General features: G+C 41.0%; 5 protein-coding genes and 1 long non-coding RNA gene across 13 annotated transcripts in view; 3 read left to right on the forward strand and 3 right to left on the reverse strand.

Moving 5' to 3' along the window:
- Window positions 1-3152: 3152 nt before the first annotated feature.
- Window positions 3153-9139, reverse strand: LOC311515539. The gene is made up of 3 exons (XR_014710174.1): window positions 9055-9139; window positions 4092-4237; window positions 3153-3976 (listed from the first exon to the last, which is right to left on the reverse strand). It is a non-coding gene; the product is annotated as an uncharacterized lncRNA (long non-coding RNA).
- Window positions 9130-30845, forward strand: FAM8A1 (family with sequence similarity 8 member A1). The gene is made up of 5 exons (XM_084618689.1): window positions 9130-9601; window positions 12534-12654; window positions 25156-25279; window positions 26327-26466; window positions 27214-30845. Exons 1-5 carry the CDS (start codon window positions 9217-9219, stop codon window positions 27356-27358), a joined length of 915 nt encoding a protein of 304 aa, XP_084474815.1. The 5' UTR covers window positions 9130-9216; the 3' UTR covers window positions 27359-30845.
- A 2899-nt stretch (window positions 30846-33744) lies between these two features.
- Window positions 33745-96341, reverse strand: NUP153 (nucleoporin 153; the record flags this gene model as incomplete). Of its 2 annotated transcripts, none has more annotated exons than XM_084618688.1 (22): window positions 33745-35120; window positions 35809-35956; window positions 38495-38773; window positions 40300-40671; window positions 42643-43491; window positions 44045-44239; window positions 48117-48737; window positions 49129-49248; window positions 51791-51878; window positions 52135-52227; window positions 53065-53202; window positions 55213-55345; window positions 58390-58442; window positions 62685-62831; window positions 65344-65397; window positions 65488-65532; window positions 65662-65778; window positions 68062-68190; window positions 68273-68412; window positions 69779-70027; window positions 72008-72221; window positions 96237-96341. In XM_084618688.1, the coding sequence occupies 22 exons, from the start codon at window positions 96339-96341 to the stop codon at window positions 35036-35038; spliced, it is 4374 nt and encodes a 1457-aa protein (XP_084474814.1). In that variant the 3' UTR covers window positions 33745-35035. The 2 variants fall into 2 exon arrangements, with proteins under 2 accessions (XP_084474814.1, XP_084474813.1); XM_084618687.1 differs by having other exon boundaries at window positions 72008-72224.
- An 8459-nt stretch (window positions 96342-104800) lies between these two features.
- On the reverse strand, window positions 104801-117664 carry LOC311515729 (tRNA selenocysteine 1-associated protein 1-like). 5 transcript variants are annotated; one of them, XM_084618994.1, is made up of 10 exons: window positions 117648-117664; window positions 115736-115920; window positions 113038-113107; window positions 111837-111913; window positions 111602-111741; window positions 110761-110892; window positions 109639-109758; window positions 107209-107401; window positions 106320-106365; window positions 104801-105195 (listed from the first exon to the last, which is right to left on the reverse strand). In XM_084618994.1, the coding sequence occupies exons 4-10, from the start codon at window positions 111864-111866 to the stop codon at window positions 105059-105061; spliced, it is 798 nt and encodes a 265-aa protein (XP_084475120.1). In that variant the 5' UTR covers window positions 111867-111913; window positions 113038-113107; window positions 115736-115920; window positions 117648-117664; the 3' UTR covers window positions 104801-105058. The 5 variants fall into 5 exon arrangements, with proteins under 5 accessions (XP_084475120.1, XP_084475121.1, XP_084475119.1 ...); XM_084618995.1 differs by lacking the exon at window positions 117648-117664 and adding an exon at window positions 117202-117293 and having other exon boundaries at window positions 111602-111738; XM_084618993.1 differs by lacking the exon at window positions 117648-117664 and adding an exon at window positions 117202-117293.
- On the forward strand, window positions 117454-131499 carry PAK1IP1 (PAK1 interacting protein 1). 3 transcript variants are annotated; one of them, XM_084618989.1, is made up of 10 exons: window positions 117454-117599; window positions 119717-119879; window positions 120575-120695; window positions 120791-120865; window positions 122128-122180; window positions 123141-123286; window positions 123372-123469; window positions 125619-125718; window positions 128676-128811; window positions 131290-131499. In XM_084618989.1, exons 1-10 carry the CDS (start codon window positions 117537-117539, stop codon window positions 131448-131450), a joined length of 1116 nt encoding a protein of 371 aa, XP_084475115.1. In that variant the 5' UTR covers window positions 117454-117536; the 3' UTR covers window positions 131451-131499. The 3 variants fall into 3 exon arrangements, with proteins under 3 accessions (XP_084475115.1, XP_084475116.1, XP_084475117.1); XM_084618990.1 differs by having other exon boundaries at window positions 128676-128802; XM_084618991.1 differs by having other exon boundaries at window positions 117515-117654.
- Window positions 131500-136636: 5137 nt separating this feature from the next.
- Window positions 136637-144179, forward strand: part of LOC311515730 (transmembrane protein 14C-like) — a 10864-nt gene continuing 3321 nt past the window's right edge. Inside the window, 4 exon segments of the mRNA XM_084618998.1 lie at window positions 136637-136735; window positions 136737-136777; window positions 138186-138262; window positions 142268-142369. Coding sequence (XP_084475124.1) covers window positions 136652-136735; window positions 136737-136777; window positions 138186-138262; window positions 142268-142369 — 304 coding nt within the window. The 5' untranslated portion in view covers window positions 136637-136651.

Below are 144179 nucleotides of genomic sequence, written 5' to 3' on the forward strand. Positions count from 1 at the left end.
GTTCAAGTGGGAGTCACTGAAACTTTGTTTCTAGTCTCAGCTCTGCCACTAACTCACTGTGGGCCCTTGGGCACGACCCTTCTGGTCGGATTGTCAGAGGTGCACAGCATAGCACCATCCACTAGTTGTGCAATGTATTTCACCTGGATGTAGAGCACATACCTAAAGGAACGGGTAGCCGGTGTAGGTCATGACCGAACAGTTTATTAACATTAATTACACTAATAATTCCTGCAGTAAAACAATCATACATTGGAACATTCTAAACCTGAGCCACTGACTTCTCTTCTAATACTGCATCTGATATTGATATTATATATGTCATCACTCAGCAATGTGATGCCAACCAACCCTTTGGACTGCTGAAGCAAAACAAGTGTTGAATACTCAATAACAACAGGAAGCAGATATACAGCTCTGACTTATAGTAGGCAGGCAAATAATTTCAAAATATCCCAGTGAGGAACCAGGATACTGATTCTCCCCTGAAATAAGTGGCAGTTTGAGGGGCAGTATACTTGTATAACTTTTCTCCTAAATATTTGCAGGGAAAACACCACTGTGGTACAGCTTTCTCCCTGTGGATTATGTTCCTGCAAATGGTTTACAAATATTGCAGAAAAGGCACTTCTAAGAAATTATCGTATTAACTGTTGATATCAGATACATGTGCCCTTGCTACACTTTTTTAAAAGTGCAGTTTAGCTTCCTTGCCATGCACTGTCATGTAGGATGGGCTGCCCCCTGCCCTACAACGGAAACCCATCTTTAATGTATCTACAGGACATGAAGGAAGAGGATCTTTTTTAAAAAAATCCCAGCTTCTGACTCCACTTAATACACATCTGTGCATAGTTGCCTCTAAAGAATAATCCTCTACTGAAAATCATATATAAAATCATGTTGGTCAAGATACGTAGATACCTACATCCTTCAGGCATTTTGCATAATGACGATCTGATGAACTGTGCCAACTTTAATCGATTGTCTGCAAGTTTGATCTACACTTAATGCCTTCCCCTGTTCTGTTGCAGCCCTAATGTGTGAAGATTGTTGTGTATTATCATGTACCGATTCCAGCGATCTGTGTCCAAGTCACACCCTAATTGTGCTTTTCTGCCCCAAAATTGTGGTTATTCTCCAAACTAATTGTTGCACCAATTTAAATTGTACAGCATCACACTAGCTAGAACCCACTTGGGTGCATACAATGATCTTGAGAGAACAATTATTTAAACATGTGTGCTATCTGTGGGGATAATTGTGGCACCTAGGACAGTTATCACCTTTTTGAAGAAGAATTACACAATCAATTCATCTGATGAAGTGAGCTGTAGCCCACGAAAGCTTATGCGCAAATAAATTTGTTAGGCTCTAAGGTGCCACAAGTCCTCCTTTTCTTTTTGCAGATACAGACTAACATGGCTGCTACTCTAAAACAATCAACGTAGTGTGATTTTCATGAAGTTTTGTACCCACATAAATATTGGAAATAATGCAGGGAACAGGCCCTTTTGAACTTTAAAGCCTTTATTCTCAATGTTGTCATTCTCTGTATATTTTTGTTTGTTAATGGAAAGAGATGGGAGTTATCAGGTGGCCAAAATAGCAGCTTCTAATTTTAGTGGCTGAAGAGTTGTAGCTTTATGAGTGAAGAGTCAGCCTTGTATCCAAGGTAATAAATACAGGATACAAGATTGTATCTTCTAAACACATCTCAACTTCTTTTCATCAGTGTAATTATAGATAAATGTAACTATTATAATTTTACTCCTAGAGACAATATCTAGACTCTGGAACCACAGGTTAAAATCCTTCTGGCATCACTTCCGCCCTTTATCTTTCCAAGGTGTATAAACTGAGCACCATAAGTCATTTACTGTATATGTCCTTCTTTATTATTATCATACCTTCCCTGAGGGCCTGTCTGCTTTGCATGGATCTTAGAGATCCTAGGACACTTTCCACAACATTAGGGGGTCGCTTCATTGTTCTTAGCCAAAAGTGTCCCTTCTCCACACTGTTGTGCTGTTTGTTCGCTGGCCGCTGCCAGCCACACCAAAGGTGACTGCATTTCAGTGATACTGTATGTATGTGGCCAAAAGGACACGTGCAATGTGTGTTCCCAAATAATGAAAATAATTACTGCAGAATACAAAGTTCGCATGTAATGATGTTAGAATGATCGAGTTTGTAGAAAGCCACAAAATAATAAAGGTTTCATACTGTGGGGCAACATCCCATATCCCGTATGAAGTTCATCACCCTTTGTTGACACTACGGGTTTGTCTACACTGGCACTTTACAGCGCTGCAACTTTCTCACTCAGGGGCATGAAAAAACACCTCCCTGAGCGCTGCAGGTTTCAGCGCTGCAAGGCGCCAGTGTAGACAGTGCCCCAGCGCTGGGAGCTGCGCCCCTCGTGAGGTGGGAGCTGTGCCACGAATACACAGCTGCAGCACTTTAACGTTGCCAGTGTAGACCAGCCCTTAGCCTTTGTCTCTACTGCCTTGCACTTTGTGTAGTATTTGGGCCTACAGAGCCTGCTCTTGCCAAATTAAAAACATGAGTTTTTCCATGGATTTTAATGGCATCAGGATCAGACCTTAAGGGATATGCAGTTCTAGAAATAATCCCAACATTATATAATAGAATCTGGGCCAATTTTTGATACGGACTGATGTGAAAGCAGAAACTCAGGTAGTAAATACAGTAATTCCCCAACCGTTATCAAGAAATGGTGAATTGGCCCTTTGTTTCATATTATCTTAAAAAGGAAACTGTAAAAATCCTGATTTATTTAATCATACTTGTCATTAAAAATATAGGAAAACATAAGAGATTGTAAGTATTGAGGTACTGACCCTATATATCCACCAGGTGGCAGAAAACTATTGTGGTGCAAGAAAATCCAAGCTGTTTTGGTAATCAGACAATGTAGGAACTATACTATTTATACAGAATACATGTACTAATTTAGAATTGCAGCTAATCTAGGAATTAGGAAAGTTTACACTCCAAAAACGAGGCCAAATTTACATTGTTAAAAACAAGAAAAGATTATTTGATTCTGAAAATGATCGTTTGAGTAAATCGAGAGGGTATTTTTTTTTATTTGTTTAGAAAGTGTCGGGGAGGGAAAGAACATCCAGGTCTAGGTGTCAGTGAATAAGTCAGCTCATCTATTTTTAGCTGTCCTTCTATAATAATCATTTTAAAAACACACGCAACAGGAAATACCTAGTTGGCTTAAAACACTGAAATCTAGTGAGCAGGGTCATTGAAGAAGGTGACAGAGGAAATAATTTGAAATACAGAAATCTTTCCAGTGTGTTCAACCAAAACATTCATGTTATTATTAATTGTTAAGTGTGGTCAGAGTGCTCGGCTTTGTACAAGTCACAGTCCATGCCCTGTAGAACTTGCATCCAGTATTTGATTTAGTGCCATTGTATTATACACATATCCCAGAAATACCTACACCTGAAACCCCAAATTCTACTCCCAAACATCAGCCCATATCATGTAGTCAATGGAGATCTCCAGCCTAAGAGCTAAATAGCCTACGTAAGTGAAATGCTGATGCCATTGACTTCAGTGGAGCCACGATTTCTCTCTATATCCCTTGCACCTCCAGAGGGTGGGGATGACTGGAAGATCCACATGGTGGTAGAAAGACTCTGTGACTATCAGTCCAGCCTCTAATGCCCTCTGGTTACTTAGAGGGGTGAGAGGAAAAGGTGTAGAGCAGTGTTTCCCAAACGTAGGACGCAGCTTGTTCAGGGAAAGCCCCTGGTGGGCCAGGCTGGTTTGTTTACCTGCCGCTTCCACAGGTTCGGCTGATCGTGGCTCCCATTGGCCGCGGTTCGCCACTCCAGGCCAATGGGGGCTGCGGGAAGAGGCATGGGCCAAGGGACTTCCATTCCTTAGCTACTGCTGCCCTGAGGAACTGAGAGCTTTCCTCTAGGTCTCAGCTCTAGAGAAGAAAATAATAAGCTGTTAAAGGCCGTCCCCTCCTAAATTCCAGCCAGTTACACCTATGTAAAACCCCTGAGGGCAATGGGATTGCAAAGGTGTCACTGAGGGCATACCTGAAGCCTGGAAGATTTCACAGATGTAACTGGAGGTCTAATTTGGCCTTCAGAACTCTTTATGCCAGTGGTAATGCCCAGGAAGGAAAGAACTAAGTTGGACTTCTGGAGGCTAGTTGAATTTGCAGGGCTGGAAGTTAGAAAACCTATTTAAAGCAAAATTTTTAAAAAGTACAGTTAATATAAAAATCAGTGAAAGGTAATGAACAAGGAGCCCCATGATACCAATTTTACAGTCCCTTTACAGAATAGATGTCCACTTAAGGATTAATAAACATTTTAAAATAAATCTGTTTTTCAGGATCTCTTAAAAAATCCCTGGGCTTGCCATAGTCATTCAGCAGCAGAGCAACTCTCTATTGTAAGAGTTTCTGATCCCACGGTCTTTCTTCCAAAATGTTATCTTACATGAATCACATTGTGCAGTTCTCATTTGCTCACCCTTCTTTACCTCCTTTCTTATCTTTTCTCCTTTCCCTCTCTCAGTGATTAAAGTGCACTGGGTTAGAGGCCCAGAAATAAAATTCTAAAACTCAAGCAGAGGTGACATTTCAGCCCTACCTGGGGCAAAAAATACCCTGCTTTCCTCTCTTGCCCATCTCCTGGGGCCAGTCAATCAGAGCTGCTGCAGGAAACAAGCTGTGCTCTCCCCCCTTCTTCTCAAGAGCCAAAGCCCTTCTCACTGGAGGGAGCACAAAAAACTCAGGGTAGCTCCACTCCCTCCTTTCCTCCTGTGAACCATAGGATGGTTAATGGACCCCCACCCCACCCCCAAATGGTTTGGAATGGAAAGTGTGTGGGGGTGGAGACCCTGGAGCTGCCCCCCGCAGCTTGGAAAGGGGAGAGGGGACCCCAGTGCAGCCCCTGAGTCGGGGGGGGGCAAAGAACCCCAAGAGCTGCAGGACCAGAGATGAGGCAAGGTGGGAGGAGACCTGATGTGAAGTGTTGGAGGGACAGAATTGATGAGCTGCAGAGACAGGCCGATGCGATACCGCTTTCAGTTCTGTAGAAAATGATAGATCCACCCAAACACTTTTTTCAGTCCACTTTATGCACTACCCTCTTCTCGTATCTTTCCCCACTTATGCCAAACTTTGCAGTATAAGAAGGTCTCAATTCATCTGCTTAATCTGATCTCTAATTTTGGTCTGGTCTATATTAGAAAACATGCACTAGTGTGGATCTTCCTACTACAGATGTGCTTAAACTGATTTAGCTAACGTCTGTCCCACTCAGTTAAATCAGTTTAAGCATGATTTAAATGTCTTTCAATCCATCTGTATTAGGGGCTTGCAACAAAGTAACTAGATTGGCTTCAAAATCAATATGGTTTAATCCCTGTGAGGTTTGTTTTGTCTTTCTAATATAGACAGTTATTTCTCCAATGTTGCTGAGCACCATAGCTTGGCAGCAAGGGGAAGATGTACTGCTGCCAGCCCTGTTGAAGGTGGATCTTCAGAGGAAAGCCATCACTTCCTACTGAAGAGTGGCTGTGGTGCTCAGCAGCATCTGGAAACCAGCAAAGTAGTTTAAAAATGTAAAGTTAATTTTAGACAGCTGAGTTGGAAGCTGCTGTAAGGCTCCCAATTTAGTTTCTTACACTTCCAAGTTTTGCAAAGAGAGAAGAGGGAGACAGAAAAGATGAGAGGCCGAGGTCTCAAGGCAAAAAGATACTGTCTGACTTAGATACCATGAAAAGAAAAGGAGTACTTGTGGCACCTTAGAGACTAACCTATTTATCTGAGCATAAGCTTTCGTGAGCTACAGCTGATGAAGTGAGCTGTAGCTCACAAAAGCTTATGCTCAAATAAATTGGTTAGTCTCTAAGGTGTCACAAGTCGTCCTTTTCTTTTTGCGAATACAGACTAACACGGCTGCTATTCTGAAACCTGTCATTAGATACCATGGTGACAAGTGCCTTAGAAACAACTAGGATACATAGAAAAATGGCAACTTTTAACTACCTCCCATCCTCCTGAGCCTTGATGCCTCTAGCTAATTCTGTGTCCTCTAGTTAATTTCAGTTTAGAAAATGCAACTGCAAACCTAATTCTGTTTTCAGAATAGAAAGTGATTTGAAAGTAGCCAGAGGCCACAAACAAGCTGAAAGCACAGATGGGCAAGAACAACAAAGAAAATTAAATTTATCCAGCTACATCTGCTCAGAAATGTAGGGTAGGGTGAGAGCACATTTTAATCATGTCAGTAGATTTATTGGCATGACAAGGTAACTGTTGGTAAGACTGATTCATCAGTAATGTCGACCAAATTCAGAGGAAAGTTTATGGGAAGCTTAAGTGGTAACTTATGCCCTGCCCCCTTAGCACATCTGTTACACCAGCTTAAACTCAGTTCTGAATTCAGAATGGAATTTCAGCATGGTAATGGGGTTTGTACAAAAGCTCCACTCTATCTTTTACACCCCATGTAACACCACTGACTTCAGTAGAATTGCCTGGGTGTGATGGAGGACAGCATTGGGATGAAAATAACTTAAATTATAGGAACAATGAAACCAAGACATGTTGCTTATCAACAGAGCTACAAACATGCAGAGCCCAAATGTCTCATGCATTGACTAAAGAAACTTGTTAATTAAGGAATACAGCTGAAGGCCTTTGGGAATGAAGGGTTTGCCTACACGTGTTTCAGCTGGAGGTTAATATTCTCACATTAAAAAAAAAAATCTTTGTGCACATGGTCTCTGTGGTTTGCCATGCAGGCAGCCCTGGGACCAGGAGGTCATTTGAGAAGATATTAAAGCAGCTTAGACTACAAAGTTGTCTCTCTCAAAAACTCTTAATACTAAGACATTTAATAAAGAAATCAGTACTCAACTACACAGATTTCTGTTGAGAAATCTTTCAGCAATGCTCTCACCATCACATTTGCTGCTCTCTGGGCTCTCATCAGCATTAGTGGCATTATTTTGTTATCTTAAATGATTTACTGTGGAAATTCCTGGGGTCATTTCCCTGCACCTTTAGCTGCTGGAGTACTGATCCCTACATAGACCCATCAGACAAACAGACTACCCCACTGAGTGAAATGTGTTAAGACTCACATGAACTGTCACCAAGTACAGAATCAGTGACCATAATCTAGAGGCAGAAAGCAGGAGGCACAAGCAGTCTAAACCTAGTGGGGAGCAGAGACACACTTTTTACTCATGGAGGATAGGTCCATCAATGGCTATTAGCCAAGATGATCAGGAACAGAACCCCATGCTCTGGGCGTCCCTAGCCTCTGACTGCCAGAAGCTGGGAGTGGACAGGATCAATCACTGGATTATTGCTGTCATAAACATACAGCTCAGGGTAGCATAAAATCCCTCCTTTACCTGTAAGGGGTTAAGAAGCTCAAATAACCTGGTTGGCATCTGACCAAAAGGACCAAGAAGAAAAGAAGATACTTTCAAATCTTGGGAGGAGGTTTTGTTTGTGCTCTCTTTGTTTGTTCTCTCTCTGGACGAGAGAGGGACTAGGCAGGAAAAAACATCTCCTAAAAACCTACCTGAAATAAGCATTTAAGATTACAAAAATTGTAAGTAAAGGCAAGGAAATGTGTTAGATTATCTTTTGTTTTAGCTTGTGAATTTTCCCTATGCTAAAAGGTAATTTCATTCCTGTTTTGTAACTGGAAAGCAGAGTCAGAGGAGAATCCTCTGTGTTTTAAATCTTTTTATTTACTCCTAAAGTTACCTTCCATCCTCATTTTATAGGTGTGATTCTTTTACTTTTTTCTTTTAAATAACATTCTTCTTTTAAGAACCTGATTGATTTTCAGTGTCCTAAAAACCCAGGGGTTTGGTCTGTGCTCACTTTGTAACCAATTGGTTAGTATATTATTCTCAAGCCTCCTCAGGAAAGGGGGTGAAGAGACTTGGGGGAATATTTTGGGGAAACAGGGACTCCAAGTGGCCCTTTTTCCTGGATTTTTATCTAAATCACTTGGTGGTGGCAGCAATACTGTCCAAGGACAAGGAAAGGATTTGTGCCTTGAGGAAGTTTTAATGTGAGGTGGTAGAAATAAGCTTAGGGGGTCTTTTATGCGGGTCCCCACATCTGTACCCCAGAGTTCAGAGTGGGGAGGGAACCCTGACAATTGCCCTTTTCTGTTCATTGCCTCTAAAGCACCTGGCACTGGCCACTGTCAGAAGACAGGATACTGGGCTAGACAGACCATTGATCTGACCCACTATGGCCGTTCTTATGTACTCACTAGGTGGAAGCGCAAGAAGGATATTTTTCTCAAATGAGCAGACACTATTAAGGACTCCTCCTCAAAAAGCAATGAGGCCAAACTGGAAAAAGGAGAGAGAAAGCTGACGTAGCCACCTGCACCTGCCTCGGGACCACAAAGGGTCAGCAATGACAAAAGGACACAGGTGACAAAACCCACTCCCAAGCAGATCTGACCCACCTCTGACAGCAGCAGTGGCAGGGGGCGTTAGGGGGCTAGGAGTTGCGGGAAATCTTTCTCTTCTTTGCCACCAGGTGGGCAGGGCAGTCTCCTGGGGGCTCTGTTACTCTGAAACGTTTTTGGGGGTGATTTCCCTAGACCCACCTACCCCTGGTGACACTGAAATGCTCACAACTAGGAGTCCGGGGGCACCTTAAAAAACTACCAGATTTATTTGGGCATAAACTTTCGTGGGTTATGCCCAAATAAAGCTGTTAGTCTTGGAGGTGCCCCGGACTCCTTGTTGTTTTTGTGGGTACAGACGACCACGGCTACCCCCTGCTACTCAGAATTAGGGACCGTCCTCCCAGCCGGGTCACCTGATTTAGGGGCGGCCCCGTTGCACTGAACCTGGGCGGATGGAAAGGGGGGTCCCTGCAGCGCAAAGGCAGGCCCCGCCCCCTTGCAATTCCATTCCCGGGACTCTGCGGTCCCGAGCTCCGCCCCCACAGCGCCAGCAGCTCCCGCCTTAGCCGCTCAACCCTGGGCCATACCATCTCACCTCGGCGGCGGGGGGGCGAAGAGCTCTTCAGCTTGTCTCATGCCGCCCCCCCCCCTCTTGGCGGCTGGATGGGCTGGAGCGGGTCCCCGCGCCTGCGCAGTCGGGGAGCGGGGGTCAGGGAGCGGGTGTGCGTCACAGGGAAGGCGGAGGAGGGGACGGGTTATGGCGGAGGTCGCGGCAGCCCCGGGCGAGCCCGAGCCGGCGGGGGCCGAGGGCTCCGAGGCCAAGGCGCTGAGCGCGGGGGAGTACGCGCGGCGCGTGCACCAGTGGCTCTGGGACTCGTACTGCGGCTACTGGAGCTGGCAGAGCAGCCTCCCCGCGCTGCTGGCCGCCGCCGCCGCCGCCCCCTACGGCAGCCCGGGCCCGCCCGCCGCCGGCAGCCCCCCGCCGCCGCCCGCCTACTACGGCCCCTGCTACCTCCTCGCCGCCCCCGCCGCGCCGGGACCCCGCGCGCCGCCCGCCTGGCCGGGAGCCGCCCGCCTGGCCGCGGTGCCCCGGCCCGGCCCCGCCGCCAGCAGCGCCCCGAGGGGGAGCGGGCGGCCGGCAGGTGAGACTGGCGGGGAGGGGGGGCGGGCCGTGGCTGGCGAGAGACCCCGGCCGAGGGGCAGGCTCGGGGGCAGCTGGGGAAGGAGTCTCCTAACTCGTGTCCGACTCAGGCAGGTGGCCCCGGCTGGGTCTCTGAGCTGACTGGCCGGGGCGTCCTGCGGGTGCCTGTCTTCCCCCGTGCCGCCTCTCCCACTCCTGGGCGGACTTCGGACCGGGCTTGTCTGTGATGGGGCTTTGCTGTTATGAGTTAGGTGGGTGAGGCGATATCCTTGACTGGGCTGACTTCTGTTAGGGACAGAGCCCAGTTACACAGAGCCCTTCTTCGGGTCTAATATTTAGCATTTTATATTTTCGAAGCATAGCGTTGTGGTTGGCCTGGGAGTGGGAGCTTCTGTATTTCATACCAGGCCCTGCCACTGGTTTGTGGTGTGTAGGCAAACTTAATCTCTGTGCTTCAAAAGTTTCTTCATTTTACTGTAGGGGAACTATGACTGGTGAGGTTTAGGTGCTAAGGTTGTAATGCTTCTCAAAATCCTCAAAGAGCTTTATAGAAGCACCAGTGTTGTTGGGATTGTTTAATGCCTCTGAACTTGAGTGTATGACACCCCCTTTAGCTGCCTAATGAAAGAAATGGTGGTGATTCAAGTACTAAATAAAATCATTTTATTATTGAATCAACAATTTTATTCTCTTCAGAAATCAGTACAGTAATGTACTATGCCAGAGGATAATGTGTGGAATAATGGATAGTTGGTATTTTGTGTTTCACTGGCATCTGAAAGTGATTTTGAATACCAAGGATAGTTGTGACCAATGTTCCCTCTAATTTTTGACAGGCCGTGTGCGCAAAAAATTTCTTCTGTGCAAATTGTTGTGCTTTTGTTCAAATTTTTGTGCTCGTGGTGTTTCGCCGTGTGCGCGGGGTTTAGGATCTGTGTGTGCGTGCACAGTTTAGAGGGAACAGTGGTTGTGACCACAGTCAAAATTTCATGGAAGCAATAAAATAATTCTTCTTAATTCAGCATAGACGGTTATCCTCAAATAATAGCATGTGCAGTATTATATTAGTAGCACCATCCATGTTAATAGATTTTGGAATTCTAAGATACTTTAACAAGTCTGTCATATTTAAATCCGCCTTAATGCTTACCTTCCATCTTAACCAGTTGTTGCTAATATATTAATATTAATTAATATAATATGTTATATATTAATATAATATATATTAATATATATTAATTGATATATTAGTGTGGCTGTAGTCGGGAGAATAAAATCAGAGGTTCCATATCACTAACTTTCATATTAAACATTCTCATATTAGAAAGTTGACTTGATTTCTACCTTCTGGCACTGCATGCTCAACCTGGTGTGAGGAAGTCCAGCTGTGTTCTTCACATTCTTGCCTCATCTTTGGTTAAAGATTGTACAATTAGGATTTATTCAACAGTTGTGACAATGCAAGAATGGGAATTGAATCTGTTTTGCTATTTTTTAGCATTAATGAGACTGAATTTGTCAGTGAGGTAAGCAGATATAAAAGGAAGATGCACAGAAACAAATATTAAGATGGTGCCCCTCTTACCTAATGGCTCTTCTAACTGTATTTGCCTTTTAAAAACAAGAACACAGAGGCGGAGAGCTTTGTGCTGCTCTCAAGCAATTTGTTGAGGCTAGTTTTCAGAGTGCCATTTGTGCAGCTTCTGTGGATGCCTTGTGAAGATACCTTTTTTGGTAGGAGAGGTTATTGTGCGGGGAAGAAGTGGAATAGTAAAGGGTTCCTTCTCCCTTCCAAAATATACTTTGTGAATTTTAACAAGGTTATATTAAGTCAGGTGCATGAGTATATTTAAATTGTAATTGTTAGAATATTAGTTTCATACAAAAAAGAAAAGGAGTACTTGTGGCACCTTAGGGACTAACAAATTTATTTGAGCATAAGCTTTCATGAGCTACAGCTCACTTCATCGGATGCATTCATACAGGCGCTCCTGTAAGTGCTGCTGAGGAAATACAATGTGGAGAATCAGCCTAGCCACAATTCTTTTATATGGCACTTTTCCTTTTGGTTTAAAAAAGAAAAAGCTTGCTTGTATTATTACTACCACCACCTGAGATTATTAAGACCATTTTAAAAATGATTGCATTTCTTTCACCAGGGCCAGTTAAACCAGAGTAGCCTGTTAAACCAGAGTAGCCACTTTCATTTTCCTGTTCTCTCATGGTAGCGTAACCTGCTATGTCTGCATAGGAATGCTTGTCTAGTTCTCCTGAAGTTTAAAAAAATAGACAACTTTTTGGTCTTTAATTGTGTCTTTTTTAAAAAAAAAAAAAAAAAAATTGGGGGGCCAAGAGTGGCTAGGCATTTAGGACACCTGTCTTGAGATATCTAAAAGGACCCTCCTTGATTTTCACAGGGCTGGTGCTCAGTTCTTTCTGAAGTCTTTCTCTAAAGTGGAATGAGTGAGTGGTGGGAAGGAGGCAGTTTTAATACCAGATAAAAAATTGAACTTCAGGAAAACATTCTATATCAAGTTCCTTCTAAATATCATAATAGAAGGCAAAAATGATACACTACAAAAAGTAAGCTGTTCAAGGGTGTAATATGTGACTCAGACAGAGCAGGGAGGGGATCGGATTAGGAAAAGCAACAGCAAAGATATGTTACTTGGTTTAGGTACATGCTTAGTTAACTTGTCATCCAATTCCCATTGTATCAAAGTACATTTTAAGGAGGTAATTGAATAAAAAGGATATGAGCTTCCATGGGTCAGAATAAGGATTTTTAAATGTTCCCTGCAGTGGGACAATGTGGAATACCATTTTAATATTGCCTCTTATTCTGCATAGTGCTAACTAATGTACATTCACGTTTAAGTTATAAATTGCTTTAGCACAGTAAAATTTTAGGTAATTAACTATTTTTGTTACAGGTCGGGAATACATTATCCCATCCTTGGCACACAGGTTTATAGCAGAGATGGTGGATTTCTTTATTCTTTTCTTTATAAAGGCAACCATTGTCTTAAGTATTATGCATCTCAGTGGAATAAAGTAAGTTAAACCATTTAAGGCATTATTATATAAAGCTTTTCACTCTTGTGATTGAATATTATATATATATTGTGTATTTTGGAGTAGCTAGGGTTACACAGAGGAGAAGCACTTGATGGAACCTTAATTGATAAGAGGCTCCTTTCAAACTTATTTTGTCTTTTAAAAATAGATCTTTATTAAAGTGATGCATTATACAGGTGTGCATATTATAAAAAGTTACTGTAGATGCCTAGAAATGCTTTCAAATGTTAACTTTTTTTGTTAAATAAGCTTAATAGTTGGCACTCACAGTTTGTTTAAAAATGAAATTTCTGAATGTGAGCAGTTGGGAAAACACTTTAAACTAGCTTGTACTTTTAAAAGAGACTATTAGGATTTTTCAAAAATCTCTTATGCCTTGTTTAGAAAAACTTTGAAGGCTGATATATTTGAAGGTTTTTTCCTGCATCAGTTGTTCTACACAAATTCCACGGTCTTTGGTGTGGAATTTTTATTTATTTTAAAGAAAAAGGCTAAGTAGCATTTACTAAATGAAACACTTGTTTGCAATTCTTTAGTATGGGTAGGAGGTAAGATAAGTCAGATATGGAACCTGTCAACCTTGACTGTTCTCTTTGCTCCTTGTATAAACTGTAATTTTAAATGCTACTTGAGAACATGTTGCATGAGAACATTCATAGATTATAAAGTCAGAAGAGACCACTGGGATCATCTAGCATGACCTGAAATAATTCATGTTTGAACTGGAAAAAACAACAAATCTTGATTTTAAAAATTGTCAGTGATGGAGAATCCACTTTGGCCCTTGGTAAGTTCCAATGATGGTTACCTTTGCTGTTTAAAAACTTGTCCCTTGTGCCTTCTAGTCTGAATTGTCTAGCTTCAGCTATCAGATCTTGTTATACCTTTGCTAGATTGAAGAGCCCTCTATTGAATTTGTTTCTCATGTAGGTAGTTATAGACTGATCAAGTCACCTGTTAACCTTCTCTTGGTTAAGCTAAAAGATTCAGCTCCTTGAGCCTTTCACTATAAGGCATGTTTTCCAATCATTTAATAATTCTCATGGCTCTTCTCTGACCCTCTCCAGTTTATTCTGAATTGTGGGTATCAGAACTGAAAATAGTATTCCAGTGGGTGTTGTACCAGTGTCAAATAGAGATAATACAGTCTCCCTAATCCTACTAGAGATTCCTTTGGCTATACGTCCAAGGATTGCATTAACCTTTTTGGCCACTGCATCTCACCTGGACCTCATGTTCAGCTATTGATCATCCATCAAGATCTCCAAGTCCTGGTTCATAATAAAAAGGAGGAAAGGGATGACTCTTCCCCTTGTGTGGAAAGGTCTGCTTTCTTTTCCCTGATGAGCATCTACATGAACTTGCAGTATCACTACAAAGGTACTGGCACTGGAAGATGGGTCCAAAGTTGGTGCCAAATGAGGAGTAGGTGCTCAGATGGGTTTTTCCTGCATCATTGCCAAGACTTTTAGAGTCTCAGTAGACAGTGATGGTTTGGTCTTCCGTGCCACTTCTGATTTAGCTGCTACTAACAATGCTGGATAAGGGATTTGCTCCTGGTATAAGGCTGAAGACATTCCAGTTTTGGACCTGTGAGAGACAGCGACATTAAGGCCAGAATGGCAATATCTGTTTGGGTCCTGTGTAAGAGGATCTTGGCACAGAGGCTAGTCTCGGTTCCCTCAATGGCCCTGTCTGAATATCAGGCTGTAGGCATGGAAAAACCAGATGAGCCTTGAGCCTCAAGTGTCTTCCCCCTTCTAGTGGGGGTGCAAGGGAGTGAAGGTGTGGCAAGCTGTGCAAGACAAAGGGTATGTCTACACTACGAAATTAGGTCGAATTTATAGAAGTCGGTTTTTTAGAAATCGGTTTTATATATTCGAGTGTGTGTGTCCCCACAGAAAATGCTCTAAGTGCATTAAGTGCATTAACTTGGCGGAGCGCTTCCACAGTACCGAGGCAAGCGTCGACTTCCGGAGCATTGCACTGTGGGTAGCTATCCCACAGTTCCCGCAGTCTCCGCTGCCCATTGGAATTCTGGGTTGAGATCCCAATGCCTAATGGAGCTAAAACATTGTCGCGGGTGGTTCTGGGTACATATCGTCAGGCCCCCGTTCCCTCCCTCCCCCCATGAAAGCAAGGGCAGACAATCATTTCGCGCCTTTTTTCCTGAGTTACCTGTGCAGACGCCATACAACGGCAAGCATGGAGCCCACTCAGGTAACCGTCACCCTATGTCTCCTGGGTGCTGGCAGACGTGGTACGGCATTGCTACACAGTAGCAGCAACCCCTTGCCTTGTGGCAGCAGACGGTACAGTACGACTGGTAGCCGTCATCGTCATGTCCGAGGTGCTCCTGGTTGCCTCTGTGAGGTCGATCAGGAGCGCCTGGGCAGACATGGGCGCAGGGACTAAATTTGGAGTGACTTGAGCAGGTCATTCTCTTTAGTCCTGCAGTCAGTCCTATTGAACCGTCTTATGGTGAGCGGGCAGGCGATACGGACTGCTAGCAGTCGTACTGTACCATCTTCTGCCAAGCAGCCATGAGATGTGGATGGCATGCAGTCCTTCTGCACCGTCTGCTGCCAGCCAAAGATGTAAAAGATAGATGGAGTGGATCAAAACAAGAAATAGACCAGATTTGTTTTGTACTCATTTGCTTCCCCCCCCTCCCCTGTCTAGGGGACTCATTCTACTAGATCACACTGCAGTCACTTACAGAGAAGGTGCAGCGAGGTAAATCTAGCCATGTATCAATCAGAGGCCAGGCTAACCTTCTTGTTCCAATAAGGACAATAACTTAGGTGCACCATTTCTTATTGGAACCCTCCGTGAAGTCCTGCCTGAAATACTCCTTGATGTAAAGCCACCCCCTTTGTTGATTTTAGCTCCCTGAAGCCAACCCTGTAAGCGCCCCTCCCAGCGTCAGAGAAATGGCAAACAATCGGGCATCTGAGAGTGCTGTCCAGAGCAGTCACAATGGAGCACTCTGATGGGGCTAAAACATTGTCGCGGGTGGTTCTGGGTACGTGTCGTCAGGCCCCCGTTCCCTCCCTCCCTCCGTGAAAGCAAGGGCAGACAATCATTTCGCGCCTTTTTTCATGAGTTACCTGTGCAGACGCCATACCACGGCAAGCATGGAGCCAGCTCAGGTAACCGTCACCCTATGTCTCCTGGGTGCTGGTAGACGCGGTACGGCTTTGCTGCACAGTAGCAGCAACCCATTGCCTTCTGGCAGCAGACGGTGCAATACGATTGGTAGTCGTCCTCGTCGTGTCCAAGGTGCTCCTGGCCACGTCGGCTGGGAGCGCCTGGGCAGACATGGGCGCAGGGACTAAATTTGGAGTGACTTGACCAGGTCATTCTCTTTAGTCCTGCAGTCCTATTGAACCGTCTTATGGTGAGCGGGCAGGCGATACGGACTGCTAGCAGTCGTACTGTACCATCTTCTGCCAGGCAGGCAAGAGATGAGGATTGCTAGCAGTCGTATTGTACCATCTTATGCCAGGCAGGCAAGAGATGAAGACGGCTAGCAGTCGTACTGTACCATCTTCTGCCGAGCAGCCATGAGATGTGGATGGCATGTAGTCCTTCTGCACCGTCTGCTGCCAGCCAAAGATGTAAAAGATAGATGGAGTGGGTCAGAACAAGAAATAGACCAGATTTGTTTTGTACTCATTTGCCTCCTCCCCTGTCTAGATCACACTGCAGTCACTCACAGAGAAGGTGCAGCGAGGTAAATCTAGCCATGTATCAATCAGAGACCAGGCTAACCTCCTTGTTCCAATAACAACGATAACTTAGGTGCACCATTTCTTATTGGAACCCTCCGTGCAGTCCTGCCTGAAATACTCCTTGATGTACAGGCACCCCCTTTGTTGATTTTTAGCTCCCTGAAGCCAACCCTGTAAGCCATGTCGTCAGTCGCCCCTCCCTCCATCAGAGCAACGGCAGACAATCGTTCCGCGCCTTTTTTTCTGTGCGGACGCCATACCAAGGCAAGCATGGAGGCCGCTCAGCTCACTTTGGCAATTAGGAGCACATTAACCACCGCACGCATTATCCAGCAGTATATGCAGCACCAGAACATGGCAACGCGATACCGGGCAAGGAGGTGACGTCAGCGCGGTCCCGTGAGTGATCAGGACATGGACACAGATTTCTCTGAAAGCATGGGCCCTGACAATGCATGCATCATGGTGCTAATGGGGCAGGTTCATGCTGTGGAACGCCGATTCTGGGCTCGGAAAACAAGCACAGACTGGTGGGACTGCATAGTGTTGCAGGTCTGGGACGATTCCCAGTGGCTGCGAAACTTTCGCATGCGTAGGGGCACTTTCATGGAACTTTGTGACTTGCTTTCCCCTGCCCTGAGGCGCATGAATACCAAGATGAGAGCAGCCCTCACAGTTGAGAAGGGAGTGGCGATAGCCCTGTGGAAGCTTGCAACGCCAGACAGCTACCGGTCAGTTGGGAATCAATTTGGAGTGGGCAAATCTACTGTGGGGGCTGCTGTGATGCAAGTAGCTCACGCAATCAAAGATCTGCTGATATCAAGGGTAGTGACCCTGGGAAATGTGCAGGTCATAGTGGATGGCGCTGCTGCAATGGGATTCCCTAATTGTGGTGGGGCTATAGATGGAACCCATATCCCTATCTTGGCACCGGAGCACCAAGCCGCCGAGTACATAAACCGCAAGGGGTACTTTTCGATAGTGCTGCAAGCTCTGGTGGATCACAAGGGACGTTTCACCAACATCAACGTGGGATGGCCGGGAAAGGTGCATGATGCTCGCATCTTCAGGAACTCTGGTCTGTTTGAAAAGCTGCAGGAAGGGACTTTATTCCCAGACCAGAAAATAACTGTTGGGGATGTTGAAATGCCTATATGTATCCTTGGGGACCCAGCCTACCCCTTATGCCATGGCTCATGAAGCCGTACACAGGCAGCCTGGACAGTAGTCAGGAGCTGTTCAATTACAGGCTGAGCAAATGCAGAATGGTGGTAGAATGTGCATTTGGACGTTTAAAGGCGCGCTGGCGCAGTTTACTGACTCGCTTAGACCTCAGCGAAACCAATATTCCCACTGTTATTACTGCTTGCTGTGTGCTCCACAATATCTGTGAGAGTAAGGGGGAGACGTTTATGGCGGGGTGGGAGGTTGAGGCAAATCGCCTAGCTGCTGGTTACGCGCAGCCAGACACCAGGGCGGTTAGAAGAGCACAGGAGGGCGCGGTACGCATCAGAGAAGCTTTGAAAACCAGTTTCATGACTGGCCAGGCTACGCTGTGAAAGTTCTGTTTGTTTCTCCTTGATGAAACCCCCCGCCCCTTGGTTCACTCTACTTCCCTGTAAGCTTACCACCCTCCCCTCCTCCCTTTAATCATTGCTTGCAGAGGCAATAAAGTCATTGCTGCTTCACAGTCATGCATTCGTTATTCATTCATCACACAAATAGGGAGATGACTACCAAGGTAGCCCAGGAGGGGTGGTGGAGGAGGGAAGGAAAATGCCACACAGCACTTCAAGCACAGCACTTTAAAAGTTTACAACTTCAAAATTTATTGAATGACAGCCTTTTTTTTTGGGCAATCCTCTGTGGTGGAGTGGCTGGTTGGCCGGAGGCCCCCCCACCGCGTTCTTGGGCGTCTGGGTGTGGAGGCTATGAAACTTGGGGAGGAGGGCGGTTGATTACAGAGGGGCAGCAGTGGCAGTCTGTGCTCCAGCTGCCTTTGCGGCAGCTCAACCATACACTGGAGCATCCTGGTTTGGTCCTGCAGCAGCCTCAGCATTGAATCCTGCCTCCTCTCATCACGCTGCCGCCACATTTGAGCTTCAGCCCTCTCTTCAGCCCGCCACTTACTCTCTTTAGCCCGCGACCTCTCCTCCTGGTCATTTTGTGCTTTCCTGCACTCTGACATTATTTGCCTCCACGCATTCGTCTGTGCTCTCTCAGTGTGGGAGGACAGCATGAGCTCAGAGAACATTTCATTGCGAGTGCGTTTTTTTTTCTTTCTAAGCTTCACTAGCCTCTGGGAAGGAGAAGATCCTGTGATCGTTGAAACACATGCAGCTGGTGGAGAAAAAAAAAGGGACAGCGGTATTTAAAAAGACACATTTTATAAAACAGTCGCTACACTCTTTCAGAGTAAACCTTGCTGTTAACATTACATACATAGCACATGTGCTTTCGTTACAAGGTCGCATTTTGCCTCCTCCCAGCGCGTGACTACCCCCTCAACCTCCCCCCCTCCCTGTGGCTAACAGCGGGGAACATTTTTGTTTAGCCACAGGCAAACAGCCCAGCAGGAATGGGCTCCTCTGAGTGTCCCCTGAAGAAAAGCACTCTATTTCAACCAGGTGACCATGAATTATATCTCACTCTCCTGAGGATAACACAGAGAGATAAAGAACGGATTTTGGTTGAATGCCAGCAAACATACACTGCAATGCTTTGTTCTACAGTGATTCCCGAGTACGTGTTACTGGCCTGGAGTGATAAAGTGTCCTACCATGAAGGACGAAATAAGGCTGCCCTCCCCAGAAACCTTTTGCAAAGGCTTTAGGACTACATCTAGGAGAACCGCAAATGCCAGGGCAAATTAATCCTTTCACATGCTTGCTTTTAAACCATGTATAGCATTTTAAAAGGTACACTCACCAGAGGTCCCTTCTCCGCCTGCTGGGTCCAGGAGGCAGCCTTGGGTGGGTTTGGGGGGTACTGGCTCCAGGTCTAGGGTGAGAAACAGTTCCTGGCTGTCGGGAAAACCGGTTTCTCCGCTTGCTTGCTGTGAGCTATCTACAACCTCCTCCTCCTCATCATCTTCTTTGTCCCCAAAACCTACTTCCGTATTGCCTCCATCTCCATTGAAGGAGTCAAACAACACGGCTGGGGTAGTGGTGGCTGAACCCCCTAAAATGGCATGCAGCTCATCATAGAAGCGGCATGTTTGGGGCTCTGACCCAGAGCGGCTGTTCGCCTCTCTGGTTTTCTGGTAGGCTTGCCTCAGCTCCTTCAGTTTCACGCGGCACTGCTTCGGGTCCCTGTTATGGCCTCTGTCCTTCATGCCCTGGGAGATTTTCACAAAGGTTTTGGCATTTCGAAAACTGGAACGGAGTTCTGATAGCACGGATTCCTCTCCCCATACAGCGATCAGATCCCGTACCTCCCTTTCGGTCCATGCTGGAGCTCTTTTGCGATTCTGGGACTCCATCATGGTCACCTGTGCTGATGAGCTCTGCATGGTCACCTGCAGCTTGCCACGCTGGCCAAACAGGAAATGAGATTCAAAAGTTCGCGGTTCTTTTCCTGTCTATCTGGCCAGTGCATCTGAGTTGAGAGTGCTGTCCAGAGCGGTCATAATGGAGCACTCTGGGATAGCTCCCGGAGGCCAATACCATCGAATTGTGTCCACAGTACCCCAAATTCGAGCCGGCAATGTCGATTTAAGCGCTAATCCACTTGTCAGGGGTGGAGTAAGGAAATCGATTTTAAGAGCCCTTTAAGTCGAAATAAAGGGCTTCATTGTGTGGACGGGTGCAGGTTTAAATCGATTTAACGCTGCTAAATTCGACCTAAAGTCCTAGTGTAGACCAGGGCAAAGAAGGTATTGGATGTATAAGGTACGATCAGTCAGGAGGTATACATCTTGAAGGGCTGGGGGCTCAACTTGGTCCCAGTGGAGAGTCAATTGTTCCCCGGGACAAGGGCAGTCTGTGTACTCTAAACTATCCTATATGAAAATAATCTAGCGTAAGGGAAGTTCTAGCCTTAGGACAGGAAGGCAAGTTCCATTTTCTGTCTGTGGCAGCAGAGTAGGAACTGAAGTAGTTGAGGCTCCCCTCCCTTACATCGAGTTGGGTGATGAAGCTGCCTTCCTGTAAAATCTCTTGTGTGCCCCTCAAAGGATATTGCTTGTCAAGACAGCTCCTCACCTCAACACCTGGGGCACCAGATCCTGCGAGTGGGTATACAGAGGAAGGATCTACTTTAATAAAACTGAGAGGTAATCTAGAATAATGAAGGAGGCATAACGAACCTGGTGCAGTAGCCCAGAAGTGGCCTGTTTAAGAGGTCAAAATCGTTCTGTTCCTTGGTTAAGTATACAAAAGAAGGAATGGAGGGAATCTGCTACAGATGACTTTTTTTTTTCAGCTTCAAGGCCCTTTCTAACTCAGTTTGTTCCCCTATCTACTGCACAAATGATGCAAATTTTTAAGGCTTATTTGTCTGCTTTTGCAAACATCTTCATTCTTTCTATGCATGCCCTTATGCTTGGAATGCTGAATTAACGGATAAGACTACTACTCTCTCCAGACTCATTTCTGCTGTGATACAGCCATCATTGGTTGGCTTTCCTTTAAGTATGTGTAGCAGTTATGGGAAGAGTGAGTTAATTTGAGATAGAATAATTGGAATCATGAGACTGCAACATAACTAATCTATGTAACTACATGATCCAGTTTCTTACTCTTGTCCCCTTCTCCTTGCCTCTTTGAATCTCTTCATAATTTTTCTCCGAGTAAACTGTTCAGGGAAGGGGCTTTGTAGCTACATATTTGCACAGCATGTAGCACAATGGGGTTTGATCTTGATTAGAAGCTATAGGGACTACTGCTATCCTAATCATGGAAAAACTTTTTTCTACTCTACTCAGTCTGCATGGGAAGATGGGATCTGTGTTGTTTGAACCACCTACTCTTGATGACCTAATTTAAGCAGCCTTTGGGGGAGAGATTTTTTTTATAATGCCTTATAACTTAACTTAAATTATTAGGCTTTACAACAACACAACTCTTTTTTGGATACATGTAACTGAAGTATGCAAGTTTGATATTTAGGCATGTGTAACTCTTTCATTTAGGGGTGTGGCTTCTTTTAAGTGGTTAAACCAGTATAAATGTGCCCTATACTGGCATAGCTTATTCTCCTTCCTGAATGGGAATAGCTATATCAGTATAAAGCACCTTTACATCGCTGTAACTGTGTCCATACTAGGAGTTGTACTGCTTAATTATATGGTACAGTAACTCCTCATTTAACATCGTTCTGGTTAACATTGTTTCATTGTTACGTCACTGATCTATTACAGAACATGCTTGTTTAAAGTTGTGCAATGCTCCCTTAGGACGATGATTGGCAGCCGCCTGCTTTGTCCATTGTTTGCAGGAAGAGCAGCCAGTTGGAGCTAGCTGGTGGGGGGTTGGAACCAGGGTGGGCCAGCAGCCCCCCCATCAGCTCCCCTAAGTTCCCTGTGTGGCATCCGCTGGCATCCCATCAATTGCTGGGCAGTTCAGCTATCAGTCCCCCCACTGCCATGTGCTGCTCCTGCCCTCTGCCTTGGAGCTGCTTCCAGGACCCTCCTGCTTGCTGTGCAGGGGTCTGGGGGAAGAGGAGTGCTGATGTCAGGGTGTCCCCCTCCACCTGCTCCTGTACCCCATCTCCACAGAGCAGGAGCGGGACATGACAAGGCTCAGGATGGAGAGAGCTTGCTGATCTCCTTAAAAAGGCAGTGTACTTAAAGTGGGGGTCAGTGTACTTAAAGGGGCAGTGCGCGTGTCTGTCTCTCTCTCTCGTGCTTGCCCACTCTCTTTCACGCTCGCACTCTCACACTTGCACTCACCACATTACACACCCCCTCCCAGCACTTTGGAAAGTGGAGGGAGTGGTACGCTCCAGTGGGATAGCGTGGGTTCAGCATCATGTTCAGTTTCCGCAGGGAATGTGTGCAGCCACTGCCATGGGTCTGTTGTGTCTCCACCCTCCATTCATGCTGCCTTGTAGAGTGTGAGGCTACATTAAAAACAATGTATTAACCCTTGAGGGCTCAGCTGAGCGCTAGTTCATCATTTAGCAGCAAGGCATTCCCTGGGAAATATTCCACCCTCTGATTTCACCACCTCAACCAAGCTTCACAATCATCATTGCTGTGTATAGTATTAAATTTTGTTTAAAACTTGTGATCTGTGTGTGTCTTTTGTCCGGTGAAAAAAATTTCCCTGGAATCTAACCTCCCCTTATTTACATTAATTCTTATGGGGAAATTGGATTAGCTTTAAATCGTTTTTGCTTAAAGTGGCATTTTTCAGCAACATAACTACAACGTTAAGTGGGGAGTTACTGTAGTACCTATTTTTAAGGAAGAATAAAAAATGATCCAGGAGACTACAGGCCTGTTAGTTTGACCTCAATTGTATGCAGGTTTTGGAACAGCTTTTGAAAGAGAGAGTAGTTAAAGGACATAGAGGTTAAAAGGTAATTGAGATAAAATGCAACATGGTTTTACAAAAGGTAGATCATGCCAGACTAACCTGATCTCTTTCTTTGAAAAGATAACTGATCTTTTTAGAGAGAGGAAATACAGTAGATCTACCTAGTTTCAGTAAGGCATTTGATATATTTCCAGATGGGAAATTATTAAATTGGAGAAGATAGGAATTAATGAGAATTGAAAGATGGATAAGGAACTGGTTAAAGGGAAGACTACAATGGGCCATACTGAATGGAGAACTGTCAGACTGGAGGGAGGTTATTAGTGAATTTCCTCATGGATGGGTCTTGGAATCACTTTTATTTAACATTTGTATTAATGACCGTGGCACAAAAAGTGGGAGTGTGCTAATAAAATTTGTGAATGACAAAAAGATGAGGGCTATTACGGTCCTCCTCCATATTGGGAATATCATACAAGAAGGTCTGGATGACTTTGAAAACTGGAGTAATAGAAATGGGATGAAATTTAATAGTACAAGATCACACAGTTAGGGACAAACAAAAGAATTTTTGCTACAAGCGGGGGGGACTTATCAGTTGGAAGTGACAGAGGAGGGGAAAGACCTAAGTGTACTGGTTGATCACAGGATGACTATGAACTGCCAATGTAAGCAGCTGTGAAATAGGCTAATGCAGTTCTAGGATGCATCAAATGAGATCTACAATAGAGATAGGGAAGTATTAGAACCATTGTACAAGGCACTGGTGAGACCTCATCTGGAATACTGTGTGCAGGTCTGGTGTCCCAGATTTAAGAAAGATGAATTCAAACTGGAACAGGTGCAGAGAAGGGCTGCTAGGATGATCAGAGGAATGGAAAACCTACCTTATGCAAGGGAGACTCAGAGCTTGGCTTGTTTAGCCAAACCTAACCTAACCTAACCTGAGGGGAGATAGGATTGCTCTCTATAAATACATCAGAGGGATAAATACCAGGGAGGGAGATGAGTTATTTAAGTTAGGTGCCAATGTTGACACAAGAACAAATGGATATAAACTGGCCATCAACAATTGTAGGCTTGAACTTAGACAAAGATTTCTAACCATCAGAGGAGTGAACGTCCAGAACAGCTTCCCAAGAGGAGCAATGAAGGCATAAAATTTAACTAGCTTGAAGACTGAGCTTGATACGTTTATGGAGGGGATGGTATGATGAGACTGTTTACAATGGCATGTAGCCAAGCTGCGACTGCTAGTAGCAAATATCCCCAATGGCTGGTGATGAGACACTGGACGTGGAGGGCTCTGAGTTACTACAGTGAATTCTTATCCAGGTGTCTGAATGTTGGGTCCAGTTGACCACCATATTTGGGGTTGGGAAGAAATTTTCTCTTGGGTCAAAATTGCCAGAGACCCTGTGGGTTTTTCATCTTCCTCTGCAGCATAGGGCATTGGTCACTTGCAGGTTTAAACAAGAGTAAATGGTGGATTGTCTGTAACTTGAAGTTTTTAAATCATGATTTGAGGACTTCAGGAACTCAGCCAGAGGTTATGGGTCTAGTACAGGAATGGGTGGGTGAGGTTCTGTGGCCTGCAATGTGCAGGAGGTCAGACTAGATGATCGTGATGGTCCCTTCTGGCCTAAAAGCCTGTGGCCTGGTCTGTCCTAGACAGGTCGTATGCAGCCTTGTGACCTAGCTGTGAAAGAGTCTTCACTTAAATTTGGCTGCTGCCAATGTGCTTCTCTGTGCCGCTTTCCCCGAGTGGCATTGTCACGGTATGTGTAATTAGGTCAATGCAGTGTCACTCTAGATACTGCATTGCTTATGTTGACTGTTACTGGCCTCCAGGAGCTGCCCCACAATGTCCCACACTGACAATATAGTCCATACGCCAAGCACTCCTGGTAAGGATGTGCACTGCTGACACAAGGAGCCAAATGTGCGCACACGAACAATTTAATAATTGTGGCTGTATGCCCACGTAACATAACTTGTACTGTAGAATTGGGCTGAGGCTGAGTCAACAAGCTACATCTGCACTAGGAATTATACTGGTATAGCTACATCTATCAAGGGAGTGGTTTTTTCACATCTCTGATGGACATAGCTATGCCTATATAACCTTTCAGTGTAGACCAGGCCTAGGTTCCAAAGGGGTAACCGAAGTGGTGGCTGCAGGTATGGGAATACCATAATGAAGGTCAAATGCATTAGGTTTGTGAAATGGCTCACTTGTTAAAGTGAAGTCTTCTTTTGTACAGGGACATTTCCAAGTTTGCTATGCACTATATAGTAGAAGAAATAGATGAAGACACATCCATGGAAGACTTGCAGAAAATGATGGTAGTGGCCCTTATCTACAGGTTGTTAGTCTGCTTCTATGAGGTAACTAGTCATGAATATTAAATCCTAACTTATCAGCTGGATGTTCAGGTCAAATGTTGTTCCATGACTATCAGAAATATTTGAAAACTGATTAGTTAATTGGTTAAGAAGTTTAACACTAATATACCAACTGAAGTTGTTGGAATTACTAATATAGGATACTACTAGAAGTTCATTTAACCATAAATTCCTTTATTAAATCCAAAGGCCAAATTATACAATTGCTCTAAAAATCTAAATAACAATAAGCAATCAATACATCTATACAGTAGCAAACATAAGTTGATTAGTACACTCTGAAAAGGCCCATCCTAGGGACACACCTCTCATCCTGACTGGCATCAGCATGATCAGATAGGAATGACAACTACCCTTAGCAAACATGGGGTTTTTTTATACAGTATAACAAACAAGTGATGCCATTGCCAATTACTTACTTCAGCTAAAAACCAATTTTGGGCAGTCTGGGGCTGCTCTTTTCTTAGCTTTCCATCGACCTTGGCTAAGACCAGATAGGGTTAGGGCAGTGTGGGCCTTTTTCTTTGAATGTCTCTGTGTCAAAGCTAGCTGCAACTGGTTTATCTCTTTACACGTTGCCATATTTTAAGAGAATATTGGAGGTTACTATAAATTCATCACAACCCTTTTGTCTGTTAGAACCAAGTTTTTGTTAGTGTTCTCTTAGCCATATTTCAAGAATAGCCTTCTCCTAAAACTTGTCTTGTTCGATGTTACATTCTTTTTTAGCATTTGAACCAATTATTTTTCAAGGATTAGTTACATTTGCTTAGCTCTTTACACAATTTACTAAACACACATGTAATTCTTACCCAAGCTAAACTAACTTTAAACCTTTTATTTTAAAACTCTAAATGTAAACTTACTACATGAGAATAAATGTAAATTAAATATTCAGTGTATTAAGATTAAGACTTCGGTGCCATTTGGATTGCTCTTATTTATAGATCAGGCTTACTAAAATTATATACATTTTGGGCAACCAGTAGTGATGGGTTGCAGAAATAAATTTGTTTATTTCTCTTGCAGATAATCTGCATTTGGGGAGCTGGTGGGGCAACCCCAGGGAAGTTCCTGCTTGGACTTCGAGTTGTGACATGTGATACATCTGTCCTTATTGCACCAAATCGTGTGTTAGTGATTCCATCCTCTAATGTTAGCATAACAACGTAAGTACTCTTCACTTAAATGTATCACTCACAAATTAATAGGGTTGAAAGTACATGATTTGAAATAAGATTACTTTGCCAGCATTTTGCTGATTTGTTTCCTTATTAAAACAGTCATGTATAATGAGATCTCTCAGTCCATACTTCGTAGTGAGAGGTCTGCCTTTTAACACTAAAGAATTGAGGGGATCTAGTTCTTCTGAAATATGGGTCTATTATAGGCGTGGGTGGGCAAGGTTCTATAGTCTGCAATGTGCAGAAGGTCAGTGTGTCCTTTCTGGCCTTAAAGTTTCTCTCTCTTTGGCAGGTTTCAGAGTAACAGCCATGTTAGTCTGTATTCGCAAAAAGAACGGGAGGACTTGTGGCACCTTAGAGATGAACCAATTTATTTGAGCATGAGCTTTCGTGAGCTACAGCTCACTTCATCGGATGCATAATAGTCTCTAAGGTGCCACAAGTACTCCTTTTCACTTCATCGGATGCATACTATGGAAATTGCCACAAGTACTCCCTCTCTTTGGCAGTGAGACTTATCAGACAGAATCCTGCAGTGACCCAAGAATCATGTACTAACTATCTAATCACGTAAACAGAAAGGCATATTTTAGCTTTGCATGTTAAAATACTTGATTTCTAAATCCATATGATTCACTTTGTGCTGTATAACTTTAAGGTACTGGATCAGTGGCAAAACTACTCTGGGCAGGGACTGAAAATTAAAACAAGCCGATTTCCTTCTCATTCTAGGTCTACAATACGAGCCTTGATCAAGAATTTTTCTATTGCTTCCTTTTTTCCTGCATTCATTACGCTGCTATTTTTTCAGCATAATAGAACAGCCTATGACATTGTAGCAGGAACTATTGTGGTAAGAAGAAATGGAGTCAGATGATACCAAAAGAAGCCCAGATTACCAAACTTTTTTTAACTCCTAAAAAACAAAGTAAAGAAGACCATCAGTATTGCTTGCCCAAACTAACTGGAGACAGATTCGGACGTTAAACAATGAGTCATTCCAGTATGGTGGCAATGATTATCTTGGAAGTATTGATTTTTCTTAAATGCCAAAGAGGTTTCAGAGAAATAGTACCTATTCAATTTGGGAAGTATTAACATTAGATTGACGGGAAGGAAACTGCTTATATTTATCCATAAAGGACAGTATCTCTCAGTCTCCAGAAGGGAGATGCCTGGAAATATTGCCATCTTAAGAAGTACTAGTTCTACAACTTGATTATTTTATGGCAAAAATAAGCTGGAGAATGTAGTTGTCGTCTATGTTGATGTTTACAAAACACATTACAGAAACTGTCCCTTAGAGGGGATTGCAGTGTTTCTTTGGGGGATGGAGGCAAAAATATAGCTAATGTTTCCATTAAACCGATGCATTGTGCCGTGGTTGGGTATTATCAACCCCTAAAAGGCTTAGTGAACTCCTTCACTTCAAGAATTGTATTTCTTTACCACTTTTTAAATGTCTTATCGAAACATGTATTGTGGCAGGTTTTTTGCATGATTGTGTTAAGCATTAAGTCACTTACTGTTTATGTCTGTCCTAATGAAGAGGTAAATTAAGTTACTACTACTTTGTGGGAAGAATAAGTTACTGTGGTATTTGTGAATTAGGTTTGTGTAAATAACTTCAGAGCTATAAAATTAACATGGTTACAAACAAAAGGTGAAAATGGTTGCTTCTGTTTGTAGGGGAAGGAAAGTTTTTACTTCCCTCAAATTGTTGCAGATAGACTATGTAAACTGATAGATGGAGTTTATATGTAGCATGTAGAAATATCAACCAGAACACAAATTATGGCTAACTGTATAGATAAGTTCAAAAATTGGTTTTCACTTTATATTTTAAAATTCTGCCTAGTCACTGCTATATGCAAATAACTTGGATCCTACTGATGAATAAAGAAGCCTAATATTTTGCATGATTACATAGCTTTGTTAACATTTATGTTTATTCATGTAATATTGACTGGGAAAGAGCTTCTGAAGAACAATGCCAACTTTTTGTTAAAAGCTTAAGTGTGTTTTTTTTTTTTAATGAATTGGAATTCCCCATTACTGTCTGTAGTTGGCTTAGGACTAAATATTGACAAGTGGTTGCAGCAGTTACTCTTGACTGTCATCTACTTTGTGCAAGAGGGTGTTGTGGGAGGGTATTTTAAAATGTGCAATTTAAACATAGAACAAGCATTTGTACTGTTAATGAAATAATTTAGGAAGGTGAGTGCCACTATCAACTTTCATAATAGTTCAGCATTTTAACGATTATTTGGTGTATCGTTAGGGCTAAGTATTGAAGTGTTCCTGGGGGAGTGTTCTGATCTAAGGAAGCATAAAGCTGTACTAATTTTCACTACTGTGGTGTTTAATCTGCTTTTTGGTTACTACTTGCAAAAGGTTGAATTGTCTGCTTTACAGAGATGTGTATATTCATTTGCATGATTAGATTCCCCCGCTCCCCCATCCCAGAGTCAGCTCACTGCTTCTTGTAAACTTTGTCTCCACTTACACATTGTAATTTTTAAGTCTTGCCTAGAAACCGCCAATTTCTTAAACTGCAGAGCTACTGTTTATAATCTGAACCTCAGCTAATACTCATTCCTAGAACTGATGAAGTCGATGAACACTGAGTTCAGCCACAGTACAAATACAACCATATTCTACTTTCCTTTCTGGTTTCACTGTGTGATAGGGCAGCAGGTTTCACCAGCACATTGTGTGTGGTGTCCCCCTCCCCTCCCCGTCCCTTACTAAGCAGTTCCTGTTCTGCACATGCTGTAAGCAGAACTATTTGGCTACAATACTAGCATGAATAGGTTAGATGACAGAAAGCTGGGAGATGAATCTACACCACAACCTTGAATAGCTGAGTTAGTCATACTAGTATAATTAAAGGGTTTTGGGAGAATGACAGTAACAGTGAATATGAACTACTGCTAGATAGAGATGACTAGCTAACTCTGCTTAAGCCATTGCTTTTCAGTACAGATATGGCAGGGGAGGGCAAACTACAGCCTGTGGGCTGGATCCGGCCTGCAGGATTGCCAGCCCCATGATGCAGCGGGGCTAAGGCATCCTCCTAGCCTGCCCTGGCCCTGCGATGCTCCCAGAAGCGGCTGGCACCACATCCCTGTGGCCCCTTGGAGGGGCGCTCTGTGTGCTGCCCTCACCTGCAGGTACTGCCCCCTGCAACTCCCATTGGCCAGGAATGGGGAACTGCACCTAATGGGAGCTTTGGGAGTGGTACGCACAGGCCTGAGCCCCCTGCCTTGAGCCCCCAACCCTCTGGCCTGATCCCCTTTCTGTGCCCCAACCCAACATTCATTGCCCTGCATATAATTTCCCCAGCCAGATGTGGCCCTCAGGCCAAAAATTTTGCCCATCCCTGAGATATGGGTGGCTATTTGGCTTGATGGGCAACCTTCTGCTTGTATCTAAAGTCAGGACACTGACCAAACCTGTCTCAGCTGGAGACCCAGATTCCAAACCTAGACCCATCATCAATTAGACATCTTTTTTTTTTGTATTAAAAGAGTGCCCCTGCCCCAAATTATGATGGCACTGTACAAACAGTCCAATGAGCCCTGTCCAAAGAAATTACAGTTGAAGAAAAGATTTAAAAAGTAATGGGTTTATTTTACACTGTAGTCATTGCAAACAACTGGAGCTAGGCTTGCTATTTTAGGGAAGAAATCATTAGCATTAAAAGGAGCCACCTTTGCAAGGTGTATTTTGCACATACTTTTCCTTCAAAAATAAGTGTACAGTTTTAATAAATTTAACAGTAAATAGTGTAGTTAAGGTAAAATATCATTCCACTGGCTAGACAGAATATAACTTCCCATTTAATCCTTATTCACTAAGGCTGTAATGTCTAACACCCCAAACTCTTGGGGGAATGTCTTATAGGTGTGGCTCAAGCTTAATTGTACCAGCATAAAATTGTTCTAATGATGTATGGGTCTTCTCCCTGAAGACATGCATTTTTGAACTCTTAAGATTAGTCCTAACCAACACCCAAATCAGATTTCTGAAAGGCTCATAGCATTCTAAACAGGAATCTAGTTTCTGCTATATAAATGAATTCATTCTCTGTATCACAAAAGGCTGCATGTTACCTTATCAGTTGCCTATAGATGATACTTTGTGTTGTCTGTTGCACCATAGTGAGGCTGTACTAGAGCAAAACTTCAGAGATTGTAGAATCAAGAAAAAAACTTGACATCTCATGTTAAGGTTCTGCTCTTAAGTGCTCAAGATGTCAATCAGATGACCAGATTTATGGTGAATTGCTGCAGTTAACTGTTTACTTCCTCTTGTTTATATATTTAATCTTATCTCAAATAAAAGTCTGTTTCTACAAAGTACTTGAATTCAAATGTCACTGCCTCTGGCTTAAGTCTGTTTCTCACACTCAAATAGGTGCTTGCCGTCACTGTTTTGTTTGGAACTGGTCAGGGTATTCAGTCGTCTGATACTTCAAAGACAATTTATACCATTCAGTTCCTCAATAAAAATCTAAGCCCTGAAGTGTCCTTTTATATGAAGAGTGACATTACCACAAACATTTGAGTTTTGAAATTAATTCCTTTGAATTATCAGCACTTGGTCATAGCTTGCTGTCATTCATAAAGTTAATCTACAGCTGTTTGCCTATTTACAATGTAAGCTTTAAGAATTCACTTCTAAATTAACAGTAGACTATAAATTAAATGTGACCAAGTTATGCTATACTTATCACAAAACTGGATCGTTCAGCTGTGCTTGTGGAAAATGAATGGCTTGTCAGTTGTGCTTTTTGCCAGTCAGTGACTGTAGGCTGGTCTGTATAAAATACAAGTACCCTTTTGTATTCCTACTTCAGCTAAAGCATTAGGTATGAAAGATGCAAGGTAAAGATAGAGACAGGGAAAAAGGACAAGCTAATCATGGACTGAAGTGTGTCTCCTCTTTTGGAGAAGTGTTGTATTGTTGAGGAGTGATTAAGATCAGCCTAGATATTAAAATTCAGAGGTCTGTGAAGGAGACTACCTAAAGGTGGGAGGTTGAAACGTTCTCTTTGCAAGAAGAATGTTCTGCTTCAGTCTTTAGGCATATTTCAGAAGAAATTACCTGGTAGGAGTGTGTGCTTTGCTTTATAACAAAGTTAACTCAGATGCAGAATCCTTGCAGCAATGGGAAGAGTTGCAGCTCTGGAAGTTGCTAATACTATTGCTGGAGAGTTGCCACCAGTTGACATTTTTTCCTGTAGAGCATCAGTAGCTCTTCACTGTAAGTATGGCTTGGCTAGGATAAAAGGGATGTTTATTTTAAAGGTTTAGCTAACACTTCAGGCATACTGTAGGAACTGCTACAATTTCCTTCCTTCCTGTGTGGAGGCCATTTTCTGCCCACAGTGGGAGAGGGTGAAAATAATTCCTTGGTAACTTTCAGGGCTTATCTTTACTGAAGTGTTAACTCAACATACAACTTGTGTTGCCTTAACCCACCTCCTGTCCATATACAAATCTTAAGTTTGAATTAGGTGCTTTAAACCTGAGCGAGTTCGCCCATCATCTGCTACAAACTGAAGCTCAGGTTAGGCCAGATCAAAAAAAGCCCCTCAAATACATGCACTTATACCAGCAAAACAGTGTTATTGCTAGTATAATCTCTTTCTCTCATGGGAGGCCAGGGATGTGGGAAACACCCCAGCTGCTGGTTTTGGTTATACCAGTAAAAGTGTCCACAGTAGGAGAGCTTTGCCAATGTGGTATGCTGACACAGCTATTCCAGCAAAGCCTTCCAAATGTAGACCTGGCTTTAATAAAGTAGGGAGACCTTGCTGCTCATCTAATCATTTTGTGCAGCCAGTCACTTGAGTTTAGCTAATGTGTGGCAACAGCAGTGTACAGAGAGTGAACCCTTGAAACAGGTAATTACTGTTTGCAAAGGTGATCAGTACAGTAGGAGTGAAGTGGGGAGCTACCCCTTCAGCTGTTTAAATCTGCCCCTATCACCTGTACAGCTCCACTTAGGGGAGCCCTACTGGAAACAGACTAGCATACTTTTTATTAAGTCTTCTGAGGTTGCTTAGAGCAATGGAGCTAGGTGAGACTACTACAGACTTTGTTAAAAAATACCTCCACCTTGTCTCCACTAGGGTTTTACAGCAAGATAGAAGTCTGTCAAACCCTCCATTTTGGAAATGAAGAGAAACTTGAGGTTCCAGCACAGTCAAGCTACTGAAATTAAGCAGCTAAGAGTGACAAATTCCCCATTTTCAGGTGACTAGCACATTTAACTACAAAGCTGTTTCAAAATATAATTTGATGTGTGATTGACCATAAATATCTTAGCTATCAAAACACCTCACTTTTAAAATTTTTAGTACTAGTTTGCTTTGGTAATTCTAATAGGCTAGAACATTATGTTCAATGCTTAAGTGAGGAGTCTTCCTCGGAGTAGGCTTTGGATTTGTCTACAGCAGAGAAGTTTGAAGTGTTAACCACCTGTAGCTCCTCAGCACACGTAACATAACTTAAATTATTAACACAGTAGAATGGATACCTGGGTTCCAGCCAATCCATGTTTCTGAACATCCAGTTGGATAAACCTCTGGACCACCTTCACGGTAACAATCGGCGGTAGCTTGTTTCCACAGGGAAATGGATGTTTTTGTCAAGACACCCTTAGTTCCAGGAATGCCTCCTTACTTATGTAATCCTCCCACTAGTCTGTTTCTGGACTGTGAACAATATTGGCAAGCACAGATTGTTAAATTCTGGCAGCAGAAGTGGCTGTCTGACCATTCCCCAGCGAGCTCTGAGATCAGCTTGTCTTCCACCAGCTCACTGCAAGAAATACTTACTGCTGCCTTAGAAGTTTTAATCAGTACAGTGGAAGCCACCATACCAGATGACCTGGTGGTAGGGATTTTAGGATTTTTCCCTAAAATTATTCTAGGTTCAGAGGCTTTCTAACATCCTCACTAGAGTCTCACAGACCACCATCCCTTCCTATTTGCAGTCACTTAAGATCCCTGTGACAATTACATAGAAGAATACTAGGAAAATATTTAACAGCTGGAACAAGGACAAGGAGCCAGGCCTATGTAACCAAGTCACCAGCAAGTGCTTTGCAGTTTGAGATGCTCTGGGCCTCACCTCAGTCCCATATGCTACAGCTCTCTGAATGCCTTGACTTTTTGGTTGGTTTTCAGTGCTGTTGAACTCCACGCAGCAGCAATTTTAATTAAATCAAGTAAAATACGAGTACAGGCAAATATTATGGTTATGTGCATTTATTTTGATTTTTAAAAGTATGTAAATGTATATGCAAATTAGGTACAGCCCTCAGGCTCTAGGTAAGTAACCAGTTACAGCCCCTCTGGGTTGAGAAGTTTAAACATCCCCTCGTTTCGAGGATCCATTAAATCACAGAGCACACATTTATACCAATCTCCGTATTTCTGTTAAAAGCAGAAACGTTGCAGAGAGGTATGACCTCTATTCTGGTGGACACAATGCTTCATCTTACAGATAGGTTTCAATGTGAGTTAAAACTACCACAGACAATATTTCATAATTTTTATTGATGGCATTTATCCCATGGTTTAACATGTTAATTATACTGTAATAAACATGGCTTTAATATTAAACTTTTCCTTATTATCCAAAGTCACCACAGTCCATTTCTGTAAATATAAAAATATATACTTAATACTTTGTACAATACTGGTTTTTGGTCCAAACAAAAATGGATCAGAAAAGCCAATAAACTCACTTTAAGAATTCCCAATTTTATTTAAAGATTTTTCCAAATGGATTTAGGCAACTTTGAATAATGGGATTTACATAATAAAATCTGAGACAATACTAAACAAAAATTGCCATAACACAAAATTAAAATTTCAAGTTCACAGATCTGTTATGCCAAAAAAGAGAAACAAAATTGTATTTACACTTTTTCATAATAAAATAACAAAAAGGCGAGACAGGTGATAAAGAGCCGTAAGAATGAAAATATAGAAATAGCATATAATTATTAAATGGAGAACTACAGATCTAACAAGTCCTTAGCAGGGACCATCCTTTAATCAGTCTTCCTCTATCAGAAAATTTTAGTGCACAATACACCCAACTCACTCACTTCACACATACACCAGCACAAACTCAGCATGGAAATCATTCATTATCAACATTCTCTACTCTATACAGAATCCCTTCACTGATATAATTACAAGTTTGAGGCGTCAGTAAACGCAAATGAACGCACACAGTGGTGCAGATGAAGAGGTATTATACAAAGCTATTTGCTGTGCAGGCTATCGTCATGTCTATAGCCAGACCATGCCAAGTCTGAATAAAGAAATTACTGGATTCTAAAATAGTTTTGCTTGAGAACTTTCCTGTTGCCAACTCTACCTCTTACCAGAAAAACTAAATGGGGAAAAAGACAGCAGAGTTTTGAATTTCTTTAGGCAGATCTGACTTCAGCTAAACCCAGCATGAGGTACAATCCAATAAGTGCAGGGCACCAGCTGTTGTGAAAATTGCTGTCTAATAACGACTGACAATTATTTTCTACGTCTAACTGCAGTCTTTATCTTCCGCCCAGAAACTGAAGATCCAGAAGCAGAGAACACATTTTTCCCGTTAGACCTGTCAAAAGAATTCAGAAGTAGTCAAAAGTCTAGCATGCTGCCACTGCAAATCTCAGGATCTTTCTGGAATAATTTAAAATCATCATATGTATTCTGACAGCAATTAGCTAGGCCCAAACTTCATAAAATCCACAGCAAGAGAAGGATTCCAGAAACAAAACAAACACCCACATTTACTGTATTACACACAGAACAAAATGAATAAGTTGCTGGCTTTAAAGTAGATGCAAGGTCTGAAAACATGAAAGGCAGCCTAATTTTCATGCCTCACTTGAGACACTTCAAAAAGTACAGGAGGACTTGTGGCACCTCAGAGACTAACCAATTTATTTGAGCATAAGCTTTCGTGAGCTACAGCTCACTTCACAGCTGCTACTCTGAAACCTTTAAAAAGTACTTGATCTTCAGAGGATGGATGCTCAACATCTGAAAACGGGGCCCCTTTAAGATGATGACTGACTAGTCGTTTTGGGTGCCAAATCTGGCACTTTTAACATAATTCAGTCTAAGTATTTATATGGAGCTCATTGTTCATGTGAACACCTAAAGTAATCATGTAAATGAAGACTGATTTGGGAGTTGGAAGCTGCACATACTTAACTCTAACAGCTATAATTCCTATGAATTAGGATCCTTATTCCTCCCCACCACCATCACCCTTTTAGTCACTTAAAAGATATTCTTACCCCATTGCAAATGATGGAGTCGGGTTAAATGGAAATCCTGAAGAGCCAGAAGGCTGGGTTGGTGGCGCTGGTGCACCAAAATTAAATACTCCTGGGTTATTACTTGTGAAGCTGAAATTATTACTACTTCCGAACTGGAATACAGCACCTAAAAAAGACAAAGTCTATGTTTAACTCCCCCATCCGATGCAAAAAAAACAAACCAACAACAAAAAACCCACGATTCTTCCCCTTTGCCATTCTATCATATAAGTTTGTGTCACAACAAGACTACAGGCTTCCCTAAAGCAGTGATACCAAAGTCGCTATTGCTAAAACCTACACTAAAAGTATTCACTCATTTAAGTGGGGCAACTTCATGGAGGACTGGGACTTTTAAGCCAACATCTACTGCAGCATTGCTGATTCAGATACAAGGTGATGGCCCTGTGAGTGCAGCAACTTTTAATATGTGCAGCAGGTTTATTAAAGTCATTTAGGGTACGTGACAGTCAATTCCTCTTTATTCTGGATATTTGTGCATTTCAGATTATGTGCCTTTAGAAGTCAGAATAATTCATTATAAAAGCAGGGCATGTGGCATATTTTGAATGGTCTGAACATTTTTAGGAAGCCTTCTGAAAAGCACATTGAGGAGCTATACTTAAAATATATTTATAATCACAGGCAATGCCTCCCACAGGTTGGATTTATGCATAATACTTGGAGTGGTTTACAATTTATCTGGTCATTCATAAATCAAAATACATACTATAAAGTTTTCTGAACCAAGAATTGTATTCAAGTATTGTTTATTATCAAACAAAAGAGTTTCAACATATTCACACAGGCTTTCAGTGAGAGGACGCAGTTACAGACAGAGGCTCCAGAACAGAACCCTTCTAGGTAAGGCAAGGCAAGGCACCTCGCTCTTATTAACCAAGTACTTCTTTGCAACTTACATTTTTCAATACTAAAGTCACAACTCTGTGATTTCAACTTCAAGGGACACTCCCAGGGCTTACACGCAAATTTTGGTGCTGTTAAAAAAAAGTGTTACTGAACCTAAGTTAAGATTTTTTAAAAAGTGGGTCCCTAAAGTCAGTCTCTTAAATCTATAGGAGAGCTTCTAAAATTTAGGCTATTTAGCTAGGTGCCTAAGTATAAAATAAAATAATGTTCATTTTCATTCTTATTGTATTTTTTTATTTTGAAGCGTAAACGTTGTACAAAACCATTAATGCAAAACCATTAAAACCGGGAGGCAGACTCCAGGGTAGGTGTACTGCCTGAAACAAAAGGTAGGCAATTTTTAAAAATTGCTGAAGGTAGTTTAGATTTCAAGTTAATCATTAAACCCCAGACTTACGATGAGGACTACACCCACTGCAGGACTAGGGCCTGACTATTTCAATCTGAACAGTTTATTTGGATTTGAACGTTCCCTTGCAGTGTTTACAACCCAGCCCTGTGTTACAGGACAAACAAAATCCATTAAAAAATGAAACTGACTACTGTACTTTCACTGTCCAAACTGAGTGAAATGCAAAAAATACATAAATCTAACTTTCTTTTCAATTTTTCTATTAAGAATGAGTCATAACATTTAAGGGTATTATCGTGCCCTTTTAAAACTGTTTCCCTATTTTCTGTTACAGCAGTAACCTTATAGCTACAAGCCTAGCTGTAAATAAAGTCTCACTTTACAGTTGAGTGTGTGGTTTTGATATTTAAGCAAACATTTTATACTGTGCTAAGAAGTTTATAAATTCACCACCCTGAAAGCTCAACAACAGTCCATATGTTCGTCTAACACCTAATGCAAGGAGTTAGGCACTACCACAATATAAACGTTAAATAATCTGTGCAGACCAGGTAATCAGACAGACACTGATCTCTAAATGCCACCAGATCAAGGGAGGGCTGACTAAGTCTTTCAAATGAATAGAAATAAAGTGTCAATATTGTTGCTAGGCATAACTGATTACTGACCTGTATTATTTGCTTATTTTCCTAGATGATGTTTGTAATTTCTATAGAATTACTGCATGCACCCCTAGTCAGTGAATAAAGCTCCCACAAAGACAAGGAAGCTGGGAAATTGTTCCTTTTAATAAAAAATATGCATTCTATTCTGAGAAAATACTACTTAAGCTACCATAATCAAAATAATAATAAACTACAGTGACAGAGGAGGATCCTCATGAATGCAGGGCCTTGTCCAGGCTTAGAGTATATTCATCTTCAAGTCACATTGCCTTCAACCTCGTGGTGTGAGTTTCATATATTTTTATACTGTGTTTTTCTAACATTTGTTAATTTTAACACTAACATTCTTGAAAGAGAACAAATCTTAATTTCACCCTAATGAATTTTGTGGGGAAGTTTCTGATGAAGGTGGGGGGTACCATCTGACCTCTACGAATGATGCAAATTACTGAATAATTCTGTTAATGGACATTACATGTTATAGTAATCAGATTCTGTTTCTTATCTGTAATAAAGTGTTTAATATGCACTGTGTTTGAGAAAGGAGATTAAAAAATAAAACAATTTATTCCTTAAAAGTTGTAGTGTTTTACCAAAAGTTGGCATGAAATCCCACATAGCCTTATTACTTACTGAACAGTTAAGGAGAGTTCTTTCTAGAAACAAACCTACATCTTGAGACCAAAATAAATGTCAGACATGAAGGGCTTGCACTCACTGGAATTAGGTGTTGTACTGGAGCCAAAACCAGGCTGTTGGCTTGCTTGCTGTCCAAATACAGGAGGCTGACTACTGCTTGACACAGACCCGAAGGCTGGAGGTGCAGGCTGAGAGCCAGCTGAAAATAATGAAGTTGATGATAATGATCCAAAGGTTGGAGCATTTGGCTGGCTGGCACCTTGACTTTGACCAAATGTTGGTGTCTGGCTGGCACCAAATGCTGGACCAGCAGCAGGTGCTGAAGACCCAGAGCCAAACACAAATGAAGAGGAAGAACCTAGAAAAGCACGGAAGCAGAACAGAAACTTAAGTATTGCATATAACTGACATACAGTAATAACTGAACACACAGGGAAAACATCTGCCAAGTGTCACTATTTCAATGACTTTTCATTTCGTCTAAAGACATTTCAGGCAGCAATTACACAACAGAGGAAAAGAGCATGGTCTACTGCACTATAACTTAGAATCAAGGAAAACAGATTTGTTTAATTGCACATACAATTTTGGATTTCTGCATTAGAAATTCTGTCATTTTTGCCTCAGATTCAGTGCGATTTATTCAAAGTGACAACCTGGTTTGCTGGCAAAGAAGCCATAATTCAGAGTTAGGATATTATTTGTTCTTAAAAAATGTGGAATTCTTCATATGGCAATTCCAGGTCCAAACTCTGAACTGCTGCTTCTGGCACAAGGAGTTCCTGAACTTAACTTCTCGGGTTATGAGGGTTGGAGACAACCAAATTTAAATTCTGCTTCTTAATAGAAAGAATAACGAAATAAATTTTACTTAAATCACTGGGTGGTTTGAGCCTGTACCTCTGAGTTTAACTTAAACTCATGCCAAATTAGATGACACATTTTAGGATTTTAGACTCTAATCTCTAATTTGTTTGAATCAGTGGGAGATAAACAGGATCACTGTTCTTAACCCATTAACCTGGAAGAAACAAATCTGATCTTAAATGAACCGGTCATAGTAGCAGCAGCAAATGCATGAGTGTTGTGCTTAAACACTGCACTAATGAAGAAGGCTGCACTAAGGTAAAGAAGTCAAGAATTCTGTGCTTAAAAATACTAATGACATTTGAGGATTTTCACATGTGGAAGGTAGAGTGGGAAGGTAAATAAATGACCATTTTCACTGAGAAGCCTGAGGGCTGTCAAGTTGATCTGAGCTGCAGAGGAGGCAAATTGAGAACCAAGGGCTCAGCAACGTAACTATGACAGCAACAATATTGTGGCAACAAATGGACCCAGACCATTTAGTGAGGGCTTTAACTTTTCCAAGAGGTTGTTTGGTTTTTTTTAATCTCTTCACGTTTTAAAGAATTGGGAAGTTAGGCTGGATTTTCAAAAACTGGTTCTGGTACAGCAATATTCCATAACTTCAATCAAATTTCTCTACGGTTTCCATATTGGAAGTAGAACTCTAGTTATATGAACTGAAAACCAAATACAGAGGTTATGTGGTGTATAAAACAACGACTGTGACACTTTGCTCTGAAACTATTTCTAATACTTATGCCTTTTTCCAATAGGAATGCCTTATGACTTTTCCTAAAAATTTCTGTGACAAAGTCCTTGAGATTTATTGATGAAAAATACTAAGAGCTAGGATTTTTTTTTCATAACAAGGTAGCCCCACTAATGACTGTGACTCCTTTGTTGTACAAAGACTACTGAATAGCCCTGTACACAGCCCATGTATTCTCCACAGTAAAATGCTGATGGAAATAAAATTGTGTTGGTCCTTCATCTACCCACAACAGTGAAATTACCAGCACTAAATTGTATACATACCTGTAGAACTTGATGTGGTTGTGGCCCCAAAGTTGAAACCAGAGGTTGCAGTATTGTTACTGCTTGTTCCTGAACCAAAGAGAAATGACCCAACAGCTGCACCTGTGCTGGAGGATGTGGTTGCTGGTTTGTTTTCTTGAGAGAACCCAAATGACTGAGGGGCACTGGATTCAGCAGCATTGCCAAATGCAGAACTGCTCACAGTGTTGCTGGCCTGTCCAAACAAAAAGGCAGCGGCAACTGGTGGAGGATTTGAGGCAGAGGAGGAGCTGCTGCCAAACACACTACTGCTGTTAGCTGAAGTGCTTGGTATGGCTGTGCTGGAGGAACCAGAGCTCAAGAAACCAAAGGCTGGCTTTGCTGCCCCTTGATCTGAAAAGAAGGAAAGCAATTATAAAGTACTTTAGAAATGAATGGCAAATGAGGCTCTGAAGGCACAACATACGTTTTGTTTCAAGCACTGAATGCCAACAACACCACTGGATGACACTTCAGTTTCATGGCTTCTCTCTCACCTATGTAAAACCAAGGTGAAATGCATAAACTGGTCTCTTTCCCAGGAAAAACACAATCGGGGGGGTGGGGGGGAGGGGTTCATGAAGACGACTACAAAGCAGAGGAAAGGCACTCCTGTCTTGGCTCTACTTGTGGCTGGCAAGTGTAGGGATGTTTGCTAAGGAAATATGAAGTAGCATTACATAGGTACAAGTACTTAGGGTTTTTTGTTTTGTTTTTATGCCACCAGTAGCGGAAATGCTTGGTAGTAAATTTTTCCAAGAGACATCAGAACAAATAGTTTCATGGCTATGCTAAATGGATCCTACTTCGGGGGGGAGAAGGGACAGACTGATTTAGAGATTTTTCTTCTCCACCCCACTGTGAATCTAAGGACCTGATCCTGCTTTCCTAAGTCAGGCAAAACTCAACAACTAAAGTGAGTACTTAGCCTGTGTAAAGGCTGCAAGGTCAGACCCTAGTTATACTTTCACAAAAATTCCAGGGTGCCCTGTTTATCCCTAATGGGGGTTAAAGTTTACTAATTAACCCCTGTGCTATCTGGAAAATAATTTAAAATTGGTAAAAGTGCATATATAAATATGCATATTTAAGTACCTTCAAGATTTCCTACAAAAGCAAATAAGACTAACCCTCCTCAGTCCAATTTCTTCATCAACCATTTTGTTTTAAGACATTAAACTAAGTTTACCCACATTTTGGAAAGCTTTAAGCTTTCACTAAGTCTGTTGCTGTGTCCATTTCTCAGACTTAATTGTCTGGCATCTTCTTTTCATTTCTCAGTCTCCATTTTTCTATTACTTAGGTCTCTGTTTCAACTCCCCCTTTCTTTGGGGATGGAGATGGGGCCACTTTATGCCGAAAGGGGAACTTAATTCCTCAAAGGACTGTCATAAATCTTTTCAATTAGAACTAACAAGAGTCCTTGCTGACACTGACTCTGGGATTAAAATAACACTGTAAATATTTATGTCATGGTATTTCATCTCAGAACTCTGAGCCCTCATCTACTATTTGTCTAGCAACATCATCATGCAGTTTTATGATTCTGAACAACATAACACTGTGAAGAGACTAATTGCAAAACACTATTTTTAGTCAGAGTTACTGACAAAACTCTTTGCTAATCCTTTAGAGAAAAAAAATCGGTTTTAAAACATGACAGGTAGTTGGGCACAACTGGAACTTAACAGCCAGAAAGCCCTCTATGCAGCAACATCACTAAAAAGCTCATTTTCACCTGCAAAGGTGGAGATATTACCAATATATGGACTAATGTGGGACAATATACTAGTACCAGATTTTGTACCAGTATAACTATTTCAGTTAGGGCTGTGATTTATTTTATCTTTTTTACTGATATAGTTATAGTGGTATAACTTCTCGTGTGGCCACAGTTATAGCAGTACAACATATTCCCCATCCCACACTGGAATACGCTGCACAGGTATAAGGCACCGTTACACTGGGATAACTGCGTCCACGCTGTACTGCTTTAACTATGGAGGTATGGAAAGCAAGAGGTACAACTTTTGTATTTAGGCAAGGCCTAATAGAAAATGGTTCTTACATGCAGTAAATATTTTCTCAATTTTTCAATCCATGGTATTCAACTCCACTGAAGTCCATAGAGAAACTGTAACAATCCTGTTATCCTCTAAGACCCAGAATTGTAAATTCATCTTCATGTAGTAAACAAAAGCTTTTCTAAAGACCTAACACATGAACAAATCACTCGAATATATTTGTTTTCTTGGCAGTGACTTAATTTTGTTACTTCATGGACTTGACCAGACAACTAAAGTTTAAAGCAAAAGATTCTTTTACCTGCAGTATTGGTTTGTGCCCCAAATGTAAAAGCTGGCTTTGTTTGCTCAGTTTCCTTCTCTTCTGGTTTTGTTAAGTTGAAACTGAAAGTGGGTTTTGCTGTGCTTTCTTCTTTGGTCTGCTCAGACTTCCCAAATGAAAAGATGGACTGCACCTTTGGCTCCTCATTGTCAACCGTCTTCCTGAACACTAACGAAGTAGCAGAGGTAACAGTGTCCTGTTTCTCCTCCGTCCTTCCCAAGACAAACTGTGAGGCAGATGCAGGCTCCATGCTGCCAAAACTGAAGCCTCCCTTTGCCGAAGGAGTTTCACCTTTTTTCTCCTCTGCCTTTTTAAATAAAAAAGGAGTTGTTGCAACTTCCTTTTCTGCCACCGTTCCAAAACTGAATCCACTCACTCCTGTTTTATTCTCTGATGTAGCAATGGAGGCAGTAGAACTTGTGCCAAAACTGAAACCCCCTAGAACAGGTTCCTCCTTCTTTTCCTGCTGTCCAAGATTAGATGTCCCAAACTGAAATGCTGAAGTAGATGGATTGCTTGTACCAGAGAGAAGTCCAAAGTTAAAATTGTTATTCTTACTGTCTCTTTTACTCTCCTCTGATTTAGAGTCGGAGGAAGAGACTCCAAATTTGAAGTCCCCTGAAGTTTTAGAGAAATTAAAGCCACCAGTCATGTTGTTTGTTACAGATCCTGACTCTGATGTAATACCAAACTTCAAACCCCCTTGTTCTCCAAATTTAAAACTTTCTGTGCTTCCTACTGTCTGAGATGACTCAGAGGATGATGACTGAATACCAAATTTAAATGACGGTGCAGCAGCATCTGAGGACACAGCAGCAGTACCAAACCCTGTAGAAAGGAATAATAGACTACATTTGTAATACAGACACATGCACTTAAGTCCTGCTCTGCAACAACACTGCTATTCTAGTCCTGATCCTCTCCTGAGCCAATTATATAAAAAAAAAAAAAAAAACTTTTACTAGAAATGCCTTTTGTTTGTAGATTGTCAGTTACTTTATCATACAGACCCTCTCAAATGAGTGGTGCTGTATCCCCAACTAGGATCAAAGAACTGTACTCAGGACTCACTCTAAACCTAAACTTTTTATACACTTCAAACTAACAGATTTGGTGATATGGAATACTTTAACAACAAGAATATATTCCCTGTCCTGCCCCCAACAAGAGATATTTTCCTCACACATACACACAAAGACAATGCTGAGCCCTAACAAGTCATTTGTGAACATTTATTTTCTTTTTTCTGATATACAACACACACACACACACACACTTTGGAAAAAATGCAGCAATTCACACAAATCTTCCACTACAACTGATAAAAAAAAAAACAACGGAAAGAGTGCAATTATTATTTCCTTCAGGAAGCAAACATTACCTTGTAGCTCAGGTTTGGTGCCTGGTTTTGCATTCTCACAAGCTATGCACTTTGTGGCCTCTGCTTTGTTTTGTACCAAGCATATTTCACAGTCCCAGCTTCCCTCAGGTTTCTTGAATTTGTCTAATCCCAGAAATCCTCCAGAAGGAGTGGAGAAAGAGGATGTGCTGCTACTAGTCACAGGCAATGAACACCCTAGGAAACAAAGGAACGTGTTAAAAGTCTATTTAACTAACTAACTAAGATAATTTCATGAAGCTCTTAAGTTTCAAATACACTTTCAAGCTGTAATGTATAAACTGACCAAGCACAAGAAGAGGAAACAAAACCTGCAGATTATTTTAAATATAAATTGAGTATCTCTGAAGAATCTTGAAGAGCTTTACAAACTTAAAAGTAATATACAGACTATATAGAGGGATTACTTGAAGCACACTAAAATGCAGCCAATGCTAGGTTTAAACAGCTAATGAAGTTCATAGGCTACTGCAACATACCTCAGCTATTTAAGACAGAAAGAGAAGGAAACTGTAACCAACTGAAACTGCAAGAGAAATTCAGGTTGACAGAAGGTAATTACCAGAGCTGGAATTAATGCTGGCCCAACTTGTAAAATGATATGAGGTAAGAAGTTATTTACTAAGCAGACTCATCAGCAAATTCCAACCAGATCTCTTCCTCCTTCCCCTCTGCCCCGGCAAGCCTGAATAGAGGACTAAACACTCCTGCAGCTGCAGTGACTCTTCTCCGCCTCCTGCTCCTTGGTGGTTGCTAAAGCTACTCCCACCCTCTACCCCCTCAGAACTATCAAAGGCTGGAGGAGAAGAGGAAAGGCTGGTGATAAGGCAGAAAGAAGAGACTTGTCTAAAACCACACACCCCTGTCAGTGATACAAGAGCTAGATCTCATGAGCTCCAGACTCCCAATGCCATGCTCAATCACCCAAACCAACTGTCTACAACAGCAACAGAGGCTTCTTTGAAGAGACATGGAAGGCACCGTATTATCTGCAGCACTGGCATGCTCTCATTAGTAGCTGGCTCCTTCCGCCTGTCCTACAACCTAGACCCATCGTCATCCCCCAACAGTGTGTCAGTGGATGCTGCTCTCGTAGCAGGCCTTCTGACTTCCATAACGAATACTCAGATTGAAGCACAAATCCAAATCCAGCACGTATATAAAGGGTCCCCTGAACACCAGTTGCATCCCAGCAAATTTATCCTGTTGAACTGGGTCTTTGAAGCAGTCAGATTGAAGAACTGCCTGCCTACCTTCTACTCTTCTCCTCAAATTCACCCTCCTTTGACTTCAACCATGGAAGATAGGGAAGATATTCACCCTCATCCCACAACTTAACTTTTAGAATGATCGGATATTTTTTGCCCTCTCTCTCCCCTCTAATTCTCATCTTTGATGGACCTGGAGGCCACGCAGTTCTCTGCATCATGGGGATCTCACTGAAATCTTTCATTTCCCAAACACCTCTCAGCAATAGCCCAAAGCCAGACAAGCCACATCTAAAGGGCCAGCTCACATGAGCAAGTCCCTGAAGTAACAAGGTGTTCACTATGGTGATGAAAGTCCACAAAAGCAACGACCTCTGGAATTGAATATATATTTGGAAGAAATTCCACTCTAACCGTGCAGAGTGGTTGGAGAGCTAGGTTCAAGCTCATTTTACAGTTGCCAGAATTTTTCAGGAAGGCTTTAAAAAGGTGATTGATAGCACGTTACATATTACTAGAACAACTCATTCTTAAAGTCCATCAGGGGGTCCTTTAAGAAGGGTTTTCCACCATTTCCCACCAACCTAGAATCCAGATTTTTACAGCTCACAGAAAATCTACAAACTAAGCCTTGGCCAATAGTCAGTTTGGAGTCTTGGCTTAGTGGTCTACAGACCCACCCCCGACTTCCAAACCCTTAATGTGATTCCCTTTTTCTAGCTCTCTGGCCATCGCTTAGGCCAGGAGGGTGGGCGAGCTAGTCGCTCTCTCTATGGATGCCTATTCCTGCAAAAGGTGCCCCAACTTGGAGATGTTCCTAGTTTTATGCCTAAAGATAGATGGCCTTATTTCAGTGCATCTCCCTTCATTCTGCTCCCACCCACTTTACTGAAAGTAGCCATGTGGCAGTCAGGTGCATAAAATTATAAATAAAACTCAAAACATATATATTAATATTAATTTTAGACATATAAATACACTACACACAAAAATCAGATGCAGTCAGGGTCAAAACATATTTATAAAGAGCTCAAAGATTTTGCACGGAAGAGTGGTTCTCTTCAACTGTCATAAAAATGAAAGTATGTGTACGTAGCTTCTCAAACTCAGAGGCCAAAAGGAGCCACCATGATTATTTAGTCTGACCTGCACATTATAGGCCACAGAACCTCACCCACTCACTCCTGTAATAGGCCCTGGCTGTGTTACTGAAGTCCTCAAATCATGATTTAAAGACTTCAAGTTACGGAGAATCCACCATTTACACTAGTTCAGATCAGTAAGTGACTTGTGCCCCACACTGCAGAGAAATGCGAAAATCCCCAGGGTCTCTGCCAATCTGTCCTGGGGAAAAGTTCCTTCCTGACCCCAAATATGGCAATCAGATCCTGAGCAGGTGGGCAACATGCACCAGACACACACAGGAAAGAATTCTCTGTAGTAACTTAAAGCCCTACCTACCCCCATCTCTGCTACTGGAGATATTTGCTAATAGTAGTTGCGAATGGGCCATATGCCATTATAACAAACCTCATTGTACCATCATCTCCATAAACTCATCAAAGACAGTCTTGAAACAAGTTGGGTTTTATATGCCCCCACTACCCCCCTTGGAAGGCTGTTAAAGAACTTAATTCCTCTGATGGTTAGAAACCTTTGTCTAATTTCAAGTCTAAACTTGACGGCCAGTTTATATCCATTTGTTCTTGTGCCAACATTGGCCCTTAAATAACTCCTCCCCTTCCCTGGTGTTTTATCCCTTTGATATATTTATGGAGAACAATCACATCTCCCTTCAGGCTTCGTTCTGTTAGGCTAAACAAGCCACATCCCTTAAGTCTCCTCTTGTAAGTTAGGTTCTCCATTCCTCTATCATGTTTGTAGCCCTGCTCTGCTTTTGTTCCAGTCTGAATTCACCTTTTTTAAACATGAATTGCACACAATATCCAGATGAGGTTTCACAAGTGCCTTGCACAATGGTAATAAACACTTCCCTGTCTCTACTGGAAATACCTTGCCTGATGCATCCTAGGATTGCATCAGCCTTTTTAACGGCCACATAGTCATCCAGTGATCGACCAATGTACCTAGGTCTTTTCCAACTGATATGTCCCCAGCTCATAGCACAAATTCTTGTTATTTCTCATTCATAACAAAATAGCTATGTGCTTATATTAATGAAGACTATATAGCTGAAGCTCTCCCCTGCCATCTAGAAATCAAGAGACATTCCACTAATGGACTGACAGTTACTTAAACATAAAAGGAATGTGGACACACTGCCAGGATATAAACTAGAAGTCCATTCCTACCTTCATTCTCTGATGAGTACACATTGGTACATCTGTAAATGTGTTTTTGAAGACTTTTTGGAACCACAGTTCAAGACAATGTGGTTTCCTTCTCCTCTCTATAATGCAGTACTACAAACGCCATAGGAGAATGAGTCATTTGTCTTGCAAAAGGAGTTTAACTAAGTTATCAACTTGTGCTGGAAGATGAGCTACAGCTTAGGGAAGCGTAACCTTTTGGGGCAGAACTACTTCATTCCAGGCAATGAGGAGAACCAGATGCTAGTTCCAAAGCAGTGGCCCACAAGCAGAAACTTGGAAGAAATGGTAACCAGAAAACAGAATCAAATATTTAGATACAAGTCATAAGAGACAGATGTGTTAAAGAGTTTATACATTAACCTTAATCCTCAATTTTAAAACCAGAATATTCAATGTTCTATACTTTAAGCTTCAAATAAAACAGAATGTTTTTTTTAAAGACAAAGGCTTTTTAAAAAAATATTTAAGCAAGCATGGACAGTTAAAATACAAAAAGAAAAAAAAAATTCGTACCTGGTCTCTCACATTGACAAGCTACACATTTACTGTCTTCTGCCTTATTTGACACAAGGCACACTGTACAGTCCCAAGAACCCTTCGGCTTTTTGAATTTGTCTCCAAACCCCAAAGTGACTGTAGTTCCAGTGCAGCTAGGAGAGGAAGTCACTGTTGTATTTTCTGTGACCACTGGCAATGTCAGAGCAGGCTTTACTCCTGTTCCAGGCTTTGGTGTCTCACAGGCCACGCATTTTGTAGCTTCAGGTTTATTCTGGACTAGACATGTATCACAATCCCATGTTCCTGCTGCTGTTTTAAATTTGTCTCCAAAGCCCAGTGTTCCTGTGGCAGGAGCAGTTGATTTAACAGTGCTGCTTAGAGTCAACATTCCACTCTGTTTAGCAGGGTCTGCTGTCGGCACTTTAGCAGCTTGACAGGTGACGCATTTGTTGTCTGTTGCCTTGTTTTGTAAGAGACACGTGTCACAGCGCCAATATGATGAAGCTTGTTTAGAGGTCTCTCTAAATCCCAATGAACCTGCAGAAAAATTACTTATTGCAGGCCGTGTATAAACTTCTGTGCTTGTTGAAACAGGCTGTGTGGCTGTAGGGGCGTGTGTCTTCAGAGAAGTAAAGTCTAGAAAAATATAAACACAAAATCAGGCACATTTACATTAGCTCCTTTGAGGAACTCTTTTTAGCCCTCATTCATCACACCACACAACAGGAGATCTACATGGGGGTCCTGAGGATAGGGGAGGACTCCAGTACCATAAAAACAGAAGTGGTAAAGCCACTGTAAAAAAGCTTTACACCATCCACCCTTGTGTTTTTTTCCATAGTTAATATTGGAGTCCTGGACCACAATGGAGTTCCATTCAGTCTTTCAACACTGAGCTTGTTTTCAATTTGTCAGCAAAACTTCATCTTAGATGAATGATTTAATTAAAGTTTCTCTAGAACTGCAACGCTGCATACTAGTCCAGGTTTTACTGTAAATTCTTTTAAAATGGAATCCATTATCTCACCAGGGCTTTTTAGAATATCCAGTACACTCCCTTCTTTCAGGACTTCTGCAGGCTTGAAGGCGCCATCGTACTCTTCCTTTTCTTTCCTCTTATTGCTGGTGCTATTTACAGCAGTGCTACCTTTAAACAGAAAGTTTACTACTTTCATGGAGAAAGTGAATCAAAAGGTTATTTCCTTCTTCCATCCCTCCCAAAAATATAAAGTTTTCAAAAGTCTTCCTACTTTCCAAGATTTGATTTAATTTTGATTTAATTTGATTTAAAATTTTATGTTCACACAAGATAGAAACTTATGTATGCGTGTATTATTACAAGAACTATACAAGTCCAATCAACTTTTTATGTATAATTACAAAGTTACTTTCTACTTTCAAGAAACATTTACACAGCCTCTCACTTTCAACTTAGTTGACAAGCATAATAAAATTAATGCAGACTCCTGCAAAGAGAGGTTGGATGTAGAGCTTATTTTCCATTTGGAAATTTCCATTAAAAAAAACATTTTTTAAAAATAACCACAGAAAATGCAGTTTCTGTAAAACTGAAATTTTTCATAGAAAAAAACCTGATTTTGCTAGTTTTTTTTATTTATATTTTCCCCAACAGGAAAATATTTCACTCTGGGTCAGTTCATGCCAAATAAAAATATTTCAGTTTGTTGAAATGAACCAAAACATTTGGTTTATACAGTCAGTTCAAGATTAAACTGCATCCTCCTATCCTGCCACCTTGCCCCATGAGCGTTGTAGTTTGGATCTATCATGCCTCCATTCTTTCCTATGCGTTAGGCTCCCATGCCAGTCTCTCCTGTGACTGGGCCATATGATGCATCATGAGAGATATAGGATGGCTAGAGAGCCCAGTCTCTAAGAGAGAATGAAGGCAGGAGGCACCCAAACGACAAATCCAATGAGACAATGCAGCACCAGAAGGAGATGCAACTTAACATTGAACTGAACTGAAACAAAAGGTTTCAGTTTGGGAATATCAAAGCATTTTGTTCTGATCAAAAATGCAGAAATGTAAAAACGTTTTGCCGCTTCTGAATCAATTTTTCAGAACTTTTTGTTCCACAATTTTTTTTTGATATTTTAACATTTTGTTCCACTTGAGGCTGAAAAGAAATGTAGAAATAGCAGAATTTCTGATTTTCATTTTTACTGTAGTCATATGCAGTAGTATTAACATCCACTGTTGCAGTTTTCCCCAAGATTTTTTTCTTCCTTACTATCACTGAAAACAAACTATTAGGGCCTGCAATTAAGAGTGGGAATGGGAAAGAGGAAGACTCAAAAGGAGAGAAAAAGAGTTGCTTTCAAGCTACCAAAATTTTATACTTAGAGAAAGTTTTGTCTGTTTATGGACAGAAGACTTCAGTCTCTTGGACTATAAATATAGTATTTGTATGATTGATCTGACACAAAGTGCACCGTAAACTACTTTTTAATCCACTCACTTTTTTAAATGTCACATCAATTTTTATTACTTTTTGTTAGTTTTTGTACTGCTAGACTGGGGCCATATGTGCCAAAGTTCTGGTAAGACAATTTCTATAGCTAAATTATAAATACCACAAGATAGGATTTCATCATTAAAATGGTGAGACAACCTGAACTGTGGTGGCACAAATATGTAGTTTTAATAAATGACATTTAGAAAGAGTTCCTAAAAAATCTGGGAATTTACCCCAGTTTTGATGGAATAGAGCTATTAAGACAGAAGGGAAGGGAATAAGTTAATAACAGGACTTTCATGTGCAGTAACTACAGCACAGCAAATGTTCTGAAATTCCTTAGTGTGTAAGATGTGGATTTGACATCATTTTAAAACAAACAATCTGAAATAGTCAATTTAAAAAAAAATTAGTCAAATATACTTTCAGGGCCCTGGAGTCTCCCTGCCAGTTTTTGTAGTTTAAAAATCTGGTTTTCCTATCTTAAAAAAAAAAAAAAAAGAAAAAAAGTTCTAACATTTGCTGTGTGAAAGACACCCACTAACAGAGGAAACTGAATATTTAAAAAAAAAAAATGCTATCAAATGCAAGAAGTTAAACTAAAAGAATTTTTTCTCTATAACCTTTCACAACAGTAATCTTAGTTGCTGCTTGTAACAATAGTATATAAAGTTTTCCAACAGTAGTGTGGTTTAAATTTACAGTGTCCCCATAACTTATGCACAGATTAAAGTATGCTTTACATGATAACATTTCAGTGGCATTTTCATATAACACACTATGCCAGAAGAAACCCTGGCTATGTAAATAAAAAAACATCCCTTGCAACAGAGAAGTATTTAAGGTTGTGGTTGGGAACTATTAATGCTTTCAGAAGGAACAAGTCAAAGAAATAAAATTTCAAGTCTCAAGATAAACCAAACACGTTAAAAATCATTACTTAGGCATTGTGATTGAAACACAAAAGGATAAAATAGCAGCCTATAGGAGGAAAAGTGGAAGATTGAGAGTGAGGGCTGGGAGTGGGATGATTGTTCTAGAAACTCCTCCTGGTGACACACTAGTTCCAATATCTGGTGGAAAATGATCCCCATCTGAGAGAATGCAGATGGTGGGGTAAGACAGTTCAGCTAGGATATGCCCACCAGCCAGATCTAGTGCTAGAAAAAATAAAACATTTCAGGTCTGAAATACTGGATTTTTAGTTACCTGGGCTAATCAGAAGTGGCACTGGAGTGTCACTGGATCCAGAAGCTTGTGTTGATTTCACAACAGGAACACTAAATGTAAACCCAATCTGAAGAAGGGGAAGGGGAAAAAAAAAAGATCTTTTCAATGCCAAAAGGAAGAAATCTTAATTCAGTCTAACACAGAAGTACAAATTCAGACTTCAATTCTCTAGCATACAATTTATTTGGCATCCAACTGAATATCGAAACATATGTTCCTTTTATCATTATTTGCCACGAATGCCACTTTACTGTTTTGAAATGTTTTGCTAAGCCCACAGCAAAAGCTTCAAGGACAGCAGAGTTTCTACATGCATTACTTACAGACAGTGGAGGTAGCACTTCTGCCTCAGTAGATTTTACAATTGGAGATGAAAATCTGAACACAGGACTGCTAGCATTACTTGCTGGTTGCACCTAAATTTTCAAAAATAAAAATATTAGGACTATCTAAAAAAAAAATATGTTGAAAGAAAAACCAGTAACTATTTAAGGCTATAAAAATATCAGGAGTTCTGCACTGAACTTCGGAAAGCTAGTTTTGACATTTATCATTCCCAGACAAGAACTATGATGAAATGCAATTAAGGTTCAGAGTACATATCAGCAGTTTATGGTAAAATATATCAGAGTCATGTTTTAATTATTCCAAAACCATATGGTATAAACTCAGAAAATTCAGAGTTGAGGTTACACTGAAAACATATTCAAATATGTTAAGGTACAAAAATGCAGCCAAGACACCTAAACAACCTTAAATTTAACTCAACATATACAAGGTCCTCCATAAATAAATGGGTCTCCAATTCTTTTTTAAAAACTGTACACAAATATTAAAATGTCTCTAGACATTTTTAATGTTTATTTTTATTGCAGTTATATACACTAATTATTGTGATGACATTTCTTTCCTACTGATGCTTCCAATGCCATTTATGGTACTTGTAAATTGTTGAATAAATCTTGGCATACTGTAACAATAACAGGCTTTCCAGAGCACTTCCAGATGCCATACGTCTGTATTATCCAATAATTAATCCATCAACTTTGTGAAACTACATCAAAATCTTTCAGCAATCTTATTACACATCAGAATATAATGGCCCTCATTTACTCAGCTGTACATAAACTAACACTACTTAGTCTACCCCTTAATACCACTAAGAACATATCTAATAGGCAACACGGTGAATGAACAAGACAAACCAATTCTAATCCTGTAAAGTTTTAAGTACATACAATGTAAAAAATTACCTTGTTAATCACTGGTTGTGTATTAGTGATTGGTGATGACGACACATTAGTACTGGCAAGGGCGCCAAAGCTGAAGTTAGGCAGTGATACAGTATTAATTGGTAAGGGTATTTTGGGTAGTACTGGTGCCTCCGCCTCCTAAAATTGTACATTTATTTAGTTATTTTTCTATTCTACATTAGAAACTACATTTCCCCCTCTAATATCTATACAAAATTAAAAGCAGCAAAGTCAAATTTAAAATAAAATGTATATCCAACCCCCCACCCTAGTCTACTAGAACATTTTTAACCTTTGGCAGGCACTTTCCATGGGTATGCCATGATCATCATGTGTACAGTAGGTAGAACAGGGAAGACTGTCTCAAAGTTGCTAATTCAACCATTGCCCATAGGATGTGCCATAAAAATAACATAGAATGAAAGAGAGTCTGAGTTGTTAACAACAAAAACAAGTTTTAAATGGAAAGGAACATCATTTAACTTTAATAACCAAAATTCTAGAGAAAGGATAGTTGTGCTAGTTGATCCTCCCTACTCTTTAATTAAGAGGTGGGATTTCAATACATGCTGAGATTTGCAAGAAATCCTCTAGCAAAGCTAAGGAAGACCAGTCTTGACGTTTCTGATATTTCTAAGGTAAAAAACACAGAAAGCAAGTTTTGTTCTTTTTTTAAAACACACACACACAAATCTTTCGGGCCTTCTTTATACATCACAGAGACACAAAAGGGCATAAGCCCTATTTTAGGAACACAAGAATTGTCACACTGGATCAGACCAGTGGTCAATCCGGTCTAGTATGCTGTCTGACTTCATGGTATGTCACATAGGTTAAGGTAAGGTGTAAGACAATTATGCAACAAACACAGAAGCCACTGAAGCATAAAGACATTTCTTTTAAGGTATTTAGCTGCTGAAATTAAACTGGGTATTATAAAGATTTAAATAGTTTAATGACAACTCATTAGTGGCACTTGTATCTATGCAGAAACAATTAAGTGTGGATAAATTAAGACCTAACTTTCTCCCTGTGTTTATACCCAAAGGAATTTGGGTTCCCAACTTCTATACTGGTTCATTTCAACATATTTAATGAAAAATTAGACCTATCAAATCTTTATACTAAGTTCTCTTATTGTGCTACAGAAATACCCTCCAAGATCTCCAATATCCAGCTGGATTTTCTCTCTACATCAGTTCAGTCAAAAGATTGGTCTAACGATTCATAACTTTATACTTAAGACAAAAGAGGCAGTGTATAGTTTACTGTATGCTTTGGACTATACATATTTGAGACACTAAACACAGAAATAATTCTGTGGACATGTACTACTATTTATGCATTTTATTAAATTGATTTTTTATTATAAAAAAAATAAAGAGGGAGTGGCTAATTTGTGCACCCGGGAAGCATTAGTCAATGTCACTCACAGATCTCTAACATATTTAATATTTTTGCATGCACATATAGTGTTGTCTTCAGCTTTATTCCATTTCAAAATTTTGATTTGTTCTATACTATTAAGTCATATAAGATAGAATTATGTAATAGTTTATTTGCTTACTGCCACTTATTTAATATTTTAATCCTTTAAAATAAACTGTACATATTACCCTGACATATTTACTCAGTGTTTCTTGTATAGATTTATTCAGCTGATAGCAGGGAAACCCTACAATACAATTGGAAGAACTCCTAAAGTAATATGGCCAAAGTTTCCAAATGCAGCCTCTAATTTGGGGTGCCCAACTTCAGAAATCTAGGGCCTGATTTCCAGAAGTGATGAGTAGCTATTGACTTTCAACTGGAGATGGAAGTGGCTCAGCACTTCTGAAAAGTCAGGGACAGGTGTCTCAAGCTGAGTACCAAAACTGAGGCATTCAAAATCAGCAGCTCTTTGAAGACTTGGGCCTATATATCCAACAGAATTAACTATTATTATTTATTATTTGTATTATCACAGCACCCAGGAGCTTCAATCATAGTCCAGACCTCATTGTGTTAGGCAATGTACAAACATGACTGGCTTGTAACTATTAATTTTTTGTGTAGTCTCTTAGGAGCCAAATATTTCAGTTTCATTGCATCCATGCTTTGAAAAATTCCACTGTAATAAAGCAATTTAACTGAAGTATTTTCTCTTACCTGTTTTTCTTGTCCTGGTTGAGATACATAATGTACTCCTCTTTCCCTTCTCATCTTGCCACCTCCACCACCTCCCACTCCAGAATATAATCCATTGGATGCAGGTGTACTGAATTTGGGGTATGTGAAATTGCTAGCACAGAAATAAACAGTTTATGATTAGAGCGCACTCTTATTACTTAATTGTTTTAAGCTCTTATACCCTCAGTCTGGGCTGGAACAGAAACCTTCCTACCAACAGTCCGGAAAAAGCAAAGTTCTTGTCCAAGTTGTCTTGTGTTGGTCAAATAGACATCCCAAGCAATAAGAATATTGCTAAATAGAAAAAGCTATAACTATAAAAGAGAGTCAATCAATCAAAAAAATCAATCAATCAGAAACAGTCCCAACTCCACAAGGTGTGATGTCTGAGCCAGCAGAGAGGAAGATGGAAAAATTAAGTTAGCTAGTAAAATATGTTATTCTCCCACATCCCTTATTGTTAGCCTGGACAGTGGACATTTCAAATGAAATATTCAGCACCAAATGAGAGACCAGATAGAATGGGTGTATCGTGGGAGGGAGAACAGATCAGATTACATGCAAACACTGACACATCAAGATTTCAGCATAGAGAAGATATAAAAGGATGTCAAGGTACCTGTCTGCCACTGTTATGGAATGAACCTTGACAGAAGGCAGAGACTCCAGTTTCTGCAGCATGACAGTGAGAAACAGAAGCCTTAGAAGCTATTGCATCTTTTATATGGCCCTCAACAGAACAAAGAGGAGTTCTGATTGTGTTAACATCCCAGAATTCTTTTCAGATACACATACATCAAAGAGCTTTATAAAGTGTAATGGACTTTTCTCTTTTTCATTCCAAAAGCCTGGACAGAACAAAGGGGAAAGATATTCTAACCCAAGTGGAAAGGGGAAAAACTACCCGAGGAAAGTAAGGAAAAAGGAACAAGATTAAGCATTATACCTTGCCCAGATGAAGAGAGAGATAAAAGTGCCCAACGGAAAGAAATCCTATATTGAAGCTCTTCTTCTGGCCAAGCAGATGACTACTAAAAAGGCAGGTTTAAGCACACATGAAGGCTTTTAAGCCCCAGGTCAAGTCCCCATGAGGATGAGGGCAGAGCCTTGGTTTAACCTTGTTAGATGCTCCAGAATAATCTCTTCAGCTCTGGATGGGAACCTATGGAAGAGCACTCTGTTGCCTCTTAAAGCCTAACTAGCACTTGGATGCTCAACCTTTAACTATCCAAACTTAAAAGAGCAGCAAGAATTTTAGAAATGTCATATTTTACTCAATTTAACTACTCCTGCACCAGAGCCTGACTCAGACTCTTATGCAAAATATGTAACCTTTTCTGCATACACCTGTTTGTCACTTACGGAGGAAGTCATTCCTCTGTCCCGAAAGGAAAGACTCTGACTTACAAGTCCTTACCCAGATTTCAAAAATGGAAAACTTTTGCACAAATCCTAAGGGACTTCCCTTGTTTCTTATCAAGAGCCACCCAAGAACTAAACAGACCCATGGATTAGAGTGCAGACTCTCTTGATCAATTAATACAATTGGATTGACTCTCCTGCAAAAAAAACAATATCAAAAAAGGTGTAATTATCCCCTCTGCAGAAGAGTAGAAATCCACAGAAGCCAGGCTTTGTACAAGTTCATTATCTTCATGCAGAGGATATCTTGTGAGAAAAATCCTATGTTCGCTATAGAATAATCCGTTTTGAGGGGGAAATGCTAAACTGAAACTGATACTGAGGCTATGAAAGTTCAGAGACTTATAAAAATCATAGAGGAAAACTCAGGTAATCATTTCCAAGGCCCACAGAACTGCTCGAAGAGGGTGAGGGCTAGCTTCTGAAGGCTAACAGAGCCTTGTGACTCATCTAGGGATGAATCAGCAATTTGTCCTGTATGTTACACACAGCAAAGCATCTGATAAGGCCATGCTGCCTTCCACAAAGAGCATGAGATACAACTAAGAAAACCCCCTCACTGTTCCTCAGACGTTCTTGTCAGCTGCTGGAGATGGCCCACCTTGATTATAACTACAAAAGGTTCCCCTCCTCCCCCCACTCTCCTGCTGGTAATAGCTCACCGTAAGTGATCACTCTGGTTACAGTGTGTATGGTAACACCCATTGTTTCATGTTCTCCGTGTATATAAATCTCCCCGCTGTATTTTCCACTGAATGCATCCGATGACGTGAGCTGTAGCTCACGAAAGCTTATGCTCCAATAAATTGGTTAGTCTCTAAGGTGCCACAAGTCCTCCTTTTCTTTAACTAAGAAAATGGTACTGGTTCACACGAAAAAGAACTTCCCTCAGAGAGAACCCTACCTCACTGTAGTAACCATACGTGTACAACAGGACTGATACATCAATTGGTTGCTAGGTTAATATACTCTTCAATATCATGAGCCAAAACTGAAGGTGCGAGTGTAGGACAGGTGGAACCACATAGGCTAGTCCACTAAGCGGGTTACTTCTGTCATGTCACGGGAAGTGGTAGGTCAGCTCAGAGCACCTTAAACCAAGGCTTCACATTCCAAACTATTAGAAAAACGTGAGGCTGCTACCATACAGAGTACCCAGATGAACTAAGAGAAACATCTTCACTGCAAAATGCCTTACTTCTACAACATCTAATCCTGATAGAATTGCCAAAGGAGCGAAGGTAATATTAGAAATCTAGTTCAGCTAGCTGAAAAACTGTCCACACTTCCTGGAGAAGGGAAATTACAATGCCTCACCAGCCAAACAGCCCCCTCTACAAGAGTGACATTGCAAGAACTTTGTTTATTTCCCGTCTTCATTTGCTGGTAGGAAGACATGTACTGGCTAATAAGTGGTTGTCTGTAAATCATGTTATTCTCATGTATCCTTTTTTCATTTAGTATAACTACTGCTATCGTTATTAATTTATCTATCATCATTCCCTTCTTTTCCACTAAGTGTATATTAACAGACTTCAGACATTTCATATGCCATTTCTGAGAAACAATTCTTAACTAAAGAGTCCCAATTTCACATTCTGTTGTGTGATCAAGAAATATTTCTTATTTCCTTTACAAAAAGGGTAAGCACGGAGATTCCAGCAGAGGATGCACAAAGCCACCACCCTTCTCCCATGTAAGTAATTTAGATTAAATCTAGGAGGTCAGACATACCTTTCAGGTGGCTCTACTTGCTGTTCTGCAGTCAAATTCTTCTCCCTCACTCCCTGCAAATAAAGGAAAATAACTTCGGTTTCTCTGAATTTGCTATTATTTGAAGCACAAAACAAGACTATAGTTATGGCAATTCTTACAACATTTCTTCTGCTTCTTTTATTAGTTAAACTAACTAGAAAAATCTAACCGCATCTACTTAGACGTTGGAGTTAAGTCAATATTACAGACACACTCAAATTAAGCTTTGCAGCTCCAATGGGTGTCATCAGTTTATCACTATTACTGATTAAAATAATGGGAGATTAAATTCGTTTTGTATTAACCAAATTTCACTAGCATAGCCTGCATACAAGACACATTAAGTACCAATTTTAACAAACACTGGATTCCAAATAATATATTATAAACTTTTTGGACCAAAATCTGGGCTGATTTTACAGTCCATGCAATCCCACTGAGGTAATATTTACTGAAATTAAGTAGTATATCAAATAATACTAGCAAGGTATTTACATTAGAAAGAGCATGCCATTTTAACAATCCCATTAACCATAGAAACAAACATCTATTGACATCTGACTCATATCAATCTTCTATCAGGACAAAACACAAACTCTGCAATCTAAACAATTTATGAATTCATAGATATTAAGACCATAAATTACCATTATGATTATCCATTCTGACACTGTATAACACAAGTCCTATAATTTTACTCAGTAATTCCTACATCAAGCCCATAACTTCAATCTGAGGTAAAGCATATCTTCAGAAAGACATTCAATCTTGATTTTAAGACTTAAAGTGATGGAAAATCCACCACATACCTTGGTAATTTGTTCCAACAGTTAGTTACCCTATTTAAAATGTATACCTTATTTCTAGTTTAGTTTCTTTTTCCAGACATTGGCCTTGGTCATGCTTTTGTATACTAGACTAAAGACCCTTTAATCAGAAATTTTCTCCCTGTGTAGGTACTCAGACCGTGATTTTAATCTTCTCTTGGATAAACTATACAGATTGAGCTTCTTAAATCGTCCTTTGCAAGACAGTTTTCTACACCTCTGATCATTCGTCTGAACCTTCTTTTCTGAACCCCAATTTTTCAACGTCCTTTTTGAAGCACTGAGACCAGAACTGGATGCTGGGCTCCATTAATGGTCTCCTTAACACTATACGTAGACATACTGCCACCTCTCTATCCTACTCAATACTCTTCTGCTTATACATCCAAGGATTATGTTAGCCTTCTTAGCATGGCATCTTATCATGACCCTCTAAGTTGTTTTCAGAGTCACTGTTTTCTAAGATGTAGCCCCTCACTGTGAGACGCACACTTTTTGTTTCTAAATGTATCTTACATTTGGCAATATTAAAATACATGTTGTTCAAATGAGCCCAGCTTACTAAGCAATCCAGAAGGCTCTGCAGAATTGACCTGTCTTTTTTTTTTTTTTAATTACTCCACCAATTTTTGCATCATCTGCAAAAGTAGCCAGCAATGATCATATATTTTCCTCCAGATCGCTGAAGATAATGAATAGCACTGGGCCAAGAACAGATTCCTGAGGTACCCCACTGGAAACATGCCCCACTTGATAACAGTTCCTCAGTTACAATTACTTTGTGAGATCTATTAGCCAGTTCTTAATGCAATTACTATGTGCCACACTGATTATGCCATTTGCATTGAACTTTGTATTCATTTGCATAGAACTTTGTATTTGTATTTGTGTGGGGGAAAATCCCATTAGAACAGATACACAGATGACTGTGAAATACAGCTCATCTCTCTCCCCTGTAATATAACAGAAAGCCTCAGCTAGTCACTAAAATACACATAACGTGGAGTTTTGTATGGAATATTCAGATAACATTAAGGTTAGAGAGGTAGACCCTCAAAAAATTAGAAAATCCAAAATTAAGCCTGCACACATAATCTTAGCTCTACCTCTTGCAGGTATGCATTTTTTCTGAGAGTTGCTATTGGAATAAAACATCTTTAGTCTCTTGCTGACTAAGCAGGCAGCCCTAACAGATCACAACCACTAGGTTTCTTTCTCTAGTTCCCTTTTACAACTACTTATTTTTCTTCTATTAAACACTTTTACTCCCCCCTCTAAACTGCAATGAGTTTCTTCTCTAGGTTCTCACTTGCATCAACATGTAATCATTATGAGTTACAAGGGGCAGTTAAGGTCAACAACATAAAACAGGTCCTCCTGCTCCCTGGGCCCTTCCAGACATGAGACTTAAATCCAAACTGAAACGTTAAACACAAAAATGCTGAACTGAGGCACCCCCACATATGGTAGCTGTGCTGAGTTATTTACTAGCAGACAGTTCCCATTTAGAGTTCAAAATTCACTGAATATTTATTTGATTCTGACAACTTTTGAGTCTAATGAAAATCATGATAAAATATTTATGCTATCTACATAACAGCTCAAAATTTCAATTTAAGTTCAATATTGTAAAACTGAAAACCCTCCAGCCTGAGCCTGAACATCTACACTTCTAGTTTTAGCCCCACAAACCCGAGTTAGCTGACCTTGGCTCTGCGACGCAGTGCCGTGGGTTTTTTATTGCAATGTAGACATACCCCCAATGTCTCTGCACTTTAACAGCTCACCGTATGTTCCTGTCTCAACTCCCCCGTAGCAGTGCTGCCTTGGTTCACAATGGGGAGTTCAAGGAGCAGTGCCATGGACAGCCTTTCAGGCCTTAACGCCCAAGTTACGGCCACGGAACCTCTAAAAGTAGTGACAGTTAAGTGCCAAGTCATCTACCAATGAGAACTCTTGACACACAAGTCCAGTCTTCTCATGCCACTGACTCATTACAACCAACAGAACGGCTTCAAGCAAACAAACTGTAGAGAAGAGGCAGTGACCAAGTTATCACTCTCACAAACTTGAGCAGTGACATAACTCTGTAGCCTCTATATTCATAACCATTAAATGCAATCATTAATTTAGCTTCATTACAACCTAATTTCTTCAAATATAGCCTATGCACAAAAGATTTCAATTGATTTTAAGTATAAGTTTGAAGTGTCTGTCTTTCTTTTATTAAGATCACTCAGGAAAACAAAAAAACTTGACAGATAGACAATCAATCATTTAAGAAAGTTAACTCAAAACTTATTAACAGATTTACTTGTAAATTCTCAGAAAATTCATTCTGTAAAAAGAGCAAGTCCTGTAAGTTTGGGGAGGGTAAGCTGTTTTGTTTTTTTTTAAACAACAAAAAGGTTAAATCCCTGCTTTTAAGGACAAAAGGGAACTCAGACTTAACTACTGAGCTATAACCAACTCCACCATAATAGACTGTATTACAAATGTCTGTGGCTGGGAAATAATATGTTGGTGTGCTGCCTAAAATCCATTCAAGCTTTACTCAGAAGAGCCCAAGGGAGAACACTTAGTGAAAATATCAATACTTGTTCCGAATTTTAACTATGCTTTCTATAGAAACATAAATGGCACCTTCTTTCCTCCAAGCCTATGCCACTTGGTTGTTCAACAATTTAACAACCCATACACTTCACTTTCAAAAATATCCATAGGTTGGTTTCTCCCACTCACGTCAGTGCTACTTCATCTTCCTCCAAAGACGATCTCTGGCAAAACAGGTAACTGCACAGGCAGGGGGGTTCCCTCACTCTTCTGGTTCAACCATCTCAAAAGAGACCCTCCCGACTTTCCAGTCCCCAGTATTTGCATAATAGGAAAGGACAAGGTACAATTTTTGTCTGGGAACTATGGTATATTAGAACAAGCTGCAAAAGTTTATATATTTTATAAGTTACCTATAAAATTTTAGAGTAACACAAACTGAAATGCCCTACAGGATCTCACAAATTAGATCACTGGGAGACCATAGCTTAACTGAAGGATAGTTTATACATAGCTCAAGTATGTTTATTTAGCATGAAAGTAATCCAAGTTTTGCTAAATAATTATTTCAGCAGAAGTTTCTTGTAAGACTATCAGAGATTTGATCAAAACTAGGTCTCAAAATTTACTGCGCTTCTGCGTTATCCTTTCAGTCCAAATATAGTCCAAGCCAGCAGCACATCGTTACACTGAGGATGACCAACCAATCACATAATGGTCCATGAATACAATAAAAGTCGACATGAATTCAAATATTCCTTCTACAAAGATTCCTACTGTCTTAAGCATTACCCTACCCTGAATGTTATAAATTGTCTTGACAGGTAAGAACATCTCAATAGGAGAACTATTTATATTTATAGCTCTTCCAAAGTTAAGAGAAAGCATACTTACTTTGTGCTTTACGTCTACTCCCTGTGTAATCTTGCCTGACTCAGCAGCTGGAGTCAGAGATGGTTTAAAATACTGTAACCGGCTCACTGACTGAGAAATTGTCTTCGGTGCCACTAGTTTCTGGACTGGAGGGTGCTGGGATTCCACCTTTAAAAGAAGCAGCAATCAATATAGTTAGTTTGGAGACTTTGAGATCATTTATATTTACTTAAAAACCTGAATTAAACTAGCTAACTACCTCTACGCAATCACTGCACTCAGTGAGGTGCTCTCATGTGCTATACAGGTATTCAATGCGCATGGAGAAATTAGGAAGAAAGTCAAGCAAGGTATTCAACTGTGTCTTGAATCTAAAACCAGGATTCCTCAGCTAATTTTAGTAACATTTAGGAACATTGATGATTTCAGTGAATTAGAGTATTATTCTGTTTTACACACACAATGAAATTTGTGGTCATAGCTGAAGCCAGGAAATAGACTTCTATGTCAAAATGCTAATGGCTAATCAATCAACCCTCTGGATTTGATTACTCTAACAAATCTCATCCTAAAAAAAATACAACAGCATTAGTCAACTAAGCCCTCAAACCATGCAGGCACTTTGAAAATTTTACCCCACATTTTATTTTACTGACTCATTTTAAAAAGACAATGTCAATTCAAATTTTATCCAAAATTTTGGATTTTGCGTAAAGCAAGCTTCTACAGAAGAACCAAAAAGATGAACACAAAAAGAATCTTTAAATTATTTTCTTTTTAACAAACATTCCAACGTTAAGAGTTATTTTAAACAAATACCACATGCACTATATTTGCAACTTATACATTGCTACACTACATACATATCTAAAAATTAAACTGACTTCATTGATTTTCATTGTCCTAACAAAGAAATGTTTGAATATGTAAATAGTGAAAATTAATCTGAATTTTATAATCTGCTTCACTTGCAGTAATCTAGTTTTGTCAAACACCAGTAGAGAAAATAATTTACAATATTATTTTTAAACTAACAATATCCCTATAACTCAGGAAGGAGCCAAATTTTATTTCCCCTAATGTAATTTCAAGGATTATTTCATGAAAAGGATCTTTTTAGAAGCTCATTACAATACTTCTTGTCTGCTTCGGATACCTTCCATAAAGTATGTGTTAAACTAAGTTTGTTCGTCAATCTAGTCCACTCTAAATGGAAGAATTTTGCAGTGTGAATTTTAATGTGCATTATCAAAACATTATAAAGAAAGGTAGGCGGACATTTTTCTGACAAGGGATTACAGATAAAAAGCACTAATGTGAGTGCTATTCTGGCCTACATGGGTTTTTAAAGTAAGAAATGTACTGCACCACTGGTATCAATTGAAACAGTTTTTACTAAGTACACAAGTGTTCTGTCAACAGTCCAGTTACTCTGGCAGCTAAGCACAAACAAAAAAAACACCCAACAATCCTTGTCTCGACCAGCAATTACTACCATCAAGGGCTTCCCTTTTCTTGCCAAATATTGCAGTATGAATAGACAATTCCTTTCCTTTCAGCCAGAGACAGCTGTGTGCAACATTCGTTTAGCCTGACGTCGCCAGGTTCTCTGTTGCATAACCGCTACATCTTTTTTAATGCCTCAACACAGGTGTGGCTCTATAATTTAACTGAAAATGCTATACTGCAGTTTTCTTTGCAGTTTATTTACATGACACTTATGCTGAAGAAATTACACACTATACTTTGTGTTCGAGTGTCATCTTTTCAACAAATGCTCAACTACAAAAGATGTGGATTCTAATATGTTCTGGTAAACTGTCAAGTGTAATACTATTTCTAGTCAAAAGGTCAGTACAAAAATTTAAGAGACATTCTCTCCATTTTCTGTGTAAAACTTCATGTGGTGGATGCTATGGAAGGAAAACAATATTTTTATTTCTATAGTGGTCTCAGATCCCAAATTTATGCAATATTAGAAGTATCTGAAAAACCTGAAAAATCCATTAGCATTTTTCACTTGTTAACACCATGACAGGAATCATGATTTACCATACCATTATGACTAATTAGGGCTTCTTTAACAACAGTTTAAACTTATTCTTATGTGTAAGAACATTGGTTAAAATTATAGAGGTGACCAGAAATTACAAAATTCCATCCCTCCTCAGCAAGCCACCATTTTTCAAGACAGAAGCACTAAGAAGCACAGGTAACAAGTTTAAATCATTGGTTTAAATACAAGTCTGGCAAAGTCATTTAGCACCATTTATAAATATTTATTATTTGTTCCATTTCTGGTCACTCTTCCGGCACAAGAGCTTCCTCAAACTATTGTCTAACACACACCTTGCTTGCCAACTAGTAGCGGGAAGAAGCAAAGCTCCCTTTAGAGTTCCAGCCATGTTCCTCTTAGTAACAGATCTCAGGAAAGAGCAACACGAAACTAGCCTGCCCCAGAAGTGGAGTGGATAACCGTCCCAGCCCTCCCAGATATAGTGTGTACAAGAGAACATTTTTTGTCATTAATAATCCAAACAAAATATAATTTTAATGTTATGTGAGTTAATATCCTATTCCTTGTATACACTATAGGTTTGCAGAAACTTCACAGTACTTAAAAACTAATGAATATTTTAATTAAATTGATAAAACTACCTGGGTATCAGTGAATCCTTACCTGTTTTCTCTTTGAATGGAAGCGAGTAATATCCAGCATGCTCCTGTCCACAGGCTGTAAGGAAAAAGCCACACGTTAGAGGAAAATTCTTTACAATGACATTGGCATGAAACAAAAGAGAAGACAGTTTAGAGACAAACTTACAGAAGACAATGGAGAAGCAACAGAAGATGGAATCCTTTTAGCATCCTGTCAAATAAATATTACAGTAAGTTAAACTATATTAAGAAAGTTTTCACCAATATGGTGCAGGTAAGTTTAGAATGTGTTACATGCTCTTGCACTGAAACACAATAGAGTAAAATGAGAGCCATTTACTGCTAAAGGACTTGACATCTTCTCCAGAGACTGCAAGATGCGCCGCGCTGTGGAACTTGTCACTCCATAGGATTGCACATTTGCTTGCTTAGCTTTCATTTGTCTTCTGACTGGTGTCTGAAAAGTTAGCATGATAAATGTTAAAATGTTGGACTTCAACATTCATATATTTATTTGTTTTGGGACAACAATGGGTTGGATCCCAATATTTTAGAAGAGATGTGGGGAATGAGCTCAATGAGGACCTACTGAAGAAAATGGGAGTCTACTGGCTTCATAGCAAGAGTTGGATTGTGCCTGAAAGATGGGTGTGGGACAAAGTGACATCTTAAATCACTTCAATTCATATTCTTTTAATCAAAATGTAAAAGGCTGAAAAAGAAAAAAAATAATGGGCCTGCTATCTTTTTTGAAAAAGGGCAGGGAAGAAAATGTAAATAAAGGCTCATTGCAAGTCACATCTGAAGAATGTACTTTGAGTAAGCAAGAGAAGTCAGATTTACATGACAGTATAATGAATCATCTTAATCAGTGTACATCATGATTAGGAATTCCAATTTGTAGTTTCTCTTTAATTATTTTCAGAGTTTATATTTTGCTACTACAGTGCCTTGTAACTTCTTTGTAAAGAAGAGAAACCTTTATATTTACAACAATACATATCAAATATAACTATAAAAGAGAAGCAACAAAGGTCAAAAGGAAGAATACTCGGAAAGCTTCCTTGAATACTAATTTATTGTTGGGATCCTATGTTGCCCCTGTGTAATCACAGACACATGCTGTGCATCACACTGCTGCTATGTGCAGGAAGGAAGCAAAGCATAGAGGGTACAAGCAGCTAGTAACACTGGCTGTAATCCTCAGCAAATAGCATGGGCAGGATGTGAGCTTATTCCCTCCTTCAAAGGAAGCTTGCCATTTTAGTTCCCCTTCCCCAGGCCCAATTATGTTTATTTTTTAAAACTGATTTTTGAAAAATTGCAATCAATTTTTTTTGGCTGTGTATAGCATTTATGATATTAGACCTGTTCTATAGTCTATAAGACATTATCTGTCTTTAAGAGTTGTATCTTTGTAAAGTGGCATGTACGTCCATTCGGATTATGTAAATGTTTAAATGGATTCTGTTACAGTGTCTATCTTGACATTGCACTTAGGATTGTACCCTAATCTCTGCTGGGTAGAAGAATAAAGGTCAGCAAAACTACGTTGTTTGTTAAGTAGTATGTCACTTTAAATATGAAAACTTTCAAAAAGGCACGAACATCTGTTCCTGCTGTAGTTAAGGTTACATGATGTTTTACACACACATTATATACACATACATACTGTGTGTATAGTGAAGCATGCGTAAATTATATATAAATTGTTATGCAACTTTAAAGCAATCACTACTGTTTCTGCTATAATACAAGTTTTCCAATTTAAAGATACATGATAAAGTATATCTGTGTTATAATACAGCTTGTCCCTGTCTCTCAGACAACAAACAGCATTGTACTATTTGTAATTTTCACTGATCACTTCTACAACATTCCTAAGGCCAGACTGCTATTACACAAACAAGGCACTGACCCTTTACTATTCTACTCAGCAGAGATTAGGACGCATGGAATTCATCATGGAAACCTATATTCAGTGTTTCACTTACTCTGGTTTACATCCGGAAGAACAAGAGAAGCACAAGTCTCCATGAGAGCCAAGGATTGAGTACCACTGCTCCAAGTGAGACAAGGTGGGTGAATTTCTTATTGGACCAACTTTTGTTGGTGAAAGACAATTTTCAAGCTACAGAGTTTGAGTTTTCACCAACAGAATTTGCTCCGCTAAGAGCTATTACCTCACCCACCTTGTGACTCTCCTGGAATCAACATGGTTACAACACTCCTTTTAGTGGCTGGCTGCTGAAACAAAAACTGCACAAGAGTGTGTATGCACACTGGAGAAGCAATGGTTGCTCTACAACAGTTTTTAAATTAAAAATCAGTTTAATAAGCAACTATTCATCACCAGTAATCCCACTGGTTAATATGCTCATGAAATTTACCTTTAAGATTGGAAGCTTTCCTGGTTGAAGACTTCTACATTTGACAGTTTTCTCCCCCATTACTGAATGTCAGTGATATCTCTATAATAGTATAAAGAAAAGGAGTACTTGTGGCACCTTAGAGACTAATTTGTTAGTCTCTAAGATGCCACAAGTACTCCTTTTCTTTTTGAGAATACAGACTAACACGGATGCTACTCTGAAACCTATAATAGTATAGTGTCTACTACTGAAGTATTTGATAATAAAGTAAGTTTCTGATCTATCTTGAATGCACATTTTCAAGACAAAATTTTCATTTTACATTTCAACTGCTCTTCCCTGCCCATATAATCAATGCTTTCTCTTACCTGATAAGGAGTAATTCGTATTTTAGATTGCCTTGCTGCTGCAGCTGCACCACCATAAGTGGTTTTTCCAGGGTAAAATGGAGAATCCCCAAGCTGGCTTGTCTTAAGGACAGAAGCATTACCAAGTGACTGCAGAGAGAAATATTAATAGGTAGTTAGCAAAATGGAGACAAAACTAATGTGATTAGAATTTATATTGTGTAGTACTCACAGGGGATAGGGCTCCAAAAGCAGATAAGTTGAATGCAGGTTTTTTAGAGCTGGTAGCAGAATGTTGTGTGAGAGAATGAGATCGTTCAGCCTCTGTGGACCAGAGAGGTGGTACTGATGTATTTTTTGAAATTGCTATATCTGACAAAAGAACACATGGTGTGTGTAAATCATATTGTAAGTTAGTTAATACGCAAGAAAACTGGATATAAAACAGCATTAAGGAGAGACATAATAAAATCCAATATTTAATCCTGCACTATTCTACCCCAGGGTTTCAGGGTTCTTTAAACAGACTAATATTGTGTATTATGGCAATATAATCTGTTTCAAAGAGTAGGAGCACCAACATCATCCCTGAACCCAGGCTCTGTTCTCAAAAGTGTATACACAACTAGCCCTTAGAATGGAAATTCAAGGAACTAAACAGAACTGAATACTGATGGATTTACTATAAAACGGTATTTCTTCTTTCTGATGAAGACAGAAGGAGACTATAACACATGGGGATTGGTAATCAGATTATAAATCCTTCACACGTAAGTCAATGGTTCAAGACTAGCCCAGGTCAGAAATGACTCATTCATAAATCTGGTAACTGTTTAGTTATCCATCTGAAATGAGGTAATGCTCTTATTCCCATTACTATCAAATAGTCCATAGAAGCCACCAGCATTCTTACCGGCAAATTCAGGTAGGCCAAGAATCGCAACAGCATGGAAACAACTATCCTCACCAAGGATAGCGCCTCCAGAAAGGGGGAGAGCAATGGTAGATGCACAGTACGAGGAGACCTGCAATATGGCTGCCTGTGCTGTCTAGCACTTATTCTGAAGATAAAGGACCTCAGAATCCAAAGGTGTCAGTCCAAAACTTAAAATTTTTACTTTAAAATCTTGAGAATGTTTTTCCTTCGTGAATGTAGTATTCATGAAATGTGACAGACTTGTCAGTATTGAAAAGTGAAGTCCTCTGTCCACAAAACAGATAAAGCACAAGCAGTGCAAGTCTCCCCACATGACCCTGACCGTATGGCTCAGCTCTGACCTGCAGAACACCCCAGCCCATTTTCAGGGTTTCCATTGCCATTCAATACTGAATTACATTGGTGATTTTGATATGAACATCCATTTAAAATTAAACTGATTGAGACCACCACCCAATTTCATGAGTACAATGAGCTGTCAGTCACTACTACCTCAACTTAGATATGAGTATAACCTAGGTGAAAGGCTTCGTGTTCCATCACCAAGTCCTGAGACATCCTAGCCTCATAACAGCATTTTTCAGAACACTCATCTAAAAATTACAATGTGATGTAATATTTCAGATACTTAAACAAAGTTAAATTCTTAAATACCAGAAGATATACATCTAAGTAATTGGCACTAACAAACTTTGTATTTACTAAGATGACAGATGGCATATGAAACAAACTCAATTTATTCATGTTGTGAAACACGATCATCATATAAGGCAGATATAACCGTAGTAAAATAAAAGTTACCTTTATCAGATGCTCTAGAGGAGAAGCCACTAGTAGTTGAGATGTTATCATCATCATGCTGAGAGGTAGAATCTTTGATTTCTTTTACAAGGGAGAGTCCAGAACTACCAATTGCAAATGCAGAGGATGTGGAGGGCTGACAATGTGGTGATGGGGAATCCAACATGGTGCAATTCAAATGACTCCGATGAAGAGAGGGTCTTGTTAATACATCTGAGAAGTTTAATGCAGATCTACTTGTGGACGGTTCTAAAGAGGAATTAAAAAAAACACAATTAGCATTCTATTAGGCAAGGTAAGTGTACAAGCACACAGAAATCAAGAGCTGTTTTCTATCAACAGTCACTCTACTGCCATGTGTCAAGTACAAAAATAGAGATAAGCCAAATTTAACTTCTTCCTCACCCATACAGGGTTTCACTTAACTGTCTGATGACAGCAGCAGCACTACATGCAAATACTTACCCTCCTGCAACATTAAACAAAATTTTAAACTACAAAGAAGTAAGGAATTCAGTGTCAAGGTTTCCTTAGCAGCCCTAATGTTGTCCCCTATGTCCAATTGCTCTCAAATAGAGTCTTTCATCACACAAAATATATGCAAATTTACAAAATGCACGTATGAAGAAAATGATGAGATTCAGACATTAGACAATTCACCTAATTAATACAATCTCTATTAGATAGAAAGTATTAATAGTCACTTGATTATATGCAATAAAGGTACTTTTTTTTGTATCTTCTCTAAATTTTATTGTACTGGCTCCCCCTACAGATGAAAAATGCTGTGTCCCTGCCATCAATTATTGCTGGGATTTTAGCATACAGAGAGGATACAAACCTCTTGGTTTGTGTGAAAGTGATGCCACCCTATAGTAGCAACTTCTCAAATAAATCAAAAGGTCTGAAAGGCTATTGGTGGATTAGTTCTTATAGTTCTTGTGAGAAGGAGATGGCTATTAAAGTATATTTTATCCAAAAGGAGCCCGAGGCCTTCCTCAGACATTCTAGGAAAGCAAATGCTATTAATATCAGCATCTATGGATTAGCTCAGTGTCCAGAACCATGGTGCGGTCACTAACCAGTCTGCCCAACCTCCAGCAGATTTTTATGACAACATCTTGAGAGGAATTATATACACCAGGCTAAAGGTCCAGCTTGGGAGACAGCATCTGTGCTTCAGGTCAATGGTTCCTGAAAGCTGATTATATGGAGTTTGTTTTTTTCCGTTCTCAAGTCATTAAGATTTATCTGTGGCATTCCTCATTTGCATCATAACTGGTCAAAGTTCTGGACAGTAGTGTTATTCCTAATCCTTTGGAGTTGTTTGAGTAAATCTGCTGTGTGGTTGTCCTTGCTGAGAAGTCCTGTAAGTACTTCTCAACCCAAGACAGTATGTGTTCCTCTGTCCTGAAGACATCCCCTATTCCTTTATGAAAACTTGCTCTCTAGTCAAGGACTGCGAGTGCTGTAAATTTTCTTATTTGCCCTTGAAGTCTTCTTCAAATGGTGTTGCTAGCAGAGGCAACTAACCTTCTCCAATTTGACAGTCATATAATGATAGATGCACACAAATGACCTCCTTACCCAGGCTAGCACTTTTGGTGATCGCCACCACAGCAAACATTTTTAATACATGCTCACAGATGGGAGTATCTGGATAGTCCTGCACTGCAAATCTAAGAAACTATTGCCATGTCCTGCCAACCTTGTCATGTTTATAAGTATCCTAATTTTAAGGTAATTAAGAACTAACCTGAATTTACCACCTGTATTACTGATCAAAGGAGCCTGATTTAAAAGGTCAGGACTCCGAGGAGGGTATCTTCCACTCATTCTAGGACTGCTCATCAGTATCTAGAAACATAATGAATGTTTCTATGGTAATGGGATAAGAGCTTTTCATCTAGAGGTCTTTTGTTTATAAACAATCCAGCTTACTTCTGAGTACAAATCATGACCATTTAACAGCTATTTAATGTATTATGTGAAACTCATTGACATATAATTCCCTATAGGACACCCCTCAGAGAACACAGGAAGACAATGTTTCAAATGATACGTTTGCACTTAAAATTGAAAAAAGTTATTAAAACATTTGTGTCAGAATTTGTAAAATCGCTTTTCCTTCCAATTTCTCTTAAGTTATAATTAATTCGGAAATGTAAATTTATTAATAAAGATTATTCAACTACCTGGCTACAGTTTTGATTGCAAACTCTCACATACCTTCTAAATTAATTCTTGTTGACTCAGGAGTGACTCTCCCATCAAACACTGGGGTGTCATCATCTGCATAACCATGATGGTAGTTTACTGGAGTTTCCTGCTGGCTTGTAGGTTCGCTTGCATCTACACATTCATCTTCACTTTTATTGAAATACCTTTGTAACCACCCTGGTACGATATTCTTCACTGATTCTGTAACTCTACTAATGATTCCCTGCTTGAAAAAGAAAGTGCTTATATTTAACCACAAGCATGAACTCAAAAATATATTTTGACATACAACATTACACAGATACTAAAGACACGTCAGGCAAGAGCTGCTGAGAAAATGAATACAACAGACAAGAAGTTCAAACCCTTAAAGAAAGTATTATATTCCTCGAGGACAAATAAGATGACTATTCATTGGACAATTTATTTACTTACTGCATCAGAGTTTTTAATCTCCCTAATTCTCACAACTCTGATTGAACTTCAAGAGACAGGTCACTAAGCTACATCCTTCCTCCAGTTTGTGAGACGACCTTCTTCCTACCCCTTCTCTTAGTGCTTGTCTACACGTGGAGTTGCTCCTGATTAATTCCATATGTGAATATTCTTTTGCTAGAATAAATGTGTCCCTATGTGGACTTAATCAGGAACAACTATATGTGCAAAGAAACCCTTAGTCAACATCTACAGTGACATCAAGCTACTTCCAACAAACCATGAACCTCATGATTTTTTGCTCATGGCACTTTAAACATTGACTACTTGTATCAAAATCTATAAAATACTATGCTTTGAACAGATATCTGTATCCTCTGATGAACTGCTAACATGAGTGAGTAATCAATGCTGATTTATCATTCTTATATTGGTGTTACTGAAAAAGAGTAATCAATTGGTCATTAAGTTTTGAGGGCTGAAGACAGTGTGCTCTTGAACTAAGTTGCTGTTGAAACTTAGTTGGAAGAAACTTGGCTACATTTCAATAGCATCTATGGCATCAAGAATGTATCTATGTGGGACTGTCAAAATAATTAGTGTTCTGCTCTTCTACCTTGGTTAAGTTTCACTCAGTGACACATTTAATCTTTAAGAACTCCCAAAACCTAATTTTTTGCACTTTTTAAAATACACAAATGCTTTTGTTTTCCATTTAATAATTCTTGGCAAGGTTTATATTTTACTTTAGAAGATTATGATTTCATTACTTCTGTCTACACGTCACTTGATTCCTACTGTTCCTTTTACTTCAGGCATGTCGAGTCATTATTTAGACACCATTTGGTAATCACTAAACATTAATCATCCATTTGAAGTATCGATCAACAGCTTTCAACTCTATTACAGTTAGAATGAGAAATACCCTACTGAATTCTACACATTTTGAAATGAGAAAAGATGAGCTAACCAGATTTATATAGAATCACTATATCAGATACTACAAACACCTTCAAAGTGTTCAGACCCTCTGTAAAAAGTTCAATTTCAAAACACTTCAATGTCAGCACTCCAGTCAATTCCATCCACTAGTCATGCTCTTCAACCCCCCCGATTCAGCAAGATGCATAAGTATATGCTAACTCTTAGTACCTAAGTAGTCCCTCTAACTTTAAATAGGACTACTTAAGCATATACTTAACTAAGAACTTGAGCAGTCCTATTTAAAGTAAATGGGACAACACAAGTGCTTAAAGTTAGGCTCATTCTTAACTACCTTACTGAACCTGGGTCTAGGTTTCTAGGTAATTATGTAACTTTTCTTTCTTAATAGACAGAACAAGAACCTTGCTGTACTCAACTTCCTAGAATAAAAGTTATTCACAGACTGAAATCAGAGACTTTGTAACAAAAAAAAGTCTTTCAAATAAGTTCATATAAACACTTGTGATGGAAGTTAAAAAAAAAAAAATGAAAAAGGCTTGCATAACCAGCTTGGATGGCTTTTTTCCTGCAGAAAAAGTTCCACAGCTGGTTGATCTGAAAGAAAGTGGTGTCATTCTAGCTTTCCTTGTTTAAATACGGAATCTTGTTTACAAATAGCATCATAAAGATCACAACAGACACACAAATGTACACAATATGTAATCCAGACTTACTACTAAGATAGCACTTGGCGTCTTGTACCGTACAAACACCAAACCTCAGCTTCCCTACAGGGATAGTTGACTGTATCCAAATCACACAACGAAACAGATTTAATCATGATCTAGTTACGCAGTCCACTGAATCATTTCTTTCCAATTTGAAGGAAAAATAAATGTAACACAATATATAAGAAAACACTATAAAACTGTTCATAGCATGTCAGGTTATTTCACTCAAGCAGTAATTTGAAACTGGAATTTCAGAGGACTTAAAAAAATGCAAAACTGTCAGTTCACGTTCTGTTTCTACTATATCAAAATCAATAGACTTGTGGCAGGACATTATGAATGTTGGTCCTCAATGCTTCAAAAGCAAACAAAACTAAACTATGTGGACTTCACTGTAGAAGATTATATATAAACATGATCAAATGAGTAAACTGAAGATTCAAACTACTTAAACTGAGGAAGAAAAGATATTACAGATGACTTTTGCTCTGTCATAATTGAATAGCAGCAACGAGGCACCTCCCAGAGTGGTGTTGGTGGGAGCCAACCAGAACAGTGAATTTCAGAATTAACACCATTAAAATGTGTTGTGCCAGTTCACACCTCAAAGCTACCATCAGAGATTGTCTGTGGACTCAGGCAGACATTACTGTATGGGTTATATCCTGGTCATGTTTTCAAGTTTTCCTTCACAACCACAAGGGCTAGGAACAGAACTTTTATTTTATATTAAAGCTTTCTTTCCAGAAGCTGGAGCCCTAGGCACATGTCTACAGTGCCAACACCTTAACCTGGCCTTCCTATAAGATGCCATTTGTTGATTTTTTTAAAATTATTTTTTGTAATTGACTAAGAAAATTTATCCGCTTGTTCAGGGTAGGAAGGATGGTTCAGTGCATCGGACACTGGACGGGAATGTCAGAGACATGGACTAAATTCCTGGCTTGGCCACAGGCTTCCTGTGTGACTTTGGGCAAATCACAAACTATCCTGTATAGGCATTATATTTATTTAGCCCTATGGCAGACAGCTATTGAATTAGATAATCTCTCACACGTTACAGCAGTTTCAGATGCTATTGTTAGTAATAACAATAACAGTTTGACCAGTTTAAATTCATTTACATCTTATTCTCATTCTAGTGTAAACAGTAGGAAAACACTACATATCATAGAAACATGGAATCCTGGAAATAAGGTAGGCAGTTGAAGAACAGATATTTGAAAACATATAGTACTAATCTTCAATTATCCACATTCTGCATCTGGTTCTGCTTACTGTCGGAAGACAGGATACTGGGCTAGATGGACAATTGTTCTGACCCTGTATGGCCATTCTTATGTTCTTAACTCTATTAAAAAAATAACACTAGTACTATCTAGAAGAGGTGGTAGTACCTACAGTTTTGGCTGATTATTTAGAAGTAATTTTGATGGCTATTTAGTACATACAAAGATGCAACTCTGAAATCAAGTCAAGCCTCTATCTAGGATGAAGATTTGACTAGCAGCTGTAACCAGTATAAATGAATGTTAAAATTCAGTGGGGAGGGGGGTTTAAATATCCACTCTTCAAAAGGAATCACAAGCAGAAATAAGAAGTATATAAAACAAATAAATGTGCAAACTGTTTATGTCACAATTTCATTCCCCAACTTTATTTTAAAATAACCCTTCCGTTCCTTTAGCTTACTTTCTGCATCTGAGACCTTGTCTACACTGGTCGTAGTGTGTAGAGTACATGTAACTACAGACTACAGTGAAAGGCCTGCTGCATCCACACTCACTACTGCGAAAGGCTGTGGTGGCAGGAAGCAATGGGGAAAGCCTCTGGCAGAGAAGAGCTGTTGGAACGTTTCCCCACTGCCTTCCCCCTTCCAGAACTTTCCCTTACTGCAGGAGTCTTTCATCGTGGTGGGGAAAGGCTCCAGCAACAAGGAGATGGTAGGACGCTACACTGCTAAAAGTAGCGGTATAGATCCAGGAAGCACTGCTTGGGCACGTAGAGAGCCATGTAGGGTATATACCCTAAGGCAGTGGCTCTCAACCAGGGGTCCGGGGCCCCCTGGGGGGCTGTGAGCAGGTTTCAGGGGGTCCGGGAAGCCTGACTGGTGTTAGACTTGCTAGGGTTCAGGGCGGCAAGCCAAAGCCCCATCATGCAGGACTGCAGCCCAGGACCCCGAGCCCTGCCACATGGGGCTGAAGCTGAAGACTAAGCAACTTAGCTTTGCGGGGCCCCCTGTGGTGTGGGACCCCAGGCAATTGCCCTGCCTACTACCCCCTAGCACCGGTCCTGGCTTTTATATGCAGAAAAATATTGTTGTGGCACAGCTGGGCCGTGAAGTTTTTATAGCATGTTGGGGGGGCCTCAGAAAAGAAAAGGGTTGAGAACTCTTGCCCTAGGGTTAGGCATGTAGGTCACTCTACTCATCTAAGCTGTGCCTCACCAACTACATTGCCATTTATACCCCTGGTAGCTGGGTGTACAGTGTCTGTAAATGTAGATATACCATGAAACTACTTTATGTATGTGACAGTTTCACCTATTTGCATTGGCCTTTCACACAGCAAAAGGAAAGAAAAAAAATTTTAAAAGAAGAAAACGTGTTTGAAAAACTACAACAAGTAGTAAGGGAACCCAGAGCAAGTGTGTTATATGAAACTGCATTCAATTCTTTTCTTTAAAAAAACTGATTAGATTTCAAGCCAACAGCATTAAAGATCAGCTGCAAAATTGCAATTTGCCTTAATGTACTTAATGAAGCTAAAAGACTATGCATGAAGTTCAGATCATACCTTCAAATAGTCAAAGGTATACACTCACTAATGTAAATAACAAGTGGAAATTAGCCACCAATAAGCATCTTTATCAGGCTGTAAATGTTCACATCCAGCCAAGTTCTCAGGATTTTTCTTTTTCTTGTCAGAATTTACTCTAATTTCTTAGAATGCATGAATCTCAAAATGAAACTGCATATTGCTATGCCTAAGTAACAAAGTGATCTTGAAGTATTACTCCTGGGGGAATTCTACACCACCATGCAAGCACAGAATTAATGTCCCCCCCAGATTCTCCCCTTCCCCGCAGAATAATTGATTCTGATGGGGAAGTGAAGGGAAGTTGCAACTACATCTTTCGCTCACCAGGGGCTGATGTGGCATTAGAAGAGAGGCAGCTGGCCCATGGACTGGAGCAGCCAGCTGTGGAGAGGGAGGGGGCAGAGGCTACCTTCTTCACAGAGCCCTGCGCACGGGGCCTTTAAGGATGCACTGGATGGAAGGGGGGAGAAGAGAGAGGCACACAAGGGGCTGCTGGGGGGGGCTCACACAGATGGGGGTTTAGAAGGGCTAGTGGGGGGCAGATTGTGGTGGGGGAACAGCAGCTAATGAGGTGACAACACTGAGCCAGGGTTGAATGGGGTGGGGGTACAGGGCCACACAGGGATAGAGGGAGTGGGGATGGTTGAGTGGGGGTGCAGGGACATATGGGGACAGGGGCAGCTATGCCTGGCTGAATGGGGAGTGGGGGTGCAGGGACATATGGGGACATATGCCAATATGCCTGGCTGAATGGGATGCACGAACACATGGGGACGGGGAGGAGGGGTTCAGGGACACATGGGAACAGGGGCAGACGTGTCTCTGAATGGCAGAGGCTAGGGGTCAGCCCGGTTCTGCATGGGGGAGGCTCCCCAACTCTCTAACAATTCTTCCCTCTCTCTCCCCCCCCCCCAAAAACTGTTCCATACTTCTCACACCTACACCCAACAACCTGCCAAGTTTACTCCCAGGCTCCTCCCAAGCAATTACTTCCCTGACCCTGAGGGGTGTGGGAAATACGTTTCTGTATTGTAGTTTAAATGAATTATTACTCAAAGTTCTATATTGACATGCCTAGTAAGGACTCTGTCAAAAAAACATTTCCTGAATCTTTTTTGTTGTCTGTACAGACATACTTGAAGACCCGTATTTTGAAATACATTACCAAGTGATTGAAACTGGCATGATTATATTGTGTTATTTTGACAAATAAAATATACAGAATTTTAAAATATTGTGTGCAGAATTTTTAATTTTGGGTGCAGAATTCCCCCAGGAGTAAAGTATGACAGAACAGCATATTTGGCCTTTTTTATTATTATTAATTATTATTATTATTATTAAATGAAGCATTGGTAAGTTTCTGATTTAATATCAGTATTTTGCTCCGAACAACGTTACTGGCATGCCACCAATTACATAACCCTTTGGAATGTTTGCTTCATTTAGGGCAATTGGAATACTTCCAAAATTTTGTTTCTAAAATCCTGAATGAAGGATTGTGTCTCTTGATACCAGCTTGTTTTTCTTTCATTATTTGAACTGAGACCTGGAAATGCTTTAAAAAATATCTAGTTAGTTTACTAGATCCAAACATCCCAGAGAAGATACTGCAGCGTTCTACATTTTAGTACTGCTTGCAAATCTGCAAAGCAAACACCCAGCCTATCATTACCAACAATCCACATTGTATACGCTACAAGAGAAGTCATACCCAGACATTCACGGTTCTAAGGAATTCAGGTTACCAGTTGGTTAAAGCCTGTTCCTGCCCTGCTCCCCCAGTACTGAGGGTCTTTGTCTAGGTAAATATATTCTATGTTTATATCCTATAGTATATAGTGTAAACATTTCATAAAACCACATAGGATTGGAAAATGCGAGACTACAGGCTGCATGCAAGCCTTAGTAATATGTTGTGCCTGTCACTGATCAATTCTATCAGAGCACATGCTAGGTATAACACCTTGAGAAAGCCATCAATTACAACACTGAAAAGAAAAAAAGAAAAAGAAAAATTTAAAATACTAATATGCACCTTAACCACTATTATGGGCACTACGCTAAAATGCAAGGAAAAATTGAGAGGAATCTCTGGCAACCCTAAAGTCTATGATTCTATGATTCTAAGAGAGACTGGGGATTTAGCTAACTGTATTTGTTTGCATCAAGACTTCTATATTTACATAGTGTAAAATACATCTACAATTGAACAAAAACATAATTTAGAACTGTAATAATGGAAAGCCAGCTCAAAACCGATGATACTGGTGCTATTCATATAAAGAAAAATTGTTTCAGACTAAAATTAGAACCTTTATTTAAAAACAGGCAAGGCAGCAGGATGGCAAAGTAGAGTACAACACTCCTGACAAATACTTTGACATGTACTGAATAGAAAATCATCCAGAAATACCTTTTCCAATCCATCTCAGATTTCGTGCTTATATGGGCCCTTCACCATATTATCTGAATGCTTACATAGTATTTAAAAATAGGAATAACACCCCTCTTCCCTCCCTTCCTTCCTAGTCTGTAAAAAAAAAAAATAGCTCAATTAACTTTTTGTATGTTTACTTGTGAGTTCAGTGGAAGAGCTGTCTGATTTTGCTCTCCCTAACTACGTTATATGTGGAGAGAGAATGACGAAGAAATATGATTCACAATTAATTCTAAAAGTGGTGATGTCTATGAATATCATCACTTCTTATGAGAGTTCCATTGCCAAAGTCCAGCTCCCATAAAAGTTCTGTCTCCACATTTACAAACTTCCACCTATTGGTCAACAGTTTTATTCTTCCAGTGGAATGTAGCTATCGTGCAAGGTCATCAGAGAAAAGGCAATCTCTCAGGGAGAGGGGAGATAGCACCACTCCCATGAAGAGCTTTGAAATTTAGGACAGATAACTTCTCTATTCAATGGGGAGACTGCACAGAAAATGGACAACTGAAGTGATCTGTTTGTGACAATTTGCGTTGCTAAGAACCCCCAAGATAAAACAGAATCATAACTTAACACCTTTGGCCAAAATACTTAGCAAATAAATGACTATCGGAATTTAAAGTCCTCAATTAGATGTATGAACAATTAGCTGCGTCATACTTAATTAAGAACAGTGAAAGTGGGGCTACGTTACTGTGCAGAGTAAGATTTCAAATAAATTAAGCATGAAAATAAAAATGTGAGACACTAGTAAGGACAAGTCTCTTGTGCTTTTTTCTTTTTTTTAATCTATGAAGGACTCATTCACACATGATGCACACTCATATATGATGAAGTGATAGATGACCTATCCTACGGTAACCTTCTAAAAAATTGTTTAAATGTGATTGCATAACCTGAATGTGTGTGTGTTCGGGGTGGGTGGGTGGGGGTGTTTGCTTTGTTTAATGTATATGGACAGAAATGCCTTATTTAGACTAGAAAAATTAGACCCCACAATTTATCAGTAGAATCAGTCTAACACATGTAGGAACAATGATATAAACTGTAGCATAGACAGGACTGCTAAACCTAGGGTTGTGAGTTCAATCCTTGAGGGGGCCATTTAGGGATCTGGGGCAAAAATTGGGGATTGGTCCTGCTTTGAGCAGGGGGTTGGACTAGATGACCTCCTGAGGTCCCTTCCAACTCTGATATTATATATATATATATATATGCATTTTTACCAATGTATCATCTAACCCTTGGAATGGAGAAAGAAAGGTTACTTATCTTATAGTAACTGGAGTACAAGATGTGTAGTCACTGTGGGTGTGAATACACTCTGTACATTGGGGACCAGAAACTCTTCAACAGCAGCATCCATTGGTCTGCACTTGCGCCTCCTTGTGCTTTCAACTGAGGGCATAAAGGGCAGTGCAGACCAACTGCCTCTCCAGTTGTGATTCTAACATGGATCCCAAAAGGAGCTGAGCAAAGGAAGGCAGTCTTGAATATTCAAAGGGACCACACATCTCAAATAACTCTAGTTACTGTAAGGTAAGTAATCTTCCTTTCTTCTTCAAGTGCTAGTCCCTATGGATATTCACTGTGGGTGACTCCCAAGCAGTGCTCATTAAGGAAGAGGGCACAAGGAAGTTTGTTATATCACAGAGTGCAGGACTGCTGTGCTAAAGGAAGCATTTCACAGCCAAAGCTTGGACCAGAGCATAGTGCCTGGTGAAGGTGAATACAGAGCCCCAAGTAGCTGCTCTGCATATCTCTGAGAGCAGGATTCCCTGTAATGAGAGTACTGACAGCACTTGGACTCTCACAGAATGGGCCCTGACAGTTTGAGGAGGATGGACTTTTATACGATCATAGCACAGAATGATGCAGGAGGAAATCCACTTAGAGACCCTTTGGGAAGAGACAGCCTTTTCCTTCACTGTTTCAGCAACAGTGCCAAACACACCTTGGGGTCTTCCAAAAAGGTGCCATTCTGTGCAGGTAGAAGGCCAGAGACCTACACAAGTCCAAGGAATGGAGTCGTGCCCCCTGCATTCTCAGGTTTTTGGAAGGTGAACAGTCTAGTTAAGGTGAAATTCAGAAGGTATTTTAGGTATGAACTTTGGATGTAGTCACAAAGAAAACTAGTTCTAGTGAAAAACTGTATAAGGCAGGTCCACTATAAGGAACCCAAGCTCCCCAACCCTTTTAGCAGAGGTAACTGGTATCAACAAGCGACATTCAAGGAAGGTGCAGAAAGGAACAGAAAGCCAAGAGTTCAAATGGTCATCTCATGAGAGAAGAGAGGATGAGGCTCAGATCCTAGGCAAGGACTAGTTTTGCAATTTGAATGTCCTTATGATATGCTTCAGGAACTTTGCAGTAGTAGGATGAGTAAAGACTGAGTAGTCTTCCCCACTGGGTGGGAAGAGCTAAGAGCTGCCATATGTACCCACTGGGACCTGACAGACAAGCCACATGTCTTTTGCAAGAAAAGATACTCCAGAACAAGAGAAATGCCCAAACCCTCTGATGAGTAGCCATTTGACATGTCCGGGACCTATTTGTCCATTGTAATAGTGTGCCACATCAGAAGGAAATGGACCAGGTGGCCTCTGAAGGGGACAGCAGCAGACATTGTGGAGACTGGCTGTCAATCCTCAGGTGCTGCAACACAAGAAGCAGCTGACACTAAACTGGAGGATTGTGATGCAGGGTGCCTACACAGCTGGATCCTCTGTCATTGCTTTAGGGGTTCACACATCTTCTGTTGGAAGAAGATGGTGGTTGATGTCAAGGCAGAAAGGAGACCTGGAGTATTTTCTACACAGTGCCAAAGCACTCAGAGAGCAGAGGGTATGCAGTCACTTGTTTTGTCCCTAATGAGATTGTGACCTTCAAAGGGAAAGCCCTCAAGGGTGGTTTGGACATCCCAGAGGAACCCCAAGGCCAGCAGCCATGATGCCCATCTCATGATTATGGATTGTGACACTACATCAAGGGACACCTGGAGACAAGATCTTGACACTAGTTTTCCCACATCCAGGATGGTCTGGAACTAAGGTCTGTTTTCCTGAAGGAGCTTGCTATAATTCAAGAAGTTATACTTAAACACTGAAGTTGGTAGTTTGCTATTCAGAATGCTAAACTAAGCTGACAAAAACATCTTTCTTCCAAAGAGCTCAAGTCCTTTGGTATTTTTATTCAGTGAAGTGGATTTGTCTGAGGTAGCTGGCTTCTTTTTGTAACTCCTTGGAACACCAAGGAATTGGAGGTAGGGTGGGAAAACAGAAATTCCACGCTTTTGCGGAGAGCAAAGTAGCATTTCTCAGTCCTCTCTGGGGCACAGGTTGCAGTAACGTGCACGATAAATCGGGCAGGTTCCATGATGGCCTTGCCAATCTGGACTGCCATTTAAAACAGAGACGTAGCCTGGAGGATGTGCAAAAGCAAGTCGGCTGGATCCTGGAACTCCTCTAGTGGAATTTGGAGAGCATCTGTGATTCTCCTGAGGTGATCCTGGGACTGTTTAAAATAATCTAGGGGTAATGGATATGCTGGTGATAGTGCCTCATGTGGAGAGGACAAGGTTTCACTGGTGGATCCAGCTGCTCCCTCTCCAACAGCTGCTCCCTTGGTGACTAGTGGTGGTAACCACTACTGGGCCCAGAATATAGGGTCCTCATATTCAGGTGCCTGGAAGTACGGTTCCCAGGGACCTCAACAGAGATATAGGATGGGGTGTAGGGGTACTTGTGGAGGTCCACATCAAGAGTACCATTAGTCTCAGGACAACAAATGCTGTTGGGGAGCACATGAGAGCAAGCGAGTGCATTTGGAAGCAGTCTGGGTTGATGGCTCTTTGTCAGGTATCTGGAGGGTCAGTCAGTACAAGCTCATTTTGGTTTGATGAACAGGATTCTTCATGTTCCAGTGGTGGGGCTGGTGGCGTAATGGGATGGTTCCCACCAATCAGGAGCAAGGACAAGCAGGAAGTAGAGAGGATCAGGCTGACCTCTTTCTCCAGCTGGTTCACAGTATTGGCGAATGAATGGAGAGTCGATGGAGTGGAGACCTCCTGGAGCAGGATCAGTTCAGAGAAAATCAGAGATGTCAGGTCTGCATACATAGCTACGTCTTCCAGAAGATTACAGGGCCTTGAGCTGATTGATGTCTTTGGCTTTGTCTAGACCATTGGTGCTGTCTTGAAGGAGGAGGATCTGTAAGTGGCTGGCACCACTGAAATGGAGGAGGGGGGGAGAATCCCTTCTGACTTTATGAGGCATAGGCGTTGTTAACGTCCTTCAATGTGTGGCACTGAGGCACTGGAAGCTCCCAGTACCACCAACACTGCCTTTTTAGTACAAGCTCTGAGTGCACCTGTTCCGGGGTGCAAAGTCTCAGGTGGTACTAGAGGAAGAGGTGAGGCAGACCTGTTTTTCAAAGATTTATGTGGGGACTTGTCCCTCTTCTTGTGTTTGCCCTTGTCCTTCTCCTGCCTCTGCCTCATGGAGCCCCTGTGCTTGGTGAAGGACTTTGAACCACTGGTACCAGATGGCAGAGGAACACTGCCCAGTGACGCCAAACAGGTTGAAGGGAAGCAGGAGGGTTCAGGATACAAGCAGGGTCTCATGGCGAGCTACATGAAGTGTTTTCAGAGCCTGAGTTCATGAGACTACCTTGTACATGGAGGGGAAAGAGCAAGAGATGCCACACCTCAAGGGCATGTGAACCTCCCCAAGGCAATACAGGCACCTGTCATGCAGGTCGCTCACCAGGAAGACCCAGGGGCAGGCCAGGCAAGGCTTAAAGCATGGTACCTTGGGCATAATAGGTAAACAAGACAAAGGGGAGATAATGGAGGAGGACCCTCAATTCTCCACTAATTAGCACTAAAACTAGACTAAACTATCTCAGCTAAAATATTGTTTACAATATTTACAGATTCTAGGTAGGAGAATGAAGAAGAGAAGAATGGACACAAGGTTCTGGAGAGGTGGTCAGTCTGCGCTGCCCCTTCTGCCCTCATATGAAAGCATGAGGAGGTGCAAGGTGCAAACCAACAGACACTGCTAGTGAAGAGTTTCTGGTCACAGGCAAACAAAGCATTCATAGTGAATACCCAAAACGATCAGCACTCGAAGAAGTGACAAGTTATTGGCGTAGACTACACACCGACTTTTATCATCATATCATGTAGACTGCGCTGAGCCACTGTAGCCATCGGGGCTGTCAAATGATGGGGAAAATTGCAGTGAGATTGTGTTAACATACAGGGGAGCAGGGTTTGTAGAGTATGAGGTAGTGAGATTCTGGCATGTAAGGAGAGAGCAACCATGTTGGTGAAGATGCAAGTACAGGAAATGAAGAAACCAGGGAAGCACTAGAACGTTATTGCTTTCTCCACCCATCACATCTGATAAAGTTTGCTGAGGAATTAAGTCACTCTGCACATCTCTTTACTCCTGTGGGAATTCTGCACCAAAAAATTAAAACTTCTGCACACTATTTTAAAATTCTGCATATTTTGACAAAACAACACAATATAATCATGCCAGTTTCAATTACTTGGCAATTTATTTCAAAATACCTGTCAGCAAGTATAACTGTAACAATACAGACAACATAAAAGTTTCAGGAAATGTTTTTTGACAAACAGATTCCTTGCTTGGCATATTAATACCGAACTTGATGTATCTTTGTTGATAGTTATCTTTTTTTTTTTCAGTGAAATGAAATATTTCATTTAAACAAAGTCATTATATAAAAATATGCTGTATAAAAGTACAGTGGAACCCTGATTATCTGATCTAACTGGGATCTGGGCCAGATTGGATAAACAAAAATCCAGATAAACTGGAGAATGGGTGATTGGGGCTCCCACCATCAGATGTGGGCAGCTGGGGCTCTGGCTGTCACAAATTCTGCATGAAAAATTAAATTCTGCATTGTGCAGTGGCACAGAATTCCAGCAGGAGTATCTGTTGGATGGAGAAAACAAGGAAACACTAGCCAAACCCTGCCTTCTTCTCATGTTGTACCCCAGCTCTCCTTACATACTACCCCCATCATTCCCTGCCCCCAAACTCCAAGCACCTCTGCTACCTTGACAAATTCTTTACCCTCTAACCCAAAACCTCCCAATCACTTGCTGCCATTGCCTCCATAAAAATCCTTGTCATTTCCCCCCATGCCCACAACTTTCATATACAAACGTTAACCAGGACCTTGAATTTTTAAGGTAGTAAAAACTCATATACTTTCACAGTGAAGCAACATATTCTTATCTTAATGTCTTGCTGAGGTCATAATTAAACCTTTGCATTTCTTTGAGATTTGGAGAAACTGGATGCGTGCTTTCTGGGTAGATATATATGGGAAGTGAAAGTTTGTTGTGGAAGTAAAGAATCTATTGCTTTGTTTACAAAAGAATTTCCTATTAATGTTATTACTCGTTCAGCTGAACCCATGTTAGCAACAGTGGGAGCTCAAGCATAGACAAGACTTTGGCAGCTTTAATTAACATAGCAGTAAAGCCAATCGAAGCCACTAGAGCCTTGTCTACTAGGGAACCCCAACTGTGCCAATGCCAGTTGGCATCAGCAGGAATTTCTTTGTTAGAGTCTTTGAAGGTTTGGGACTGGTGAGACTAGAGCAATAAACTACATGAACTGAAGCTGCTCCGGGTGTTAGTGTAGCCTAACTGGTGATTTCCTGGATTTTTTGTGACTGCGTTGATAGGAAATGCACTTTAGTAACATTCTCTAAGACAATTAAGCGAACGTGTATGTAAAAATATCAACTAGGATTAAAACTTAGTTCAACATGTTATCTGTCCATGCAAGAAAGAAAAAAAAGTGCTATAATATGGCTTAAACACAATCATGTTTAAATGTGGTTAATTTTGTAGGCAGGTCCCAATTTGGTTTTTTCTAAGCTCTGTTTAGAATGCACTTCAACAATATTAGCAAAGAGTGGGTTCTAGCACCATTATGCATACATAACGTAAAAGACCGCTATGCCCACCCAAGACTTATGATTTTTATTCTTTCATTACCACAGTTACAGCAATACCAGCTGGGAGCATTAATATAAACTAACTAACATTGTAAACACTGACTGTGTCATCTAGCTGCCCAGAACTTCCTAAGTGTTTTTAGCATTGTAGCAGGGTCTACACTAGGAAAATTACTCATTGCTTACAAGTGGTGTCAGCAGTTGGCTTGGTTTTGTTTACTCTCTAGCCATATGATTTAACAGGATCTGTATAAGACAAAAACTCTTCAAGAATCAATGCTGTTCTGTCTTTACCTCCATTCCTTATTATAGACTGAGCCAATATATGATAGAGCTATTGTGATTCAAACACTGAATGTGCCAATCCTATTATGTATTCATCTCATCTTGTTCACAAGTCCTCCCTATTAGTGAAGACGCAATTTTTGAGTTAGACATGAACTCTGTAGCGTTTTACTGTAGATACTACCTACACCAATGGGAAGGATTCTCCCATTAGCACAAGAAGAATTCTTCCATCAACCTAGCACTGTCTATACCAGGGATTAGGTTGGCATAGCTACATCTCTCAGGGGAGCGTGTATTTTCACACCAGAGAGACATAGCTATACCCATGTAAAATCCTAATGTAGACTATACTTGAATTTGAAACTTTGCATGTATAGAGAGCCCTTATTTAGAAGTAGCATCTTGTTAAGTTTGGGTGATGAAATGGGAAATATTAAAGTAAGGTAAATAATTGAAAAGTCACTTCTTATGCTCAGTGGCCATCTATGATTTTTAGCATGGCTCAACAAAGCTCTATCAACTTTTAAGCATCATACAGGGGCTTTGTCTACAGCAGAAGAGTTAGGATCCAAAATTCACTTTTGGGTAGCAACAGTGGAAGTTGTAGTTACTTTAGTCAGGGCTCAAGAGTTTTTAAATCTACATTTTGTCTAATCCTGCTATGTGTTCTCTGACCAGTCTGATAAACACAAGGATTGCCACTTGGACAATGTGCTTAAGGGAGATTGTAAGTATCCCACTGAAGCACACAACAAGGTCCTCTGAAGACAGATGCAACATCAGTCACAAGATAAACCAGTGGTTGCAAAAATGGCAGATTCTGCAGTTTCATCATGGTTGTCTACAATTTCTGATTCATTCTGTAGTGTTTTGTATTTTCTAATCTTCTGTTAAAAACAAAACTGCTCTACATTATAAAAATTGCACTGGTGTAACTAAACACTGGTGTAAACTAAACACTAAACACTGGTGTAACTAAACAAATTGACTTAAGCTAAACAGATGTAAGATTGAAAACTGTTTAAGTGAATCTATACTAGAGGTTTGAACATGTGGGTATAGTTTGTCTAATGTAGACCAGTCCCAATTTTCTTCTTCACTGGCGAAGATTAAGGTGCCCCAATATGTTTCTAACCTATATGGAAGATGTCTGCAGCCAAGATGGTAATAACAGCTCTCCTGTTCTATTCATTTCAGTGAGGTGTGAACATCAAAACCAAATTGGAACTATTTCAATTCAAACACGATCAGTCAAAACATTTTGTCTCTCTCAAAAAAACAAAACACAAGAAACATCAATTTAATATTATATATTAAGGCAATGTTAAGGTTACAAAGTGCAAATCAAAAATATATATTGAATGTGGGCAAGTTAATGTCACTAATGTTAATACCCATTTCCCCAACTTGTGTGTATTTATATCTGTAATTTTAAGATTTCATTAGCAATTTTTTTTTATTTTAATTAACCTGAGGTGAGCGTGCTGAAAGCCCTAAGTAGCATCATATACTGTGAAGATTCAGGACACTGCTCCTTTATTTCCTAAATTTTCCACACAGATGGTAGTCATGTCAATTAATGCACTACTAGAAGGCAATCAGGACTTGCCTACATTAGAAAAGTTCCACCAGTTTAATTAAGTCTATTAAAAACCGATCTCGTTAATACAGTGCAACTCATTAATACAGATATACTTAAACTTGTTTGACCCTTACTAACCAAATTAGGATAAAATAATTTAAAGTGAGAGTTAAATCAGTTTAAGTACAGCTATGTTAGAGATCTGCACTAATTTAATTCACTTGATTTAAATTTTTTAAGACAATTTGTAGACCAGCCTACAACTCCATAGCAATAGCTGCAGTAAAAAAAAATATGAATGGAATTTGTTAATTTGTAATTTGTATAAGGATCTTGAGTGGATCACTGCAGACGACACGGCTCTGGGAAGAAGGATAAAGGAGTTTGAGGCACAAGTGGTGTTCTCGTCCATCCTCCCTGTGTAAGGAAAAGGCCCAGGTAGAGACCGTCAAATCGTGGAAGTCAATGAATGGCTACACAGGTGGTGTCGGAGAGAAGACTTTGGATTGTTTGACCATGGGATGGTGTTCCAAGAAGAAGGATTGCTAGGCAGAGATGGGCTCCACCTAATGAAGAGAGGGAAGAGCATCTTCACAAGCAGGCTGGCTAACCTAGCGAGGAGGGCTTTACACTAGGTTCACTGGGGGAAGGAGACCAAAGCCCTGAGGTAAGTGGGATACCAGGAGGAAGCACGAGCAGGAGAGCGCAAGAGAGGAGAACTCCTGCCTCATACTGAAAAAGCAGGATGATCAGCGATGTATCTTAAGTGCCTATATACAAATGCAAGAAACCTGGGAAACAAGCAAGGAAAACTGGAAGTCCTGGCACAGTCAAGGAATTATGATGTGATTGGAATAACAGAGACTTGGTGGAATAACTCACATGACTGGAGTACTATCATGGATGGATATAAACTGTTCAAGAAGGACAGGAAGGGCAGAAAAGGTGGGGGAGTTGCACTGTATGTAAGAGAGCAGTATGACTGCTCAGAGCTCCAGTATGAAACTGCAGAAAAACCGGGGAGTCTCTGGATTAAATTTAGAAGCGTGAGCAACAAGGGGGGTGATGTGGTGGAAGTCTGCTGCAGACCACCAGACCAGGGGGATGAGGTGGACGAGGCTTTCTTCACTCAACTAACAGAAGTTACTAGAGCACAGGCCCTGGTTCTCATGGGGGACTTCAATCACCCCGATATCTGCTGGGAGAGCAATACAGCAGTGCACAGACAATCCAGGAAGATTTTGGAAAGTGTAGGGGACAATTTCCTGGTGCAAGTGCTGGAGGAACCAACTAGGGGAAGTGCTCTTCTTAACCTGCTGCTCACAAACAGGGAAGAATTCGTACGGGAAGCAAAAGTGGATGGGAACCTGGGAAACAGTGACCATGAGATGGTCGAGTTCAGGATCCTGACAAAAGGAAGAAAGGAGAGCAGCAGAATAAGGACTCTGGACTTCGGAAAAGCAGACTTCAGCTCCCTCAGGGAACTGATGGGCAGGATCCCCTGGGAGAATAAAATGAAGAGGAAAGGAGTCCAGAAGAGCTGACTGTATTTTAAAGAATCCTTATTGAGGTTGCAGGAACAAACCATCCCGATGTGTAGAAAGAACAGTAAATATGGCAGGCGACCAGTGAAATCCTTGCTGATCTTAAACACAAAAAAGCTTACAAGAAGTGGAAGACTGGACAAATGACCAGGGAGAAGTATAAAAACATTCCTCATGCATGCAGGAGTGAAATCAGGAAGGCCAAATCACAATTGGAGTTGCAACTAGCAAGAGATGTTAAGAGTAACAAGAAGGGTTTCTATAGGTGTTAGCAACAAGAAGGTGGTCAGGGAAAGAGTGGGCCCCTTACTGAAAGGGGGAGGCAACCCAGTGACAGGATGTGAAAAAAGCTAATGTACTCAATGCATTTTTTGCCTCTGCCTTCACGAACAAGTTCAGTTCCCAGACTACTGCACTGGGCAGCACAGTATCGGGAGGAGGGGACCAGCCCTCTGTGGAGAAAGAAGCTGTTCAGGACTATTTAGAAAAGCTGGAAGAGCACAAGTCCATGGGGCCAGATGCACTGCATCTGAGAGTGCTAAAGGAGTTGGCGGATGTGATTGCAGAGCCATTGGCCATTATCTTTGAAAAATCATGGCGAGCGGGGGAGGTCGCGGATGACTGGAAAAAGGCTAATGTAGTGCCCATCTTTAAAAAAGGGAAGGAGGAAGATCCGGGGAACTACAGGCCAGTAAGCTTCACCTCAGTCCCTGGAAAAATCATGGAGCAGGTACTCAAGGAATCAATTTTTAAGCACTTTGAGGAGAGGAAAGTGATCAGGAACAGTCAGCATGGATTCACCAAGGGCAAGTCATGCCTGACTAACCTAATTGCCTTCTATGATGAGATAACTGGCTCTGTGGATGAGGGGAAAGCAGTGGACGTGTTATTCCTTGACTTTAGCAAAGCTTTTGACACGGTCTCCCACAGTATTCTTGGCAGCCAGTTAAAGAAGTATGGGCTGGATAAATGGACTATAAGGTGGATAGAAAGCTGGCTAGATCGTCAGGTTCAACGGGTAGCAATCAATGGCTCCATGTCTAGTTGGCAGCCGGTATCAAGCGGAGTGCCCCAAGGGTCGGTCCTGGGGCCGGTTTTGTTCAATATCTTCATTAATGATCTGGAGGATGGCGTGGACTGCACCCTCAGATGACACTAAACTGGGAGGTGGCAGATATGCTGGAGGGTAGGGATAGGATACAGAGGGACCTAGATAAATTAGAGGATTGGACCAAAAGAAATCTGATGAGGTTCAAGGACAAGTGCAGAGTTAAACGGATATAATAAAATTGATATAACTCCCCGTGTGAACGATTTTCTCCAGAATAAAAACTTACATCACTTAGAAAGAGGCTTTAAGTTAAATAAACCTGGGGGGACACACTTTTTCCAGAACAAAAATATCCACACCTGGAGTTATACTGGTTTACGTTCATAGCTCAGCAGCTATGAGTATAACTTTCCACCACAGTCCACCCTTTAAATCATTTTTAAACCAGTTTAATTAAAGTGGAGTGATCCCCTGTGCTTTCATTTTAGTTTATCTTAAATTTGTTCAACAGTCTTAAACTGAACCAGAAAGGACTGCTCTAAAACCAAAATAAGAGCGTCCAAACAGGGGTTTTTACCTGTTTAACAATATTGATTTAAATTCCCATTTTAGATTAAATCAGTGCAACTTTGTGTGCACAAGCCTTCAATAAGTGTTTTGACAGTGGGATAAAGAAGAAATGGCAGATATTTGAAGTGTCGAAGAAATAAACCACTCACTCAATCTGGTGAATGCCCAGACAATGGGACAGACTGAGATATATCCGATGGCAAAGCCTGAAAGTTGTCCAAATTTTTCGTGGCTATTCTTGGAAAGAATCAGATTTGAGACTAAATACAGAAAGAGTGGACAAACTGAGGAATAATCCCAAGGTTCTGTTCTAATGAGTCAAAATTAAAAATTTGACTACAAGAAAGGGTTTCTGCAAAGTAGCATTTTGGAATACCCAGCATAATTATTACTTCTATAGCACGAGTGACCACAGGGGTATATTATACAAAATGTAGTACAGACCAGGGATTCTCAACATTTCATAGCAGATCATGTTTTAACAGAAAGATTATATTGGGGACCATTTTTTCTCCTGTGTCACTGTGCAGAATACCTCCCTTTCACAATTTGCAGTTGCACAATATTTATGCATTAAATACAATATCAGAAAAAGATTATGAACAATTCAATCAATTTTTTGCTATCTTTCATGTGACACAGCAGCTGGAAAAATAGAAGAGCCTGCACCACATGATCTGTCAGTTTTCCGTAAGTCAGCAGTGGTCCACGGACCACTTTCAGAAACAGTAATATAGACAAAAAAATGTAGGCATGTTCTTACTCTGAAAGAATCTCATACTCTAAACTGATGGATAAACTACCTAGGATAAGATACAACAGCAGGATGTAAACATTATTTCTCTGCTTCAGAAAGGACTTTTCTCCATTACAAACTTTATTCTTCCATTGGGAATGAAAGAACCTAAGCCTTGAGACAGAACTGAAGTATATACCAATAAGGACAATAAGGACGGTTATGAACCTATAGTCTCGTCTACATTTGTGATGGAACTACATGCTAATATGAGTTCCCTGGTCAACATACCCTAATGAAACCTGCTATAAATTGTTTCACAAAACTATGCTAAGCTATATTTAAAGTGAGTTGAGATAGACGAAAATTGGTAAAAATGCCTGTATCCACTCTACATTAGCATTTCCAGCTTTACTAGCACAACTGCTAGACTAAATGTGAGACAACTGCTAAAAATTCTCAGTGTAGATAGGCCCCTGTGGAGTAGGAGTCATTTTTATGCTAATGGTGGAAACTGTGTTAATACCTGCTAATAAGAACCATAGTTAAACGCTGTTCTTGATAACATGGTTGCCACCTACGTATAGATGGTACCAGAGATAAAACATGAGCTGAAATGAACTACAGCCCAATTCTTGAAAGAAAACAAACTTCAGTTCAGTTTCTTACACCAGCCTACTACTGAACTAAAGTTTGTAGAGACAGACACACAAAATACTCAAATGAACATTATTATCCTTAAACTAAAAAATCTCCAACTCATTTACAGAATATCACCAAATTATACTGTTGATTGCAAAATTCTAGAAGTTATGCCTAATCATGAGACTTTTTTTTCCTAGGATGATTCAGCAGCAGACAATGAGAAGATGTTCCTCACAGAGCAGGACAGGTAGTTCAGATATATGACAAATTTTTATCTCTTTTGGCTCTTGTATTTCATGTCACTCAGAAGCAAAACAACCAACAGTTTAGAATGAAAAGGAGTACTTGTGGCACCTTAGAGACTAACCAATTTATTTGAGCATAAGCTTTCGTGAGCTACAGCTCACTTCATCGGATGCTGTAGCTCACGAAAGCTTATGCTCAAATAAATTGGTTAGTCTCTAAGGTGCCACAAGTACTCCTTTTCTTTCTGCGAATACAGACTAACACGCTGTTACTCTGAAATCAGTTTAGAATGAGGGATTGTTCATGTGAAAAAAAAAAAAAGATTTAAAGCACTGGTACGTGCAGGATTAGGCCTGAAAGAGCAATTGCTCTGCATGCGCAGACCCAGGTATCAAGCCTCAACAACTTCAGTGGGGTTCCAGATGCTCAAAGCAATTTGCATGACCAGGACTTGGGAGGGGGGTGCAATACTTCAGCTCCATCAATGTAGTTGCACTTGTGCAAACCCCTTGTGAAGATATACTACCCTGGTACAGCTTAACCAAGTTTCAAACACAGGTAAGCCAGTTCAAGTCACTTTTTACACCAGTGCACAAAAAGGTAGACAACTCCTTAAAAGTACAGATGACATATCTCCAAGATTAAAACCATTAGTCTGAATCTTAACGTGAACATACAGGTTGGTGGCAGGCTTTAAAAAGCCTCGCCAGTAAAAACTGACTTACCCAAGGAGGAAAAACAAATAATTGTGCTTTCAGGCTTTACAATTTTTGCCTGAAAAATTTAGTTTTAAAGCATTATAATAAAGAAAGCAATTTTCTTATTACACCAAGTTACATCTGTAAATTTGACCAGTACATTCAAGTATCTATTCTTAGGCCCTGATCCTACAAATATTCCCAAACACATGCTTACTTCAGCACTTATCCAAATGAACCCATTGGGAATATACAAAGACAACACAACTGGTGCATTCAGACTAGAGGATTGGGTCCATAATTACTATGGTAAACCCTTCCATACATCTCCTTCAAAGTTTCTCCTCAACTAGCAGTGATCAACACATTCATTACTTGCTATTTCAATACTTCTTTAGCTTTTTCCACAAATGTTTCAATACTACACTTAGAGATGAAGAAACTGATTTTTACTGTTTAGACATCATTAAACCACTATCTCCTAGAGCAGTGGTTCTCAAACTTTTGTACTGGTGACCCCATTGATATAGCAAGCCACTGAGTGCGACCTCCCATATAAGATATATAAAAAAGTGTTTTTAATTAACACTATTATAAATGCTGGAGGTGAAGCAGGGTTTGGGGTGGAGGCTGACAGCTCGCGACCCCCTATGTGATAACCTCATGACCCTCTCAGGGGTCCCGACCCCCAGTTTGAGAACCCCTATCCTAGAGCTTCAGCGACAGATGCAGAACAGTGTTACACAATTGTAAAAATATACTTAAGGCTGCAGAAAAATTACAATTCCTTTCTATTATTCTGAGAAGCAGTATGTTATAAGATTTATGTATGACAGACCCTCACTTTATATACAAACAGAACATAACTGAATTGCCTGGCTTCTCAAATTACTCATTAAATAATGTATTAACCTAGTTCAATATTTACATAAACACATTCCCAAATGTATACATACATATATACCCACACAGATGAGATTTCTACAGTACATAGGTATATGAGCACGCTAAAACTCCTAGAAACACACACAGTAATAATGAAGGATCTATTTGCCTGTCCACCAGCCATCCCACCTAGTTTCTGGATTTTTATCTACAAATGCCCTGCAGTATCAAGTGCTGTAGTATATAAACAAGTTATTTTGTTATTTATCCACCACTTCAGCAAGATTTAAAAAAACAAAACATATTTTAATATTATTACTTATACTGTACTAGCATCCACAATGTGCTAGCAACCGATATACACAGAATGACAGTACCAAAAAAAATGTATGTGAGGGGCTGAAGATTATGAACTATTAGCCTACTGAATTATCACAAGGACAACTAACTTCATACTGCTCTTATAAAGTGGTTTGTAAGATGTTTTGAAACTTGTAAATAAGAATCAAAGATTTGGTCAAATCTCAAAATTCACTGTATTCTAACTAACACCTATTTAAGATAATGTCATTCTAGAGCAATGGTTCTCAAACTTTTGTACTGGTGACACATTACACATAGCAAGCCTCTGAGTGCAACCCCCCCCATAAATTAAAAACACTTTTTAATATATTTAACACCATTATAAATGCTGGAGGTGAAGCGGGGTTTAGGGTGGAGGCTGACAGCTTGTGACCCCCCCATGTAATAACCTTCCAACCCCCTAAGGGGTCCCAACCCCACTTTGAGAACCCCTGTTCTAGAGGTTTATCCTGATTGTGTATAATGTTTGCCCAAACGTGAACACAAATTATTCCTCCTGATAAATATCTTTTAGCAATCTGAGTTGGAAAGCATCTAGTAAATTGGGCATTATAGAAAAAGATTGTATCAAGAGTGGAGCTACACCAAGGCCCAGAGATATTACAGGATGGGCAGAGTAAAGTTTACATCCTGGGAAAATCTGCACCCTACGCGCATCTGTGTGACAGGAAACGCTCTCCAGATTTTTCCTTCCAATGTTTTATTTTCCCCTTCCCGCCCCATCAAAGCTGTCTGAGGCAAACTGAGACGGGGTTAATTCACACATGGCACCAAGTGCTAAACACGTTTCCTCTTCCCTCTCTTGACCCCTCCCTGCTTCACCAAAAAAAAAAAAAAAAAAAAAAAAAAAAAAGGGGGCAGGAAATCCCTAACTCCCCCGCCCCCTCCCCCCCCCGCGCGCTCCCAGAGGGAAATCCCAAACCCCTCCCCGCTGCCCAAGAGGAAACCCCCACACATGCATACCGGCCCCAGCACATGGGAAAGCCTCCCCCACACGCACCCCCAGCCCCGCAGGAACCCCCCCAGCTTCCCTTATCCCCCCCACCCCACCCCGGGCCGCGGCTCCTCACACGCCCCCAGCAGCCCGATCCCCCACGCGGCCTCGCCGCCCCCGGGCTCCACGTGGGTCCCCAGCCCGCGGGGCCTGGATAGACCGGGGATCCTCCGCCCGGCCCGGCGGCTCCCAGACCCCGCGGGCCCCGGGCCGGGCGGGCCGCCGTGAGTCAGAGCCCCCGGCCTGGCAGAGCGGCGCGGCCCATCCCCGGCCTCTCACCTGCTTGTTTCTCGGGTAGGGCTTCGCGGCGCCCAGGTGGTACCGCCGGGTCCGGATCTTCCCCCCTCCAGTGCCGCCGCCGCCGCCTCCCCCGCCCGAGGCCATGCTGGGATCCGGCCCCCCGGCGCAGAGCGGGCCCGGCCCCCGCTCGCTCCCCCTTCCCCCCGCGGCCTGGCCGCGCCGCGCGCTCCCTCCTTCCCCTCTGTGCTGTCACTGTCACTATGGAGATGCCCCCGCCACGCGCCGCAAGGCCTGTCTCGCGGACTCCGGGGCCTCACGCGCCTGCTGCCGGCTCCGTCCCGCCCGCGCCGCGGCCGACTCCGTGCACCCCTCCCCCCGGCCCGACCAACCACACAGCGCCCGCCCGGGCAGGCCGCGTCACTAACTCCCGCACAAGTGGATGCGTCATCCTGCTGCGTCTTACCCAGAAGCTAGTGCGCCCCACCTCAAACGGTCATGGGAAGTGTAGTTTCGGGAAGTGGCAGGAGCAGCTGGCGCTGGGAGAAGGGTAGGTAGGGACCGAGCCAGGTTAAGACCAAAGGTGTTTTTTTCCCAGCTCCAATCGCAGTTTGCATTTAGCAGAACTCCACCCTTATTGCTCTTTAGATCGTGTGGGGTTTTTTAAGGCTAGTGTGTGGATTATTTAGCGCTCAACATAATTTTGGAGGCTTCAGGTTGACAATGTTGCTGTGTGCATTCATGTTATATCAGCACATATGCTGGTGGATGATTTCTACTCTGCAGCGATCAAAAATATTTGAATCAATATAATCAGAAAATGCGGTAAAGAAAAGTAACATCTGCCACTGGATCCATAACTGCTTTGGTCCACAAGGCCAGATTCTGGTTGGCTGTTATGAAAGCCCACAGTGCAATTGGAGGGACAGAGTTGCTATGCTGTGGTGCAGGGAAGAGGGAGAAGCACATGATGTGTCAATGGAGATAAGTCCCATATAGATGTTTGATAAGCGACACACAAGCATCAGAATTATTTCTAGGTGAAGTCAGACCAACAACATGTCTAGCAAAAATTTAGTCACTAAAGTTAAATAGGTTTCAGAGTAACAGCCGTGTTAGTCTGTATTCGCAAAAAGAAAAGGAGGACTTGTGGCACCTTAGAGACTAACCAATTTATTTGAGCATGAGCTTTCGTGAGCTACAGCTCACTTCATCGGATGCATAAGTTAAATAAGTGTTAATAAAAACAAACACACCAAAAATGGCCAAGTCTCAGCTGCTTAAAACGAGCCAATGAAGTTCACTTCAATCTTCCTGGACACTCAATAACAGACTTAAAAGTGGCCATTTTTCAAGAAAAAAATTTAAAAAACAGACTTGAACGAGAAACTACAGAATTAGAATTCATTTGCAAATGTGACACCATCAAATTAGGCCTGAATAAAGACTGGGAGTGGCTGGGTCACTACAAAAAGTAATTTTCCCTCTGTTGATACTCAATCCTTCTTGTCAACAATTGGGAATGGGCCACATTCACCCTGATTGAATTGGCCTCTTTAGCACTGACCCCCCACTTGGTAAGGCAACTCCTGTCTTTTCATGTGCTGTATATTTATACCTGCCTACTGTATTTTTCACTTCATGCATCTGATGAAGTAGGTTTTAGCCCATGAAAGCTTATGCCCAAATAAATTTGTTAATCTCTAAGGTACGACAAGGACACCTCGTTGTTTTTGCTGATACAGACTAACACGGCTACCCCTCTGAAACTTGATTTATACCAGATGATGATCTGGCTCATATTTATAAATCTATGTCAAAAATGCGGTAAAATATAAAAATGCCCTTCCAGATAGGTTTATAGAGAAAATGTTGCCCCACGAATTGCCTTCATTGATCCCTGGAGAAGAAACAGTCAATCAGTTGTGACGTGCCCATTTATTCTTTCTGTCTGGTCTCTTTCTCATTATAGAGAGCAGTTCACAAATATGGGATGGTCTTCTTTACAAATGGCCTGAATCTTAATCAATAAGAAACAAAAAGGCTGTGCCAGTCACTGAAGTTTTAATGAACGAATTCACCACCAGATTTGGGGTTCTAGGTGATTGGCACACAGATTAAGGGGAAAAATTTGATTCAAAAGTATTTCAACAGGTTTATGAAATTCTAGGAATCCATAAGACTCACACCACAATTGTGTGGGAAGGTGGAATGGGTCAAAAAAGGTTAAGCAGGCTACCGTTTCAGAACAGCATCAAACCAACTGTATCCAGCATCTCACATTCTTTTTGATGGCCTATAAGATAGCAGTCAATGAAAGTACAAAATGAACCCCCATGCACCTCATGTTTGGACATAAATTAGGGACCCCAGGAAATCTCTTCTGTAGAGCTTCTGGGAAGGGACAAAGGAATTTGGATCATTTGAACTATGCAGATATTCCACAGCCCCAAACTGAAAAAGCACACACTTCCTTTGGAAAATTTGAAAGCATTTGAAAATGAAAAAAGACTAACCATAAAGATCATATGGGGAAACTTGGGGGGGGGGCTAATCTGATTCCATAGTCTTAGTGGAAGGAAGGGTAGGAGCCCTAAAACTGATTAACCTTGGGAGGGATTCTGTACAGTATTGATAAAAATAAATGAAGTGGTGAATAGCATACAGTTGGATACCAGGACTAAGTCCAAAATTACCCAGAAGGTTCATCTGAGAAGATACCAGAGAGTCAGAATTCCAACTTGACTACCCAAGAAACTGAGAACACTGTTTAGTTGAGGCTGAAAGACCAATGGATGCCCTGTTAAAACAGAATGGGAAAAGTCCTTCATTGTTGTCCCAGCCCGCAGACTTCACAGAAACAATGGACACACTGCAGGAGTCAATGAAAAGCAGCCCTTCCAAACTGCTGAAAGAAAATCAATCAGGGAGTGACAGGCTTTAAATAAATTTGGATAGGAATAAAATTAAGTCAGGAGTAATGGCATGGAAAGTCCTGACAGGAAAAATACTATGTAAATCATTTAACCCTTATTAGAGGCAGTGCTGGTAGACTAGAATGAGCTGAAGAGAATGGGACAAGAAGCCAAGTGAGGAAGACTGAGGCAAGTTTGCGTGGGAAGAGTTGTTCATTGTCTGCTAGTCTCCACAGAAACAGTGGAAACACTACAGGAGTTTGCTTGCAGCACGCACCAAGCATGCCCATTATGAGTTCCCATCACAGCCCCAGACTGTTGTGCACAAGTATAAAATCAAGTTGACATAAAAACTGTGTGCTACATCAACATTTTCTAACTTGGATACCAACATTTAGGGACTTATGCACCTCCCCATCCCTTGTGTAAAGCAGTGATCTCTCCCTTCTCCCACTACATATCTCATCTTCTCCTTTCCTGCATCAATTCCTTCTTCCCACTTGCCCTTCTCCTTCCTAAATTATTCAGAGTCTCTCTCCTCCTCCCTCATCCATCTGGCTCCAACCTACCCCCAAGCCTTTAACTTTCCAAAATCCACTCACCCCCAACCACTTATGGGGTCTCATTCACTATTTTCAGGACACCAATAGACTTCTGAACACGGAGTAGAAATTTTGGTGAGTGTTTTTCCACTAGCCTCCATGGAGGAGCTGACCATCTGCTCCTTCCTCAGCTAGGATGGTGGGCCACAGGTGCTCCACTTCTAGATCCAGAGATCCTGTTTTTTCTTCCTCCAGCTTGGGGTGGGAGGTTGCAGAAGCCTGTAACTCTTTTGCACCAGTAAATCACAGTTTGAGCATGATCAGGCCAGTCCTTAGTCCCAGCTTGCAGATTGGATGGTATGGCCAAATCCAAGATACCAAGGGGGAAGTGACAGAAGCTACTAGTTAAATACTTTGCATAGTTGCTTTATAAAACCTAAATGAAAACTGGGACTGTTTCAGCCCCAGGATGTACCCTCAACAGCAGGAATCCGCAATCTGCAGGAGATAAAATCTTACATCCACTACTTAGATTCAGGATTCTTGAGGGACAGCTGCATAGGTGGTTGGAGAAACTACAAAGTTATGTTATAGCACTTCTCCTGAATCAAGCCCTTAGTGGGTGCTAATATAAGTTAATAAATAATAATAAAATGAAATAATTTGGGGGGCAAGGATGGTCTCTGACAATGTGTTTATATAGTGCCTAACGTGCCTAGCATTGTTCTCAGTGGAAGGATCAGAAGGAAAGGAAGGGTGATTGGGGCCACTCCCCCTTTATATCATGGGAACCCCCTGCAAGAGAATGGGAGAGAGGGGCAAATGACTCAATGGGCACCGCCCTCTAGAAGCTCATGGTGTAGGTGCCTTGGTATTAACTATGTGCATCTGTGCAAGCCACACCCTCAATGAAGGAACTGCTCGCTCCCTTCCTCCACCTGGCTCTGCCCACTACCCAGTCCCAAAACTCCTCATTCCATGTTCTCAGTTCCAGGGCAGGGGATTCTATGTAGTTTTTTTAGGGGCTCTGGGGCAATGGCTTCAAGGGCTCTTGAACTGGCACTTCCCTGTCCTGGAGCCGAGTGCTGAACATGGGGGGCAAGACAGGGGAAAGGTACATTCTACAGAAGCCCCAACCCAAAACAGCGCTATCCTCAACCTCCCGCCACCTGGGAACACCGCCACAGCAGCCCCAGCCCCTCTCTCCAACCCAAGAGGCACAGAACAGTTTTACAGCCAGTTTGTGACTCACAGGAATGGGAAAGGTGGAGCAGCAGCACTCAAGGCCTGGAGAGCCTGAGTAAACAGCTAATCAGCTCAGGTCCCCCAGAGCCAAGGCCTCCTGGCCCAGGAAACAAGCAGGGCTGACTGGATAACAGGGAGAGGACCTTCTCTCCCCATCCCCAGCCTCTGGCAGGGCTGCAGTGCCGGGGAGTGAACCACAAAACCATTGGTCCCTGTGCTGCCAGGATGCTCCCTTCTCTGGCAGTGGATGGAATGCGGAATCCTGTGAGGTATCTGGCTGGAGCATTCTAGTAGGGCCGAATCATCCAGCTGGCCTACTGGTGCCTAAGAGGGGCAAAATATTCTTCAGACCTTAGACCAGGTTGAGTATGTCAGGGATTCCCAAACTTTTTCCCTGATGCCCACCTATGCAGCTGCAATAGGCACTGCGGCGCACCATTAAACACTTCTTGAAGAAAATTATTTTTATGATTACATACATATAAATTTCACAGTAAATAAACAATCTAATGTTTCCTTTTCATTTTAACATAAATGATTGTAAGTCCTAGCAATATGCACTCAAAAAAAAATGCTTAAAAATCTTTGAAACCCAACAGTTGTAGTAAAACTACACTTTAAAACAATGTTGAGAGCAAAGTGTGGTGTTCAAACAGGGAAAACTCAATTTGGTATAAAACTGAAAATAAGCAAAACAACGGTTTTAACAAAATAGTTAAAAGACAATGTTATTTGTTGGTTTTAAAACAAAATAGTTGTCCAACTTTGAACACTATATTACGTTTTCAATTTTTTTTAAGTGTAAAATCTGAATTTCTGCGCTTTGTAAGTAACCCAACCCTACTCTCTGTTAATTAGAAAAGAATCAAATATTGTAAATAAAAATATAAAATAACTTACAGACCAGGAGTCTTCTTAATGGGATGGAAGTGCCAGATTCTCCTTGCACAGTTTTTCCAGTTGGGGACACATTATTGAGGTTCAACCAGATCTCATCTTCAATTTTCAGCCCCTTGCTGACTCCAGCCCTTGAGTGCAGCCCTGTATGCTTTCCCTGCACACGGTCCGTCAGGCAGGGGCTGCGTGTCCTGGAGCTGCGCTGGGGGCCAGGGTTGGGAGGGGAATGGAAAATGTGGGGGGGTGGGGAGGGGGTGGCAATGCCCCTACAAGCCCTCCCCAATCTCTGCCCTTGACTTGATGGGAGAATGCAGTTTTGCCAGTGGACCACCTGAGATTGTGTTGTAGCCCACCTTTGGGCCACAGTCCACAATTTGGGAAGCCCTGGACTATGTAACTCACACTGGGGGCATTGGCTCCTAGTGAGAATCATGCATGGGTGGGGGGACTGCAGGGCACAATTGTACCAGGGTTTAGCAACGACATGTAGTTACTGTATCTGGGGCTTACAAACTTCATAGAGGTTGGACCCCAAATTAGGTAGCTTACATATCAGAGGTGTAGGGGTCACTGCTACCAATGTAGAAAATTCAAGCCACATGCTCTAGAGCTCAACACCACAGGCAAACTATACCAATAAAGTGAGTTCAGTTTCCAGAGCTGCAAAGGTCTTAAGTCCTTACCAAACCTTCTCCATCAAGCTTCAAGGGGCCTACACCTACATCACTTACCCCCACTCCCCCTCGAGTCCGTCAATTACTCTCCCTTCTCCTCCCCACACACATCCATCAACTCTCCCTCCCACCCTCATCCAGTTCATCCACTCTCCCTCCAAACCACCAGTTCCTCCTTCAGTCCCCTCTTAAAGGGGTTCCCAAACTGTGGGTCTGGATGCAAAGCTGGTCACTTCACACTATGGACTGACTGGGCAAGCTCTTTACGCCACCTGGAGTGAGCTCTTAATAGCAGGGAGGAAGGCACCTGGTGATGGCACTCTATTTTGCTGCGCCCCCTGCCATATAGGAGGCTCTTTGCGTTATCAGTCCTGTTCCACTCTCACAGCTTAACAGCTGGAGAGTAAGGGAGCCTCCTGCAGGTCTATGAGAGACTTTATGGCTGGAAGATGCCTCCTATCTGCCAAGCAGTGGCAGGGCTCAGAGAGCATCCCAACAGCAAGTAAGAGATGAAGAAACAGAAATTTCTGGTCAGCATTCAGAAAAGCCAATAGTGGCATGGGGCACGCTCAGTAGTGAGGGGAAAAATGAAGACACAGCACTGTGGGTGGAGCGTGTACTCGTGTTACTGTTGCATTCCTTGGCAGCCTGTTCTTCTCAGCTACTACTACTGGTCTGTTCAGAAACAGCACAATAAATCAAGTCTGCAAAGTCTCACCACTCAGCCCCTTAAAGGAGGGAGGGCTATTTGAACCCCTTCTGGTTTATGAAATTGGCCAATTGCTTGCCATTTAGGCAGCCCTCCCAGATTTTGTTTTGATCACTTTGTTTTTAATAAATAATCAGAAAACTCAAGATTCAGAGCTTCAATTTGATACAAATCAAGTCATAAAACTAAATTTAAGCCCCCCTGCACTTCAGAACCAAATTCACCATTGGCTACAGTACAAGGAATTAACTGTCAATGATTAGGTGTTGGCACTATTTAAAACAAAATCATTGATTCAACAGCTATTGTATTTATCAGCTATTAAAAATGTATAATGATACAGTACATGGTTTATGAACCTCACTTATGTTGTAAATCATAATAGAGACAATTAACGAACTAGAATGACCACCTTCCCACCAACATCATAAAACAAGCATGTCATATTGCTGGTGCCAGGATCAGATGTGAAAGTGAGATCCTGATTACTTGTGATAGTTAAAAGACTCATAGCACCTTCCATAGTCTTAATACTGGCAAAAATTAGTAATGACAGTAGTTTCTGTTCACAGGGCCCTTAAGAACTATTCTTCAGTTTCAGGCCCAAACTACACACACAGTGAAGGGATCCCTGTACCTGCAACATACTTTATTGTCCTTAAGGATTAAAGTCCTATATAAAAGTAGTGAAGTCTTTCAATTGGACTCCTCCGATTCAGAGTCCAACTGAAAGAAATGAAGGAACATACACATCTTCTTCCAGCTCCCCCAACACACAGGGTGTGAATATGAGAACATTTAAGTCCAGACGGAGTCTCTGTATAGCCTTTTACTAAAATGTAATGTACAACCCCTCTCTTTGCATGTTACAACTGAACTTGGCACAGAGTTTGAGCGTAAGGAACCCTAACTAAAATTAACAGAAATTTGAGTTGGTACAATTTACTTCCATGCCAAAGGGCCAAAAAAGAGAAATGCAGTGAGGAAAGCAAGGTACAAAAGAATGAGTTTTCACAGTAGGATTATAAGGATACATAATATGGTATATATTGGGCTCTCTGTATATAAGTAACTGTCAGATGTCAAGGATATTTTCAGAGGTTTCCGTGAACCTTTAAACACTATACAAATAAAAGTGGACTGCTGACAGACAGTATATTAAATAGGAGGACAGGAGTGCCAGATGCCAACTGCCCCAGCTGCACATCATTGCATAAGTTAAGCATGCCTCTAACTAGTTTAAATTCGTTTATTAAAAAATAAAAACCAATAATGGAGCAAGTGGCTGCCCAACTGCAATTCTTCAGTATCAGGAGGCTGCAGGAGAGCCATGGGAATGAATGCTCCATTCCCAAGTGTGGGAGTCCCCAACACTGATGGCTGCTAGCTAACTGAGCCAACAGCATCTTCAGAATATGTTCACATCTATATTTATTTTTCAGATATTTCTTTGGTGCTAGATCTAATGTTCACTCTAGCTATAGCCATTCTATAGCATGGTGTCAGTTCCAAAATAGAAGTTAGAAAGTTATGGAAACAAGGAGACCATTTGGATTTTGCAAGCCCAAAAGAGAACATGTACCAATCGCTTACATGTGAAGAAGTGAAATTCCCCACTGACAGGTTTGCAGAAACGAGATTTTATTTACACAAGCAAGTCTATCTTGAGATTCTATTCAACTCTTTACATTTCTAGAATATTTACATGATTTCAAGATGCTTCATGAGTAGAGTGATGAACAAAAATTACAAAGGCTGTCAAAAGCTTAGCAAAACAACCCATCCTTGTGCTTTAAAACTTATGGTCTAGAGTAATGTAGAAGAAATGTAATGTTAGCACCTTGGTCATAACGGTCATGCTATATATTCATGTAAGACACTTTTAGAAAGCATTAGGGATTTCAGAGGTGACCGTATCCAGAGGCTGCCAATGACAATTCATGAGTGAGTCATAGAGTTCTTCACTTCTTTCCATAAATTGTCTGTTCATTTCATCAACATCCAGATGGAGCTGTGGATCTGCAAAAATAAACCCAGTAAATAAAAAAAAAATTGAACCCAGCACTGAAGACCTACACAGGCACATACACAAAAATTAATGGCAAGAGCTTCATATGTGACATGTGGTTACTGTTATTCATTACACCAAACTTTCCAACTCAAAAAACAACCACCAAAAAAACCCTCTGCAATCTGGACTTTAAAATAACCAACATTAAATTACATTAATGCTTAGGGTTAAAGTATGGAGACTACATTACTACTTTGTGAAAAAATCAATTATATTAAAAACACACATGCACAGACTTGTTGAAGGTATTAACCTAAATTATACACCCATCGCTACAAACCTGTGAAATATCACTACCCCTACATTTAAAAAGGAGAGAAAATGCATGCCAGGATATGCTTTCCTAATATCCCAGTATCCAACATACACTTATGTTTCAGGCATGAGGGTGAAAAGTTGCTGAAGGAGTTAGGTTCAAAGTCTTACTTTGACGTTTGGTCAGGTTCAGACAGACAATCATGATAAACAGCAATTCAAGCAGGGGAAGAGCCCTCTGGCATAAGCTAGCATACCATTATGGTTAGATAAATGGTAGGGCATCGCACTTTGTTTGGGATGAGGGGGAAGAGTTCTGTACAAATATATATGTATAACAGATGTCTCTTTTGCTTTTTAGAATAGGATTCTGTTAAGCAGTACTGATATTAAACATGCTGTAAAAGATTTATGAACCCTGTTTTCTACTGAGATTTTTTAAAGCAGAGTCAAGGCTGTAAAAAGCTAGAGAAGTTATGATAAGGTGGACAATAACACATGGATGAAAATTAGCAGAGTGGGACAAAAGACTATTTCGTCTTCATGTAAGAGCAAATTAGAAGAAAGTCATTTGTCATAAAGAGTGCCAAGTCTGAAAACTCCTAATTTTACATACAATGTAAATTACGTTACATTCCCAACTTGTTGACCTCTGTGCCAGTATTTAGAATAGCTCATTTGGAAATGCGAATGCAACATTTGTAAAGATATTTTTCATGAACTAGCACTACTTTGTCAGCAGTTTTGTATAGAAATTTTATAACACTAGATATTATTAGGACCAAACAATCTGGAAATATGACAGCATTAGCCTTACCTTCAGTTATTAGTTCATCATTGCTTTCAGCCACAGTTGGGGTCTCCTGAAACAAACAAGAATATGTCTATGTTAGTTTTATAGAAGTGTAATCATTATCAATTCCAGGTTCTCCAGAAATTTTTACATTCAATTATCTGAAAAAAGGATTTTCAATGCATGCATGCATCTTCATTTAAAAAAAAAAAAAAAAAAGTTAAAAGCTGTGAAAAAAAATGGGGTTTTTCCAACCTCAAGCCATTTCCTTTCTAAAAAATAGACATTCAGGAGAAAGCCAATTTAATAGTTAAGTATGGCTTAGAACAGGGGTTCTCAAACTGGGGGTCGGGACCCTTCAGGGGGTCACGAGGTTAATGGGGGGGGCGGTTGCAAGCTATCAGTCTCCACCCCAAACCCCACTTTGCCTCCAGCATTTATAATGGTGTTAAATATATAAAACAAGAGTTTTTAATTTATAAGGGGGGGAATTGCACTCTGAGGCTTGCTATGTGAAAGGGGTCACCAGTACAAAAAACTTTGAGAACCACTGGCTTAGAACAACTAGAGAATTAAACTATGTGCCTTATGGACAGACTTATTAGGATAAAAAAATTACATACAGATAATGTTATCAGAATCACATTTGGCAAATAAATAAATAATGCAAGGACAAATGGTACACATTTAGAGGATTATAGAGGTCTAATACTAGAGAAGTTTATCACATTAAGGCTTGGATATTCTGACTGCCATTTAGTCCTTATTTTACACATTATCACAGGATTTAAGCATGGTTTCCATGTTAAAACCAAAGGGGGGAAAATGACATACAACTCTGTTATAAATTAATTATGTAATTTAAGATTTTGGGAAGAACTTATCTTCAATGTAAATTCAGTAAGATCAATACCTCAAATACAGCTGGAGTCAGAATTGAGTCTCCTATAGCAGAATCTCCAACAGCTTGCATGTTGTCATAGGAAGGATAGCTATAGTTGTAATCAGCATAAGGATCGTAACCCCACTGTGAGTAGTAGTTCTGATAATCTTGATAATAATCATTATAGTTATAGGACTGATACCGCTGGAATTCTGCTTTCATTCTAAAAACATATTTAAAAGTTTATAATTAGAATTTAAGAACTGAATGTAAACTGATTTTAGTTTAAAATTAAACAATTTAGTAAGTCTTTGTACATCAAATTATGATGGTGAACATTTCTCTGAAAAAGTTGCCAGAAATGAAAGGGTGAGGAAAATCACTGCACAGTGCTTTTCATCTGTGTTTATACAGAAGTAAATGGTCTCACCTCTGCCAATACCAATAGTAATTACTATCCTGAGTAAAATCCAAATCCATGAAACTATTACTACTTCTATCCATTTACTTTAAAGTAAGTTTCAGTGTCAGCATAAACACAGTTTCTGCAGCTAAAGTCTAGTGCTCTGCTATAAATTGGTTAAGTAGTACTTGTCAAACAGCTATCAAGTACAGCTGCTTTAAAGCTACGTTCTGTTTTATTTAGCCCTTTATGTTTTGCTTGGCTAATTACTAAATCTTTGTTCTAGGGGGAAAAAAAACAAAAAATCCCAAAGAGAACAGATTACATTTTAAGGAGCATCTGAAACTTCTGGGATTTTATTTCTTTTTAAAAAAAAAAAAAAAAACAAAAAAAAAACCCACCTCACATATCCCCCCTCCCACACACACTCCGCCTGAACTTGTTTTGCACAGAGACTGGTTTGGCATTCAGCAGCTGCCAGGGTTTTTTTTCCCATCTGAAGTTATAATCTTGTTTGTGACAATCATTGCCACAACAATTTATGAAGTCAGAAGTGGAGAATAAGCAGCAAAAGCACAAACTCTAAAAAGGAGCCTGATTCATTTACTAATAGAGTGAAGGAAGAAATGTAAAATAGTTTGACAATTTTTTCTTCAGAAAAATTAGAAAACTCCCTATTTTAGATTCATCTGATACTCATTGATCATTATACACTATACAATGAAGTCAGATGGACTGATTGCACATTCCAGAGACACATCAGATTTTCCATATTTAATACCCAATTCTAAATGTGGCCCTGTGCAGGCAGACTCCTGTACTTGTAGGTCCCCATTTATTTTCATAGTTCTCTACACAGACACAGAAAAGCCAGTTGTACAGTCTGCACCTTAACAAAGAAAGCAAATCTAAAATAAACCAAAATAAAGTAAAACCTCTAGTTTAAACCTAAATTTGAAACAGATTAAATGTCTCCTGGGTAATGTCTTCCAGATTTTAAATTATTTTTTTTTTTAAAAAGGCACAGAAGTCAACCAGTCTGCCATTACTAAACTAGAAATATAAATCAATATAGGACCTACACATAAGTGCCTTTGTCATGAAAAGAAAAGGAGTACTTGTGGCACCTTAGAGACTAACCAATTTATTTGAGCATAAGCTTTCGTAAGCTACAGCTCACTTCATCGGATGTATACTGTGGAAAGTGTAGAAGATCTTTTTATATACACACAAAGCATGAAAAAATAATAAAAGAAAATTTTTTCATGAGCTTTTTCATGAAAAATTCATGAAATTTTTTCAAAGAGCTTTCCTCCTCTTTGTTACATGCTATTTCACCCATGTACTGGATGAAACCGTATGTCAATTTGATATCAATCTACCCAAACCTAACTGGTAAAAGCGGGGATTGCCTCAAAAAGTGCCTATCACTGACCAAGAGTTTAGGAGGCAGAACAAGGAACCTTTAAGAGTGATTCACAGTCCTCACTTGCATGTTAAGAGCTTCAAAGTCAGGAATCCTTGGAGAGCAAAGAACATTGATGGAAATTGGTGTATTTTCTGTATATCGCATTTGGGATCTGATTTTGGCTTTTGTACTATAGACTTTTTTTTTTTGTTCTCCCTGCTTAAGAATGCTCCCTCACTTCACCAGATCACTGTAAAATAAACCCGGTACTATTTTCACTGGAAAAATCTTTATTTACTCCCTAAGGCCCTGAAATAACTTATGATGTGCTTAACTTTGCTATTATGAATAGCCACATTGATTTCAGGGGGACTACTCACAGTAGTAAAGTTAAACACATGCTCATTTAGGTGCTTTTGAAAAAATTTACCCCAGAATTCTGGCCAGGCTCTAGGTACCTCATGGTTCCAGACAGGAAAAGCAGATGGAGGAGCACTAAATAGAAGAACTGCAAAACTAGATCCTTTATATCATGAAATATGGGATGACACCACCATTACAGTAGATGACATATGGTTTGACAAGGTGAAGCTACAAGTGTTTAATGACTACCTTTAATTCCTGCATCAGTACAAGACTGATTCATTACCTTTTAGAAATTCCTATACTCAGTCGGATTCGTTTTCCACCTAGACCTGGTGCATTTTGGCAGTCTTGCAGTGCTCTCATCTGATCACCTTGTTCACCAAATCTGACAAAGCCATACCCCCTGCAAATTCCAAAATGTAGAGATTTTAGTAATTCCACTATACACAGCATTATAACAGAGTTAATAAGTTTAGTGTTGTCTTCTGCAGACAAACCCCTTATTTAGCATTGTAGTTACTATGGCTTACAGTACATATTTGCTTTCTACCTGGTTTGTTTATTTTTAAACACCCATGCTAAATGCTTTCTCTCAGAACTCAAACTTGTGTCAAAAAGCAAATACTGACAGCTGACTGCAGTCAGATTAATAGAGCAAGTTTCTTTTAATGGTGGTTCTCAACAAAAGAATAATTAATTAAAAATAATGTAGTTACCGGTGTATCATATTAATGGAGTATATGGCAACTGATTTACCCACATCCTCAATTAGTGTTAACCAAGAGCTATCACTTTACAGTACTTAGCCTTTTAAGAAGAAAAGTTCACTTTCTCCGTATTTTGTGTTTCTTGCCCCCAAAGTGTACTGTGATCTTAATAGAGAACCAGCAACAAAGAGTTATAGTCCCAGTCCTGCCACTGATCCATTGGGTGGCCCTGGGCAAGTCACGGGCTCTTTTTGCTGCTGGTATAAGCAGGTTCAACTCCACTGACTTCAGTTTATGTGGCCCCTTGTCTATTTTCCCCATCCAACAAATGGGGATAATTCTTAGCCCTCAGTACCGCACTTGATTATGCGTAGGTGCACTGCTGGGCAGGAGCAGAGCCCCATTAATTCAATGTACATCTTCTTTGCCTCCCCAGGTACATTTTCTGGAATGCAAATATGTGCCTAGTGAAATCACAATTTAGCCTATTACGTGCCCAATCCAGACAAAGACTTGAAATCGCACAAGGGATTTTCCTCTAATATTGCTTTGTTTATAGACTCTAACTTCTGTTCTACCTTCTCTTTGCTTTGGGAAAAAACACAGAAACATGATCCAGGTTTAAGTTTGACAAAGTGGTTTACAAATAACAGTCTACACTCCTTTTATCAGCAGCATTTTGATTGTGTAAAAATTACCTGGAGTATCCCAATAGGTCTGTGGCTATTTTGCAGTCAATGCATGTAGGATACCTTTTCACAAAATAATCATAGAGCTGAAAATCATCCACTTCAGGAGTTAGCTCTCCTACAACTATTGAGAAATCTGGTCTAAAAAGGATTGAAAAGAAATAATTAGATTGCAAGAATATTGAAATCTTAAGAGACTGCTCAGAAAGCTATTAAGTTATTGCATATAACTATGGGACTAATCCTGCAAACACCATGGTCTTCTATAGCACTACACACTGTAGTGATCATTGTACTTGGCAGTGTACAAATTTGAAAGATCGGTCCAAATCTTGTAGTACTGTACAACCACTGTGGTGCAATATGCTCAAAGCTGAGTCCAGCCTACTGCTCTAGCTAAACAGGCTTTACTTCTGCTTTGAGAGTGAGCAGATGTCCAAGTCAATCCACCTTTTAAAAAAAAAAAAAAAACAAAAAAACAAACAAACTCTGATTGGATTTTACTATGTCTTAGTTAAGAGGAAAGAAGAGGAGTGATAAAAATACCAGCAACAAATGAATAAATGCATAGTTTATGGATCTCAAAGTACTAAGTAAAAAGATAACCCCAAAAATATACGCTATTGGTGTCACTCACATTTCAGCAAAGATTTAATAGCAGAGTGGTGTAATGAAATCTCATTACAAAGACTTACTTTTACAAAATATACCAGCATAAACAATACTTGGCACTTACATAAGAACCTCCATTTAAGAATCTCAAAGAATTTGTTCAGTGTTCACTATTGATTTAAATGGATTATTATGGACAGGGGCTTGTTCTTTTGTTCTGTTTCAAGAGTTTTTTTACCTGATTGGAAGATTAACAACACTAACATAGTCTGTTCTTCCTGCTTTTATTTTGTTCTTTTTCTTTCGTTTTTTCTGTGGTCCTCTCCACCAGCTATAGGTTTGTAGGGACTCTCTTTTGTGCTTTCCCATTGTATCCTGCTGGGATGAAAAAAAAAAAAGCTTTATAGTACTTAGTCTCGTTTAAATTCCTCCCACCCACTCCCCATCACCACAGGTGATTTCCCCATATTCACCTTGCCCTTGAAAGAAGCCTGGGGTCCCATCTCTCCCTCCGCCTCCCATGAGGGAAAGCAGCCTCTGGGGAAAATGCCTGGCAAAAATAACAGAGCCAAAGGATTGTATGAACAGCCATATTCCCCTGACTTGTCAAGCTGGCTAAAGGATTGAAAGCTTCCTCTTGGAATTAAAAAAAAATAAAATAAAGCAGTTATCCTTTAGATGCTGGCCAATCCTAAATGTTAATCACTTTAAGGACCGGACTGCGCCTAAGCGTTCTGTAGGACTTGCTAGAGCAATGTCTCTCAATGACCAGTCTGTGGACCAGCGCTAGTTCCTGAAATCTTCCTGACACAGTTTAGGAAAGCAGCAAGCTGGTCACCGGCATAAAAAAGGTTGAGAAACACTGTGCTAGAGCACTCTAGTAGCATTTTTTTGGGTGACTGAAAGACACAGCTAGGTCATCACTCTTGCCTAAAATGAGCCTCAACTGGCCCTGCTTCCCTTTTGCTGGAAGCTTTTCCCTTCCTGCTGCTGTGAGACACCTCTCCTCACAGCTAGTTGTCAGTCACTCGCTCAGGCCAAGAACCAAGAGGAGGTTGGTAGATGTGATGCAAGGGGAAAGCAGGCGAGGGACAGATAGACTCTAGTTTGGAGCCCAGGGGAACTCATGCCCAGATGCAGGGCAAAGAAGAAACAGGCACAAAGCATGCCTCACTCAAAAAAGAGGAAGGAGGTAGGGCAACTACAAAGAGAAGAGAAGAAGGGAGATGATGGTAGAGTTAACGCAGGTCATGTTCCTCACCTTAGAATCTTAAGAATGAGGATTCTCATCCTTAGGGCTCCAAGAGTTAATACATTTGGTATTTATCAATAAATTTTACTTACTAGAAGTAGAACGTTAATGTCTGTGTGAGTGCTTGCATATATCCTGCTCAGAGAGTGTTACAGGCAAGCCCCTCCATGAGAACTGACTTTTAAACAATGAGAAGTCCAATGCTTCATGTCAGGTCCCCCAACCTGCTTCAGTTGATATAATTAGGTTTCCAGAGTAGGGGAGAGTAATTAATTAGCAAATTACCTGAAGGAAGCACAGGGCTAGAATCCACCTACTCAGAGAAACTATTTTAGTTTTATATTTGCTAAGAATTCTGGATATGGTTTAGTATCCCTCCTAAGCACTGTGGACCTCAACTTGTTCTCACCAGATGATCTTACCTGGTTTGCCACTGTTCAGAAGTTTTCTTCACAAGGAATGCTGCACTGCTTCACAATTTATTCTGATCCTCTATTTAAAGAAAAAGGGGAGGAGAGGAGAAGCTTTTATGAAAAGTAATTCAACTAAAAAAAAATGGTTGCTGCACAGCTAAGAACTTGTTCACCTTCTCTTAAATCAGATTTAACTTGAGGAATTTTGAAAGGTTCCAGAGCTCAGACTTGCATTGCAAAAGCCTCACCTTAATACACCTATGCAGACGACTGCTATTGGCAACCATTGATTATTTGTGGATCAAATAATCATTGCATCATATCATGACACAGCTTGACTTGGGGATAACCTGGAATGACCAGACATATCCTTTCTATTCACCAAGACCAGTAATTATCTTTCAACTTCTCTATTCTAGAGGACAGTTGTGAGTTTTTATTCTTATTCCACCACTGCCTCAAGGTTTTCCATATATATCTGGCCACACCCTACTATTATTTTAAACATGTGTTTGGTTGGTGGGGGATATAAGGTCAGCTTAGAAGTGAGGAAAGATCTATTATCCAAAAGCTTAAAAAGATCGCTAGCTCATTTTTATGGGCCTTTGAGGTTTTCTTGGTTCTTCCTCTCTTTGGGCCAAATTCAAAGGTGCCTTGGTTGGTGGTGTAAATTACAAATCAATAAGAGAGTGCAGAGTGGTACATATGGAAGAGGCACCTGTAGCAGTAAAAGAAACAAGACAGTATAAAGTAAAGCAGAGGGAGAATTTTGCCCTCCTGTATCTTTTCTAGCTACCCCCCTTCTGCCAGCTTGGTATGTAAATTTCACCCTCTTACTGACTTGTAACTTACATAGCCATTTAGCCACCTAGGAATTTAGCCTCTCATTATTATTTGTATTACAATAGCGGCCAAAGGCCCATGCTAGGGCTACAGCTTTGTGCAGTTATGTCGTTAGTTTCAATGCCTTTTCCCTTTAGCTCACTCACTTGCTCTATACAATTTTTAAGGAAAATCTGAAATAGCTATTCACTATGTATTTTCTTTTAAATCACCTCACTAGTCAATGTTAGGGATAAGAGCATGTCACTGCACACAGCACTTTCTCTCACAACAATTTTTTTAAACTCTGTTACTCCATTGCAAATGATTTTTACATTCAGTACTTTGTACATTTTAATAAATGCTTGCCTGATGAAATTTCACCCCGTATTATTCCACATAACAGATTTTGTAACATATTACCCTAAAGTGGGATCTATGTGGCAAAATACATAGTACATCTTTCATTCTAATGACTAGGGGAACTATCGTGAATTTAGTAAATCACAATAGTAACTCAGTTTGAAAACTGTTAAAACCCTGGTACTGCGAAGACTTAGCTTGTCTACATATGGAATTATTCAGGAACAGCAACTGTCCTTTAAATTCACAACGTGCCTTAAGGCAAATTAATTTTCATGTGTAGACAAGCCCTTAAACACACACAAAACTTTGCAAGAGGCGAGTAGTCCCACTGACTTCAGTGGGACTATTCACATGAATAGTCATTCACATGCTTTAATCCAGTGGTCGCCAACCAGTCAATTGCAATCGACTGGTCGATCCTGGGGACTCCCCCAATCAATCACGATCTCTGGTGGTGTTGTGGGGCTGCTGCTAGGCAGGCAGGGAGCAAGCCTTGGTCCCACACGCTCCCAGAAGCGGCCAGCACAGCCCCACGGCCCCCCCTTTTGGGGGGGGGGGGCAGGGGTCTCCTGACATTGCTCCTGCCTGCGAGCGCTGCCGCCACAGCTCCCATTGGCCGGGAATGGGGAACTGGGGCCAATGGGAGCCGAGGGGGCGGTGCTGGCAGAGAGGGACAGTGTTCGGAGCTACATGCCCTCTGCGCCCCCCCCCCCCCCGCCGCATGGGCTACAGGAGCGCGTTGGCCCCTTCTAGGAGCAGCATGGGACCAGGGCAGGCAGGAACCCTGCCTTAACCTTGTTGTACCGCAAACCAGGAGCCACCCACGATAAGTGCTACCCTGCGGGAGGCCACACCACAATCCCCTCCTGGAGCCAGCACCCCAAACCCCATCCTGCACCCCAATCCCAGACCCAGCCCTGACCTCCCTCCCAGAGCCAGCACCCCATACCCCCTCCTAGAGCTTGCACCCCAACTCCCCGCCCCACACTCAGCCCGGAGCCCCCTCCCACACTGTGAACCCCTTGGCCCCAGCCCAGAGCCCACTCCCCCTCCTGAACCCCAACCCCCTGCCCGGTTAAAGTGAGTCAAGATGGGGGAGAGTGAGCAGGGCAGGGCAGGGCCTGGGGAAGGGGTGGATCCTGGGTTACGCTTAGATTCAAAAAGTGATCTTGGGCATAAAAAGGTTGGAGACCACTGCTTTAATCTTTTCAGGAGCAGCACTTCACTTTGAATTTCAGCAATTAATTTTTTAACAATATGGGAGACTTTACAACAGCACTCTACTATTAACTTTTCTGATACAGATGGATGTCATTTTGCACAAATTATGAAATGCACAGATTAGCAAAATGTGCATCAGCAAGGTTTTACTATAGTTCTGCTATTTAAAGAGACAGAGCCAACAAAATTTCACTTTTGTATAAAAAAATAAAATCAAAAAAGTTCTAATACTAGGCCTTTAGATTAAAAACTGTCCAATTTACTTGTGACCATTTATGCGGTTTGTTTTTGGACTTACCACTCTGTGTGAACATTTAATTCAAGCTGCAGCACAATAAAAAAGCAATTTGACCGCAGAAAAATTGAGTCAGAAAAAAAAGTGATGCAATAATATCTTGATCACAGTTATCATGGTCTTCTATATGAAACAATAATTTTGGTATTTTATTCTCTGAGCTTGATAGTTGTCATTTGATCTTTTCACTGCAATTCAAAACAAATTTTTAAAAAAGTTAGAGGTATACACATTAATAGGATACATCATTTATTCATACTAACATTAGCTACATAGGTAATTTACCATTTAGTTATTAAGGTCCCAATCCTGGAAAGACTTGCATGCTTAACTTCAAGTATTTGACTCCAATAGTGCTACTCAATGGGACTACTCATGTTTAACTTTAAGCATGCACATAAGGGCTTGTATGTATCTGAAAGTTTTGTCTCTTTAATTATACTCATGTAGTTAAAATGTCAAAAATACCTTAGGGTGAATGTAATTATATTTGTATCAAAATGCTTAGACTAGTATAACTTATTCTGGGTTGGGAAGGAAAATAAGGTATACCAGTATAAAGCACTTTTATACATGTCTAACTGCATCCAAAATATGGCTTATAGCTGTATAGGTGGAAAAATCACACCCGCTAACTGAAGTCCTATCAGTAAAACTTTTCTAGTGTAGACCAAGCCTAACTTTTTCAGGCAGTAGCATGAAGGAAAGATTTTTAAAAGTAAGACCATTTAAAAAAAACAAAACAAAACAAAACAAAAAAGGACCATTATGAGATTAATGTTGCATAAATATCCTTAATTCCTGTTCTTTTTTCTGACTTTATAGTAAAATGGAAAAACCATGGCCAGTGAATCACATATTCAGAGGCACGTTTAAGACCTCGAAGCTGTACGTCACGAGACAGTAACACAGAGGGGTCACGCTCGGGATGGGTAGGGGTGGGGGTGGGGGTGGGTGCCTTGGGCGAGGCTCAGGGGGGCTGGTTATAGTTGCCTGGCCGGCGCGGGGAAGCTGCTGCTGCTGCTGCTGCCGCCGCCGCCGCTGCCCGGGGTGTGCGCGCGTGACGGTATTTGTGTGGCGCGGCCAAGGCGCAAAGAGCCCCGGGCAGAAGCGTTGAAAGGGTCGGGGGGGGGGGGATTTTTTCACTCACTGACCCAGGGCCGCCGTTTGACCCCGAGGGCAGTGACCCGACCCGCACCGGTCCCCCGGACGGATTCCCCCCGTCACTCCCCGCGGCCTCCCGGGAGTGGGGTCAGCGGGCGGAGCTGAGAACGGAGTTGCCATGGGGGGGGGGAGCCGCCCGCCGGGGGGGAGGGGCGGCGGCTCCGGGAAAGGCCCCGGGGAAGGACAGGCCCAGACCCACACCCCCAGGAGGGGGAGGGGGCGATAATCCTGGGAGCGCGCGCGAGAGAAGCCCACCCGCTTCCCCCCGCTCGCGAACCCCCCCCCGGCCCGGTCCCGGCACTAACGTCTCCCATCCACGGCGTCGCCATAAGGAGCCGTACGGGTCCTACTTCCGCCCCCGCCCGGGACCTCACGCTGAGCTGGCCCCAGCGACGCCTGTTACCCCAACCCCAGGGCCCTACCGCGCCCACAGCCCGCGCCCTCCCTATGCGACTCGGGGACTCCAAGGGATACACCCCGGCTAGGAAACCCGAGGGGTGGGCCTCGGGCTCGGGGGTGTCCGGGCGTTGTCAATTCCGGCTCAGGCAGTGCGTGGCCAGCCCCTGCGACGGGTGGCTGGAAGGACCCCAGGCGTCGCCTCCGAGCGTGGGGGAAGGAGGACCCGGGTCGCGGCGGGGAGATGGAGCTAGTCGGCGGCTGTTACGAGCAGATTCTTTTCGGGTTCGCGGTGCGGCCGGCGGAGGTAACGGCGCCGGGGCGGCAGCTGCTGGGGGGCCCCCCGGTAACTTACCCCGGAGGTGTGTGCGCGCGCGCGCCCGGCCGCTGCTCGCCTCCACGCGGGCTTTAAGCAGGGTGGTTCCGCGCGCCCGCGACGCCGAGGGGTTCCCCCTGCTGGGCGCTCGCGGCCGGGGCCGGTGCGGTGAGCGCTTGGAGCGAGCTGTGAGCCGGGCCGGGCGGGGCTGCTCGCAGCTGATCTGATCAGCGCCGGGGCCCGGCTTGCAGCAGGGGGTGCCGGGAGCTCTGCCTGGTGCCCGCTACAGGCAGCCAACACTGCGCCTCGCTCTCGCTGCCCGTCGCCAGCTCCTTGCCAGCCCTCCCTGCCCCTGGACCCAGCCGCATGCTGGTGCAGCTCCGCATGCCTGGGGGCCTTGTCCCCTGCGGGGCTCTAAAAGCAGGAGCCTTTGCCGCCCGGGTTACCCGGCTGCAGTAGGCATAGCCACGCTCTCTTTGGCCCAGCTACCTCTAGAGGGGCACAGAGCGCCACACTTGTTATGATGATTATTTAGTACGTTTATTGCGGTCCTTAATACCTAACAACCAACCCAGAATGGGGCTCTGTTTTGCTGGGGATTGCCCAGACATAGAACACTAGATGGTCTGTGTTCTGAAGCGTTTACACCCTAACTAGAAAAGACAGACACAGTGGGGTGGAATATACCTGCAGAATGAACTGTGTGATTGCAACTAATGGCACATTAGTTCCACAGTTTATCACCTCTACTTCAGCTACCCAGGGAAGCATCAAGACTGCATAGTAAGGGTGGAGAGGAAGATGTCAAGAATATAGAATCATAGAAGTGTAGGACTGGAAGGGCCCTCAGTATGTCAGCTTGTCCTGTTCTCTGCACTCAAGGCAGGACAAAATAATAACTAGACCATTCCCGACAGGTATTTGGCTAACCTGTTCTTAAAAACCTCCATTGACAAAGATCCCACAACCTCCCGTTTTTCTTAATGTCCAGCCTAAATCTCCCTTGCTACAATGTAAACCCATTGCTTCTTGTCCTATCCTCAGAGGTTAAGGAGAACAATTTTTCACCTCCTCCTTGTAACAATCTTTTATGTATTTGAAAACTGTTATCATCCTCGCCTTCCCCCAGTCTACTTTTCTCCAAACTAAACAAACCCAGTTTTTCCAATCTTTCCTCACAGGTTACATTTTTTTAGACCTTTAATAATGTTTGTTATTCTCCGCTGGACTTTTTCCAATTTGTTCACTTTTTTCCTGAAATGTATCTCCCGGAACTGGACACAGTTGAGGAGTTATCAGCACTGAGTAGATTGGAAGAATCACTTCTAATGTCTTGCTTACAACAGTCCTGCTGATACATCCCAGAATGATGTTTGCTTTTTTTGCAACAGTGTTACTGTTGACTCTCATTTAGCTTGTGATCCACTGAATAACCCCTTGATTCCTTTCCGCAGTACTCCTTCCTAGGCAGTTATTGCCAAAGTGCTGAAGGAGAAAGGGGAGGACTGGCTTGGATTTTCCTAAGAGCCTCAACTTGTCTCTTTCTTCTGGAAACTGTAGAACCTTTTTCCACACAGCACCAATCCATCTGCATCACTAGTCACAAGGGAAGCTCTGGAGAGTGGAGAAGTTGTGGGGAGGGTATTGTCACCATAAAAGATTTATTTTCTTAATCATTTACATGTTTTACTTTTGGCTTGACTCAGATTTAGATGTAGAGGCCCTCAATGAGGATAGTCGTCGTCTCTTGGCTATCTGCTCCTGGCGTTTGTCTTTGACCTCCCTCATTCTCTTAGCCAAAAGCTTAGTATATTCTGCTGCTTCCTCCTTGGTCTTCTGAGTTTGTTGCTTCTTTAGAGCAATACATCTGAGTTGTTAGGTTGATGGTCTAGTCACACAGTGACCACTAGGAAACATCCTTCACAGGTTCCCATTAGATCTGTAACAGAATAGAACGTTTTTGTATGTTTAGCAAAATGAACATGGCTAGTTTTTGCTATTTCAAAATTAGTCTTATACTGTGATATTTATAATCTGATCATAGGCAAGTTAGAACATATCACACTGGTTGTGTTTCAAAAAAGGTTCATTTTATATTTTGTTTTCAGAACTGGATGCCTATCCCTGACTTTACCCATCATGCCCACACTGCCTCATTATCAGCAGTAGCTGTGAATAACAGATATGTAGTCACTGGTAGCAGAGATGAAACGATCCAAATATATGACATGAAAAAGAAGATAGAACATGGGGCATTGCTTCATCATAATGGTAAGGAAACTTTTCTTTTTAGAGGTATTAATTACATGATTTACTAATGGGTGTGTTTCTGTAACAGAGAACTGTCAATTTTTAATGGTGCCTTAGTTGAGATACATTTGAAATGGATTAAGGAATTATTAAATGCATATAAATAAATGTGACTTACGTTAGAGAGTGAGGAATCAGACAGAATTCAAAATTGTATGCTACTACAGACAAGGACAAGAGAGGGGCATCAGTGATTTTTAAATATGGTAATTAAACTTATTTTTATGACGAAATATGTAGTAAGTAAGCCAGGTTTCATCTAACAAGTAGAACAAAAGGCTGGCATGTTTGGATGCTGGAAGCAGTCTGTTCTTTCACAGATACAGAGGTATTGCTGCATGTTTTGTGCATGCGTTAGTTTTGCAAATTATGTATGAGGTGTGCTTACAGTGTTGTAATTCCTAGACATGTATTATGTAAAAAGGTATCTGTGTTATAGGTGTGATGCAAAATGAAAACAATTTAAGTGACTTTCATTTTGAACTTCAAATATAATTTCATGTGTGTGACTCTATTGGAAATTATGCAATTAAGTTTTAAAATATTAGCATGTCTTTAAGTGAATATCTTGACGTTTTATATAAAACTATTTTTTGTGTAGTATTTTTATTCAAGATGTCATAATGTAGATTAATAGTGCTGATCTTGATCTGTAGGCACGATAACTTGCCTGGAGTTCTATGGGAATGCACACTTATTAAGTGGAGCAGAAGATGGATTAATTTGTATTTGGGACACAAAGAGATGGGAATGTCTGAAATCCATTAAAGCACATAAGTGAGTCTTCTGAACTGCTTCTTTTTAGATATTTTTGGTTATTTATGTGACAAAGAAAATACATGATTAACTTTTTTTGTTGTTGACTTTATTAGGGGGCATGTGACATCTCTTTCTATTCACCCGTCTGGAAAATTAGCTTTGTCAGTAGGAACAGACAAAACATTAAGGTGAGTCAAAATTGGCTGAAAATCTTATTTAGTGAAATTTACTAAATGATCTCATTGAATTATAAGAAAGGATTATACACTGGGGCTAGATTGTGAAGCAACGATCAGGGAAGCATCTGTGATGCTGCTGTCAGTTAACCTATGTAACTGTGTATGTTTTCACACTTGCAGGATTCCTGGTCTATCAATATGTACCTTTTAATTTTACTTAGTACCTCTGTGCCTTAGCCTACACTTAAATTAGGTCATCATAGCTATGTCAGTCAGGGATTCTAAAAAAACCCCACACACCTCTGACCGATTTAGCTATGCCAACCTAACCCCCAGCGTAGATGCAGCTATGTTGATGGAAGAGGGCTTCCGTCAACGTAGCCACCATCATTCAGGGAGGAGGCATTCCATCAATCAAGTCTGCATCAATACTAGGGGGTCATGCCGACATAGTTATGGTAATATAGCTATACTTGTGAAGTTTCTATAGTGTAGTTGTACCTAGCACTTTGAAATTTCCTCTTAGCTCCATTGAAATATTAAAGAGTTAATATTCATCCTGTTGACTCTGTAGTATACAAAACTGGCCTTTTAACCCAAAGGAGTAGGGAAGCCCATCTTTATCAAACTGCTAGATTGACGTCTTCTGTTAGCCTCGAGTGATGTCAGTTGCATGTGGAACAAGTGCCAACCTTTCAGGGAAGAATACAAAGCTAAGAGATTGGTGTTGGGAGGAGGACTGGATGGCCTGCTCTAGACAGGAGTGCAGACTGTTACATTTTTAAAAATAGCACCAGCATTTTAAAATATTCTTTTAAAGAACAGCGCCAGCAGCAGTCCCAGGCACATGCTGCCACCCCCTTTCCCCCGCCCCGTTGCGCGCCAGTGGCAGTCCCGGACTGTGCTGCCCCTCCTTTTCCTCCCCTCCCCTGAGCACCAGCAGTGGTCCTGGGCTGTGTGAACGGGGTCCCCGGCCACATGCTGCTCCCGCCCCCCTTCCCCTCCCAACACCTGCAGCAGTCCCAGAGCACTCGTGGCGCCCCCAAAGCCCCACCTGCAGAGCACCCAAGATTTAGTCAGGAGTATAAAGTACAAGTCATGGACAAGTCAGGCCATTCATTTTTGTTTACTGTCCATGATCTGTCCATGACTTTTTTACTAAAAATACCCATGACTAAAACATAGCCTTACCAATGGTTAGTAAATGGTACTTTAATTTCTCTGTGCTATTTTAAGTGATGCATATTCAATCCCTTTTTGGTATTTTACAGAACATGGAATCTTGTAGAAGGACGATCTGCCTTCATCAAAAATCTGAAGCAAAGTGAGTGTGTCAATCTAATCTGCAAAATATTTATTATAACTAAAATTAGCTGAGTTCCTTTTGTGTATGTGCGTATTTGTTTAAAAGTTACACTAGGGTAGCCTTTGACTTGCAAATGTTTGACTTTTTAATTAATTCACTCTGCTCTACCTTTTACTAAAGATCAAAGGCGCATGTCCTGAATACAGAAATTGCAATGGACAGGGTATAGTAATACTACAGCAGAAATCTTATTTCTTTCCTCAAAGAAATAAGGCTAAAAATCTTTTTTTTTTTTCTGTACCCCTTTTAATTGTAACACTTTAGATGATCAAAACGGAAAAATTAAAAAAAATAATTTGCTATTTATTCTGTTAGTGGTAGTAGTAGTATTTGTGTTCCTTGTTTACTTTCTGCATTTATTTCAGCTTGGACATTAAAAATCGACTGGACAGTTTCTAAAGATTCTCACTTTTAGATTCTTATGCGCTAATATGAATTTGGGTTGCAAAGACTACAGAAAAATGTTTCTTTTAAAATATAACTCTTTATCGGAAGTTTCTGTTTTTAGTTCTTTGGAACATTGATTTTTGGTAGGGTTTTGTACAAGCTTGTTTTTACAAAACCTAAATTTTGGGACCTAACAATGTTTTTAAAAATCTGTTTTGCTACGAGTAGATTTATTCCAGTAAATATGAAGATTTGATATGATTTCCCCTTCCGGGTGGTAATATAATCCTCTATCCTGCAAACACACATGCACATGATTACGTTTACTACTATGAGTATCATTGAAGTTAATAGTACTACTCCTGATAATAAATTAAGCATTGGCATAAATATTTGCAGGATTGGGGTCATATACATTGCATGTTAAAGATTGCAGAGTAAAGATGTCGAGAATGAGATTCAGAGTTTTAAAATTATTATTAAGGCAAAACTTACATTCTTTCTGGTTGTTTTTTACTTAAAATTGTTCAGATGCACACATAGTTAAATGGTCTCCTAGTGGAGAGAAGTATGTGGTGGTCGTAACTAATAAAGTGGATGTCTACAAACTTGAAACAGCATCTGTCAGTGGTGCCATCACAACTGAGAAAAGAATTTCTTCAGTTAGATTTATAACAGTAAGTACATAAAAGAAGGGGGTGGAAAGCTAACTTGTTTGAATTACTTTAGCCTCATCTGCATTTTCTTCTCTTTGTCTTCAAGGATTCTGTTCTTGCTATTGCCGGAGATGATGAAGTTATAAGACTGTACGATTGTGACTCACAAAAGTGCCTTTGTGAATTTAAAGCTCATGAAAACAGGTATTTTATATTTGTCCTGTTAAATTGTTTTAAAATTTATGGCAGTGTTGAATACACACTACTACCTGGTTAGTGGCAGCATTCAGAACATCTTGGCTTAATACAGTTTATTTTTATTTTTAAAATAGAAAGTAGACTGCCTTGTTTCTGATGTACTGAGTTGCAAATTCAATACAGATTTGTGCATTCTCACTGAGTGTGGGTGTACACCTCTTTTTATATGAAACATCAAGGAATCCCGGTGTGAAATTTATTTTAATACCTACCCACTGGATATATGATGATTTTGACAATAATATGGTCTGGATGGATCCATGTCAGCCCTTGTCAGGTGGAAGGGACTATCCACATACCATAAAAAAGCCTTGGGAGGAAGGACAGCAAAATGGAAAATATGCAAGCAAGTCTTTTTATATATGTTAAATACAGTATTCTGTGTGTATGTGATTTTAAATTGTCATGCCAATATTTTCCAACAAGAGTTTGCGCTCGCATCTTTCGTGGATGTATTCTAAAGAGAAATGGATTTATACCTCCAGATTCTGATTTTTTTATCCATAAAATAGTTACAGCACAGCACAAGAATTGCAGAATTGCCTATTTTGTCCCACCAGTGTGCCTCAAATCAGTTCTCGAGGAACTACTTTTTAACAGTGGTAAAGATTTCAGGTTTTTCATTTCTAATCTATCCTTGGCACCAGGATGCCAAATGGTACTTAGCATTTTTTTATCTTGTTCTCCAGAATCTCAGCTTACTCTTGTTTTTGTTTTAATTAAAATTTCAAGCCCTTGTGGTTGAGGAGAGAACCTTGAAAACAAGCAAAACAAATGTAAACCAATGCAGAGATGTTTCCAGTTCTCTGCAGGTGCAGGCATATTATAGCTTGGAGAGGTGTGAACTGCTCCGTTCATCTAAATGGTCTTAGCTTAGATTCCCAATAATAATGATTTAATCATCTATATTGTTCAATATTTCACTGATAGTCAAAGCATGTAAGAAAGGAGAGGGAGGTGTGTTTGAAGTATAAATTGCCAAGAAAGGATGGAGACAGCAGAAAAAGAGGTGGAACAAATTGCACTGGAAGAATGTACTTCTGTTCTAAAACACAGTGGGTATGTCTACACTTATTGTGGGAGTGAGTCTTTCAGCTCAGGTCCACAGACCTATGGGAGCGGGGCTCGCGCTAGCGTACTAAACATAGCCGTGTAGAGGTTGCTTTGACGTGGTCAGGGTCTGAAGTCCACCTCAACCCTCAAGTTTGAGAACCCGATCTCCAGCCCAAGCCACAATGTCCACACAGGTGTTTTGACAAACATGTACCAGTACTTAGTTGTTTTGGTAGTGTCTGCACCTTTTCCTGGTCTTCTCCACAAAGCAGTCATGAGTCTTGTTCAAAACCAGATACTAACAAACAGTTGTCCATCAATGCTAATTTTTAGATTGGATGTTTTTCCAAAAGATGTGCTCTAGGAATTATTTTGGGGAAAGTTATGGTCTTTGTTATATAAGCGGTCAGACAAGATGATCACAGTAGTCCCTTCTGGTCTTTAAATCTGTAAATAAAAATTTAAAAAATGGCCTAAGGAGTCTTTTAATCTTTACTGAATCCCCATAAGCATTGACTAAGAGGCTGTTACCAATTTATAATTTTGCACTGGTGTCCAAACAGACACCCATGTAAAATAGCACAGTTGGACTCCAAGCCAGTAAAAAGGAAGTCTTATATGTTCCTTTTATCGTTAAAGAAATATCTAGTACTCTGTCTTAATTTAGGTGCCAATTCAGCAGAGCACTTAATCATATGCTAAAGTGCGGTTGATGTCAATGGGTGTTCAGCATGTGCTTAAAATTAAGCACTTACATGCTTTCCTGAATCAGGGTCCTAACAGCCCTCAACATGAATTTTTCAAAGGCACATATTGCTCCAAATGGCAGAATACAAAACAGATTAGTCTTGTGCATGAACTGTATCTTACATGCCTGAATCAAAAATATTCACATGAAGCATCCATAGTTTGTGGCTCTCTATATGACATGTAGAATGTTCTCTCTTGATTTTTAATTTCTGACAACTTCTTACCATCTGTCCTTATTAGTTGAAGCCACCTGTCGTGCTATTAAGTATCCAGGTATTATATTTTGTTCTAGAATAAAAGACATCTACAGTTTTGAAAAAGAAGGACTACAGGTTATAATTACTGCATCCAGTGATGGGTACATTAAATTGTGGAATCTTGAACTCGATAAGGTTAGTACATTAACAACTCATGGAAAAATTGTGGAGAACTAATTTACAAGTGAACATTAGGTTTTTAAAAAGCATGCTGTGCCGGGTTCCCCCACCGGAGTACCTCCTGGAACTAGGGTACCACAGCGGCCCCCCGACCCACCAGCCTGGGCTCCCTTTACACTATATTGCTGTGACAAGCTCTCTCTCCAGGCTCCAGCCTGCACTTTTACCAGCATACATACAGGTATGGACACACCCAGCTGCAGTTACATGCAGATGCTGTGATCAGCCCTGCATGGGAATGCTTCATTTAGGGAACTTCCCAGCTACTCAAGCATGCACCCTCTCTGAAGTGTAAACCCAAAATTATACCATCTTGCGCTATGCAGGGAACTGTACAGCGTAAGCTCATGAAATTCGACCCGTCCCTCAATGTGGACAGGAATATAAAATAGCTTTATGCCCTGAGTTATGACTCCCACACACTGGTTTTAGATACAGCAAAAACAAGTTTATTGACTGAAAAAGACAGATTAAATGATTATAAGGGATAGCAAACAGATCAAAGCAGATTACGTTGCAAATAAACAAAAACACAAACTAAGCTTAATATACTAAACTAAAGAGATAGGGTGAGAATTTGCTATTCATATCCAAAGTGATGATACAAGCAGGCTGCAGATTCTTAGGGGGCAAGCTGTACTAGTTTATAGCTTGGAATCCCCAGATGTTCTATCCACAGGCTAAAAATCCCTTTATCCTGGGTCCAGCACTTCCCCCAGCTCAGTCTTTGTTCCTTAGGTGTTTCCAGGAGTCTTCTTGGGTTGGGAGTCAGTGAAGAACCAAGATGATGTCACTCCCCTGTTTCAGAATTTGTTTCCCCATGCCAGTCAATGGAAAAATACTGGTATCCCAAGGTGGAGACCAGCACCAGGTGACCTGGTCAGATGTCCCTGTCACAGCAGCCATTACTCAGAGGCTGTCTGTAGTGTCCTCAGGAAGGCTCTCCAGGTGGGAGATAAGCGTCTCCTAAGGCCTGTTGTTTCTTCTTAATGGCTCATTAACCTGAATGGGCCCTTGCCAGCCAGCTATCTAGACTGACAGCATTTTACCTAGTAGGTGTTGCCAGGAATAGCTACATGTGAAATAGATATATAGTCAATATTAATAACTTTGGATACAAAAATGAAACATGCATACAAATAGGATAATCATATTCAGCAAACTATAACCTTTCCAATGACACCTCACATGACTTATCTTGCAAAAAATCATTATGATTATGTCATAATCGTATCATAATAATATCATGGTGAAGAATATGGGGTGCAGTGTCACACATGCATTTATAAATTATTTTTAAATATTGAATAAACCTGTTTGCAAACTAGAAATTATGAACTTCCTCCACACCATGTTCATCGGCAAATTTTTATATATATATATGCGCACTTAGATCTTTTGGCTATCAATTCCTCTTACCATAACTTTAAAACTTTTAATTTTTAGTGGTGATTTAAAAAAAAATCTCTGAAATTCTCAAGTAACTTCACCCTCCATCTCGTGCAAGGTTATGCTCTCCCTGATTTCTAACTGGCCACTCTTATAGCTTCCTAATCAATCTTTTATGCTTTGGTGGTTACTATAATCTTTTGTAATGTTGGTGACTAACACCATTCTTTAAAAACGCAAAATATATTATTTACTTTTTGTGTTCAAGAGGGGAAAAATACAGTCTTGACTGAAAAAAATCAAAGATGGTGATACACCAGGCATTTCAATTTTATATTGAGCACTTTTATTCCAGTGTTCATTCAAACATTTTATTTTTTGACAAAGCAGAAAAAAAAAATCACTTCAGAATGTGTCTTTTGCATTTTTATCCGAATGCGTTTTCCCAGGATGCAAAAGGTGAACAGTTTTAGTAACTGTAGTTAGCCAAGGTTTATAAATTATTCATTCTTCATTGAAATGTGATAGGCCCCGTTCTCACTACAATTTTTAACCAAGTTTGTAGCCAATTATTGCCTTGGTTGGCTCTAATTGTGGGTTGTGTCCTCACTTTTTTTCATCATTATTGTTATTGCTGTAGCACTTAAGGACCACAAAGAGGGCTTCATTGTGTTAGGCACTGTACAAATGACACAAAAGACAATCCCTGATCCAAGAAGTTCACATTCCAAGATTCAAACAATATTGTTAAAGCTCAGCAACCATGGCAGCTAACAGTGTTTGTTTGGCTTCAGCCAGAGACCAAGGCTGGCACGTGGTTGTTTTACTGTTACTGGTTCAGCGTGCTTTTTCCCCCAAAGAGCAGCTGTCCTAAACATGTTTACGTAACTGGTGGGCCTGCTCCTTCCTCCTCCCAGCTCTCTGTGTGGTAGGACATTCCAAAGTGCAGTGCTTCATGGGCTGCTATTGCGTGTCCCCTCAGGACACACTTTGTCTTGATGAGATATTATGGAATGTTTGCCCAGATTGTCCCAAAGTGCACTGATACAAACAGTTAAGCAGTATGGTAGATGTAGATACACAAATGTGATTGTGATCACAGAAAAGCTGCTGCGTGCACATACACTGAACCATGTTACTTGTAACCAGTTGTAACCCTGTATTTGAGGAAATAAACTGGGGGTGGGATATATTTCAGTCATATTAGCTTAACACCATTGAGCCCCATTAAGTTGCAGACTAGCAATCTTTGTTGTAGCCAAGATTCACCCAGGCTACAGCCAGCCAACTAATGATTTGAGTTGTGTTGAGCTCTCTCAGTGGAACCAATGTAATTAAAAAACACACCTGTCTTGCCCCTCAAGATGTACCCTTAAGGCAGCCATCTGTCTGACAGCATTACAAAACTACAGTTAACAGTTGTGGCATGGAGATATAAAGCCTTAAAAGTAGATTTACAGGTTAAGTGACCTAAATTATATTGAAATAACCTTTTAATGAATCTGTTTCTATATTTTCCTCAGATCCAGGATAGCCCATCTTTGCTATGTGAAGTCAATACCAAAGCCAGGCTTACATGTCTAGCAGTATGGCTAGACAGAACTTCAGAAACCAAAGAGAACCCTGACAACGCTGCAACCTCTTCTTATGGTAACAGAGGTGGATCCTGATTATTTTATGTTGAAAATAAGTCCTATTTAGGTGCTATTAATATAGTGAGAAAATAGAAAATACGAGAGCAGGTAGGAGTTTTTATTGCATGTTTTGTGGATGAATGTGGTGCTGTTAAAACTAAAGGACATGATAGCACTTATTTAGGGCATCATACTGATAGACGGTGCAAACTTTCTGGCCTAATACTCTCTTAGGGTATATCTACACTACCCGCCAGATCAGCAGGCAGCGATCAATCCAGGAAGGGTTGATTTATCCCATCTAGTCTAGACACGATAAATCGACCCACGAGAGCTCTCCCGTTGACTCCTGTACTCTGCCACTGCGAGGGGTGCAAGTGGAGTCAACGGAACAGCGGCAGCAGTTGACTTACCATAGTGAAGACACCGCGGTGAGTAGGTCTAAGTACGTCGACTTCAGCTACGTTGTGTAACTAAGATCGATTCCCCCCGCCCCCCCACTGTAGACCAGGGCTCAGTCTGGAGCAGTAATGCCAGAACTACTGAAGACTCAATAAATAAGCAACCATATAACGGCATTTTGCAGAATCACTTTTCAAATGGAACCCACTTGAAGGATTAAGTTTTCCCAGCTAAAAATATACAGTTTTCTCAAATACACATGACACTACTTGCTGACTGTATTATTGAAACATGCCAATCTGACACTTTGGATGTCCACCCAGACCACTAATGGGTTCTGTCACTGTCTGCCCTGTAACCCTGGGTGCCTCTAGAGTGCAGCTTTGGTTCAGAGCCCTGACACCAGCAGCATGCTATAGTATAATGGTCTCACCCTGGCTTCCACCAGTCCAGTTGCTCCTTGTAGGGTGACTCAACAACCTTCCAGTCCCAAGTCTCCCCAAAACCATCTCCCCTACAGTGTCCAGTCCCTCTTACTGGACACTCACAGAGATAACAGCAAGTTCACTGCCTCCAAAAAGCCAGTACACAAAACAGCTTGTCAGCTCAGCTGGGGGGATCGCACTCCATCATAATACACAGCACAAATGGTTCGTAGTAAAACGGAGAATAAGTCTATTAACAAAAAACATAGATTTAAGTGATTTCAAACAAAAGTGAAAGAGGTCTGAAAGGGCTACAAACAAAACAAAAAGAACACACTTTCCAGTGTCGACAACTTAATTCTAGCAAGATATGGCTTTTGCGTAACATAGTTCTTTTGTCAGCATTTTGCAGCCTCTTGTAACAGGAGGACCCATCTTTCATAGATACAAAGCGCTGGCTTCTTTGCTGTCTTGGGTGATGAATATCCCAAAGTCTTGTCGCAACTCCTTATATCTCCAAAGTTTGTCTTTGTCTTCAAAGCCAAGAAGCCTTCCTGGGGGCTCAACATTCTGTCTCCACCAGGGACCCAATGCTGTGTCAATTTCTCAGTTTCCTGAGATTTACAATGCAAATGATATTCCTGCAATCTCTGATGCAAATGAATGGCTCATTGTCCTTGTCACACCTGGTTCAATCTGCAGTTGAGCCAAAGAGGTGTTGGCCTTTCTCTTTTGTCTGCTTACAGCAGGGGTTCTCAAACTGGGGGTCGGGACCCCTCTGGGGTCATGAGGTTATTACATGGGGGGTCGCAAGCTATCAGCCTCCACCTCAAGCCCCACTTTGCCTCCAGCATTTATAATGGTGTTAAATATGTAAAAAAGTGTTTTTAATTTAAAAGGGGGGTCACAAACAGAGGCTTGCTATGTGAAAGAGGTCACCAATACTAAAGTTTGAGAACCACTGGTTGCACACATTTCACAGTGATATTAATGACCAGCAGGGTTATTGGTTTTCCAGTGATACACTACAAGATACCTTTTAAATTAATATTATGACAAGTGTGTGAAGTTCATTGAGCTGGTCAGGCCAGCTGAGATTTACTTTTATATGCCAGGGAGGCCCTGCCCATCTGGCATTGCGGTGTTCTGAGGGTCACAGCTAGTCTGACCAAAATCTTAATTTTCTGCAGTGTTCTCTAAGCACCTTTAAGTAAGAATTAATGTGGTAATATTTAGGTAAATAAAATGCTCAGGCTTTTAGGGTACTGGTTTTGACTGGCAGTATGCTGTGCACGGGTTCTTAAACCTGTTGGGTCAGATTTTCAATGCAGTTTTGCGTCTCTAATAGGTCACTTGCATGTCAGGTGTGTAGGTGTGTACAGATGTATTTACCCAATATCATGGGTCTAACTTAGAAAATCTAGCCCAGTATTTTTTTACTTGGCAGTCCTGCATGACCATCTAAAATACATTTACTTGCTCACTTGATATTTGGACATTGCATACCAAGTAACATACATGGCACTCTCCTTTCTTCCACTAAAATAGATTATAGAGCTCATTCTGTTTCAATTTCTTTTTTAAATGGGGGGAAATAAATATGTACTTCATGCCAGCAGAGATTTCAAATATTGAACTTAAATACTCATGATGAATAACGTTCTGCTTTGTTTCAGTAAATGAAGATGAACAGCCATTGATAACTAGGAAAAAGAAAGTTTGCTGGACTGATGATAGTGAGAAATCAGCAAAGGGAGATAGGCAAGTGACGCCCAAGAAACGAAAATCAGAAGGTGCACAGCAAAAGAAGAAAACGAAACTACAGAGCTCAAAATGAATGTAACCTCTTTACCACTCAAATAATAAGCTGATATTAGTAAATTTCATTATCGCTGTTCATTATTTTTTACACCTATCACTTCTACTCAAGCCATTTTTTGCCATCTCAACAGGGCACGTATTTCTGAAACTATCTAATTTTGGGAGTAGAAAATTTTTCTACATTGGTAAATGACCATTCAGAATTTTGTAAGGTGGCAAATCTGATGGTACTAACTTTTCTTGAAATATACCATTCAGAGGTAAACGCATAATGATGTATATCTAATTTATGTTTTTAATTATATCAAATATAGTATAAAAATTCTCTTTGAACAGTTCTGAAATTCAGTTTAAAACTACAAAAATTGCTGCAGTTCTGCGTTAATATACTTGGATTTTCTCGTTTTAATAATTAAAACTTGAAAATAGGTTTCAGTGAAATATACAATGAAAATGTCTGCAGTTAACCATTTCTACAATGTTAAATTGTTTGCAACAGGACTCGCAGCCCATAAAGATCTTCCACAGTGTTTAGACACTTGTATCTAGGAGGACTTAATTTTGGAAGGGACCAGTTTTTTATATAATTCAGGGAAAACTGTGTTTTAAATACACCTACTAGGCTGGATTTTTTTACTAAAAAAATGTGCCTGCCTTTATCACTTTAAGGGTTATCTTTAGACAATCTTAATATATACTCCATGATGTCATAAAAATAGAACTACCAAAAATATCCTTCATATATTCACAAAAAGAAAACTTGTGTTTAACCCGTAAGACAGCAATGAAAAGAGGGTGTAAAAAGCAAATTGTATATTTTTTGCCTTCTACTATTTCAAGTCTTTAATTTTAAAAAGGCCTGTGTCCATAAATTCAACTCTGTTTATGTCCTCTTTTTTCTAGGAGTTGGTTTACTTGATTGAAACGGGTTTCAGAGTAGTAGCCGTGTTAGTCTGTATCCGCAAAAAGAACAGGAGGACTTGTGGCATCTTAGAGACTAACAAATTTATTTGAGCATAAGCTTTTGTGAGCTACAGCTCACTTTATCGGATGCATAGGTGCCACAAGTACTCCTCTTCTTTTTTTCATTGAAACAAACACTTTTGTAACTTTTATGCAGGCATTTTACAAGTATTTACATTTACTCTCAGGCTGTTGAAATGCCAGTGTTAATAGGAAGTGGGCTAGAACAACTTTAAGATGTCCTATATGTTTTAAATCTTTATGTTCATAGAAATGTAATATAAATTAGTTAAGTTGGAAAAGCTTACATTAATTTCTTTCCTTCTCCTTTTCTCCCCTAAAAAGTTTATCAAGTCTGTGCTTTGAGATTTATTGTGTAAAACAGAGAAAGAGTAGTATTTATTATGTATGTAAAGTTGTCTCCCTGATGAACCATTATACCATTGTGCTAAGTATTCGTACTGGGCATAATTCCACCTATCTTTAAAGGAAAGTGAGCAGAGAATGTTCAGTCAAAATAAGAATCATGGCTGACAATAGGCACTAAAGCAGAAATGTTCTCTACTCCAGTGGTTCTCAACCAGGGGTCCAGGGACCCTTGGGGGCCGCGAGCAGGTTTCTGGGGCACCACCAAGCAGGGCCAGTGTTAGACTTGCTGGGGTCCAGGGCAGAAAGCCGAAGCCCCATTGCTTGGGACTAAAACCTGGGGCTCTGAATCCCACCACCTGGGGCTGAAACTGAAGCCTGAGCAATGTAGCTTCGCTGGGGCGCCTGTGGCTACCCCCTAACACCAGCCCTGGCTTTTATATGCAGAAAACCAGGTATTGTGGCACGGGTGGACTGTGGAGTTTTTATAGCATGTTGGTGGGGGCCGCAGAAAGAAAAAGGTTGAGAACCCCTGCTCTACTCTATATAAAAATTTGATTAACCTGAATGTAGAGGACCAGATTAGTATTGAAGGGGTAGGAAAACTCAACAGAATGAATGGGGCCACACTGGAAAAGGAATGCAGTGTATCTTGGGGGGGACATAAAATAAAACCTGTAAAGTATTTTAGCACAGCAGCCTGACTCTGCCTGAGCACTAAAGGGTCCTCTGACACAAAAGCAAAACAAACATAATCTGGACTCTGCTAGGATCTTTCACTTTATGGTGGCAATGTGCTCTTGGAGTAGGGATCTATGTTAATCTTTTGTAACTTTTTCCCTTATTTAGTTGAACTAAACCCTTTCTGTGTTAATTTGATTTTTAAACCTGGTTTATATTGATTTAGCTTAGCTTCACAGGGACAGTTTAAAGTCACACCTTTATTTAAACTTGCATAACTCTGAATATACATTAAGGCCTAAAATAGTTTTTAGAAGCTTCTGGTTTTATACAAAGCTTTTACCTATATAAAATAAGCCTGATCCATTTGAGGGTGCAGTGTGAAATATATCCAATCAAACTTTTAACTGACTGCTAGGCCATTTTAATGGCAGATATTGAGAGTTGTGTATGGTTCTTTTAGAACCATATTTTGTATAGTATTTTCAGATGTCTATTTTTATTTCTATTTAATATGTCTATGGGCTGAGGTGATGGATGCCATTTATACATGTAGACTAGTAGATAGCAATTTTGGTTTTTTAAATATGTAGGATGAATTTTCACAAACACTGCAATATGGAAATATGCAGATTAATCTCCACCCAAAAAATTAAGCATATACGTGTTTAAGACTGTGGATCAAAAACTTGAGTTTATTGGCTAAGACCCTATCCTGTTTTTCTGTATCCTTCATATGTCTTTGGGATATATTTTACCTCACAGTACACAAGGTGTTGGCAGGAAATGTTAGTGCAAAACACTTTCTTCAGCAAATGTGTCCTTTTTACCAGTGTTGCATACTTACTATAGTGGAAGAAACTGTTGCATTTACCACACTTGTGAATGCATTTGATGAGGGCCAGAGGGATCTTCTGTAACTGGGCTTTCAGCTAATTACTAGACAGAAGAAACATTGAAAAAAAACTACTAATCAATAACATCTGAAATGTATATGTTACACTTTGATAAGGACTGAACTGCAGTGGAATAATACTGTTTACTAGATATGATCCCAGTAATCAAGTTATTGTCTGGATATGAATTTCCTAAGAATTTGTGGGTGAGGTTTGGATCTGGAGTTTCTGCTTAGGCCCATCGCTAGTTTTTTAACCTCTCTAATTATAGAGGCGTATATAAACTATTATTCATTTTATGCTAACTATAGGCCCAAAGTTGGATAGTCAACAAAATTTCCATAAGTCAGCAGTCATTACAGTGGCAGTTATCCTAGTTAAGTCTGAAATGAATCTCCTATTGTCAACTGCAGTTTCTCTTTTTATTTATTATTAAAGTTATTGATAACATTCTCAAACTCCTTTTGGGCTGAAAAGAAATGTTTTTCATGTTTGTTTTTAGGTCAGAGGTGACGTTTAAAAAACAACAAAAACCTTTCACCAAAATCCATTAAGCCTTTTTTTTTTGAGAGGTGTATGCAGTGACAGACCAACCATTTTCTTCCACATGCTGCTGTCAGATACTTTTAGCAAGTGTAATTCAGCAATAACCAGTGTGAGGGCTGAAGATATATGTGTTTAAAAAAAAAAGAGTTCTGCAAGGTAAGCACTTCTTAGCTGAAACATATGTCCCACACTGTACATTGATAGCATGTTCTTATCACAATAAGTACAGTCTATATGAAACCCATAGTAAAGACCTATTTCTGTTTTACTGAGCAAATCCAGGAGAGAAGCTTCTGATAAGACAGACATGCTGAGCGGAGATCAGAAGAACTGGGCACAATGGCCCATCATCTGTTTATCACAACTGCACCTATTGTGGTTGGTTGGTTTGTCCCTCCTTGGGACCCAGCCAAGAAAAAGAACATTCTCTCTTATTTCAGGTTTCAGAGTAACAGCCGTGTTAGTCTGTATTCGCAAAAAGAAAAGGAGTACTTGTGGCACCTTAGAGACTTAACAAATTTAATTTGAGCATAAGCTTTCGTGAGCTACAGCTCACTTCATTGGATGCATGCAGTGCAAAATAGAGTGGGGAGATTTTATATACACGGAGAACATGAAACAATGGGTGTTACCATACACACTGTAACGAGAGTGATCAGGTATTTTATATACACAGAGAACATGAAACAATGGGTGTTACCATACACACTGTAACGAGAGTGATCAGGTATTTTATATACACAGAGAACATGAAACAATGGGTGTTACCATACACACTGTAACCTGATCACTCTCGTTACAGTGTGTATGGTAACACCCATTGTTTCATGTTCTCCGTGTATATAAAATCTCCCCACTCTATTTTCCAGTGTATACATCTGATGAAGTGAGCTGTAGCTCAGGAAAGCTTATGCTCAAATAAATTTGTTAAGTCTCTAACGTGCCTCAAGTACTCCTCTCTTATCTCCCCCTGCACCCGTTTTTCATTCTTTTTTTCCTTCATCCTCCTCCTATCAGTAACAGCGAGTAGATGAAAATAAAGTGAGGTACCTTGATTGTTCTTGTAGTCTAACTTATTTTTCTATAGACCTCTTAAAAATTGCTGAGGATCTCTACAGACCACTTAATAATCTTTCCAAATACTGTAAAAAAAAATGTTGGGGTGTGGGGTCTGGCCAGGAGCTAGGGTGAGGGAGGGGGCTCAGGGTTGGGGGCAGAAGGTTGGGGATGGAAAGTTTACCTGGGGTGGCTCCTATCAGGTGCAGGTGGGAAGGGTGGGGAGTGCAGGAGCTACTGTTTGGTGCTCAGGATGGATGTGTGGGGGGGTGCAGAAGTCAGGGTATGGGGAGGCTGGGGGTGTAGAAGTTGCTGGGGGGTGTGTGAGGGGGTGCAGGGGTCAGGGTGGACAGGGGGCTGGAGGGGGGGTATGCCGCGATTCCAGCCCCTTCCCCAAGGTTGCCACCCCCTCCCCAGCGTGCTGAGGCTCTGCTCTTCCCCCTCCCCCTGCCGGCAAACAGCTGATCGGCGGCAGGGAGAGAGGGAGGGGCGGAACGGAGCACGCTGGGGGGAGGAGCCTGGCTGCCCAGCTGCAGCCGGAGCCCCAGCGCCAGCAGCACCGAGCTTCTGCCCCCGCGGGAGGGGGAGCGGGAGGGGGCTGGGCGCCGTGGTAAGTCCAGTCCTGGGAGGGTGAGGCGCTCCGCTGCGCGAGGCGGAGGGAGCCAAGCCAGCCCGCCCCCTGGGCCGCGGCGGCGGGAAAGCCCGGGCGATGCGCGGCTCTGATTGGCTGGCCCGTCCCCTGCCCCGCCCCGGGAAGGTTCGGGGGTGGAAGGTCGGGGCGCCTCAGGCCCTGGTGCGAAGGTTCCCGCGGCAGCTGGGCTCCAGGGGAGGGCAGGTCAGTGCCGCCGGCCTGCAGGGCACGCGCCCGGCCCTGGGGCTGCCGGGGGCGGGGGGGAGCGGTAGGGGCAAGTACCTGGCTTGGTACTTCTCGCGTGGTGCTGAGCCGAGCTGTGCAGGGGGCTGAGCGAGGCTCCGTGCGCGGGCCGTGGGGTGGGGGCTGAGCGAGGCTGGGCTGCGGGGGCGTGTTTGGAGGGGGGAGGAGGTGTTTTCTGTGTGTTGCGGTTGGGGACCCTGGAGATGGTGACGTTCCCCTCTGGTCACGGCTGGTTCCTCGCCCTGCCCTGTTCTCTGTTTGCTAGCGTCTTGCAAAGTGCTTTCCCGCAGTCACTCTGCATCCCTCTGGGGGTGATCACAGGGGTCTGTCAACCCTTCTTACAGAAACGAGCCTGAACCAGCCCCCGCCTCTGAGTTTCCCCAGGCCGTGGGGAGGTTTGGATCCAGATTTGTGGCTGGCACCTGTGTGTGTACTGGGCTGAACCCAGACCTAGATCCAGACACCCCTGAGCCTGGAGAAAGTTCAGATCCAGATCTGATCATGGCAACATGGCCCAGTCTCTCTGCCTGTTCAGGGAAGTTCTGGGCTAGAGCTATTGCAGGACCATGAGATTTGTTATCCCTTACGCAAAAAGAAAAGGAGGACTTGTGGCACCTTAGAGACTTACTTGAGCATAAGCTTTCGTGAGCTGTAGCTCACGAAAGCTTATACTCAAATAAATTGGTTAGTCTCTAAGGTGCCACAAGTCCTCCTTTTCTTTTTGCGAATATAGACTAACACGGCTGTTACTCTGAAATCTTACCCCTTACGTTGTCATTATAGGGAATTGCCTAAGATGTTTGACACAGAAACATTACAAATGGCCTCTGTTAAGGAGCAGCTTCAGTACATCTGTCTCAAGCCATTAGACCCTGAACCACCTTCCTAACACGCTGCTTCTCCTTGGCCTTCAGGTTCAGTGTTCATCAAACCCATTTAAAATCTATTTTAATATTCTATACTTAATGTGTGTGATATCCTTTCACTTAGTCCAGAACTGTTCATTCATATGAGATGTTTCTACTGCTTACTTGCATCCAGATACACTGATATCATGGTATATGCTTTCATGTTCTTAGGATTTTAAGTTTGTGGTGCATGTTTGTTCTTGTTTCTCAATGATTGCCAATACCTTGTCTAAAAACAGAGCAGTATAGGGAAGTTTGCATTACTGTTGCCCAACCTTTAGTCATTATACAAAAACTATATACATCAATAGAGGATTTCCGTTTCAAGTGTTATCAAGTTAATACCTTTGAGAGCATTAAAGTAAGTTTAAAAATAAATTTACATTTGCATAAAAGCTGCCTCAAGGAAGGAGGGAATGAAAAGAATTAATATAACTCTGATTTCCTTGTTATGTTCCTAGAATGGGTTTGGACTGGATAGGCTTTGGCTATGCAGCATTGGTTACATCAGGTGGAATAATTGGCTACGCAAAAGCAGGTATAGTATTGATAAAGCCTCAAACTCTCTGGTGCATCATTGAATCAGATGTTGGGAAATGGAACCACCCCCACCCCCTCATATAAAAAGCAAAATATCAAGTTTTCTGCACAGTGTAACTTCTTGTAGAAAGAGGCTATCTAAATGTTCATGCTGTTCTTAACTTTGACAGTTTAAGGTTTATGCAGATCTTTCACTGTAGTTGGGAGTGGACAGCTGTAATTTAAGTTGGTGGTTTTTTGTGATAAACTCACAATCAGGCATACTAGTCGTCTACTGATGGCTTTATGTTCTTTGGGTGAATCGCTGTAAGGTTGCTTCAGAAAGGCTTTATAGCTGATGTCTTGAATATCAATGACCTACTTATATATTTTTCAGATAACCTATAAAAAGGTTAATTGCTAGTAGTTTTTAATTTTGTTTTTTACACTTGATACCAACACCCATCTTGTACTCTACAAGTACAAGTACAAGTGGTCCCCTTATCACTTCTAAAAATGGTACATTTAGAAGAGTAACTGCAAGTATTTAGGGAGCTCAGCTTTCCATTTTAACCTTTCTGTAAGTAGTGTGACTTGTTTATGCTGTGTCAGAGTTATTTAGCAATATTTCTTTGCAGAGCTGCATTGAATATATTTGCACTTGGAACTTCATTCCCTGATCTGCTGCTTCCAGTTCTGCTTTTCTTGGTTTTCATTCCTTCATACAGAACCGTGGATCATCAGCTATTAAAATTCTTGCAATGGGAGGCCTCAATTCATATGGAAACCCTCACTCAATTTTAGGATAGACCCATGTTTAATGTGGACTGAGGAGTTCGCTGTTACCCATTGGCCTGCTCCCACATCCCTGAATTCAGTAGGAGTTTTGCCCACAAATATGAATAAATTGGAGCTCCAGAGAGCTTGTTAATGTGCTCCCACTAGCTTGTTTCATCCTGTAGTGTAGGTGACCAGTCAGGACGGAGGTAATGGACAACATTTGGAACTTGCACTGAACTTTTGATTAGTGTTTCTCAGAGCACTTTACAAAATGATAAGCATTATTATCCTTTGTTTCCAGATAGGGAAACTGAGACCCAGAATTTAAGTGACTTTTCCAAGGTCATGTGGTAATTCATTGGCCAAGCGAGGCATGGAACCCAGGTCTCCTGACTCCCAATCTGAGACTCCTGACTCCCAATCTGAGAGGAATGATTTTTTTGAGGGGAGGAGTAAAAGCAAGTGAGGTGACTTGACTTGGTATGAGAGACTGCTAATAACTGAGACCTGCCTGTGCCAGTAAAAGTACGGGACAAGCATGTTAAAAGTAAAGGAAGAGTAGCTGAGCAAATGGCTCTGTCCATCATTATATTCACTTTATTCTATAGTTATCTATTTTTAACTTAAACCTGAAAATGTTCAACCAGTCAGATCTCTGACCATTCTGATATCCTTGCAAAAAAGAGATGCCTTATATAATGATGTCACTACTGACAGAGTAGGCTCTTTAATAATTTTTTTCTTTTTTAAAAAATGTTCTCAGTGTAAATTACCTCTATTGTCTATTCCTGTGTGGAGATCCTTATGATCTTGCGATATCACGTTCATATGTCAAATCTATTACTGTAGTGCAAATCTAGGGAGCATTATCTCCTTCATCTTTTATAGGTGGAGACCCTGCCTGACCATATCTTCAGAATGTCCAAGTGTGTTTGTAATAACTTAAGGTTTTGTTTGGCTCCAACATAAGTACTGAAACATATCTTGCCTATGTTGTATTCAATGGGGTGCTCCAAAACCAATCTGCAGGCATGCCAGGGAAATCACGCTACCTAATCCCCTCCCCACCTCCCATCCCCTGCCCAGTTGTGTTATGGAATATGGGGGGGGGGAAGCGGGTACCATGTGTGAGTAGCTGTGGGCATGGGCATCTCATTACTGTTGATCATTGAGGCAAAATTCAGGTATGCGGTGGCCATTCTGAGGAAAATCAGTTACTCAATTTGAAGGAGAAAGCTGTAGCTACGCTGCTGAACTGGATGGGACTAGAGTAGCCACTTGCTAATGTGCGTGTCTTTTCCTTACACAAATGAGTGTCCTGCACCTCCTCTCCCTCCATCCCCTGCTTTATCCCAGATGTGGGATCTGAACCAATAGAGCAGCTGACGATTAATGACTGAAGAATGATCAGCTTCCTACAGCACTAAGTGCTCATTGTTCTGGTAAACTTTGAGTAAAGACTTTTATCATACTAGCCTTACAATTTCAGACCATTTTAGTGGTGACCTGCAAATGGAACAGATGGAATGCTATCACCATTAATAGGCGTGGAATGCAGCTCTTAGCATGGTTGATGAAGGCATTCATCACTTATTAAAGGTGATGACATTTTGTCAGTTCCATTTACAGGTTATCTACAAATCACTGAGGATAGGACTGGAAATAGCATGCATCTTCTGTCAATAGTGCAGGGTTATCCTTTTGCACTAAGGACCAGATCTAAAGCCCACTGAAGTCCATGGGGATCATTTTTACCATTGTCTCCAATGGCTTTGGATTTGGGCCTTTTGTGTGTTTAACCTTGAATACTTCTATTATTGGTGCCTTCTAGCCCTTCTTCGTAAGTTGCCTAATCGTCTTGCCTACTGTCATAAATATAAAGGGAAGGGTAAACCCCCTTGAAATCCCTCCTGGCCAGGGGAAAGCTCCTCTCACCTGTAAAGGGTGATCCATGTCAGGATTCCTCCCCCACTCTGAACTCTAGGGTACAGATGTGGGGACCTGCATGAAAAACCTCCTAAGCTTATCTTTACCAGCTTAGGTCAAAACTTCCCCAAGGTACAAAATATTCCACCCGTTGTCCTTGGATTGACCGCTGCTACCACCACCAAACTAATACTGGTTACTGGGGAAGAGCTGTTTGGACGTGTCCTTCCCCCCAAAATACTTCCCAAAACCTTGCACCCCACTTCCTGGACAAGGTTTGGTAAAAAGCCTCACCAATTTGCCTAGGTGACTACAGACCCAGACCCTTGGATCTGAGAACAATGAAAAAGCATTCAGTTTCTTACAAGAAGACTTTTAATAAAAATAGAAATAAAGAAATCCCCCCTGTAAAATCAGGATGGTAGATATCTTACAGGGTAATTAGATTCAAAACATAGAGAACCCCTCTAGGCAAAACCTTAAGTTACAAAAAAGATACACAGACAGAAATAGTTATTCTATTCAGCACAATTCTTTTCTCAGCCATTTAAAGAAATCATAATCTAACACATGCCTAGCTAGATTACTTACTAAAAGTTCTAAGACTCCATTCCTGGTCTATCCCTGGCAGAAACCAGCATATAGACAGACACAGACCCTTTGTTTCTCTCCCTCCTCCCAGCTTTTGAAAGTATCTTGTCTCCTCATTGGTCATTTTGGTCAGGTGCCAGCGAGGTTACCTTTAGCTTCTTAACCCTTTACAGGTGAGAGGAGCTTTCCCCTGGCCAGGAGGGATTTCAAGGGGGTTTACCCTTCCCTTTATATTTATGACACCTACCTAGTTTAAATTTCCTTTTTCTAATCTCAGGTCATTGCTATGTGAGATCTGTACCACCCAACATAATTAATCCCTTTATTTCACGCTAGTACCTCTCGAGCTTCTGGAAACATTTGCGGCGGGGGGAGGGGACGGGGACAAATTCTTTTACCCATCAAAAGTCATGTCTAATGCTTTTATTCTAGTGACTCTTTTTCTGTTTGTAATTTATCAATGACTTATTTGCATGTTAAAGAACTAAATGCTGTAATGTTACCTGCAACTAATCTAGAGTTATTTGGTACTTTGTTAGGATCTGTATCATGACTTTCTTAATAAAAGCCAGCCTATTCAAATATTAACATCCCTCTCACATTTGATCTAAATTCTAGTCTACCTTATAACAGTGAACGAACATGATTGTTTTGTTTAAATGCTTGGTTTATGGACCAAGTTTATGTCTGATCTTCTAATAAGTGCAGTATGTTTGATTTATTCAAGGTAGTGTCCCATCTCTAGCTGCTGGTCTTCTCTTCGGGAGCTTAGCTGGACTGGGTGCTTACCAGCTGTCTCAGAATCCAAAAAATGTGTGGCTTTCTCTGAGTGAGTCTACTTTAAAATATCTATGTAAAACAAACATACTGTTATGTTAATAACACTTCAAGGCTGTAGATATGATGGTGCAGCAGTAGGGTACACCATAGCTAAGATTGTGCTTCAAAGTTCAGTTTTAACCGGGCATTTAAAACCTTTATTTTGTAGAACTCTCACTGAAATGACAAAAAGCAATACATTGAATATAAACTTAGAGCACTATTTGAAATTTTCATGATGGTTTAATGAAAAATGAATTGATAGAGAGAATAATAAGAGTTTAATAATTATCCCCTTTGGTATGTCTTCCCCACCCCTCCCTGCTAGACTGTCTCACTTTTCTTTGTACTCGTTTGGCAATAAATTTAAATCACTCCAGGCTCTGGCTTTTAGCCACATCGTTGTCTTCATGTACTGATTCCTAGAATATCAGTTATACTGTACATCAGGTGTGTTTGTCTATAGAATATTGTATGACATTTTAGCCTTAAAGGAAAACATATGCCAAGCCAAACCTGCCAAATTTCAGTTTGCAGAAAAATCTGCTGCGGGTATGAATGGTCATCACTTCCAGATAGTGAGAGAGAAACCCTCATCAAATGCTGCCAGTAGCCTAGAGGAAAGAGGAGACCAGGTGGGAGTTCAGCTTTCACCTCTTCTACGTGCTGTTTAAATTCCTCTGCAATTCACTACCCCTATTATTGACTACAGTCATGAACTCCTACCTAGAAGACAGTTAGGAAAGAGCTGTTGACACCACCCTTTTTCCCCCCCAGCCCCCTTTCCTTTTAAAATAAGTTAATAGTTTATGCAAGTTCACTACAAATCCAGACCTCAGGTCTAAGATAACAAACCCTAATCTTCCCCTCTGCACCACACTGTCTTTCAGAGAGACTAAAACCATTTTGGGTTATCTTGTCCTTAACAGCTGTAAACCACATTCTTGTCCCAGAGCCAGGGGTTCTGATCATCGGTGTTCTACTGCTGACTAGTAAACAATGTAAGTCACTTGGAAGTGTGTGTCAAGTCCTCCTCCAGTGACTGGTCTAGAAAGGAAGTGCTCCTGTAGCTCAAATAATAAGAGCCTAAGTTAGGGGACCTGAAGGTCAAGGAGTTCAAACTCTGCTGCTTCTGGAAGGCGGGAGTGTATGGTTGCATGCAATTCACATAGTGAAAAAAATACTTTTGGTCAGGGTTTTTTGGTTAAAAATTACAATCTGTAATATGGTGTGAATCCCCAAAATACATGTTTTGTATTGCAGCCACTTGTCACAACATTTTGTTTGTGTAATCCAATGGAGGCAGGGGGTGTGTGAAGCGTAACCCTCTATGTCTGATCCACAGAGGACGTCCCTCTGTGACAACTCTCAGCTTGAGGGCATACCTCTTCAGAACAAGCTGTAAAATTGCATGCTTTTAGCTCTAGAGGTCATTGGTTCAGTCTTTTAGCTCTAGAGGTCATTGGTTCAGTCCCCGGTCTTGGGCAAACTGACGGTTGTCACATGTGCTGGTGTCTTACATTGAGCCATGTGCTTTATACTGGCTGGGAGGAGGGAGCACAATAGGCATATCTGCTGTAATGCAGGGATGACACCCTGCTGCTGCAACTGCTACTTCACAGAGGTTCCCTGCAGCTGACAGGTTATGTTTTCACTGCTAAATCTAGAGGGTTGCTCTTTGTTTACTTTTTAATAATTTATAAATGGGGATAAAATGGTAGGCACTCAGTTTACTGGGGAACATCACAGCCTCTCGCACTCATCATAAGGGTCAATATAGACACTGCTTCAACAGTGCAATTTATTCCTCTGGTTCCCAG

The sequence above is a fragment of the Lepidochelys olivacea genome (assembly GCF_965140295.1).
Source record: "Lepidochelys olivacea isolate rLepOli2 genome assembly, chromosome: 2".
Lineage (NCBI taxonomy): Eukaryota > Metazoa > Chordata > Testudines > Cheloniidae > Lepidochelys > Lepidochelys olivacea.

Excerpts from the sequence above, each read along its gene's own strand:
- FAM8A1 (XM_084618689.1), top strand. The coding sequence starts at position 9,217 with ATGGCGGAGGTCGCGGCAGCCCCGGGCGAGCCCGAGCCGGCGGGGGCC. Across the intron at positions 9,602-12,533 it reads GGGGAGCGGGCGGCCGGCAG|GTCGGGAATACATTATCCCA; the intron begins GTGAGACTGGCG and ends TTTTTGTTACAG. Across the intron at positions 12,655-25,155 it reads ATGCATCTCAGTGGAATAAA|GGACATTTCCAAGTTTGCTA; the intron begins GTAAGTTAAACC and ends TCTTTTGTACAG.
- LOC311515729 (XM_084618994.1), bottom strand. The coding sequence starts at position 111,866 with ATGGGACCCCAGGCTTCTTTCAAGGGCAAG. Across the intron at positions 107,402-109,638 it reads AGTATAGGAATTTCTAAAAG|AATGAAAGCAGAATTCCAGC; the intron begins GTAATGAATCAG and ends ATATGTTTTTAG. Across the intron at positions 106,366-107,208 it reads TGACTCCAGCTGTATTTGAG|GAGACCCCAACTGTGGCTGA; the intron begins GTATTGATCTTA and ends TGTTTGTTTCAG.
- PAK1IP1 (XM_084618989.1), top strand. The coding sequence starts at position 117,537 with ATGGAGCTAGTCGGCGGCTGTTACGAGCAGATTCTTTTCGGGTTCGCG. Across the intron at positions 123,287-123,371 it reads CTTCAGTTAGATTTATAACA|GATTCTGTTCTTGCTATTGC; the intron begins GTAAGTACATAA and ends TTTGTCTTCAAG. Across the intron at positions 123,470-125,618 it reads TTTAAAGCTCATGAAAACAG|AATAAAAGACATCTACAGTT; the intron begins GTATTTTATATT and ends ATTTTGTTCTAG.